Source organism: Trachurus trachurus (genome assembly GCF_905171665.1).
Source record: "Trachurus trachurus genome assembly, chromosome: 6".
NCBI lineage: Eukaryota > Metazoa > Chordata > Actinopteri > Carangiformes > Carangidae > Trachurus > Trachurus trachurus.
In genome coordinates, this window is record NC_139897.1 from 23,748,797 (window position 1) to 23,867,839 (window position 119,043).

Sequence of the window (119,043 nt, forward strand, 5' to 3'; positions counted from 1 at the left end):
GGTGTGTGTGTGTGATTTTGGGTACTTTCCCATCCCATGACCTTATCTTCTGCTAAATCCGTGATTTTAGCTAACATCCAAATGAAGCAATTCTGCCAATGTATTCGAAGAGGCTGCCCATAGACTTACATGGGATTCTGTGATCCCGTTTTCAGCCCTAGCATGTTAGCATTTTCACAGATTTGTACTAGCATAACAACTTTCAGCAAAACACCAGGTGTTACAAGGGTCATACATAGTTCACTCTTGTCTCATGACTTTGCACTTTTGCCTTGTACTCCAAACCCTGTTGAAATGTACACTTTTATCCATTAAAGGTGTACAGAAATGGCCGTTTGTCCTGTTTGTCGCGCCGAGTTGTCACGAGCTGCAACACGAGTTTACCCGAGTAAGGAAAACGAATTTGATTGGTCGTTATCGAGCGGGCGGGATATTCAAAGTTTGGGGCGAGACCGAGCTCCGTGTGTGTGTGTGTAGCCGATGTCGATCTGGCCCTCTGCGTTGTGTTTCTCACGGCCTGCCCTAGGTGGGGTTCGATCCTACGACCTCCCGCACCGGAGGCGACGATGCTAACCTCTTCGCCAAGAGGTTGACAACCGCTTGGCAGGTTGGTTAGCACGTCTTTTATGGGTGGAGTGAGTGCACATCCGTTACACTCACCCCCGCTGAACTCACTCCACCCAGGGCATCCGGGTCACGGCACCACTGTAGCCGATGTCATATCTGGCCCTATGCGTTGTGTTTCTCACGGCCTGCCCTAGGTGGGGTTCGATCCCACTACCTCCCGCACCGGAGGCGACAATGCTAACCTCTTCGCCAAGAGGTTGACAACCACTTGGCGGGTTGGTTAGCACGTCTTTTATGGGTGGAGTGAGTGCACATCCACTACATGTGCGTGTCTCAGACGTTTGAATGACGGATGACGGATCCAATATCAGTGGCTGGTGAATCGTGTACAGGCTGACGTATAATCCGTGCGCCTGCATTATCCAATGCAAAAAAAAAATACACACTTTCATCCCAGATTTACTCAAAAATACAATTTTGCACAAAGTTTGGCCTACATCGTCTGAAAGATGAGTTATCACATTAATTTTATGATCCAGAGTGGGCTCAAATTCAGTTTTCATTTCTGTACACCTTTAAGTGGTGTTAAAGGGCATGTTGTGATGTTTGTAGGCAGATAAGTGATCAGTGATGATAAAAAACACGCACTATTACATACTGCAAACCGGTTTCGACAACGTCTTCTTTTGTTTCTTTCAGTTATGATAAAGCCACAGTGGAGTGAAACAACATAAAACTCAAGAAATAAGTATATTCTAACTATTTAAATCAACACATAATAACATAAATGGTGATTATTAATTACATAATAACACAGTTCACACTCTGCCCTTTTAAGGTGGCATAACTTTCTTTTCATTGGTCTTGTTGTTTTCAGGCTTAGCTATATGTCATTTCTCATAAAAAATGCCACCACAATTGCCGTCGGAAGCTGCGTAGCCCTTTTTGAAGCAATGGTACAAAGACGCACTTTACATCAGTACATAAAACAGAAGCAACAGCATTGTATCAGTAACTGTCATTAAAAGATAATATGTATTAATGGGTAATTAATGTGCAGTATTTATTACCTCCACACAATTTACAAAGAGCAGAAGTTGTAAACGCAAGACAAAGAGATAGTTAAGGCAACTGTGAAATGACAGACTCCACATGAAACAGTCCTCTAAGCTGCATGTGGTGGGAAAGGTTATCTGTAAGATAACACGTGATTTATAGAACAGATTGGGCTGTGAGGTCCGTGGAGAGAAAAATTACTGACATGGCGCAGAGAGTCGAATGACATCGAGCTTCATGAGATATCACAATGAGGACTTATATGAGAAGAGTTGGGTTTCTTGGAGTTTGTACACTTTTACTTTGCATGGTCGCCTACTTGAATGGGAGATTGGGACGGGGCCAACTTGGAGACACACATGAAGAGGTTGTGTGGAAGAAACTGGACCGGATTGAACACAGTCTGGACAGGCTGGGTGAGTCCACTTTACTCTGAATCAGCGGTTAGAACTTCACACCAGGCCTCCAAATGTTTTTGAAGTTGTTTCTGAAATTCATGTTCATAGGTCTGAGTAGCTCCAGCAGTCTTTTTTATTTTCCTTTTATGATCCAATTTTACGCATTTCACCAACATTGTTTCAGACTTAACACACAAATGGACAAGCTTTCAAACAATACACCTTAAATTAAAAATAACCCCAAACATGTAGGCTACTGTATCTTTTGGTAAAAATATCAACAGTACCATATCACTAATCTCAGTGGCAAGTCTGGCATAAACAACTGCTGCACTGTTCATTCAAGATTTACTCTAAAATCTACTCTACCAAACTGATTTCAAATTTTAAAAGGCACAAATGTGAGCAGACAGTTATATAAGTAAGTAATATTAGTAATATATCACATCATCAATGGAACAAGTGAGGCATTGTCTCAAAGTGAAAGATGTTGCACCTATTTTGGAGACATGTTTCATTTTCATTTTCATTTATTAGTTTATTTCATAGGGACAGTGCACCACTAATCAACAGAGTTAAAAGAAAACTGTAAGTGGGCCAGAGTTAGCCAACAAGGCTAGTTTTCGTCCGTTGTCCCTGGCCAGATGTTAAAGGCAACCTAAAAGCCAAAAAAAGGGCAACAATTAAGTACTTTCAAGACACAACTTACATAACAATCTAGTAATCTATCTAGTACCTCAGATACATTTCCAGTTGTCAGGGTCCACATTCACGTTGCTAGTTGTACTGATTCAGCCAGCCGTTCTTTTTTTTTCGTTACTGATAAACATCACAGTCACTTCTTTCAGAAGGCAGCAGGAGCGCTGATACTGTGGATCTGTCTCAGCCACTTTAAAAACATGCCATAAAAGCTGGTATCATTAGTAGTAGTCTATGTGTGAATTAGAATAAAGTGGGAAGCAATGAGGGAGACTGAAGTGTCAAACAAATGCACTCTACATGTAGGCTACAATACAAATCTAAATCGTTATTGATACAGCAGCCAAATGCTCAAACGCCCTTGAGAATGTAGACCTGTAATGGACAAAAGAGGAAACAAGGCACAAAATGGCAGAATGGGGCTGAGAGAACACGCAGCACCGATGAGCCTTCCAATCCTTTTTTACTCCTCTGCTGAGATTTGTCAGTGACATCGAACAACACTGATTATTATTTCAATTGCCACCCTTCTCTGTCTTTTTATGAACGCAATCAACCAAAGCAAAGCTAATAGAAGGATCCGGTCAAAAGAGCTCCGTCAATGAACGTTCTCCAAAGGAGGGGCAAGAGAAAAAGAAGATTGCCGCGCCCAAGTTATTTCCAAAGTCCTATCTGTTTGCCAAGTGGGGTGATGATCTGTCAGAGGAGGAACAGAAAGAGGCAGAAAACCTGTTTAAGATTTATGGGTACAACGTCTTCCTGAGCAACCAGTTACCACTCGACAGGGAGCTTCCGGATACAAGAGATAAGAAGTAAGCATTGCTCATGTGAACTTTCAGGAAATAACAAACGCGCATTAGGGTTGACTGAATGAGTATGAACCAGATTTTTTTTTTTCACATTTCACCATTTAGATGTCTGACAAAGACGTATCCCAAAGACCTGCCAACCATCAGTGTGGTTCTCATCTACATCAATGAAGCTCTGTCTATCATTAAGAGGGCAATACGAAGTATTATCACTCACACTCCTAAGCACCTGCTCAAGGAAATCATCTTGGTGGATGACTGTAGCACTTACAGTAAGTTTGTCTCACAGTACGATACTCATCACATGTTGTTTCATCACATCACCCAGATGTCTCATTGTATGTTACCAAATCATTTAAGTCTGACTGTAGGCCATCTTTTACAGATGACCTGGGGAAACCTCTACAGGATTACATAGATGAGATTCACAAAGAGAGGCCTGGACTCATAATAAAAGTGCGACATGAGCAACAAATGGGCCTGTCCCAGTCACGAAACTCAGGTTGGGAGCGTGCCACAGCTGATGTTGTGGCCATTTTAGATGCACATATCGAAGCCAAAGAGGGATGGTAAGAACATAATTGCAATGTAGCCTTGGTAAAATCTTTAATTTCCTTGCTCCTGTTACTTATAACCCTAAACAAATACTGTCGTGAGATGACCAATTTGACATCCTCCTCCTCTTGTGTAGTAATGTATCTTGGTGTCCTTTACAGGGCAGAGCCTATGCTGGCCAGGATCAAAGCTGACAGGACAGTAGTCGTGTCCCCTGTGTTAGATAGGGTCCAGTATGATGACCTGCAGGCGCAAAAGTACTCAGCATACGCTCATGGCTTTGACTGGGCTTTGTGGTGCACGTATGAGTTCTTCACCCCAGAGTGGATGAAGCTGCAGGATGCATCACAGCCTGGGAAGTATGTGAAACACGTAACACTTTTTTACAATGAGCAGGGTTATAATGATGGACCCTGAGCCAGAACATATTGTTGCCTGTTTAAAATGTTATCTTAAACGTAATAACTTGATCATAAAATGCATACAGAGAGTGTCCTTGATTTATTAGGGCATTGTTTTCATGTGTAGTCACAAGAGACATGAAGAATAGCACCAAAAATTAACATCTAACATATAGCAACTACTGCAATACTTTAGCACAAACGTTAATGTGTGATAAATAATGTGGTCAATGAGACATGTATAATAATAATAATAATAATAATAATAATAATAATAATAATAATAATAATAATAATAATAATAATACATTTTATTTGTAAAGCACTTTTCATAAAGTAATCTCAAAGTGCTACAGAAACCAGAAACAAAATAAACAAAAGACTAAGTATGTTTTTCTTGAGGCCATTAAGTTTGCTGTTTGGTGTATTATGTTTTATGGTTACTATCTTGGCCAGGACTCTTTTGTAAAGGATTCTCTCAATGGTAGACTAATTGCACAGTTTTGGTTGGTTTTGACACAGGAGCCCATCTGTTATGGGAATCCTTGTAGCAGACAGACGTTTCCTTCGAGAAATTGGCGGGCTGGACGGCGGAATGACAGTTTACGGTGGAGAAAATGTGGAGCTTGGGATTCGTGTGAGTAGCCGCAACTGTTAAGTCGCACACTGCATGTCTCCCACAGTTTTTTTAAGTCATTTATGGCTGAGGCTTTGCACCAGTATTGATCTCCGTCTTGGCTGCTCAGGTTTGGCTGTGTGGAGGGAGCGTCGAGGTCGTGACATGCTCAAGGATAGCTCACATTGAGAGAGCCCATAAACCGTACGCACCTGATCTCAGAATCACCATGAGGAGAAACGCCTTGAGGGTTGCTGAGATCTGGTTGGACGATTACAAGAAGAATGTCATGATTGCCTGGAACATTCCTTTTAAGGTCCCCACACTTATTTATATTCCTGGATGTGTATATATATATATCATACACACACACTACTCACAAAAAGTTGGGGATATTTGACTTTCGGGTGAAATTTATGGAAAATGTAAAGTTCATGCTACAGTTATGTTATAGGTATGGAATGGTAATTTCTTCATTTCAAACAATATATTGAAACAAAAGCTAACAACAGTGGTGGATATAGGCTACCACAACAAAAAAATATCAATGTGTCAATAAGTTGTCATGTGGCCAAAGGATAACTGTGGCTCTGTTCAACCTGCTAATGATGCTCTGTGACACTTTAAGCTCAGTGGACACTACCCTCTGACAACATCCCATCGTTTCAAGCCTCAACATGGCCAAGTCCTGTTGATGGATTGTTAGGTGTCAGAACAGAAAGATGAAGAGGACTGTTTAAATACAGTCATTGAAGCAGAATATTTACTCATGGATCAGACACTCAGACACTATCACCTAGATAACAAAAGGTTATGTTATAAGTACTGAAACATTGAACAGTTTAGACTAGGTCAAATTAATTTCACCTGTGAAAGTTATAGTGCATTTTAGGTGTGTTCTGAAATTTCATCTGGAAGCCGAATATCCCTAACTTTTTGTGAGTAGGTAACACTTTATAAAAAGTACACACTATTAAGCATTAATAAATACAGAATTCTTCATTTATAACACATTAATACTGATTAGTGTGTAGTTTATAATACAGTTAGTGCTTATCAATGATGAGTAAAACATTTTTTTACTGTGTTTATAAACTACATATGAGTATGCATGTGTTATAAATGATGAATTCAGTATTTAAAGATTAACTAATGCTTAATAGTATTACAAAGTGTTACTGAGTAGTGTATATATATTAAGATTAAAACCTTTGACATTGTTCATGCACCTTTCTGACATGACATATGACACACAGGATCATGGAATCGATATTGGCGATGTGTCCGAGAGGAAGAAACTGAGGGACAAGCTCCAGTGTAAACCTTTCAAGTGGTACAAGGACAACGTTTATCCAAATCTGGAAACATGGGATAATCTGTTGGGTTATGGTGTGGTAAGGACCAGTTTCAGTCACTAATTAACAAATGTAACAATTAATCTTACATGTGAGCGTTTTAACAGCAAATTAATTCAAGATCAGCACTAAAATGTAGCCATGCTAAAGCTGTGATTGACAATTGCATTTTGAAATACATAAAACACATTTAAATTAGTGAGGTAAACGCAAAAGACATAGCAACTTGAGATTCTTTACTACTGTAAGTAAAATCAACAGTATGGCATCTCTACAGCTCAATTGAGAACTTCTTGTTACATTGTCCAATGTCCATTACAGACTTTAATGGACATCACTAATCAGAATCAAGAGTTTAGCCTACTATGAATCATATAAACCCCAGTAATGTGCTTAAACTAAATACAAATTTTAAAAGGCATGAATATATGAGAGTGAACAGTTGTATAAGTAATTTCAAACTGACCTGTGCAGCTGAGGAACAGCCTTCTTGAAAAGTTCTGTGTGGACCAGGGAGCCGTCCCAGGAAACATCCCCATCTTGTACGCGTGCCACGCCATGCAGCCTCAGGTAATATAAGTAAGACAGATTTCAGAAAAAGGATACAGGAGTCATAATAAACCATTAAATTAAGTCCAGTCTTAACTTTCTCACCAGCGTTGCTACTACAACACAGAAGGTGAAATCATCATCGGCGGGCTTAAAGCTCACAAATATAACCATAACCGTTGCCTGACGGATCCCGGTTCTGGTAGCACCCCCACCCTGCATGACTGCCATGTGGCGAGGGAGAGTAAACTACACATGTACTGGGACTTCAAACAAGTAAGACCTAAGCTGGCACTGTCCGTTATACTGTATGTCATTCAGACACAGAGCAGTCAAAGGCATTGGGAATTGTAGCTACACACAGGCATTTTGAAATATTGTTTCTTATTTTTTTGTACTAATTATTGTTCTATTTTGATCACACGTTTGCAGGGCCAAGCAATCAGAAACAAAGGAACAAACAGATGTTTCGAGATCGCCCAGGGAAAAAACTCATACTATGAGCTCATCATTCAGAAGTGCAGTGGACAGAGCTGGACCATTGAGCATGTCACCGGAAGTTTTTAGTTCAGTGCTTGATCAAAATGTACAATGTGTTAAGATATCAAACTGTTTTTTTTGTTTTTTTCCTGTTTGTGTTCTTGTTCAGTATAAAATTGAAATCTAATGACCGTGCTTTGAGTGTGCATTTGTGTTTGTCCTTGCAGGTAATCCTTTTAACTAATCTTAAATATTTCCAATGTTCAAAATTTTCCTACCACATTTTTAGGAGAAAGGTTCGAATAATTTTTTATAACTCCGGTCAGATGGCAGGCTGAATAGTATATCACCAGAGAATGTGTAAAACAGAAACCCTGTGCAGGATAAACAGACAGGGGCATAGCCATTAAGCTCCACTGAGGCACAACTCAGTCTGAAGTGACTTTAGTGTATTTTTGCCAGGGGGGCTTTGTGACACCTGTAATGGAAATTTCAATTTTTCTGTATTTCAACCACTTAAGATGTCTCTACACCCTATTTTTCCACCAAGATATCAGGTGTCCTTTTGTCTTTTAACCATTTGTGAATTGTAATGTCTAGCACTAACTTTCCACCTAGATACAAAACCGCAGCAGGAAAAGGGATATGAAACTACCCTAAGAGCATTCCTCAGGTATAAATGTTTAGGTCTCCCCACGCCCAGGGTCTTTCCTTTAATATCACTGCACTGTAAAAAAAAAAGAGCTGCTCCAATGTAAAATCTTTCAGTAACTAATTCCCTAGCTATTGTTAATTTACTCAATTTCTCTGTTCAAGTAATTCTCTCAATTAAAAAATCTTAGTTGGCTCAATTTGATTTGTTTGCTTGCCCAACCATCAGAAGAATTCACTCAATTAAAGTTTATTCATTATCCCAACCATTAAAGAATTCACTCAATTAAAGTTTATCCATTATCTTATCATGCTTTCAATTAGAAATTATTCATTGGACATCCCAATGAAAAATAGCTAGGGAATTAGTTTCTATACAATTGTTCATTAAAGCAATCAACATAAAATTCTTAACTGGATGTAAAACTAGAAATACTGAATCAACAGAATGAAAGCAGCAATGTTTTTTTTAACACAACTTTATTAAAAATGCAAATAGTGCAACTTTGCAGGAACTGGCACCAACTCCAGGATGTCGACCTTAACTCCGTCAGTCGCAGTCTCCACATCAGCTGTCTAAATTGAAGTACATACAAGACTTGTTAAAATCTTTCAAGATATTTATAGCAGAAGTGTTTCCCCCTGATGCCTGAAATGTTGATTTACCTGACATGTCTTCATGATAGTGTAGGTTCTTTGAGAAAGTACTGCAGGCCTTGGATTGCAACCGATCTTCGATGCATGGTAATGTTGTGTTCTGTATAGAAAGAACAATTAGGAAATTACATCACACAATGTTCAACACTGCATTATTACTTGCACCAATAGGCCACACGTGGGAGATAATATTTACTAACATTAAAATTGTTTCACATTAATAAATCATAAAACAATATACAGTGGGTCCTGCATATATCATATGAAAAAAAATATTGCTTAAGTTACAGCAGGCGAAAACAGTGAAAACACAAGCGCGTCACAAAGAATTTCCCTCTGTTGTATGTTGATTAGATTAAATTTAATGTAGACCAATCAGTTAGGCTAATTGTGAAACATGAATTTATTGATATGAATGTGGGCGCGGGCAGCGCAGCTCTTCTGACCTGGAGCCTCACTTTTCATTTAACAAACCATTCAATGAGATCTCTTCTTTCTTCTTTCTCGCATGAAAAAATATTAAAACTAAGCGTTAGTTTAGCTGATCTATAAGCAGAATGGCCGGGGCTATCCTCCAGCCAACATTAACATTAGCTAGTCAGTCTGTCAGCTAGCTAATGTTAGCTAACTAGCTAGAATATCAAAGCCAAAGAAATATTAAGACGGTTATTTAACTTGTTCGCTAGGAACATGTCGACCATGATGAGTTAAGATACAACTACCAACAAAGTAGAGTTTATTTAGCAACTTGATGTGAATCAACTCACCGTGTCTGGTCTCTGAAGATGCTGCTCCTCGAATGGCACATTTGCACTGGCCTTGTGGACAAGTTTCGACTTCATTCACTTAATGAATCATTTGTCATTGATTGAACGAGTCACTCATATGAAATGTCACATGACAGCCACCATCTCTTTGACTGGATTTATGTCTTTTAATTGAGCCAATAGCTAACTGTGGGTGTTCACTGTATTTGAATATGTTAGTTCTTTCAACAATTTCCAAAGAATGATCGTTCCAACATAGATTAACAGGTTCAGTCAATTGATACCACACCAAGAAATTGATTCAGCAATATATTTTTGGTTAGCCCAAAATGTCATTCATTGGGTTTTTTACAGTGTGCTCGGGTGAGGACTGACCTTTCCTTGCAAGAAAATAAAAACTTGTCGGACGGCATAAGTCTCTTTTTAATTATTTATCAAGATGGCTCCGCAAAGAATTTTCACAACACACCACACCCAAGCGATGCCACAGTTATTCACAGGAAAAATAGTTTTGGATTGTTCGCTTTTAAATAGGCCTACTGTAGGCTACACATCAGACAATAACAGCACTAAGGAGGAACTTGATAAGTTATTTTCGAAAATCCAATTGTTGGCGTATCCCTTTAACAAAGCTCATCATTCTCCCGAAACTATGTCATTAGTCAGTATTTGTCTAATCTTGAAAAAAGATAAAGATCCTGAAGATCCGGCGTCATATACGTAGGCCTATATGAGTTAGTAGAATAGAAGTCAAAATGCTCACACACATGCTGTATTTTCTTTCTTTTTTTTTTTTTTTTTTACTTTTTATTTATATTGTGCATTTAATTAATAAATAAAAGAGAGGAAAAAATTGCAATGACTACACAAGTTTAAATAATAAAACTACACATTTCACAGAAAAGACAAGCGGTAAGCATACAAATCATGGGGACCTACTAAGAATCCGAAGTTTGTGTTACTTATTCCTAGTATAAAACAGCACAAATTCACTTTATAGTCTCCACTTTACCTCACCTCTCCACACCCAGGATGTTTTCAACTGATAGATTATCATCCCAGCTGACTATTTAAACCTATCTTTGTCTGAGGGATCTTTATTTAGCCGACTTCCTTTCAAAGAGGTAAGGTCTGTTGGTAAACCCACAGTTGGCAGAAGGTCTTTTGATAGCATCCCAGAGGATAAATCTTCTCCAATGAATCCAGTTTTTTTTATTTTCATGACAATTGGTTCATAATTATCCATACAAAAGACATAGCCTACTACTGTAATCTAATTGTTAATTGTCAAATAATGGCATATAATTACTGTCAATTTCAAATACCTTAAATAAGCCCACATGTTTCTTTTCTAGAATCTGTCATATTCATGATGTTCATAACCATCACATGAGACAGGTTGCAAAGGGCTTATTTGTTGTGCCTCCTGCAAAATCGTGCTCAATGCAAAAAAAAAAAACAAAAAACAACAGTCTTATATAGAGCCATATCTTCATGGAGCAAGTTGGCCTATAATGTTAGAAACATAGATTCTGTAACTGTTTTAGGGTTAGACGGCATGGATGATTTTAAGTCTGCTTTGATTTCCGGATTGTCCAGGGTTAATAACTTTAAAGTTCAACATAATAATAATAATAAACTTTATTTCTATAGCACCTTTCAAAACCAAGGTTACAAGGTGCTTCACAAAATACAAATACAATATCATTGAAACAATAAAGCAATAGGAAGTAAGAAAACATCATACAGAAAAACAGTAAACAGGCATAAGATAAAATAGTGGAAATGGATAAGACAATAGAGAGAAAAAACGAAAAAAAAAACATTAAGATTATTGCACAAATGCCAGTCGGTAGCCTACATGTGGGTTTTTAAAAACATATTTTGTTATAACTGATTTTGTCATTGTTTTTATTTTATTGTTATATTGATTTTGTTTTTGTTGTTATGATTTTTGTTATTATTATAATTATTGTTGTTATGGGTACCATGCAGCACTTTTTTTTTTATTACCTGTTCTGCAAAAGGTGTGTTTTCTTTTTAGAAAGGTGAAGAAGTCCAACGTGGATAAGTTTCACTATCAGTCAACATGCAGCCAGCCGTTGGTTTAGGTATAGCCTACAGGTGACGAAATCCTGACGTAGGCGTTCATCAGAGGCACCTGTGCCCGACGCGAATAGGAAGCGCAGATTTCCTCTGATACCCTCAACTCACACCCAAAACACACACACAAACGCACCGCTACCTGTCTAGCTGAACCAGTTTGCCAGGGAACCTGTGGCATCGCTGCGGGGGCTCAGTTGGCGACTCGCTGTCAGCATGAGGGCGGTGTGGCTGAAGCGGCCGGTGGTCGTGTTGATGGGCATAGGGCTCATGTTCGTGGTGAGCACGTTTGTAAAGAGCGGATATGAATACACCGACAAGACGGCCGCCGGCTCGTCGCAGATGATCAGGACTTTTTCCGACCTGGAGGCGAGCATCAGCAATCTCCGTGAGTTGAGAGACAATGATTAACCTCATGCAGACAGACGCGTTATCTCGATTTATTATAGGGTCCAATTGGCAAAGTAGTGAGTCTTTTGTATTTATTTATTTATTTATTTATAAGGAGGAAAATCTAAGACTTTAACATCAATTCACAAAGTACAAAAAAAAAGTTTCTCATTTGTATGCATGTGCCAGGACAGATTAAAAGAAAGAAAGAAAGAAAGAAAGAAAGAAAGAAAGAAAGAAAGAAAATAATATCAACAACAAACCACAATTTATTCTTTTGGAAAAAGTCAAAGACTTGGTGATATGGTCTGTTGCCTACAGCTTGTGTGTGTTTCTGTGTGTGTAAATATACCCACCCTCATAAAAAAAAAAAAAAAACACAGCTTGACTTTATAGGCTACACACTTGTAATGGTTGCACACTTGTTTTGTACATGGCATGTCCATGCACACTGCGTCTTTACTGTGGTAGCACCAAATGATCTTGTGGAAACCAACAAAATGACTGTATGATAAACAAACCACAGCCTTGAAAACAAATGGATTCATGAGGTGTTTTTTCTTATTCAGATTTAACATTTTAAGGTCTAGTCTGGCCAACAGTGATTGTGACTCATTTTCCTTCCGTCTGTCTCCTTGATCCCAGACAATGTAATCCTGGCTTTTGAGAAAAAGCAGGATATCATGCAGAAAATCCTTGAGGAGGACCGAGACAGACGGAGACAAGCTGCAGAGGTCCAACAGCCGGCCCCGGTCCAAAAAGAGCCAGAGCAGAAAGAGCAACCTGCAGCGGAGGTCAAGGAACAGAAGGAGGAGGCACCGAAAGAAAAAAAGACCTCTAAACTGTACCCCAACTCCGCACTGTTCAAGGAGTGGGGTCAGAATCTGTCTGAAGATGACCAAAAAGAAGCACAGGGTCTGTTTGAGAAGTACGGATACAACGTCTTCCTCAGCGATCGCCTCCCATTAGATCGAGTTCTTCCAGATACCAGAGACCAAAGGTACAGACTCTCAGTCATTTTTTCATCATACTGTGATTTGTGGTTAACCATTACACAACCATCTAATGAATCATTTCTTTCGATAGGTGTCTAAATAAGACTTATCAAAAAGATCTGCCGACTGTTGGGGTGATACTGATTTACCTGAATGAAGCCTTGTCTATTATAAAAAGAGCCACACGCAGCATCATCGATCGCACCCCGAAACACCTATTGGCCGAGATAATACTGGTGGATGACAACAGCTCCAATGGTTAGTTGGCTATACAAACACATTTGTGTGATAAAGCATGCCAGGCTGAAAAAAAAGCATTGTGCAGATGTCCACACTCACTCATGTTTCCATCTCCATCTGTTTTTTTTTTTTTTTTCAAATGTCAAAATGTGAACAAACTGCAGTCACGTGAAATCTCAAATATCTGTTGTGTCAACATAAAGCTACGGGTTAATGATACCTTACCTTACTTTTGGACAGTCAGGCTGGCTATTTCCTTGTGTTACCAGTCTGAGTGCTAGTGCCGGTTACTTTGAGATGTGAGAAACAGCTTTGTTATGCAGGAGTCAGACAGAGATGTTTGATCTAATCTCTGATGTTGTGCAACCGAGTATTGCAAAAAATCATCTCCAGACCATTTTTTACCTGGTGTTTCCTGTTTATTTGAGCCAACTAAATGTCAGAGTTGATCAGCAGGCTCCTTCACGGAGCAACTAGCTTTCCATCTGCTTTGCATGCTGGCCAGTTATCAGGTGATGCTATATATGGGTTTGTCTTAATTTGCATCAGCGATGACTACTACCTTTTCTCAAAATATAAGCCCTAATTGTTCTTTTAATTTTAGAAAACCTGAAGGGGGAACTTGACGCCTATGTGAAGTCACTGGAGGAAGAGAACCCAACCCTTCGTATTACTCGAGTGAGGCACACCGAACAGCGAGGGCTTGCTCACGCGAGGGCCTCTGGGTGGAGAGCTGCTACCGCTGACGTGGTGGCCATCCTGGACGCTCACATAGAGGTCCATGAGATGTGGTAAGAATGTGTTAAAATCTTGAAGCTTTTATCACCAATGACATGTAGTGTTTCTACCGTTACATTTTACACTGGGAATCTCCACTGTAAATAAAGCAACTCCAGTAAGTTGTTGCTATAGGCCTGTCACTATTGATCGAAATTATTTTAGCGGACCACAAATATTTTACATAATCGTTAAAAACGTTTCCATTTGTCTTTATAAAAACAGCTGGATGAAACTAACAGAAATGTAAATTTTCCATCACTATTTCCTTGTTGTTTTCCACTGGTCCTCTTTTAATGACATCATCATGTTGCACCCAGTTGTTCTTCTATGGTTTGATGACACATGAGTGGAGCGGCACAAACTGTTGTCTCTAGAGGAACTGAATTGCTAATATTTGAGGACCGCATTTTGATGACAATCGACTTAAGCATCATTTAGTTGTAAAGCCAAGGCAAACAGCATTTAAAAAAAAAAAAAAGTTTCAGTGTTTAACGCTAATGGCTCTTCTTCTTCATTAGGTGTATGTGTAATATTAAATTATGTTTTATTATTATTATTATTATTGGAGAAAAGCATTTCACAAGCATCAATACAAGATATAGTTATTCCACAGCTGTTTCCCACTTTTTTCTTTCTTTTTTTAATGGTACATTAGAAAAAAGAACCAGAAAAAGAACATCCCCCAAGAAGAGGGAAAGAAAAATAGAAAAAAAAATACAAATAAGTAAAAATAAATGCAAAAATAATTAATTGGGAGGTGAAAATAAATAGGTACATAAGGGAGGCAAAAGAGATAATAATAATAGTAATAACAACAATAGATAATATTAAACTATGTTTAGGCTTATACGATAATAGTGGCATAAAATGATCAGGAAAAGACAATTAAACTGTTCATTGCAATTATTTGTATGGCAATTAATCGTCAACTAAAATTTCATGATTGCAACAGCCCTATGTCACCAAAGATGGCCTCACATTTTAGCTCATAATCCAAAACAGTAACTAGATGAAATTTAAACAAGTGAATACAGTTGTCATTAAGGAGGAAACCAATGCTACGTTCACATGGACCCAGAGTCCGGCAAACGTCAAATGGTAAACGGCAAATGCCACGTCACATTTGGTTGAGGATACCGTCGCGCCAGACGGCAAAAGTTAAAAATGTTTGAAATATTTCCCCCAAGTCTTACCGTCGTTCTCTCGTCCACTAATATGGAGTCCGGCATGCCGTCTGCCAGACTCCATGTGAACGTAGCATAAATCTGCCTACTGTACATGTTATACTGACAGTAAGGTTGGTCTTTATTTTGACCTGTCTCCAGCATTCAATGCTGCTTCCAAAGAATTGGGTTTGTTACGCTCTGGCTCTATTTATAAAAACATACCAATCATATCACCAACTGCTGAGGTGATGCTGGGCCTGTGAAATTGAAAGATAACTTAACTGAGTGGAGCTGTAAAATGAAAGATAAGTGTCATATTGTCTTTCTTTACCTCCCCCCACATGTAGGGCTGAACCCATGCTGACACAGATCAAAGGAGACCGGACAGTGGTCGTGTCCCCCGTGTTTGACAGAGTTAACTTCGACGATCTCAAGGTTATTCAGTACCTTCCAGCAGCACACGCCTTCGACTGGGCTCTGTGGTGCATGTATGAGAGCTTCACACCTGAGTATTATGAACTGAAAGACGGCTCGCTGCCTGGGAAGTAAGTTGAAGTGGAATTTATTGATCTCACTCTGATTAAGCATCTAACAAATATATGTTCTTATCAGCTACAACTTGGATCATTTGACATTCTTTCAGATGCAACGGTTTCAGTTTATAGCGGTACATTGCATCAAAAGATGTTTTTGAAAGGGGCAGTGGTAACGGCTTTCATCTTTCACTTCAGGAGTCCATCAGTCATGGGAATCCTCGTTGCTGAAAGAAAGTTCCTTGGGGAAATTGGACTCCTTGATGAAGGAATGAAAGTGTATGGAGGAGAAAATGTGGAGCTGGGAATTCGTGTGAGTACACCACACCTGTCTAACATCAGCTACCACATCTGGTGACACAATCCTAGTTGCAGCAAGAAAGAGTATACAATTGTTGAGACAGAGGATTAAATGATTGCTGCTGTAATTGCCCTCTGTAAAACCCTGTCTCGTGGTGTTGCTAAAGAGTGTGTGAAGTGCTTACCATCTGCTAAGTCATACATTTCCATTTTCCATTCCTGGATCCTGTTGTATCTCGTCTCGAGTGCCTGACTCAAATGATGCCGAATGCATACAAAGAACAAGCAAAGCAATACATCTTCTAACATCATGATGATAGAGTAGTACCACAACAGTGAGTTACCATATTGATTAGTCTCACAAGCATTTCATAATTATGTTTTATCTTCTGTCGCTATCTCTCTCTCACTATGCTTAATGATCCAATGATAATGCTAATTCACTGCAAAGTGCCACTTGGGTTATTCATACTGTAAGACTGAGAAGGAGAGGCTTACCCTCTGATGTTTGATATAGGCGTAACTGTTGTGTAAAAGGTAAACTACTGTCTGGCAGCTGAGTCAGCCCGGTAGCCCTAATCCATTTTTAAGCCATGTTTGCAGCTGGAGATCAAAACCTTAGCTTTCTATGACAAACCTTAGTGGGGACCAGAGGGAGGGATTGTTTTCCTTGAGAAGAAGGCTTTACATTTTGGGAAGAGTTAGGTAATACAACAGCATTGATCCATCTCTTAATGTGTGTATGGTAATTATAAAGCTTTGTCCGGTCTGCTTGTGTGACTCGGAAAGAGGTTTCTGTCTTAAAGTCACCAATAAATGATTTGACCATTTATTATTGTCTCCACAACGACTTCAAGATAATGATATGTTGCAGTTTCTTGACACACATGATACATGGTCATCATTTGTGACCTCTTTGTTTTCTCCAGGTGTGGACATGTGGTGGCAGTGTTGAAGTAGTTCCTTGCTCCAAGATTGCCCACATCGAGAGATACCACAAGCCCTACCTGCCAGATCTGGCCCCAGCCATGAAGAGAAACGCCCTGAGGGTAGCGGAAGTCTGGATGGACGAATACAAACACAACATCAACTTGGCTTGGAACTTGCCATTTGAGGTGCTTCAGAATTAAAATAGTCCATAATTAAAGGGGAACTATGCAAGTCGGTCGCTTTTTCGCTGTTTTGGTCGGGGTGCATATTTTCACTGTTGTAAAAACTCACCGCTAACCCTCCTCCCTCCCTCCGGTCATGTGCATTTGTTTTCAACAAAGCTGGCTAAATCATGGAGCGATGTCTACCAAGATGGGTAACGTTAGCAAGAGATTATGGATTGCCGGGCGTGTTTGTGTCGTAGTGCTATAAAGCAGTCCATTCTGATCTTGCCAGGTTGGTTTTCGGTCAAGAGACCCCAGGAAGAAGGCAAAGAGACTCCATTCTCCCTGTAACAAGTAATTTAACCATCACAGTTACTCCGAAGATGTTTAATTAAGGTGCAAATCTTGCATAGTTTCCCTTTAAAGTCAATTCTCATAAGGTTGCTGTGCAGTTAGGAGATGCACCGGATGGCTTTTAGCACAAGAAAGTAATTTAAAGGTAAAATACCGCAAACAAATCTTGCCTAATTCTTTGCTTTTGCAGAATCATGGAATTGACATTGGGGATGTGTCTGAGAGGAAAAAGCTCAGGGAGAGATTGAACTGTAAACCTTTCAAATGGTACCTGGATAATGTGTATCCCAAGTTGGATCCCTGGGAGAACCTAGTCGCCTATGGAGGGGTACGTTTCGTTCCGTTTTGTTTTGTTTTGTCTTGACTAACCACCACCTGTTTGTTATGTTTGATCATGTTGCACTGACAAAATGATGCATTCCTCCTTTGTTAGATGAAGAATCTTGATGCTAATATGTGTTTAGACCAAGGCCCAGTGCCAGGTCACACACCCATTTCCTTCACCTGCTTCTACTATGGGCCTCAAGTAAGTGATGCTACCACGAGGAGACTCTGATCTGTCATCTACTGTCTGTAGTCTCTCTGTTGCTGCTGGATTAGCCTCTGATTTCTGAACATTGTTTCTTTTCTCTAGTTCACATATTACCGCACAAGTGGTGAGCTCTACATCGGCGGCATCAAATCGCACAAGTACAACGACAACCGGTGTTTGACAGATGTTGGCCAAAAGGAAACCGTTCCGGGCCTTTACAACTGCAAAGAAGCTATGCAAAAAGGAATGGGGATATACTGGGACTTCACTCAGGTATTGCAAAATGAGATTATTATCCTGACAGGCACGTGAATGGTGCACAATGAAAATCTTTGTCAGTTAAAACAGTGGGCGAGGGTGAGATACGATATGAATAAATACTGTACATCCGTGTTCTTCTTGACACATTATTCTCTTTTACAGGGCAAAGAACTCAAAAACAGACAAACAAATAGATGCCTGGAGATTAAGGATGCCAAACTTCTTATACAGGAATGCACTGGCCAGAGATGGGAAATCCAGCACATAATCAAGTCCTTTTGAAAGTGTCTGTGTGACCAACAACAAGTGCACTTCTCTTCTCATAGGTCAGTGGATAGTAACATCTATCTAACAGAATGTCAATTAAATGAAGCTACTGTTATGAATTATAATTATTTAATTTTTTTCTTATTTGGGATTGAAAAAGTAATTGATTTTGTAAAGAAATGTATTGACTCTCCCTAAAATACAATTTTGTAAGTTTGTTTATCGTCATGTCTTAACAGAGCCTATAAAGGATTCTTTTTTCTATTCATCAATATGAGCATTTTTTTTTATAATGATTATTTTAATGAGTAATAATAATAATCATGAACTACTGAGGTCCAAGGTTATGTTATAATGATGATAAATGAGAGTTACAATAGGAAAACAAGATAAGTGAGAAAAACCAATATTGTTTGGGCCTCATGTTTTTGTATCCAAAATTATGGCGATTAATTAAATGTGTTTTTTCCCGGCTCTAACTGATCAGATTAATTGTGACATTCGATGTTATGTGATTGTCTACTGACATGGGAGTACCTAAATCCAGGGGCCTATCACTAAAATAATCCAGGGCTGAAACCTTGGTTGCACCGACTTTTTTGTTAAGAGTTGGATACAAACTCGCCTATGTTTTTTGAAGTAGCTAAAGCTGTGAGAAATTGTTATACACAACTCCTGATGTAGCTGCACAGTTTGGACCCAGCATCACCTCATCCTCTTTGTAAAAGGGAACCATTGTTATGCAGGTTAGTAATGTCTTCACATCAAACGTTGGTTTTTTATCTTTGCCTAGTTTTGATGTCGGCACAAAATTTAGGCAACAGTTATCATTGCTATTAGTTAACCGTCAAAGTTCAGTTTTTAGTGTAAATTTAATTTACACATTTCACTTCTGTAACCACAGATAATGAATGCAACACATAACCACATGTACAAGCATTTTAATTACTTTGGGTGCTATTGAGTTTCAGATTTGAAAACATAAATGTAATTTTTAGTTAGGCTATCTTTTTCTACATTGACGATTAATTTTTAGTTAGGCTATCTTTTTCTACATTACCGATTGTTTTAAAATCACAGCAAGAGAACAACTAATTAATTATCTAGTACAAAGGACCACCATGTTACAAAATGTGCTGCGGTGTCTTAAAAAGATAATGTATTGGGTTTTTTTTTTTGTTTCTGTTGTCTGTCTTTCTTTTGCAAATATCCCAAAATTGTGGTGTGTGGGGTCCAGTCTTAATGGAAAATGCAGGTCCCATTTGTGTAAAATTGATAACTCACATAGCCTACGTTTGAATATACTGTCTATTATTTAATTGTACTGTCTATTATTTAATTAATTGTACTGTCTATTATTTAATTTTGGATTGTTATAGGTTCTCTGTGTTTCATCAGAGTTTGTTGTAGTAAATTAACCTTCAGCCTTAATCTCCTGAAGTTATTTGGCACATCCAGTGTCAAGTAAAGGTCTTATTTGGGTCTGGCCACAAGTTGTCATGTTATGACAAAGGCCTTTATACTGTGTGTATATACATATTTATTTAATTTTTTTCCAATATCTTATTTTTCTCATGGATTATGAAAATAAAATTGATTTGTATAATAGTAAGTGTTTGATATTTCTTGATTTATTAACTTGAACGATGATTAATCCTAATTTACAACTGGCTGCATATAGGCTATTTGAATCCATTTTAAAAACCATGTGAATGTGCCTCACCAGTTCCAGTTGTACCTGCTGAGCTCTAACGGCTAACCTCACTGGTGGCATCTCTCTCTCACGCTTAGGTGAACAAATGCAAAAGTACTGAGAGAAGTGTGTGTATAAAGGTAGGGCCATAGCACACCAATGCATACGTGTAATTTGTCAGTGTGCATTGTATAAAGTCATTCTTTCAGAACATGGTTGCGCAAATTTTTGTTTTTGAATCAACTGCCTCACATTTCCCACCCATCAGTGTCGCTTGGTTAAAACTGAACTGAAAAGTCTTGTGTGATCAGTTTAGTCAGGGGAATGTTGAGCAACCAGGAGGTTAATCAAATAGAGTGTGATTCATGGTAATTTATCAAAATTAATCACGTAGAGGCTACCGGTAGGCCTAGCCTAGCTACTGTAGTACATCATGGGCAACTGACCTTTTTCACCATACGCTCAAAAATAGAAATTTGGCCTCATATGTTTAAAAAAAAAAAAGGGGTCCAAAAGTGTGTTGTTGTTGTTGTTGTTGAAACTAGAAATTGGCATCAAGGGTTTACCAAACTCGTAATGATACACCTCCACCATCAGTCTTGAGCCTTTCCAATACCATATGACTTAGGTTCATCTTGGGAAGGAGTGGAAAAATAAACATAAACATTTTATTTTAATTTATTTTATTTTTTTCAGGAACATCTAGCTCCACCATCATTAGCCTACATAATTGACAGTCAACCATGTGTTGGAGTTGTGACTGAAGAGCCATGATATAAAAGGTTGTTTTGTTCTTGTAGGGCATTGGATTGTGTTTGTTTACATGTAAAACATGCACAAAGCGTCAGATTTATTTCTCACCTTTCAAACGCGGTCCACACACAACAGGTTTACTCTTTCCAACTTCCATATCAGGTGCGTTTTCTTTTTTTTTTCACACGGCGTTATCTCGATCTGAGACGTGACGTCGAAGGCCACGGAAAAAGCCGACATGTTACGAGGATTCACGACGACGCCCCGGTTTCTTAGCAACCAGTGTGTTTGAAATTTAAGTCCGTAGCCTACTGCAGCGTTTCTCAGGTGAAAACTGCGGCTCGTTGAAACGCAAAAGTTTCACATATAGCCTACTAATTTGTCAAAAATGCTGAACAGTGAACTACTCTGTGACCGCATGGCGAGGGCGAGTCTGCAGAGGCGTCGTGACCGAGAGACTGACCGACAGGAGCGGATTTTTAACGACAAAGTGAGAACCATCGGTGTAAGTGGCTTTTTTTTTTTTTAATCAATAAACTTTATTCAGATACTTGTAAATAACATTAACCAGTAGCTAGATTCAGGGAACAATGAAAAACTTCATAATAAAATAAGAACAGTATAGGCTATAATCAATAAAATAAAATACATCAGGATTAAGAAACAAAACATAAAACAAAACAGAGTATAGGCTACATCTGATCAACTAAACACTAAAACCAAAATGTTCAAATAATCTAAGTGGTTTTGCCAATTTATTGTTTATGCTAAAGTGAGACACTACAGGTGAATAGGGTAAACTAACAGATACCACCATGAAACTTCCCAAGTATCACTTACATTAATTAAGACAATTATTTTTTGTATTACAAGTTTTGTAAAATTGTATGTTTGAATATGTAAATGAGGCTTTATCTAATTAAATATGCGCACATTTGCATACATTTCCAGAACAGAAATCTGAACATTGGATAAAGCCACTTTCAAAATTCTTGTTTTATTTAGTAAGTTTTTATAGAGAGGATTTTGGATATCTGTCTTTATCACTGTGTAAATGAGAAAATACTGTCACCAGCCCTAAAAAATCTAATTTTGTCATGTTTTTAGGATAAAATGTTGTATAAATCAGGCTGTAAATGATAGCCTATATCTATAAAACCCCTCTGTAAAAACCTTCAGAATGTAGAAAGGAATAAAACTAGAGGGTTTGGTGTCTATAAGTGTTGCTGAAGTGGATGTCTAGCTCAGGGTACGAGGAAAAACGAATTTTGAGAAAAATGCTGGCATGTAGAGTATAGCTCTAATGTCAACATGTGTGCAGAAAACAAACAAACAAACAAAATAAACATTGTTGACGGATACTTCTGCTGTTGTTGTTGTTGTTGTACAGGTTGACAAAGATGCCCTGGACATGCAGATGGAAGAAAAGAAGAAACTAGAAGACACAGAAAAAGAGAAACAAAATGCACGCGGTGAGTTACAAATCACGTGCTGGTGTTAAATATGACCCAGGGATTGCCACTTATTCTGTACATCCATAATTTCCCATGCTTTGTGATGTGTTTGTGTGTGCTATTTTATCTTTATACAGATGCTGAAATGCAGCATAATAGCAGAGTAGCCTCCATTCTTCATAATAGAGAAGTGAAACAGAAGAGGGCCATGGAGAAGGCCATTGTAAACTACCGCCAGCAGTTCCAGCAGCCTTGGAGCCAGAGGGAGTATGACCTGAACAGCCCAAAAACAAACAGTGATGCCGCACAGATGACGGTCACGGGCCTGGCGGGCGAGGACCCGGAAAGTAAGACCAGACTGCAGAGGCAGAGGGAGCAGCTCAGAGAGTGGCTCATCCAGCAGCAGAGCGAACAGGAGGCAGAGAGGCATCAACAAAAGTTGGAAGGTAGGTTTTTCTCACCTCCTCCCCTCAGTTCACACACACACACATGAAACATATCCTCACTTTCTCTACTGGCTTTCAGAGCAGCACTATGACCAAAGCAGAGTAGAAGTGGACAACAAAGCTCTGCAGCTTCAGAGCCTCGAGGTGGAGAGGAGAAAAGCAGAAGCCATTGCTACTAAAGAGTTTAACCGAGCCAAGGTAAGTCATAATATTAGCTGCTCAGACTGTTGAAAAAAGGTCAGAAAACTAGCTTTGAAAGCTTGGAAACACAGGCTGAGATGCATTCATTCCAATTTATTTTGTCTTTTTTTACTTATGTCATGGTGTTAAACTGTACCAAGTTTTTTTCAGCTCATATTTTCTGTCTGTTTGTTTGGGCAAAAGGCTGAAGAGAGGCGTCGCCAGGAGCAGGAGCGGAAAAGAGCGGACAAGTCGAACCAACTGCAGGGACAGCTGAACGGTGTAGATGTCAATGCCACATTGGACATGGTGGGACCGGTGCCCGGTCTTTTTCCCAGCAGTGAGAGGAAAGCCCCCCAGGAGAGCCCACAGGAGGTCGTCCAGGCCCATAAATATCAAATAGAAGACAGAAAGGTAAAACAGGAAACAAATGACACATGCTCTTTTGGATCATTTTTTAAAAATCAGTCTGTAGGAACTTTTTGTTGACTTGCCGTCATCTGTTTATGCAACTGTAGAGGACAGAATTAGAGAAGAAGCAAGAGGAGGAATTGCTTGATCACGTTCGCTTGGCTTCTGCTCATACGGCTCTGCTACTAGAGAGGAAGCAGGAAAAACTGAAGAAGCAGCTGAGACGACACCTGGACAGCATCAACGTCAAACTGGCCGAAACACACAAACAACAGTCAGTTACATTTCTAAAACTACTTCATGAAATTTGACACAGAGCGCATTCAATTCACCTTGTATCTAAATGTGTTTTTATTTTACAGGAGACCAGACATTGAAAGAGGATGCATCGATGAGAGCTTCTTCTCCAAGTTCAACACCTGCAGCAGATGATGGATGACACCATCGACTGATCACTCACTCAGTTCAATGTCTTTGTGCTGACATTAGAGCTATATAACAGAATAAACTCAACCACAAAGTCAATCAGCTGGTGTTTTTAATTATGTCAAATGTATTCTGGACACATTACAACATTCAAATATGTCTGGATGATTTTGACAAATTGATCATGCGGCTCTTTGGTGTTCCTTCAAAAACAACAGGCAGATGTTACAAAGTTTCTTTGTCCTTAAGCAGTTTTTTGAAAAAATCCATTCACGTACTGTAAAAACTCTTAATACGCTTCCTGAGAATAGTATTTCAAGGCCCACATCATTTAACAACCATTACCCTGTTCAACAAACACAAACAACCCATTACACACTCTTCAAACCACAAAACATACAGCATTTATCACCTAACTAGTTAACAACGCTGTCTGGAACTGTAGTCGCCCAAAAGCCGAGACAACCCCGAATCTTAAAGTGCAAATACAGTGAAAAATCTTAATAAATCTAGACATAACAAGAGGCTTGTGAAGTTATTTTATATAAGGAGTTCAAGTAATGAGCCTAAATCTTATGGGACAGAGCCGGGCCTGTTTCACACTGTATATTTACCTCTGTGCTTTTTCTGTGTTTTTTGTTGTCACATTTGTATTCCTACTGTACCACAAACCTGCTCACCTGTGCACTGCTGTATTCATTTTCCATTTCCATCGATAATGCACCAAGGTCAAAAAGGCATCAGTTTTTCAAAGGAAGCATGAAGTCATGCACGGTGATGATTACCCTGCAGACAGTCTTTAAAAAAAAAAAAAAAACTGCTACAGATTTCTTTCTAAAAGGCGTTTTCAGAGACAAACTTATCCCATCTTCTCAGCCACAGGACCAAGGCTTCCTCCTGTTGCTTTGGAGTCAAAGAACTGTGCCTGAAAACCAAGGTAAAAACAATATCAGAGAGCAGTTTTGATCACACTCAATTCAATTTGTAAATTACATCTCCGTTAAACCTCACCTAATAGAGTTCATGGCCAACTCTTTGAGGGAGCCTACATTGGATCTGAGTCCACCAAAGCCCACAAAGGCTTCATAGAAGTCATAAGAAAGGCCGGAAGCACCAAACATGGCCGGGTCGTCTGAACTGATGACCATAGGGTGGTCCTCTGACATCAGAGCAGCTCCTGGATGGTTTCGCAAATCTTTTACCAGCATCATCACCTGGATTATATATGAGATCCAATATCAATTTAATTTAATTTAGTAACAGTTGAAAGGGTTTAACAAAGTCTTACAAAACTATTAAGAAGACAGTGTACCTGGTTGGAGATGGGGCAGACTTCCACAGCCACCCCTCTCTTCCTGTACAGCTCTTTGGCCACCGGGTGGCGAAGCAGAGCAAATCCATGACCAATGCGTGATGTGTTAAACAGAAGAGCATCCAACAAGTTCTGGTCCACTTCTGTGCCCTGGAGATCTGGAATGAATGAATGAATGAATGAATTTAAATTTATTAACGTGTCATGCACCAATTAAGGCGCCCAGCCTATAAGGGCTTACAAGACACATCATCATCACATCCAGACACCAAACAAAATAATCAGAGCACAGATGTAGGATGTAGTAGAAAAACAATATAAAACTATATTATGTGATCAAAATAAATCTTTGTGGTTCTCAAATGTCTTTTGCTGCAATCTGGGCTGCAGGACAAAAGGACACTGTGGCTTCTCTAATTGGTTGGTTGACCTGATGCTTTACTTTTTTTTCATTTAGGGCTAAAACACAATGTAAAAAACAAAACAAAAAACATACACTGCTCTGTAACTGTATACATTTTCTTTAACTCTAACACTGATCACTTAAATGTATCTCCTGTTAATGAATGGAGCTTGTCCTAAATCTAAATCTAATCTGTCCTAAATCTATTATGCTGTATGAATTTACTGCACTCAGGAGCTCACTTGTTTCTCCAGCATGGAAGAAGAAAGGAAGTGTGACCCCTCTCTCTGTGGGCATTGACAGGGCGTCTCTGAAGTGCCACAGGGGTTTGCCTGCGTCCTCGCGGCCCACCTGCACACGCACGGACAAAATGAGCATAAATTCAAATCGGCCATGTTTAAATACTGCTGCAGCTGGTTGTTGTCGCATCAGGACCACAGCTTCTTCACACTTCCATAAATAACTTTTGTTTGCCTCTCACCAGGTCAAAACCTGCCATGATGTCCGGGAAGTCTTTCTGTAGCTTCATTGCCTCCTCCACAACTTCAGTCATCGTGGATGTATTAACCCCCCTGAAGCATACAGTGCAGTAGTGTGATCAGTGATCATATCGACATCCTCTGATGTTTGCTAGTGAGCCAATAAGCCATATGCATGCAGGTCAGGATAATGGGTGAAATCCTGAGCCTGAGCAGTCACCTGTGGACCGTGAAGATGATCCGTGCACCATAGAAATCTGGGTGGTCTGCGGTGAACTGCCTAGTGACCTCCTGGTAGGTCTTCAGAGTCCAGGCTGTGTCATGAATACTGCCGTCCAATTCATAGGTCTGAGTAGCAAAAGAAAAAAACTTCAAAACAATGATACGTTTTATCTGCAAGCTGTCTGTTTGTATTCTTTTTTTGGTTTTTTAATTAATTAATTAATTCATCTGCAAGCAGTTTGTGGCCCCCGTAGCGCCATATTATGTAATAACACCACATTGTGTAACGCCACATTATGTAATAACACCACATTGTGTGACGCCGCAATATGTAAGATAATTTGCCGCATTTGTAATAAGTTGTTACATAATGCACCCAATTATTAAATTTTCTGTGTAAAAAACAAAAAAGTGCAACAACCACATTTTCTAACAACGGATGCAATATGTAACAACAAAATGTGGTGTTATTATTACATAATGAGGTGAAAATGTATTACATTATTACTTAATGTGGTGTTATTATATAATGTGGCGCTACAGCCCCTAACCCTTTTTTACACTTACTTAAACATTTACAATTACCAGAATAGCAATGGCATTGGTTTACCTCTGGGAGTAAAGCTCGTAGTTCCATATACATGACGTTGTCCACGTAGAACTCGTTGAGGCCTTGGTAGTAGTACTCTCTGAAGACGGGAGCATACGTGACCAGACCCCACATGGCACGGAAGGCCTGTTCAAACCTGTCCCACACCACGTCCTGACTGGGGTACACTGTTTCTGGATCCTGATCCGTGAAAATCGTCAGGTTTCCCATGATGCTGAATGTGTAAATACGAAGACATAGAGGTTGAAATCAGATAACCAGTGTCATTTTGGATCCAATAAGCACAGCTGACAATATGACTTATCATTTCTGTAAATACCTTTCTAAAAAACACATTTTTTACTAGTTTGTTTCTTAGTCTGTGGTGGTTTAATAAAATGTTTGGACACTGCATCAAAGAGTAAGTCACCTGTTGTCTAGATCTGTGGTGTTTACCATCTTGGACCTGAGGTTTTCCAGCAGGGACCAGGGCGAGCAGTGCGCCAGAGGTTTGGGCCATTGAGACGAGAAGATGAACCTGATGGAGCGGTTGTCAGTGCAGCACATGTAGCAGTGGGGGCGATAGGTCACATTCTTCACCAGCCACTGTACATCCACCATGGATAAGTCATGGACATGGAGCGCTCCCCCTGAATCAGTGAAGTATTGAACACAATATATATAGATATATGAAGTACATATGTGACTCCATATCAACAGGCTGTTGTAAGTCTAAACTTTGTGATTTTCCAGCATCTTCTTAGAGCACAATGAAAGTACATCTGACACATCTGACACTGATAGTTATTATATGTATTGCACATTATTATCATTACTATTATTCCTTTGTTGTCAGCATATATATTAGCACATTTATGCTGCTAATAATACACTAGTACTACTATATCATGAGTATCACTGCTGTGAGTACTATTTATTGCAATTGCTATTATTAGCCTACTATTATATACAGTTGAGTTAACTTTATTAGAACGTAGACACAAACATGAATCTCCTATGTTGTATAATGATCATTGTACAATCAATGTTTCTTTCTGGGGGTTTTTTCTTTCACCATAAAACAAGATTTCTTCCTGGAAAAAAACAAAACAAGTTATAACTTGACATTTAACTAGGAATTAATTGATTATCAGAATAACTGTCATTTTACTGTAGATCAACTAAATAATTATTTGATTAATTGTTTCAGCCTATAAATACACATTTGTTTCATAAAAGGAAAGGGAGGTTAAGTGATACACACACATCGGTTGCTAGCTGTTAGTCAGACCAGATAATAAAAATTTTTGTAGATAAGGCCCAGTGTTCTCAAAAATTACGATTAGGGTCAGATCATTATATTAAAAATCCCTGACGTAAAGGCCAAACTTCTTCACCAGTGTTCAGGGAGGTCTTCATTGTAACTTATAGTTCACAACCAACACTAGTGAAACATGCATTTTACAAACTTGTTAAAAGCACACATGTGGGAGTTGTGGGACTGAACTGAACACACCTTTAGGCATCTTCTGCAGCAGGCTGAAGATGGGACTGGACTTGATGAGGTCTCTGGCCTTGAAGAAGTGCATGGCCGGAGGGAAGTCCGGCTGCATCATCTCCTGCTGTTTCATCTTCAGCAGCAGAGAGTCCAGCCGCTGCTCAGCATCAGTCAGCACCATCTGCCCACCTGTCTGCATGGAGGTCTCCAGCTTTATCAGGGCCGCTCTTTGTCTCGGGTCTGGTATGGACAGGCCACCGGTCAAGCACTGCAGGAGGAGCAGGCAGGCCACAGCCGCCAGGGGGCGCTGCAGCTCGACTGCCGCCATGGTCCTCTGGATCTGGAGAGAAGAGAAGAGCTGAATGTAAAAGAGAGAAAACATTACAGAGGCTTTGCTTTGTATGAAAACCCTGGCAGAAAAAAAAACAGGAAGGAGAAGTGAAAGCAGCTGGCGTAAAAATAATCATTCAACATTAACTGGAAGAAAGGTGAAAAGCTGCCAGGTGTTTCAATTTATTTTATTTTTTGTAGAGGGACCATGTTGTTGTTGCCCTTTAATGCATTGTATCAGAGTTAGCTCTGAGCTCATTTGCATCTGCAGTCCCTTGGCCATTGTTCTAACGTTATATACAATGTTTACGTACACCTGCATATAGATATATTGATATAAAATAAAGAGACACACGGCCTATAGATGTTAAAAGTAAACCAAAACGTGAACAATTAGAGGCAAATGAAAACACCAACCCGACTTGAAACGACAACAAAAAGAAAGAAATGTTACCTCTTATCTTGTCTTGGCGTCTGGTGAATGTGAAACACTGTATTTTAACAATATCAGCACCAAGTGTAGCATCGACAGCTGCTGGCGACGGCGATTTTGTAAACAGTCCGGACTGTCTAACAAAAAAAGATAAAGAAAATACTGACCGCTGTCAGCTGTAAATACGGTGTATGTTTAAAAACAAATAGCTTTCTCTGCTACTACGGTGTTGGGGGAGAAATTAGCAAGCTAACAAGTGAACAGAGCTAAATGTGTTTACAGTCAGTGTGGTGGTCCGTTTTTTTCCCCCCAGCAGTGTTTACATCCCTGTTCAAAGCCTCGAAGGGGCCGAAGCCCCGCCCCCCTTCGCTCCTATTGGCTGAGAGCGAACCCTAGCGACCAGCTGATTGGTAGATCATTGACATAAAAACAATGGGCCTGCAAGACAGAGATTAGGGAAAAAGTTACCACATCTCAGTGAAGGGCTTTATCCTAGAAAGCCTCTGGTTTGGTTACCTGTATTTGGAAGAGACTTACTCTTACGCATTTATCAATCAATACAACTAAGATTAATAAATAAATACCGAGTTAGAGGAGTAATAAAAGAAAGAAAAAAAAGACAGTTATAACCAGCTAGTTAAGTGTGTTTCTATTAATGTTTGAGATGTGCACAAATATTAGTCCAACAGGGTAAGATCCCATGAGAATCAGACACTACCTGCTGTCACAAAATTGAGTGACCCATTTAAAAAAATTTATGTTAACGAATAAAAATAATTCGTATGAAGAGACATAGGTGTAACAATAAACACAAAGGCGAAAAGAAAACTGATTTTCAACATTTTAATGTGAAAGCTGCATTAAAAAATTGTGGGTTTTTTTCACTGAAGCTGTTTGTGTACTGTTTTATTTTGTCCTATTTTCCCCACATTCACAATTTAGTTCTACAACTTGCTTAATTAGGCTCAATTAAAGTGCCTTAATTACATGCCTAATTTGCATTTTCAACTGCCAATTGTGTCCTCATTAGGCCTGAACAAAAGAATATATTACTTGTTAGCTTAGGAGGAGCCCCAGTGAAGGAAGACTTGGGGAGCTGTGGTGCTTCCTCCTCCACTGACGTCACATCACATCACTGACTCCTGCAGACACGAGAAGGCTCAGAGGAAGCAGCACAAGATTTGTGGAGGGACTTCGTCAAGGGGATAGGCACTAATTGAAAGCGATGGTGTGAGCTGCTCCAATAGATTAATGTATTGTCTTGCCTTGGCCCTCTGGTTTAGCTGTTTGCATTTCATTATTATGGCCTTTCAGCTCCTTTAACGGATTATAGATACGTGCCACATTACTGTGGAGTTGCACAGGCTCGGCCTAGTCATTCACAGTAGTGGTATTTTAAAAAGGACTGTAAGTCTCAGGTTAAATAAAGGGGGGGAAAATACTTCTAAAGCTTTTTTTAGCTACATGACTGAAAATGGAAAAGGTGCAGATTTTCCATAAACATAAGATTTCTTTATTGACAACGGTAAAGCAAAGTCCTGTTCAGGAAAAGTTATTTATTTCTAAGAAATGTACAGTATAGAAAATATTCCGTTCCATTTCCAAAATAATCTATGTCAGTCAGATAAGAACTTGTAAACGTCACTTAAAAATGAAACGTACAGGTCTTTTTTTTTCCAATACCACCATGCTACTGAGGTAAAAGACATCTGCTTAAAAATAACATCAAGAAAAAGAGAAACAGACACCACATTTATATTAAAACAAGTCCAAAAATGTACAAAAATTCTTAAAAGAGCAAATAAATATGATTCACATTTAAATCACGTCTAAATGGTTTTCACTAGTGCAGGGGGATGACAGCAGAATAAATGAAGAGTTGAATGCACACTTCCAAATCGTCTGGTGCCTATTCTACACACCAGAAACGCACGTGCACACACACACACACAAACACACACTCATACATACATACACACACGCACACATCTGTACACCATAAGACATCACAACCTCACAGATCTTTAAAAACAACACTGCCCTTCATACATTAGACAGAAGGAGTGAACACACTACCTCCAAAGTGGCCCTATTAGGCTCACTAAATATCGAGACGATTCCCTATGTCAACAAAAAGTCTTGTCTGACACATTTATAAAATAGTCTCACAGCTTCTAGCATGTTTCCTCAAATATATTTCCTTACAGTGCCTTATGTACCTATCACTAAGGCCATCACAACGCTGCCAAACTCTATGAAGTCTATTAAAGACCCTAGACTCGAACACGGCCTAAGCTGTCTAGTTACAACAACCTGTAGGCAGGAAGGCATGCAATCTGTACAACTAAGTCCCACACTTCAGACATGTGATGTAATATCATCCAGCATACTCCAAGGATGACATAAAAACAAAATAAAACTGGGAAAAAGTGTACACTTTCCAGGATTGCTTCTTTTACAGAGCACCTGCAATCAGTGACAAAGTGACAGCTGAATAATCACAACAGCATCTTGTTGACAGTCAGTCAGCACCACATTTGAGTCAAGTTGCACAGCAACCTGATATTAGATTCACTCCGCAGGTGGAAAGATATTGTAAGGCCATTTAATTATCAGTTCTGGGAGCCTAAAAACTACAAAAAGGGTGGTGCCAAATTCAGAAGTAGGTTACATAAAATGTCGACACTCGGGAGTCTGGCGGAGTAAGAGAGGAAGTGGAGGGGGCTCTGTAGATGCCACTGTCTGGCTAGATGAGGTAGATTCATTTGCTGCCATCACTTAACTGCCCCAGTGAGGTCTCACAGGTGCAACATCAATATGACAGAAGAGTGAAGGATGCAGGGGGGAAAAAAAAAAACTCCAACATGGACAAGAATTACGAGAAACTATGTTGGTCGCTGAAGGCCAAAATTAATTGTGATGACAATAAGTACGACATCAAATCAACAGGAATGCTGAACGACTCAGATTAGATCCATTTCACTTGCAATCAACTTTGAAGAAGACGAAAAAAAGAAAAAGAAAAACAAGGGTTTAACCGGCTGGCGGTGTGCTACGATGAATGCAGACCCTTAGAGGCCAGGTTCTTCACATGAGGCAGACTGATTTGCCACAGCTGCAGTCCCGTTTTCCTTTTGCTGCTCCTCTTCCAAATAATAATTAAGAAAAATACCCGTATATAGAAACTGTACACCCTGAGGATATGTTTAGTAATGACATGGGAACAAGGAAACAAGGAAACACTCGAGAGAAGCACCCACGCAAAGGGAAGGGTTGTGAATAAACAAAGAGCTAAAGCTACACACGTGTATGTGGAATGTGAAATTGAAATGTGAAATTGAAACAATTAGAAAAGAAAAGCAGGATTTGATGTGTTTGTTTTGTGTATGTACATAAACCAGCTATTAGGTTGTGTCACTGTGTGAGCATTTTAGATTCGCCTCACCTGGGACGAGAGGTACATCTCTACAGTGAAGGGTATATATATTTTTTCGTACATATATATGTGTGTTATCAGGCATTGACTAAAAATAAGACTATCCAAGGCCTCTCGATTTCAGAATGTCTCGACTAACAAAAGCCATATAGTGCATAACAGAGTCAGGTATAGTCGGAAACAAAACAGCGCCATCCTTGTCGGTCCCTCTCTGCTAGTCAAAGACATTCTTACCAATAAAGGCAGCTCTGAAAGATGCATATACTATGGGTTTCCTCCGTAGGTGGAGAAACACCGTTAAAGTTGGGGGTGGAGATGGACAATAACTGGGCCTCGTCGGGACGGTTTATGCCACAGACATATTATCAGTGTGATCACGTGCAGCATCTACGGTGCTGCACTTTTCTACACATTCACTCATACATTCACAAAAAGGGCCTGTGAGTTGACTGGGTCAGGGTGACAGTCTCATAGTACCTCCTTTTTCTACACCTGAGTTTTAAGATATGGTTGGAACAGAAAAATAGTAGTAAGTAGTAAAAACAACAATCCCTTTTCTCTTCATCACAGTTGTCCTCAGTTCTGTCAGTGGATTTTTACAGGTCTGCCGAGCACTACAGTCAGTGAGCAGGCTGCGTTAATCCATCTATGTTTAGACTCCTCAAAAAGGCGAGGGCTGTCCAGTGTTGTTGAAGGCAGCATGCCCTCGACTTGGCAGGTCGGCCTAGTGGTTAAAAAAGGCTGCCCTTCTGCTGCGGGGAGCCGAGTTCAAATGCTTGTGATGGGAAGGAACTGTTCACGTGAGGTGTCCTTGAGCAAGTCAGTGAATCCCTATCAGCTACCAGCTGTTCTGCTGCTGACCGCCGTGGAGACGAACAGGGGAATTGTTCTCCTAGGCTCAAAAACATTTCACATTATCATCATCATTCCTGTAATACCAGCTGCCTGGTCAGATCCTCATGTCCAATGGTGGGGGGAAAAAGGAGCCAAATGTTTTTGTCCAGTGTAAGAATATCACTTAAAGATGTATGTGAAGCAAAGCGTCCTTTCTGTTGTCTCAGTCTTCCCAGTCTGCATGCAGGTATCTTCTTCCTTTCAGCACTGAAAGAAGGAGAACAATTAAATTTAACACATATAGGGTTAATATACAAATATATATGTTTTCCCTTCAGAGATCTATTAAAAATGTTCTTAGAAATACAGACCAACGCTGTAGAAAAAATTAAATGAAGGATGATGAAATGGGAAATATCTAAGTGCTACTGAACAAAGTAAAATGCATAATGTATTGTATAAGAAAATAGTTTCACTTACTCTGATCACAAGGTGAATGTCACACTCCTTGTTTATTGCTAGGGCCGCCTGGGCCAGCCATCATTTGTTGCCTGTGAACACACACAGTTAGATTTATTAGACAAATAAGGTCAGTTTAATTATTTTACCTGCAAAAAAAACATATCATTGTCCTTTCATCTGTCCTTTTTAAAACACACAAAGAAATTGGACTCTTCCATAAAGATTATATATAAATTATACAAGACAATACAAACTTCAGTACATAAAAGTAGGTAAATGTATTTTCTGCTGCTGTAATGTTTGTGTGTATGTGTGGGACAGTATTGTATTATGCACTAAATGCACTTTTTCCCCCCTGCTGGGCTCCTCTGGCCATTAATGTAATGTAATATGCACTTTTTGCACTAGTTCTGCGTCAGTTTTAAGCTGCTCTAAACAATATCTCTGTGTTATTATGACAATGACAATAAAGTATCTAAGTCTAAATAAAATATCTTACCCTGGGTGTAAGAAGTGTTCTGGTGCCAGGCCTCTCTGCTGCAGCATCATCCCCTGAAAGTGTCCTGCGGGCCGAGGATGTCGGTACATGGCCATGCGCGTCTGACCCGGCGAGTACGGCAGCTGCTGCGGCCGCTGCAGAGCCTCCATCAGGTGCGGGTGAGGCCTCTGGGCAGCAAAGCGTCCTGGATCCGGGTACGGCTGGCCGGGGTAGGGGCTTCCGTTCCCGATGCCCCGATGCCCCTGAGACATCATGTGTGGCGGAGGGACGCCGCCTTGCTGCATCCCGGGGTGCATGGCGCGAGGGTCGTACATGAAGCCGGACGCCGCCATGTGTGCAGCGGAGGGATGTGGGTGTTGCTGCTGAGGCGGCTGGGCGCTCCGCCGACGTGCAGCGGCGTTATGGCTGTCGAGGTCTAGGATTTCTTTCGGGCTTTCCGGCCGCTCAGTGTGCGCCTGCTTTGCTGGACTGCCACCGCCGCCGCCGCCGCCGCCACTGGGCTGCGCTCTGCTTTCACGCTTCCCGTCCTCTGCCTCCGACACAGGGCCGGGGGAAACCAAACTAGCCCCGCCCTCAGAGCCCAGCGGTGACACACTGCTCTCCTTCGACTGGCTGTTGCCCCTGGCGCTGGCTACAGGGAGGTAGGCGTTGGGCGGCATGGGGGGCCGAGGCTGATACCGAGACCGATGCCACTCCTCTGGAGGGAAACCCCCCCTGCTGTTGGCTTGGTTGTTATGGGGCTGGGCTTGTTGCTGATGATGAGGCTGGGGGTAGTAGTGTTGCTGCTGGTACTGGTACATGTTGGGGTGGGGGGCCTGAGGGTGCTGTTGCCCCGGCATGTGGTAGGAGTAGGCGGCGCCTCCCTGCTGATGGTAGCCGGGGTGGTTATTAACGGGATTGTGGAGGGGGTTCATGGCCTGGTTGTGGTACGGGTGGTGGGCAGACGGAGGCATGGACCTGGTCATGTTGGTCTGGCTGTAGAGCGGATGTTGTGGGTTCGCCGCCATGCCGTACGGGCCCATGGCGCCGTTTCCTTGGCTTTGGGCGTGAGGGGGCATGCCGGGGTTGTAATGCGGCGAGGGTCCTCTCTGTGGCTGCTGCAAACCCGCCGTGTTGCTGCTACCCACCATCTGGGTTTGATGGTGATTTGGCGATTGGTGAAAATCCTGGTGTTTATAAATCCCGTTCGGAGGCCCTGGTTTCACCGTGGTGTGCTGCTGCGGAGGAACGGCGGGAACCTCCGTGTCCGTCCTGCTCGTGGGCTCGCTGGGTCTTTGATTCCCGTGGTCGGCTGGGCTCGGCTGGGAGGGCAACAGCGGTGCGGGGTGACTGGGCGGCAGAGATGTGAGGGGAGCCGGCTGCTGAGGCGCAGGCTGGTGGGCTGCTCCCTGTGTGGCACTCTGTGGCATCCCCTGCATGGGGCTGTTCTGTGCGGGACGTTGTGGCGAGATGCTCGGCGGGGCAGCATGAGGAGGTAGCAGGGAGCTGTGTTGCTTTGCATTCTGGGGCATCAGCTGAGGAGGACTAGGAGAGTGGCTTTGAGGAGGGGTATTCTGGGTCGCCTGAGGTTGCAGCTGCGGCTGCTGCTGCTGCTGCTGCTGCTGCTGCTGCTGCTGCTGCTGCTGCTGCTGCTGCTGCTGCTTTTGGTCACTGTTGTCCTCTGACATCTGTTCAGTGGGATTGTGAGATGCAGAAACCGGCAGCGGCAGGACGTGATGAGGAGGAAGTGCAGGGCTCGGAGCGTGTTGCTGTGGACTGGTGTGTGCGTGCTGCGAGGGGTTGGTTGGTGGGGTGCTGGGGTCAGTGGAGCCGCTGTTACTTTTTGTGTTGACATGGGCTGAAACAGTAGAGGCACTATTGTGTTGAGGGGGACAGTGGCTGGCAGATTGTCTCTGGTCGTCGACCTCCTGCTTGTGGCTCTGTGTGGAAGTCTGTGGGAGCTGCGGCCCAGACGGATCCTCCTGCGATCTGCCTAGGTTTGGGGCTGCGGGGCTTTGCCTCGCCTCTGCTGCCCCACTGTGGTGTCCTGTGGGACTGGGGTTGGACGGGTGCTCTTGATTAATTGAAACAGTGTTTTTGTGTGATGAAGCCTCATCTGAAATGTTGTTGGCAGCCACTTTGTTCTCTGATGTCGTGCCTGTTAACATACAGAACAATGAAAGACGAGTTAGCTGGGGAGGTTAGCGTTGGATTAATTGAAGAACAAGGTTTTGTGTCAAAGAATATGAACTGATTAAAATGACAAGGAAAAAAGTGAGGTCTGCGATTTTGTGCTACATATTCATGTTTAAAATCAACAATACAACACAGGCAAATTCAAAAGTAACCCATCTCTCCCTTCTCGTCCATGAAGATGCAAACATATTTGTAGGACTGCTAGTGAAGTTTAACTGATGACATGTCATCTCTCTTGTAGCCTCACAGCAACCAGCAAAAAAATTCCCACTAAACTAATGAATATTCAATTAGCCTCTTACTGTGAAAAATCATCTAAATCAAATTACAAAAAGCACATGACAGGGAGGAAGGGAACGGATGTTTTCTGTGCTAATTAACAAACAGAGACGCTTCAGTCTAAGGAAGAAACGTTTCTGTGGAAAATGGACTGTGCTTTGGGTTCCTTCATGCAGAACATATAATAAGGCTGGTGAAACACTATGAGAGAAGGTCAGGTCTACCTTTGGGCTGCGTGTCTGTCTGCTGGGAGGGCTGGCTGTCTGGTCCATTGTCTCTAGCAGGACGCAGCAGCTGAACCTCAGGGGCAGGGGGAGGCTGCTGAGAGGGGTGAGCTGGGATGCTGCCAATTCCTGATGGGGGCCCAGGCTGCTGAAAGTTGCCCATGTGCTGATGAGGGGCACCAGCAGGGGGTCCAGAAGAGGCTGACAGCTGCTGCAGGGCCAGCATCTCTGGGCTTTCCAGCATGGAAGCCAAGCGTGTCCTGCCAGAGGAGTCTGGGTGGTGGGGAACTGGGGGACGTGCGGACATGGGCCCCTGGGAGCTGACTCCTGCAGACATTTGATACTGGGCATTTGGGGAAGGGTGGGGATATCCGGCGGCTTCTGGCCACGGTTTATGCCCCACAGGAGGCGGGACTCCACCGTAACCGTAGCTGCGCTGGTTCACCATGTTGGGGTCCTGCATGCCCATCCCGTTCCCAGGTCTCTCCTGGTGACTCATACCGGTCCACATGTTGGAGATGCCCATACCAGGAGGCCTCAAGCCGGGGTAGTTGTGCTGCGGTGGTCCATCTGGTCCTGGGAATCTGTTGCCCATGTGGTGCATGGTGTGGCCCTCCGGGTGGTGGTGGTGGGACGGGTACATGCTGGCTTCAGGAGGGGGTCCAGGCTGTAGCGCCACGGGACGAGGGCCCAGAGACGGGCCGTGGGTTGGACCCATGTAGGGGTGCTGCTGCTGCTGGTGGGGAGGGGGCTGCTGGTTAGGATCTGGACCCATGGGATACCGGGGACCCATGTGATGTCCTTCAACCATGCGATGCTGAGGAAAAAAAAACAGAAAAACTATAAGATCCTTCTGTATGTGATCACAAGTCAATACTTTGTTGATACTGAAGACAATTAAAGATCAACATTAAAGAACAGTTGATTGATAACAATGAGAAGAAGACTGCTAATCTAATTAAATTATTTTCAATGTAATCAGTTAAGATACAGGAAATTGAAGTATTTACATACCTGCATGTTAAAGTTGCGGGGCAAGCGGTTCAAGTTGGGGTCTCCATGTCTTGGAATGTGGGCAGAGTAAGCGAAGCGTGGATCCATTGCCATTCTTTGAGCATACATATGTGGACCGTGAGGACCAGGGGGACCAGGTGGATGTCGGAGCTGGTAAAGTAACAGAATTCATCACTGAAAATTTGCTAATGAAAAGAAATGTAGGTGTTCATTTTACTTACATTTTTAGAAATGCAGAGGAACTTCGAAAAACAAGCCAAGTAATCCTAATCATACCTGTTGCCCTGGGTGGTACATGCCTTCGTGCATGCGTTGATGGCTTGGAGGCAGGCCATGGGGGTGAGGGGGGCCGTTGCCCCAGTGAGGGGGAGGAAGCGGCCGTGTCAGCCTGTTGTCATCTTCATCTGAGGGCGCGCTGCCCTTGCCCCCCTGGGAGCTCCGCTTGCGCTGGACTTGCTCTGTGGCCTTGATCAGACTCTCAGGGCCCAGTTGTCTACTGCCGCGGTTGCGCTTCTTGTCCTTGCGCTCCTTGTCTTCTCGGCTGACGTGGAACTCCTCGTCTGTGTCGCCATCCTCTGACGGGAAGTGTTTCAACAGGGCCCGACTGAAACACCGCTCTAGTGACTCAGCCATGATAGTGTACTCTGGAGACAGATTGAAATCTCAATCAGTTGTGCTCATATGATAACCACCACATGACAACATCTTCCAGACCCCTATAAACAGCCACAAAGTACATAGCTGTAACACAATCAATGATGTAGAATCTTTCATTCACACAAAAACACACACATAACGTCACTCATCTCCCAGCCACTCCCTACCACTCCAGTCCTCATGGCATGTACCCACAGACACACACTTGCTCCTCTGTTCTCAGCTCACACTGACCGACTGACCAGGTCAGAGGGCTTAGGTCGACCCCTTCCTCCGCCTCCTCCTCCTCCTCCTCCTCCTCCTGCTCCTGCTCCACCCGGGCCCCCCTGACCACTCACCTCCCCCCTTGTCCCTGGGGAGGGTATTCAGTTGGATGGATGACTCCAGACAGGGGGCTTAGGGGCAGGAATGTTTCTCTGGCACTGCAAGGCTCAGATCCCCCTGAGCACTGGAGCACAGCTCAATCACTCCCCATTAATCACTGTCAAAGCTGCCCTGGCCCCGGCCCCAACACACCACTAAGTCCGGCCCCCTTTCTTTTGGCTCTTTCTCCCACTCTCACCCCCTGCCTCTCACCCCCAAAAATGCATATATACACTCCTTTCTTTTCTCACAGCACACACCTACTGATATTTGATTTTGATGCATTACACCTAAACTGAAAGCCGACTGTTAATGGAAGGATGGGGAGTGTTTTTTTGGGGGGGTGCAGCTGGTTTGTGTTCATTTACCACTGTCTTCTCCATTGTACTCCGTGCAGTTTTCAAACATGAGCTTCACATCTGCAACAAACTCCTCCTTCGCAATGTACTCCCCGTCATTGAGCTTCTTCTCAATGGTGGACAGGTCCATGGGTGTCTGAGGGGATTGGAAGAATACAATTACAAACCATTAAAAGCTTTTGCAGTGTACATACGTGCAGCTGGCGACATTCAGTAGGATGTGAACCGAAGACATATGAAAACTAAACTTCAAAAATTACTCTTTTTGTAAAAAACAATGACAGTAATTAGTACCTGGATGAGCTCATGGTAATTAGGGGCATAGGAGTCATCGACAGGCTCCAAGAAGGGCCAAGCATCTTTATGGGCTTTCAGGGCCTCAAGCACTGAAAAGGATAGATTAGATCGGATCAGATCAGGCATTAGGAAAGTTATTATTGTGTTTGGAGATAAAGAAACAGCAATCAGCAGCAATTCAGTGAACATACCTTTGTATAAAGCCGTGTAGTCGTCGTCAATTTCATAGCTGTCGTGTCAGACATAGGACATGTTAATACACAACATTAAGTCATCAAGTGAGTAGAAAAAGCAAAATCTGATGTCCAACGCACAAAGCCACTCACAACTCTTTATTCCTGCGTGTTCTATGGACAGGAGAAGACGGCTCCAGGTTCATGAGTTCAGGTGGTAGGTCCTTTCCTTGAGACAGCAACCAGGCTTTTTCCTCGCGCATCTTCCGCCTCTTCGCTCGTTCTAGGAGGAGAAGAAGGATGAGCACAGGGAGAAAAAGATGAGCACGGGGAGAAATTAGAGCGACAAATAATAAAACACAACCAGTCCTGGGAGGCTTTGGGCAAACAATGTTTTTAATTGCTTTTTTTCAGGCTCTTGAGTTACATTTTAATTTAAATTGCACTTTCGGCCCGTTGAGGCTGTCGGGGCAGTCAATGAAAACCAGGCCCTAGCCTTCAAAGACAGCAGTAGCTTAGATAAGTAGAACGAGAGATTCATCAGCCATCTTTTTTCTTAGGCCCATCCGATCAAAAGAGCAGAGCAGAGAAAGTGCATATGTATCACTGCTTTATCTTTTAACATGAAAGCCGGAGAGGCCTGCGCGCTCTCCCCCCCCCTGCCGTGTGGATTAAAGATGTTTGAGGGAGGATTCCACATATGCAATCCACACAGAGAGCAGACCAGGTCCTGCTGTTCATCTATAATACATTAATGAGGCTCCTCCACTGAAGCACAATCAGCAGTTCATTAACCCCTGACAGATGACATCAGAGGGAGGGAGAAGAAGAGGAGTGATCCTGTGATTAAAGGCCCTGAACATTCCCTCTCACAGTCTCTGTGTACTATACATAAATCACAAGGCTTCACAAGTGCTGCTATGCTACTGCAGATTTTTTCAGCCGTTAAGAGCCAAACTACAGCAATGGAAATGTGAAAGCCAGCGCATGGGGTGCCCTTCACAGCCCATTCTGCCCTTGATCCCCGAGTTGGAAGAAGAGCATGAAAGCACCCTACCTGCTGCCGACAGGCTTCTGATGAAAGAATATGAAATTATTGCAGCTCCTTTATATTTGACTTTGTGCACTTAGCTTCATTTTTGTTTTGTTACTTCCTTCATACGATACCATGTATGTTTTTTTTGTACGTATATTAGATTGCTACAGTGTTGACCTCGAAAGTATTTTTTTAGAAACTGAAAATGTGCTCCGCTGCACAAACAGATGTTGTGCAGCTTTCCATTTGTGTTCCATCTGCATCGATCCATCCTACCCTCCACAGCTTTGATCTTCTCCATCTTCTCCCTCTGTCGTTCCTCCTGCTGAAGCCTCTCCTCTTCTCGTCGCTGCTCGGCCAGCAGAACCTGCCTGTCCAGCTCTTCGTCTTTCCTCTTCTCCTCTGCATCGGCCTTCTGATTGTCCTAAACACACACACACACACCTGTTAATCCACTCCGAGCTCATGGTAGGACAGCTTGTGATGAATACGTGGGAGCTGAAAGTTGGATCTCTCCATCACTCTTGTGCATACAACATAGAGCATGATGTACATGCAAGTGAGGCTCCAGGAGCACCAACTAGAAAAAACTGCAGGGGGATGGACTGCACAATAAAACCCAACTAATTAAATCAATCAATAAATCAATCAGTCACCTAATTACAGAAAAAAAGTCGATACAAAGTGAGTCTTGGATAATTTACTATGCTACTGCAGTGGTGCACCTACAGTTTTAAAAACTAAAACAATATGTACAGACAAACACACACACACACCTCATCCTCTTGCTGAATGTGTTCTCCAGAGAAGCGTTGTGATATGCGAACTGGGGTTGGGTCCAGTAGTTTCTGTTTCTGCTCCCGCACCTTAAGAAACAATAAAGAGGAAAAGAAGAGATGAAGTCCACCTCTGATACTTCTAGCTGGTCAATGATATCCTGTCCAGACCAGGTATTAATGCTGCGTTCAAGTCAACTCGGAAAAAATCGGAAAAAACAAGCTCCGAGTAGCGAAAATTTAATTGAACAGCGAACTCGAACTTATTTTTTGTGTTCAGCTCAGATGTCGAAAGTTGGACTTGCGACTTCTTTTGAATGCAGCATAACATCCCACTCAGGTGATACACAGCTCTAAGTACAGGTGTAGATGCATCCCAAATCACTTACACTACACATTCAGAGGTGGTCTGAGTCACACGTGGCCACATCGTTTCAGCAATATGAATACATTTGTCTTGGCCCCACTAAAGGCTAATTAGTCTATCTACGGTCTCATAATGAACCCAGTATGTTTTAAAATCTCAAATGGGTAAAATGTAAATTCACTGTAGAGCTGAACTGTGCAAAGCTCAGCTGCTCCTTGCCTCTCTCTTTCTCTCTCAAGCACGCTGACAACGTCTGTCAGAGTCGGACTGCCTAAAAACAACAGCAGCACATATGGTTTATTTGCATACAGAACAAGGAACTGGTCCCTGGATGAAGGCAGGGATGTATTCTAACACCAGGTGTGAACTGATGTGCATAGAGCTGTCCATGTCCATTTGTGTTCAGATCACCTAAGACACAGGTGACTGCCAGATCTGAACTGAGCCTAGAACATCCTGCTTCGTATATCTACGATCCAAATGTAGACAAAAGGACAAGGCCAGGTAGGAACCTCGCTCCTGCAATGACTGAATTGTGAATCATACAGACTGCATGTGAAAATGCCTGCAATTTATATAGTGGACAAATAACCGATTGAGTCTTCAAGATGGATTGACGGACCACCACCACACACAAGCCAACACACTGACAGGCCCTGGGGAGTTGTGAAGAAGCACTGAGCATTGAGAGGTCACCGGCTCTGCTCGCCCCTCCCCCGCCCCCTGGTCACCCTCTTTACCCCGCTGCTTACATTCCCCCACCTTTCCCCGGGGTGACAGGCAGCCAAGCTTAGGGAAAAGAAAGAAATCAAACCACATGTGGCCCCTGGAATTCAGCTAATCATATGTAATGATTAGAGGGGGCGGTGCATGTAAATGCAAGCTGTCAAGTTGGACAAAAGGCACCACGACAGTCACACCACCCATTGGCAAATCAGGGAACTTTTGACGATATTATTCTTCTTTCGTCATTTGGAGTCAAAACCTATAAGTATGAGTGATCCACATAGAGGACAGAGTGAGACACCAGTCCACAGAGAGCACCTAGTGGATCCCTGGAAAGCCTGTTTACATCAGGGGTTGACCTCTGCAGCTCATGTCAGAGTTCATCAGCAAAGCACTATTGTGAATAACCATCAGCTCAGCGCAGCCAACAACACTGAGGTGTTACACTCGGGCTTCTGATCATCCATAGAATAACTATTGGAGGTCTGAAGAAATGCATTAGTTGCATGAAGCTTGCATATGTGTGCAGAGAGAAGGCAAATGAGGAAGGGTGTGGGCGGGGAATGAAAGGCCAGAGAAACCAAATTGAGAAAGAGAGAGCAAAAAAAAAAAAGACAGATGTTCACAATCTGATCTATTCTGCCCTACACAACTCCTCTGTTCCCTTTCCATTTCTGCCTCGCCTTAGTGTGAAGCACTGCCGTATCCTGGGGTTACACAATTCCTCTGGTGTCACCGCTATAGAGGGGTCTGGAGAATCCTGCACCGCAGCAGAGCTGTCATTCAAGAGGCTCCACTCTGCCTCAAGGTGAGCTCCAGCCCGCTGTCAGTGCCCCGTGAAATGGTTGGTGACAGCAGCAGGAGACATGACGAGGAGAGATTCAAAAAGACGATACGCATTGTGTGCTGGACACGCCTGTACGCACAACACAGCCACATAAAGACAGATATATTTATGTGTATTTTCGACACATAAATATTATCTGTGTGTCTGCAGCTGCTCGGTTTGCAGGGGCTTTTCTCTCTTAAACTGGACTATACTTCGAAGACATTACTAAAGGCTTGATCACTTGCAGAAGGGGATTATGGGAAGTTTTTTTAACATTACAATATCTGTAGTCTTTAATTAGACACCATTCAGTACCAAAGATAAAAAAGATGACAGCTAGATCTCACTTTGTTGCCTATGATCTCTAATCAAGGAAGAAAATTGTGTACAGTACAATGAAATGTGTTGATGTAATGAAGATAATTAATACAATTAGTATTTGAGCGTGGGTTCTGACATCAATGCATGTACAAACATCAGAAGAGTGTACTTTCCTTTAATTCCGTCTTTTGCTTGAGTAAAGTCCAATTAAGCAGAGATTTCTCTTTTATTGTACTGTAATAATAGTGAAGTCAGTTTTTTCTTAACGTCTTATCTGCTGTAGTGAGACAAAGGTCAACCAGCCTGCTGCGTTAAATAATATTCTGAACAGAGAAAAGCGATAGACAGAGGGTCTTTCTGAACGCCATATATAATGTGACTTGAGATGTACAGCTGAGTGTACAGTTAATGAAGGACAAGACCACATTCAGCCACTGACCGCTTGTGATAAGTGAGTGACCCCTCTGTCACTATCAAACCGCCAGCAGGATTCCTCCTTACCTCACTGCTGATGATGGATAAAGGCTGAGAGGGTTTCTATAGCAACAGTCAGTGCTGGTTATATATCACAAGGGTGGAAAGAGCCCACCCACCACTATACAGAAGGTAGGATAGAAAGCAAAAGGACCTACTCAAGCTCTGAATAACTGTAGCACCCAATCAAATAAATTACCTCCGTTACAAGACATAAGTTGGAAGGCAAACTGAAAGAAAGACTGGTGTTGGCTCTAACTCATGTGCTGTGGACAAAGCAAAAAGAGTACCATACGTCTATAATTTGCTATAAGCACTGAGCAGATTCCAAGGGAGATAACGACAGACAGATGAGCCGAGCATAACCTGACATATGGACAAGTGCAGAAAAGACAAGACTACAGAACTTGTGCCCTCATTCTGCCAAAGTGGCTCGATAGCGCAGTTCTCCACAGCCAGGCTTAAGTTAAAGGCCCGAGGCCAACCTCATCACCAAGCAGGTGCGCAGAATTAAGAGCAAGCACAGACCAGCTTTCCTTCACACCACCTGTCCTGCAGCCATCTCACCATGCAAAACGGTAGGCTACTAAAAACAACTAAAAGGAGTTAAGAACATGAAAGCAGCAAAGTGGTGATTGTGATGCATGTTTCCAGCTCGATAACGGAATAACCACCTATTTGAACAGTGAAAAATAGGGGGCTGCTTGAAGTGAGAAACCTTTTCTTTTGTTCTTCCAACTCAACAAAAAGGTTAAAACCAAGTAACAACTGGAACTAGTTATGATTTGTGGAAAACAGTGCTGATATTATATTTTAATTATCATACGAATGTAAGTGGAACAAGACTGTAAATGTAGATTCAAGAGGAAAGTTTGAGTTGCTGTAATGGAGGCTTATTGTGATGTCTCTCTTGTGTCTGACCTTGTGCTCAATCATGCTGCTGATCTCAGGCAGGAAGTTCTGGCTGATGACACGGTAGAGGTGGCGGTCCTGTGGGGAGGGTTTGTCCTTGATGCTGTCGGCCAGTCTGACCCACTGTTCCTCTGTATCACAAACAAGGGACCAAGCGCCTCGCTTATGGGCTGAGGGAAGCACAGAAGAGAAACGTTATTGATCCAAAAAGGGAAATGTGCAGAGATCATTAAGTCAGTGAACCTACTGGTCAAAATGTAAATAAAGTACAAACAAACAGATTTCCTCAACAAGGTTAAACCAAATAGATTATAATGCTGAGATCCTGTCACCTTTGCGAGGGGGGGAGTCCTCCACTCCATTTTCTGTCTTGACTTCTGACACATCTCTTTCAGTCTCACTGAAAAAAAGAGAAAAAAGTAAGACTTTTTAAGATAAAGCCAGAACTACTACAAATAGATTAAAAATGTGATATTTCTAATGTAAACAGTTACAGTTCTTCCACCACTTTTAGGCTTAATAGATTTTAAATTCTAAGAAACACCTGTAATCAACATAGGATTAAAAACTTTATGACCAAGGAACAATTGATATTTATTTTACCTCAGATCAAGCAATAGGCCACAGGTCAGACAGACTTGACCAAACATAAAGCCAATAACAACAGAATAATTTCATATTGTAAAATGTTTTAGGTTCTCCAAGTCATGTGTTTGAAATTATTAATGTATCACTGCAAAAAAAAAAAAATCACCAATATGTGATATGATATTGGCCACATGGGAAAACAAAGAGCCGTGGCATCTGCTATACCAGTTAAATACATGTATTCTCTTGATGTAACAAGTACATCTGTGCAACACATGCACATCTACACAGGAATTCTCCGCAATATGCGGTTGGCAATAACAACAAGCAAAATCGGTTTTCACCTCAACAGAGGGTCGTCCAACTTTCTCTTCTTTGGTGGTCTTCCCCTTTTCTTCTTCTCTGGTAATGTTAGTTCAGAGGGTTCGCTGTTGAAAAAACAACACAAAGTAGTAATAACTTTTTAGAATGACAGCCTTTTAACGAGGGTAATTTGCAAAATGCTGTAATTAACCCCTAACAGCACAGCACAAATGTCAAACTGCAATTACACACTTAGCGCATGCACTAGTTAAACCACAGAAAACACGTCTAGTGGCATATCATTCATTCTTGATGTACTGGACAGATAAAGGAGACGCACACACACACACACACACACACTGTGCAGTGGTATTTACCTGATCCTATCTGCCTTCCTCTTGACTGGCTCCTCTTTGTACATACGAGTGCCGTAGAAATACCAGTAGAGGGCTCCATCTCCATCTTGCCCCAACGGTTCCACCCTCAGGCTATCTGCATCCAGTCCCTGAGGGGCGGGTGGGGGTGGGGACGTTACATTTCTTAAATCATGTGTAGGACTGTGTTTCTAAATGTTCAGTCATTAGTGGGTGATGTCATTCAGCCCTTTCTGCCTACACAGCTGTGAATCTTTCAGAGGTGAGCTGCTTTCAGTATCTCACTGAGTGCATTCTGGAGCTGAATCTGATACATTATTTAAAAAAATACTCTTATCTGATGAAAAAAAGAGGAAAATATATGAGAGGAAAACTCTGCTCCGACAGACAACATGAGGATAAAACTGTCAGGTTATTATTAATCACTTCTGTGTTTATAACAGCACATACATCAGCCGATATTGAGCTATGCTAAGTTTAAATGTACATAAAATTGACACCATCTTCTCATCCCACAATAAAACACTCCAGCAGTTATTAATGATTAGAAAAAAAAAATCTTATACTGCTTTAAAGTGATTTACTACCTCCATAAAAAGGTGGAAACAAATCAAGGACTTGACCCTTAGTACCACTGTCCTCGACAACATACTTTAAAATAGTATAATAGAAAAAAAGGGAAATTAAATTAAAGGGATAGTTCACCCAAAATTCAAATTTCACTCATAATCTACTCACCCTCATGTCGACTAAGGGCTGGGAGAAGTTTCAGAGTCCTCCGTGCCTTCTCTGAGTTACAGCGGGGCTCCGTGCAGCACTGCATGTCCATATGACGGTTGCAAACGGAGCTCACTTTTCTTCGTCCAAAAAGACACACCAAAAAAAATCCAAATACCTCCATACTGCTCGTCTGTAATGTCCCTCTTGTATTGAAGCCCCAACATGAGAAATTGTTCCGAAAAAAATTAAATAAGTCTATATTTTAAGCTTGTTTGTAGCGGAAGCTCCCAGTGTCTCAGTTCACTGCTCTTCCTGTGACCGGCGGAACAATTTCTCATGTCGGGGCTTCAATACAAGAGGGACATTACAGACGAGCTATGTGGAGGTATTTGGATGGTTTTTGGTGTGTCTTTTTGGACGAAGAAAAGTGGTGTCCGTTCGCAACCGTCATATGGACATGCAGTGCTGCACGGAGCCCCGCTGTAACTCAGAGAAGGCACGGAGGACTCTGAAACTTCTCCCAACCCTTAGTCCACATGAGGGTGAGTAGATAATGAGTGAAATTTGAATTTTGGGTGAACTATCCCTTTAACTGCATGCATGAGAATGAATGTCCGACTTGTTTTAGCAGATCATCATGAGTGATGTACCTTAAGCAGGTCAAAGACGTCAGCAGCATCCAGGCGGTAGTCGCAGAGCCGGTGCAGCAGCTCCACCTGAGTGCGAGGTTGCAGGTTCTCGAAGGGCCCCTCTCTGAGTGGGTTGGGTTTCCCCTCTTCCAGTTCCCACCTGTAGCTGATGATGTCGTCCAGGTAACTGCTAAATGCTCGGGGGCTAAAGAGCAGAGCAGAGCACAACAACAGGAGAGATTGACAGGAAGTGAGAATGGCAGGTGCTGTGCCTCTCAAGACCGCAAAAAAAAAAATTGCCTAACTTTCAACAACAGGAACACATTTCCAAAAGCAGATGGGAGATCTTAAAATAAACTTTCTGACCAGTTATTTAGCCCAAGTTTGTAGCATGGCAGTTTCACACAAAAAAAAACGCTGTATATTCTTTGTGCTATGACTAATACGATACTAATAGAGGAAGCAGCATGTACGTCCTTGTGGTTGATGTACCTTTTGTATGATCACAATCGTTTGTTGTTGTTTTTGAGGTAGTCTCACTTTGTGTGTCAGTGTCTATTCTTCTGTTTGTTTTTGCATCTGCACAGTTCTTTTTACCCATGAGATCCTTCATTTGTTTCTAGTATGACAAGTTAGGATTAACATGTGTCTTTCTTTCTGTGAGTTTCTGTGGTTTTGTGGTGCTGAACAGCCGAGGCAAGACTGTGTCTGTGTAACTTCTTTTATGATTTGACGCTACACAAAAATGACTTGACTCAAATATCTGACTATTTAATGATTGTTACAAGTAACTACAAGATCATGATGTCATAAGGAATGTAATAAAGTACTATTTAAGATCTTGTGTGATGTTTATTTGAACATACAATATAACAGAATACAGACAGAAGGTTTTTTTTTGGTCCATTGAATTCTGTCAGTGTGGATAAATGCAACCAATTCAATTGCAAATGCTGTGTGCACATTGCAAAGCCAACACGGCAGGTTTCAATATCAGCTAGTGCCATTGTAACATATAGCTTAAGAAACAAAGTTCAAACTGCCATGGTGGCTGTATAGACGGGGGAGGTGGAGCTGACGGGAGGAAAAAAGGGACTAGTTTCTTTGAATGAGAGTTGGTTTGTTGGTTTCTTTGCTAAGAGCAGGAGATGGTGAATAAATGCAGGTTCCTGTTCGGGTCTGGCCGGTTCATTTGAAACCATTATTCCCCCAACTCAGATTAACGGAACAAGAGCACGGGGCAGGGGTGAGCATCTATGCAAACGGCAAAGAGAGAGAGAGAGAGAGAGAAAATATGGCTTATCTTGAAAGAGCAGTGTGCACTTTCTACACAGCTGCAATCTCCACCTCCCACTACCCCATCCCTCTATCCTCCTTTCTATCCCTCCGTTCTCTCCCGACATCCTCCCTCCCTCCTTTCCCCCGCTCCGGCAGAGCGTTTAACACGTGCGGATGAAAAGGGCAGCTCTGTGAAAGGCCAGTGCTGAGCAGCCACCCCCAGGATGCCAGCGCCTGTCCAGTCCAATAAAGCAGGTTGTCCTCCTGTTACCGACTGCCTGGATGGAAAAAACTGGATCACTCCTGCCTCCTTGCTTATCAGTTCACTGGTACCAGTATGCTACTTTCTAATGATGTGCTAGAGCGGGAGATGTACAGCACACACACACACTCAGGGGAAAGCCCTGCGAGAGATAAAGCATGTCTGTGGATTTGAATAACAACCTCTGCTACATGCTCACTTTCTCCCACACCTTGATCACAGGGAAGATAAAAGTTTCGGTGGCTGAAGTGTTCTCACTCATCACAGCAATAGTAGGGCACGATTTCACCACAGCCTCTAAGTCATCACATGTTGAGTAAACTCTGACGGCTCAGCGAGTCATAGTGCCGGTGACACACACTTCCTGTGGCGGTTCCTGCATGCTCTGACTAATTTTGTCAATGGAAATTCTTGTTTTGGCAGCTCCGGATAAAAATTAAAAAAAAAAAACTGTTCCTTAATTCATTTCCACTGTGCCTCCGTTTTACATTAATTTTTTTTTTTTTTTTTTTACAAACAATACTAGTTCTGGCAGGATTATGACCGAGCTCCTGGTCTGTAGTATCCAACTCAACAGTGCAAGTCAGAGCAAGTTTCAGAGCTTCTATAAGGTCATTAAACAGTAAGCTGTGTGTCATCAAAGTTGCTTGTTCTTTCTTAAGTTTTATGGCTTTTTAAGTTGAAACAACATCTAGAGGGGTTCCTTAGTCTTATTAGAAATTATTACTTACTAATTATTACTTATTATGTAGGAAAACACGTTATGCAAAGGTTCCTCGCCATGATGGAGCAAACACAAAATAATTGACCCGACTGTATGCGATTCAAGGATGCCGAGACATCCTTCAACTGCAGTGAATGTAGTGACAAAAAAATACAACAGACTTTGACAATATACGGATACTTACGTGATGTCGGTGCGCTGGTAGCATCCCTGCAACAGACAGGCAATGAGGTCCCCAAGGAAGTCCAAGTCCTGCTCTGACAGGGCTTTCTCCAACTCCTGGACACAACGAAAGGAGAAACTAGGGTCACTGCACCTACAAATATCTCTGTAAGTTCTTCTATTTGAACAGACCAGGCACAAAAGGCCTCAAGTTACTACATGTTGCCCTCACTTCACTGGACAATAGTGGAAACTAAAAAATAAACTCTTAGGCAAAAGTATAATTATGACCACAAGTGATATTTGCCATGTCAAGTAAAATGTTAGTGATTATATAATAAAAGAAAAGCCAATATATCAGTCAACGTTATATTAGTGGGGCCTCGGCCTATGTGTGTAAGAGTGCTGGTATCGGTGTGAGGTAATCTGGCAGAGGCAGGCAGCAGGAGGGATGGTTGGAATTTGCAACTTGTCTGATTAGGGCTTCTTGGTTTGCCAGTGGTTGTTTGGCTGTAGCTGAGGTTCAAGTTCAGCCATGACCCCTCTCCTGCCTGGCATTGTGTTTCAGCCATTCAGGTTTTATGAAGCGGCAGTAACCAGCCGAGCAAACTCTAAAAGACCTGAAAGCAACCAAGGAGAGATGGCAGGCAGCAGGGGCCTAGAGCTACAACACAGCCGTGCCCCCTCCTCTCCTCCGCTGACCAACCCCGTGCAGCTTTCCCAGCATGCACTGCTCTCTCCAATGATACCCACCCAAAGGGGAACAGAACGAGGGGGGGAGAGAGGGAACAGGAGGCTGAGAGGGCAGAAATGCTAATGCAAAGTGCTCCATCAGCCAAGTGTCCATTTCACTTAAAGCCCCCTTTTGCAGGATGCAAAGTAGCCCCTTCAGGCTCGAGCCCGACCAGTCACTCTTGAGAAAAAGAACATGGCTGCCTGCAGCTGACCACTCCTCAACCCACTTGATGACTGCTCCCTAACAACAACAACAACAACAACAACAACAGAAGAACACACACAAAAAAAAGAAGTGGTCAAAAATGAGGACGCAGAGGCACGTTTAATTATCGTGCATTCACTCGTCTCTTCTCGGTCTGCCTCTCTAGAGGAACCTTGGTGAGCTCAGAGGTCACCAAAGGTCAGCGTACACACCTCCTGGCCGCGGAGGACGACGGAAGCCAGGAGCCGACAAGTCAGCGCGATGAAAAACAGAAGGGAAGGAGGGGAGGGAGGGACAGACAGATAGAGAGGAGGTTGGGAGAGAAGTTGAAAAACAGGATAAGATTAACGTTTCTGCTTGAGATTAGAAAAGAAAAAAGCACGAGGGAAGAGAGACGCACAGGGACGGCGGCGCGCGCCAGCCTGCTCCTGACTCAGACTACTTTAGAAACATACCAGGAAAACGAGTTTGATGAGAAAAGATAAAAATCAGCTCAAGTCTCATGACTCAAAGGAAGAACAGTTCATTAAGTTTTATGAGCACATTCTAATGACCAATTTAAAAGCCTACAGATCAACGTGCCGACAATGGCAAACAAGACAGACAGTAATGGGTTTGAGAATAATTCGACGACAACAACACAGGAGGTTCTGTGGTTCTGGGTTTGTTGTGTGAACACGAGACTAAGGCCAAGAGCACAGAACAGAGCAAATAGTATTTAAGACAGTAAGACATTTCATATTTACTGACCTTACTTCCCACCTTGCCATGGCAACGATGCATGCACATAATGGCAACACAACTCAAGCAACATTACAATTTACGTTTACGATGACAAGGGCTTTGAAGACAGTCAAGGCCTTCTAGGCAGACAATGCGTTATATTGACTGCCAACCTGCATCACAGAAAAACAGAGAAGAAGAAGAATCCATTTCCTGTCATGCCCTGTCAAACACGAGCACCGCAGCACGCAGACAGATTTGTGCAGTCGTACGTCCACAGAAGGAAGGCCAGAAACACAAAGAAACTGATTTTGGACAAGCTGGTGATTCATTGGTCAACAGTGAATTTACATATGATCGAATTAGAATCATACAGTAGTGGTGGCATTGCTTGTGTATACACAATCAAATGTGTAAAAAAAAATCTACATCATAAACACATTTGGGTCTGGACATCCTACAGCGGAGAGAAAGGAGTGATCAGGTTTTATTTGTGCTGCTGCTCTCACATTCAGTACGTTTACATGCAAAGCTTCGATTTTGGCGTCTAATCGGACTTCTGTCCTTGTCCCAGTTTACATGCAACTGAGAAAATCGAATAACTGACAGGAACGCGTCCTCCTCCTCAACACTAGGTGGCGATATGTGTAGTTTCAGTGGGTTAATACAGCCCTCTTTCCGGTTGACCAATTACATCACATAATAAACAACAGGTGTCAGGCGACTGACTGGCTTTTTTTAAACAACATCAAGATGGATAATCATACAGCTTTGTTCATCTCACATGTAATGTACGCGTTACTTATTGTGCAGATAAGGTGAACGCTACCACTCGTGGTCATGGTGATTTCGAGAGGTTCTGGGGTCATGCGCTAACGGGGGGGTGTGGCGCATGCGCACATGCATTGTCCAGTTAAACTCCGATTAAGGTGCATGCCGGAGAAAATCTATTTCTTATCTGGGTGTCTTAATCGGAGTTGGAGAACTCCAATATTAGTCGGACTAACACGTTTACATGCACTTCAGTTGTCCAGTTATATTTGGATTAAGCCAAGTGTCATATAAATGTACTGATAGATGTATGCAACAATGCTCTCAGTTCTCAAATCTTGATAATTGGTACAACCAGTTCAAACTGCACAACATGTTTACTGCATGTCCAGTCTAAGACAGCAGGCAGAGCTTTAAGAGTCACAGGCTTGAGGGTTTAACAGTTGCTTAAGCTCGCAGCACATGTGTCATGACTTGTTCACATGTACATATGCAATCCAGCTGCAGTGCTCTGTCATAATCATGGGCTCTGATCATTAATAAGATAAAAAAAGAAGGTATGTCTATCTCTGTGTGTACAGGATGGTGGGAGATCTCATATCACGCTCCCTTCCACTTCCCCGTCCCCCTGTCAGGCAGCCTCTGGGCCAGAGTGAGCCCATCCATCAGACACAAACTGCACTTTGATCACACTTCGAAGAAAAAAAAAAAAAAAAGCTGGGGGCCACAGCCGGGGGAAGAGTGGAGAGTTGAGTACAGCACAGCAGCAGAGTGGAGCGCTTGTTACAGCCCCTGGATTAACACCACCCTGCTCCACCTTTGAAGTGCCACACAGCATCTCAGATGGCAAAAGGAAAAAGGGGGAATTAATGTGGTGTCCGTGCCCTTTCTTCAGCCATCCATCCAGCTGGCCAATCTCACTGCTGCTAACAAACACTCAGCTTGATGAAGGGGCTGCAAGGGACACGCCGGTGCAGCTGGATACGTCCTGTGTGGCAGCCTTTCCCCCCGGCTATAACCTCATACAAACAAACTAACTCACTCACTACACGGACGTGATCTGTAACAAACATGGTCAACAACAACAACAACAGAGGAAAAAGCACACTTTTCCCCCACGTTCATTCATACACGTGTCAACAGAACGAGCACAGTGCACTGCCCCGGCCCCTTGGACATTAATGATCAATGGACCTCGGAGATAAGAGGGCTGGATAAGCGATAAGCTACAAAGAGGAGAGATCGTGGAGCCAAACTGTCAGATTTATCACTGAGCTACTGCTGCGAACAAAACAGGCCATTCACATTCACACTCCCCGAGACAAAGATTGGGAGGGCGAGTCAAGGCTTAGTCAAAAAGGTGTGTCATCACCACGGCCCCTCTCTGCAAGGCCTGACTGGAGATCAGCAGTTCAGCCCGGAGCTATTTGCCACTTCTCTCACCCGACTCCCCTGCTGTTTCTCTCTCTTTGCCTCTCTCACTGGCTTAACCTCTTATTCCTCTCCTCTTCCACACCATTTTACTCCCCCTGTCCTGCTGCCCAGTGTCTGCGAGGGCCTCTGAGGCATGCTATTATTCCCCTGACAACACCCTCTCTCCACCCCATTCTTTTCCTCTCCTTCCTTATCTCTCCTCTCCCCACACACATTGTCCCTACTTTACTCAGGCCAGTTGTTGGCCTCACTGTAGCTGAGGAGTGAGGACGCTGCTGCCGACTCTTCATAGTCTAAAGGAGAATGTCCAATGGCACCGATTCTTCTAAAATTATTCATTGGCAAGGTGTAGGAAAATAAATGAATAAATAAAGCTGGATCTAGGTTTGTCATATTTGAAAACAGTTATTAAGTGACACCTGTGGAGTCAAAACAACATACCAAGCTGACTTTTTGTCTTTGTCTCAGAAGGCATTGTTACATGATATACCTTCACTAATCGTAACAGAACAAAATACAAGGTAATTTCACCAGATAAGGTACAGCAGCTGAGCTTTATCAAGTGTGTGGAGACACACAAACCATTAAGGTAACACTTACTTACCATAATAAGTACACACTACTAAGCATTAGTTAAGCATTAATACATACTGAATTCTTCATTTATAACGCATGAATACTCATTAGTATGTAGTTTATAAATACACTTAGTGCTTATCAATGAGTAAAACATTTTTAACTGTGTTTATAAACTACATACTACTGAGTATTCATGTGTTATAAATGATGAATTCAGTATTTAATGCTTAACTAATGCTTGCTTAATAGTGTGTACTTATCATAAAGTGTTACCACAATTACTGCTCAAGTCCTGGTGTTGCTCATGTCCATTAATGTCTGTAATACTCAAAAAAAAAAAACCATCATGCCATCCAAGTAGTCATTTTATCTGATGGACAGTCATACTGCACCAACTACACCTGCCATCATTCTTTGTGTCTCTATTTACACATGAACGCCTACAAGCTGCTTGTTTTCTCTTACCGGACATGCATCACGTAACATGCAAAAGGGCAAGTTCTGTTATTGGTGTTAAAAAAAAAAAAGAGAAAGAAATTTTAAGATCCACCAGATGAAGATAGTGACACTCCATCTACATCAATGTCAAGCAACATGACAGCTTAAAATGTATCTCCTTAGAGCCAATCTAGTGGTGTACTATGGATAAAGAAAACAACAGAAAGCATGACAGCTAAGAGCATTACAGTCATGTGACTTCAGGTGCCTCAAGGTCGAGTGGAAGCTCTCTTTTTGTTCCACAGAAGACAAATGAAAGCCACTCCTGTTTAGCTATGCTTAGTCTAAACTCATGGTAAATGTTACAGAACCAAAGCACACACGTGTAGTTTGTCAAAGTCAAGTAGGCTGGAAGCTGTCAAAAAGAAATTGATAATGTAACGCAGTCTGTTTCTAATATTCTACAACTGAAATCTCACAATTTAGAGGTGAGGGTGCATTGGAGGATATCAGAAACATCGTATGAAATCAACAATCAATGAGCAAACAGTGTAAACTAGAGTCTCATCTACCAAAGCTAGAAGGCTTTGCATAACCTCTGTCTTTGGTGCAATCTGTTTGAAACATCAAAAGGACGTCTTCACCCCCTCAGGAGTCCAGCTCTCATAAAACCACCAAAAAAAAAAAAATCATATAAAAATGTTCAATCTCAGCCAGACGGTCTGGTCTCCGTGCAGGTAACTCCTCACTCAGGTCAACAGCGTGTTGTGTAAAATGCACTGTATGTGAATGAGTCAACCCTAAACTGAAACCCTCTCCCCAGCTTTGGTTAAACATAGGTGGGATGCTATTAGGTCTGGAAATTATTCAATGGCACTGACATCTAAACCTCATTTAACTGACTCCTCTAAAAGAAACGAAAGGAAAAGACAAAAAGAAGAAGAAGAAGAAGAAGAAAGGAAAAGATAAAGACATACAAAAGAGGTTAAGAATATGAAAAAGCAAGGGAGATAGAAAACATGCACAGCAAGCAGGAGAATTGAGACATGAAACAGTCATGGAGACGTAACTTTTATTACATACTAATATGATTCTGGGGGTCAGATGTGTGAATCTGTGGTATTCACACATCTGGTTTTGATGTGACAGCCATTTAATAAGAAGGACTCAGTGTGACATGAACATGCATTCACAAAGGCTTTTATATACCAAGCTCAAGATGAGGATCATATGGACGGACTGAACACCAGGAATGATAAACGTTAATGGGATATGAGACATGAATCAACTGAGAGGGGGAGAGGGCCTGACTTTTTGAAAGAAATGAAAAAGAAATCATGGCTTAACTGATATTAAAAAAAAAAAAGACTTAGACAGCCAGCAGGGCTTGAAGGCAGAGTGGACCATCTGCATTTGCAGATAAAAGTGAAATGTGCTTTTCTCAGTGGACAATAAGGCCCCATCATGTGTCACAAACCATATTTGCAGAGGGAGACAGAGTAAAAGCAGAAATAAAACATGCGTATTTGTGCCTGGCTCATGCAAACTGCAACAGAGAGAGAGAAAGAGACAGAGAGGGAGAGAGAGAAGGGGTTGTGATAAGCAGTGCAGCAGCTCCAAGGCTGTGGCAGATCCACAGAGCCTCTAGTATCAGGGGGCTGGCCTCTGGCTACCCTCACAGCAAACACTTTCCATGCCACTGCTGTTAACAGCTCCTCCGGGGTCTATATCACCAACAGTTGGAGGACGTATGCACGGATAGCTGGAGGGGGAAGGGAGGCCTGTTTGTTGTGTAAAGGCTCCTCTCTTCCTCTCCTTTGCTTCTTTCTTTATTTCTTCCTCCCCCACTCCCCTCCCACTTTCAGCTCACACATGGTTCCTTCAGGAGCCATCATCTGACAACACCCTCCACCCCCACACGTAACCACCTCCTGCCATATGACAAACACGCACACACAGCCATAACACCACAGGAAAACGCCCTCGCATCCTCAGGATGTACTGTTCATCTGATCATCAGAGGAAAGCATCAGCATCTTTGAGTTACTGCCAGATATATCTGACTGACTGCATCAAAACAAGAACCTGTTGTTGGCTGATCTGTCTGCATAGTCATTCCTGATTTACAACATGTCTGTTCGAGCCACACTGAGGAGTTGCGTCCTCCACATCTGCCACAATCGGCCCTTTGACGCATTCTCACAATTAGAGCCTCCAGGCGAAGGACACCATTTGTTCACAAAGACATGTGAGGAGGAAGAATAGCTACAGGTTGGACCAAAGCAGCCACAACAGCGTGTAGGAGCGCCTACAAACACTAAATATAGCTCAAAGACCACACAGCTGTAAGGTCAGATTCAACTTTGAGTCGAGGTTTTGTTACAGTGTCATGGTCATGGCCAGGTGGGACAGGTGGCTGGGGCTGTAAAGAGATGGGACAGTGGACAGATCCTTCTGGACCCGGGGTCGCTCCAAACAGACGGAGACCCTTTGCCTTGGCCTGGCTCTCTGGCTATTTGGGTGAGGAGGATCATTAAACACAGGAGATGGGAGGCCACCCACTGCAGCAGCAGCACATCTCATGCCTCAACTGCAAGCTCTGAGGAAGCCACATCATCAACTTCCTCATAGAAAATGGGAGCTTCCTGCTTCAGCTGACATCCCAGTGGTCCTATTGTCTGACTACATAAACAGGCACCAGTATATATGTGTACATACACATACAAACAGATAGTTAAAATTCAGCCAGCTGGCCCTGGGGAGAAAAAATAAAAAGGTTCCCGACCAGTGTGGTTGTAGAGACTTAAAAAGAAAAAAAGGAGAAACATGATGTGTAGATGACTTGCAGGCAGCCTTAGGAGATACAAACAAAGATACGTGTGGAGGAAATGCAACTACACAGGGGCAGAACTGAAAGTGGCATAGTAGAAATACGTAATGTATTGCTTGCTACATTACTTAGATGATGGTTGAGTTCACAAGTAGGAAAGCAGCACTCAAGACTTATTTTTACCCCCAGAATACTCAACTGTCATCATAGGAGTCTGAAGAGAGTGACGTGTGTGACTGGCTGCTTCGCCTACTCAACCAGTGACATGAAGCTCAACTTTCTAGCGCATTTATTCGAGCAGGCGAATTTTCAAATTGTATTCTGCTCATGTCTGCAGGCAGCTGAGCTGGCCATTGGCTAATAGTATCTGCGCTGTGTTTAAATGCAACATTTAACAGAAGACGTGTGGTGACACAGCAGCATTGAGTCTCGTTGGCTCTATTTCTTTGAAGTCAGCCTAGCGTGTCAAGGTCCTGACATTCCCAAACAACGGCGCAAAGCTCCCAAGGCGCTCTGGACACATTCAGATTGACCTCTGCAAGAAAACAAAACAAAACAAAAAAACAGCCTCCTAATTCATCTGAATGAGGCCACTCCATGATGTAACAAGGGTGCCAATACAGACGACCTCAGTCCAGCCAAAAATAAAAACACAACAGCACAAAAAAAAAACAGGTCGTCTAACAAGCTTCTGCTGGAGTGCAGCCTTTACTGACAAGTTACTATGTCAGCTAATCAAATACATAGCAGTTATGCTACATTTCAACTATTCACCTGGGAATCATGAGAATCACAGATAAACTGACTGTCAGCTCGATAACTTGTGGTTGGAAAAATGATAAGCTCTCAAACCATCAGAGCAATTACAAAAACAGGATTTCCTGCATTGTATTTCATTGAAGTGTAACAACGGCCCTACACGTTGCTTTATTTCGGCCTGATATTTCCAAACTACTGTGTCATAAGTCTGCCAGTAACAAAAGCTGAGGAACAGCCTACATTTTTTTTTTTACTTCTAGTTAATATTACTTTGCTTACTCTGCTGCTGCTGCTGCTGCTGCTGGTATCCGACACCTGCTGCTGCGCGTCAGAAAATGAATGGATGGACAGTTAATATTTTGAAAACAAACAGTGTAAAGATATGTGCTGGGTTTGAGAGTTCAGTGCCAAGCACCGTGTTTTCTCTTCATTTAAGCCCCTTCTAATGAAATCTATGCATTCAGCAAACCTCATATATCCAGACCCCCCCCCTCTCGATTCTGCTTGCTGCATCTCTCAAACCAATCTGTAGACAACGTTGCGACACCTCAGTTCTCCCGCTTTCCTTGCATGGTAGGAGTTTCTGTGCCTACTCACTGTTTTCTATAGGAGCAAATGACAACATGTTCCAGAATAGACCTTTCTCTTTATTACCTCCTCTTACTGTAATGTTGAGTCATAAAGACACGCACCAACACAGCAGAAAGCGATGCTTCTTGGCAGGCTGCACAGTGCACACACACTGACATTAAACCAGTGAGCTTCCCAGAGCTCCCAGTGGATGAGACCTGGTTTGGTGAAGTTGTCATCTCACTCTCCTCATCTCTGCCTCATAATAACAAGCTGCAGATACACACAGAGGGAGAGAGCAACAGTGGAGGGATGGGATGCCGCCCCAGACTGGAGACAGAGAGAGGGAACCATGGGGAGCTGCAACAATGGAGCTGGCTGAAACAAACCCCAGTGTATGTGCCCCCTCCACCTCCCCCTCTGTGCACACACTCCCCATGTGAAACCATCTGATGCATGTACTTCTGCTCTCACTTGTCAATCACAATTGGGGGGAGGGGCAGCAGCCTCTTAGAAAGCTTCCCTCGCAGCGAGTGCTAGTAAGGGAGGGCATTAAAAAAAAGAGACATATGCAAAAATGGTTCTTGGTCTTGGAGGGGGTATTCATTCACAGAGTGTGAAAAAGTTTAGGAGGCTTTATGTTGTAGTCTGATCTGGGAAGGACAAGTGTCAGAGGTTGGTGTGTGTGAAGCTGTAAGAAGGGCTGAGCTGGGGATGTGTCAGTGGGTGGGACAAGAAGGGAAGAAAGGGAAAAGGATGCAAGGGATGAGTGAGCAGTGTAGATGGTATGAGAATAGATCATTGTTGATGTTGAGGGTTGAGGGGGGGAGCCGCTATCTTCTCTCTGGAATTGACAATAAAAGGAAGAAAGCAGACCAAGGTCCAAGGTAAATGTGTTGTTTTCTGTCATTTCAGCCACAAATGACTGATTCCTGGTGAGGAATGACAAGATATCACACACAAAAAGAACTAATTTAAACCTCCTTTTGATGATATGCTGCCACACATCTTCACCACAAGCAACCTTGGCCCTCGCATCAAAGCCCCCTAATTGAGGCCAGACAGGCAACACACATTAAGTGACTGCTATCTTTCGGTTATAATCCACAAAAACTGGGGGGATCGGCAAAGAGTGTTTGGCTGTCTGAAGTTGGGCCATGATGGAGCAACACTTAAGCCTTGATCCTATTCCCCTTGTTAATCCATTTGCTTTGTAGACAACAGAAACAAGGACGTGCTCACAGGCCGCCTGCTCTCGCTTATTTACCAGATCTAATAGGACTAAATCTTCTTTTACAATCGCACTGGGGGCTTTACAGAAGAAAAAAAAAAGAAAAACACAGCAGCCCCCTCCCCAGCAGGGCTGCAGGAGCAGCAGCAGCCGCAGCAGCAGTAGCTAGCACCCAGTCAGAGCGAAGAGCCTCCAGCCTCCAGGGGGAAGGGAAAGAAAGAACCACCATCTGGGGTTTAGTCATGGTGATGCCAGGGGCTGAGGCTCAGGGACAGGGAGGCTGCTGGGGCTGGGGCTGGGGATGGGGTACAGGGACTGCTAATGGTTATGGGGTACTGGAACAAGTGAGGAAGGGGCCGGTGGGGGAGGTAGACAGGGAGGATCGTCCTTGGACAGATGACAATGAGTGAGAGGATACACAATCACTCAACAGGAGCAGGAAAAAAAAAGAATAAATGTTTACCGACATCCTGAAGGCTCTACACACCCATACAGGTGTTTTCAGTTACTCTGACTCAACACACAGTGAGTCAGGTTGATGATGAAACAACGACAATGCACCAACACACAAAATTATGGTATAAACTGTCCAACCCTGGCAGGTGTAAAGAAAAAAAAACACACAGTAGAGTGAGGGAGCTGCCTGTCAAGTTAAGTCTGTACACGCCCACAAAGTCCTGACAAGAGGTCTAATCAGGCAACATAGGTGAAAATACCTGTGTGGGTGTGTGAGGACTTTAAAGGTTCAGACTAGGCTAGGTAGAAGAGTTTAACAACAACTTTTAGGGATTAGGAAAAGGCTGGCTTTGTGGAAGGGTGCTAAAGAAGAACGACAAACAATGGAGACCAAAAAACAACTTAAATGACTGAGTTCTTTGCCTGAAGCCACCATAAGCAAATCAACACACACAAAATTAAGTCTTACTGATGTCGACGTGGAACAACAAGTTCCAGTCTTCGTCAGCTCTGGTTAACATTTCCATGTTTTGCATGTGCTATACACTGTTTTCTTGTCTGTATACAACATCTATTGCAAGTCTGCGGGCTGGGTGAGGGATCCCTCCTCTGTTGCTCACACTGCGGTTTTCCCTGTTAAAAGGGTTTTCCTGGGAGTTTTAACTCAGTCGATGTGGGGGTCTAAGGGCAGAGGATGTTGTTATGATGTCTAAAGCCCTTTGAGACAAACTGTTTGAAAAAATGGGCTATAAAAAATAAAATGTACTTGCTTTGCCATCAAACAGTGCAAGAAACAAATGTGGTTCCTTTCTTTTCTTCCATGGCAGCATATAAAATTGCAGATGACAATTCCTGATGAGACGTCATTGAGCCGAATGACACAATCGGCGAGATTCCTTTTGAATATCAAATATATTTGACACATGTGGAATTTGCTCAGTCACAGCATGTGGGAGCAGCAGGTGCCATCCTTCTCACACCGGGGTGGCAATGACCCCCCGCGTCGTGTGAGCCTGCAGGTCTTCTGGGGTGTGACCAGACCTGATGTAAAACAACAGCTGTTCTTACACAAGCAACAAACTTTTAAATCTAAGGTCAGACCGACACCCAATAGTATATTTTTTAGATTCGAAACTGTTGAATATATACACTCCATCACTATGACAAATGCAAAGGGTTATGTTTGTAAATTGTATTGGGTAAAAAAAAATATACAAGCCACAGGTCTGACATGAGGGTCTATAAAGTCTCAAGTGTCTTAGCTCCTCGCCACTTCACAAACAATGACCATCTCCAGGGAGAAGCACACACACGCACAACATAGATAGATGACAAGCAGATGATGAAGATACATGGAATATATGCATGACGATGTGCCAAACAGGCTGCCAGCAGAGCATGGAGTGGGAAGATGACAGGGGACAAAGGTCCCTGGCATGAGGGGCCATGTCTGGCAATAAACGGCACATCGTTGAGGATCCAGCAACAGGGGCCTGTAGCGTCTGTTGGCTGAGGGATTTCAGGCATCATTTCACAGATACATAGCCAAGAAATCAAGCATACGCCGCAGAGACAAAAAGCCAGGCCTGCGAGCGGGGACAGCCAGCCATGTTGACCCTGAGCCGTCTTCCTGGAGATCACCCTCTTGTGCTTTTCATGCTCATGTCCTTTCACTTCCTCACTTTCCATCTTAGGATGCTTTTCTTGACTTCCCCTCCTTTCCCTTTGCTTCCCTCCCACTTGTTCTTTCTTCCCTCTCCATCTCATCCACTCAACTTTCTCAAACACACACACGCACACATGCTGTATATACACACACACACACACACACAACCTTCCCAGCTTCCTGCCTCGTACAGGCCGAGGAAAGTGGAAACCAGTGACAGTGAAGTGTATCAGCCTAGGAACAATGTGCAGGGGGCTGTTTTGTAAGGCTAGCCAAGGAGATTGGAGGTTGGAGGGGGGGGCTTCATTATCACTGACCAGCAGCGCAGAATGAAAAGAGCCGGCCCAACCGTACCGCAGCAGCACTGATGGACTGGATCACTGAGTTTGTCAATATCCATCCTGGTAGCAGTTTCACAGGATACAGAAACAGTGTAGTGTAAAATGTGGCATTCACTACAGGAGTGTCCATTATCAGAGAAAAGCAGGTGTTCCTGTGACACAGTATAGTCTCTGGCACCCTGACCTCTCTCCATATGCGTTTATGCTTTCCCTGAATCTCAAAAACACTACATTGTAATGTCAGCATTGTGATGAAATAGGAAAACAGACCTGAATCTGATTACAGTTGAGCTCCTAAAAACAAAACAAAACAAAAAAAACAATGATGTGGTGGTACGCGCATGGCCCACACTGCCTCTTATAGCTGACATCTGAAATGAAAAAAAAACCAGAAGAGGCCCACTGACAGTGGACACATTAACCTCTACTGTGTAATATAGAGGCCTGGTGGCAAAGCCTGACACGGGTCGACAGCAGCCAATTTAAGACACTGTGTCCACAAAGAAGGACTGATGGTATGTAAGACAATGTTGACACTGAAGCCCAGACCAGAGTGGAATCACTCGACGCCCCCCACTCCGTCATGACCAATGACAGCCACTTCCTGCCCCCGATCCCAACCCCTGATTCTTGGGTAATTTAACCTGCACATCCAGAGAAGGGAACTGGAACTGACTGACATCACCCAACAACCGGCACAGCGAGAAGCCTCTCAAAGAGCGGAAGACAAAAGATAATTAACTTCAAGCCGTTTTCAAAATCACACTGACTGACAATTTCCATTAACCTTGACTATACAAATCAAAGCGGAAGAAAGAAAAAAAAAACAGAACTGGCCACGGTGTCTGACTCGTGACAGTGCCCGGGCCAGCTTTACTTGCTGCTGGTATGTGGCATTAAGCAAAACAAACATGTCTGCTGCGCTGCGTGACAGTTTCCTCCTATTTCTAAAACACCAAGTCCTCAGAAAGTAAGCATGTTGGATCCAAATGCCCAGTTTCCCATTCTACGTCACTGGAGCACCACAAGTCAAACTGGTCAGTTCATCGCAGAGATCAAAGCAACAGACAGGACAACAACAAAACTGACAAATCAGACAGTTTATTCCTTTGATGTTATTATTATGCAAACGGTAGTGTTGTGTGTGGAATCTCTTCCTGTTGGTATATGCGGTACAAAAGAGAGAAGGTCTGATTAAGGTTGTCTGCCACCTAATTTTATAACACCCTAAAGCTGGCATTTGTCCAAAAGCCTGCTTTACGCAACAAATGGAAAAGTGCACACAGGTGTAATTAGAGCTCTAAGCACTCTGCACACTTGTTGCCACAATGAGAAGTGGTGTGCTTTTCATGAGAGGATGGATGAAATGTGTCCAATATCAGGACCCAGTTCTCAACAACATGGGGTGATGGATGAGAGCTGAACGGCCAGACTCACTGTTTAGTTTAGATGCATTTTGTGCTTTTGAATTATAAAACAGCCCGGTGCCAGACGGTACACACAAGTGACAGGATTGGACGTACTGTATGAGCTCAATTCTGACTGAGCGCGCTTATCTTTATTATTAGTGGAACAAAAGTCTCTATATAAACACAGCCACTGAAGATTAAGTCCGATTTAAACTTACTAGTATAAAAAGGGACTGGATTAGTACACCACAAGCTAAGAAAGAAGCCTGCTACATTCATCACACTATTGTTGAATCGTCACCTTTAAAAACACTCTAAACATAAAGTTTTAGGCTTTAGGCTTGAATGTGAGATGCAGCTATTTGTGATGGATCCTAAAGCTGTTTTCATTGTTATGTGTTTAATCCAAATGCTCATAACATCAGTGCAAATCTGACACTCAAAGAAACATTTTGCATATGATTCACAAATGCCATGAAGCTGAATCGATACAGTTCACAACCATCCCATGTCCCAGTGAACGGCAGGGTTTTCCAATATTTTTGCAGTGTTGTGATAAGTGCTGATATCACAAGTGTCAAATAAGATCAGATAGGCTTCCTTCCATGTGCTCTGCTTGTAGTTTCTACCACCCAACACAATTTATGTGAGGCGGAGGTTTCAGCATTGACACTTTTTGTTCCATTGACACAATTGCCAATTTTTCCTTGAACACACCATCTACTTTCCACCAGCTTTCAATCAAAGACTTAACAGCTTCTACTATTACCACCTACTATCCAACACTTGTGACAACTGCAGCTGCAGATGATTTTTATAGATGATCAAAAGGAGCGATAACCTTCAACACTTGTGCATTTGATTAAGATGTCAAAGTAAAGGATTACAACATCAATCTCAATATTTCCTGAAGTCCAGCTGAAGGGGTGTATCCGCACATGTGATCTGCTCAGTGATGTGGTTGAAGACAAATACATCATTTATGCTGAGGAGCAGCAGAACGACCCTTGTTAAAGACAAACGGCTGACCTACAAATACGTTTGTAATGTAAACACCCGGCAGCTGGATAGACTCAATATTGGCGTCGATATGCATTATGTGATTTGCGTGAAATCCAAATCCATCCAAATGAGTGAAAACAACAGTACAACACCCTCAACTTTCATGTAAACTAAGCGTAGTGCGATCCCCCCCTCCCCTCCCATCTGGCTTGCACCTCGTCTAATAACAAAGCGATGCCTGCGCGTGTTTCTCTCTCGAAGGGGGTGGGGATGGATGAATGAATGATGGAGGCTGTTGATGCGTGATGTTGACCTTACCAATTTCTTTAAAGTGCAATCATTCTTCGAAGGACGGAACAATCTCCATTAACTCAAGATGTAACACTTTGAATAGATGTATGTTGAAATGAGCTCCTCTGAAAAACTCAGAATACATTTCAAAGAGCAAAAAAAAAAAAGGAGGTGGGCTGGGGAGGCGGAGGGGGGTGTCGAGTGATAAAGTTGATTTATGAGATCGCGATGTAATAAACTCCGTTTATTCGGGGATTGAATAAAGCGCTGGTGGATGGTTTCAGATCTCTGACTTCTTTTAGCCGAGTGAAATCGGGAAACAAACGTTTGCACCACCGCTTCTTCTTGCAACAAAAAACGGGACTTGGGGGCGAGCAAGCAAACAATGCGTGAGCAGCATCTGCGTCCCTATGGCTACTCAAGCCAGATGGCTTGCAACTCCAAGACAATAAACTCGAACCTCACGCCATGAACTTAACTTTATCTGACATAAAAAATAAAACACAAATGCAAAAACAGAACAAAAATACTGATCACAGCAAGTCCACTTTGTGGCACGGCTTTCCACTCAATACACAAATTTATTAATATGACCTAAATCAGATTACCCCCCACCCCCCTCCCCCTACACACACAGCCTACACACATTATCCACAAGTTTCACATCTTTTTTTGTAACTTTCCCTCTCATGCATATCGTTGTCGTTTCACCCACGTACTTTTTGTGTGTGTCTAAGCGGTCACAACTATAGGGTGGCTCTTCAACACAAACATGAGGCTCTGTCTAAATGAAAACAAACGAGTGGCACATGGTTCTGCTCCTCTTAAGTTACTCAGCATCCTTTAGCCAATGAAAAACCCGTAACGTTAAACACTGGACCATAAAAGTATATTATCGGTGCTCTATTTAGCTGACGCTTCTTTTTTTCTCTCTCTTCTCAACTTGAGAGACCAAAAGGTTAGTTATTACATCTAGCTTTTAGCTGTGTGTGCTAACGAGTTGGGCTAGCTCGTTACCTAACAGGATTGCCTTAGTAACGTTAACGTATGAAAAGTTCAGAGAGCACTGCTAAGCTGGTTACAGAAACACACACAACATACTCACACACACCACGCAGACAAAAAAGCTGACACAAACAACTTTTCATTTCCGCAATGAAACACGTTCATGTGACTGAAAGCCACCATAATTTTTAAATTACCTCTATTTCAAAGTCTGGCAGGTTGAACGCCGTCCTGAACAGCGAGCAGAAGTGGGCTATGGCGGGGACTTCCCACCAAGACTGGATCTCTTCCACAGAAACTGTACATCCCTGGGACATTTTCGCACTGGAGAAATTGTGTGACCTGTGTGTCTCACATTAGAAAGTAGTTTCCTCAGCGACTTATACTTTCTCCTTGGCATTACAAACACGACGAAACTTGATGGTGCCGTCCTGTCCGGACAGTTGCCATTGCGACCCGCGGAGCGCTACAATCTGTTTCAATCAGTCTCACCGGAGCTGAACAGATGGGGAGGGCGATACCACTCCGCGACAGAGAGAGGGGAGTTAACTGCTTAGCTGTTATATTTTAATACTATGTGTGAGCACAAGATGCCTTTCTACTGACGAGTCTGTTAATCTATAGGGACAATAAACGACAATTGGCGAACATGTGTGCAATCGGATTGGTCTGTTCGTCATAAGTAACAAAAGTCCGTAGCCAGCAACACCCCGCCGGGTTGATAGTGCGGCGGCCGTTTAAAGGGAATTCTCGTGAATGGTGAATGAATAAACAACTAAAAAGGCTAATACAGGTGTGGGCCAGGTAACTTCTTTAAATTTAAGCCTGAGTGATTTTCCTGTTTGATTCATTTCAAGTTTTTCCACTTGGCACATTTTACTATGTTTTTTTTCCATCAATTTCCCATGATTAATGTTTTTCGAGCTGCCCATCTGATTTAATTACAATTGCAGCTTTCAATCACCCCCTATATTCTAAAAGTTCGTTAGTCTGATCATTTCAGGGCACAGCAATTTGTCATGTGCTTTTTTGATTTTGTAAACAACACTGTGAAAGTTGTGTGTAATATCCTACACAGGGGCTCCCCCCATCGTAATGTGTGAAAAGTGCAGTCTGTTAAATAGTGGTGGCGCCCAGTGGCAGAGTTACACACTCATGCTGCACATTACTCCACTTACAGCCTATCCCATTTCAAGACCATAAACTATCAGACCTATGTTTCTAATACTATTTTTGATGTTTGGCATGGGGATAAAAAGCACACATTAACACACATTACCATAGTGTGACAGTCAGTCAAAATCTGATGCCATATAAACGAAAAAAGTAATCAAATTAGCTGTTAATGATCCATGGGCCACTGGGCCAGTGCACATCCCTTGCACCAAGTTCGGTGCATACTGGTTTGGTACATTTTGCACAATCCTGTAGACATTTCCGTAAACAGACAGGAGTGAAAACCTTATCAGTGGCAATAAGGAAATCAACCACCAGTAAATAAAGCTCTTGCTCATATATGCCTAGTAATATAATTATTAAAATCCAAAAGGTAAAGCCCATTCAACAAATAGAGGTTGCAGATTTATTACATTACATATTTGCACAAAAAAAATTAGTGTTTGCCCTGAGGGTGGCACTAGAGACAAGGCAATGGTCTCCCTATGATCAAAAGCTTCAATGGCATGAAACAAGAGTATTAGAAAGAATTAGTAAATGTGCAAGTTGACATTTTGGCGTAAAGGTGGTGCAAGGGGGAAGCTAATGAGTTGTATCGATTCTCAGTTAGGAGCAACATACAGTACATACTGTTGTACTCTTTCAGTTGTATTGTGTCCAAGGTAACTTTAATGACAGGCATGTAACTGGCAAAATTTAACTTGACCAAAATTTGCTATGATACATTTCCTTCTGAGTAAAGGTAGATTTTACATCTTAGAGATTATACAGTAAAATGAATACATGTGTAAAATTCCCCTTCAAAATCAAGATCACATTTAGGCCTCTGCTGTACAGATGAATGAAAAAAAGGCCTAAGTTGACCTAATACGCCACTCCTCCAACGATATTCCCTCATATAGTGTTTTGATGACAGTGTTGGAGAGTGCTGTCTAACAGGTTGGTAAAATGTCCTCTTCCGGTGTAATGATGGCATAATAGCACTGCTAGAGGAGGGGTCATGGGGTCAACAAATATGACATTCCTGAGATCTTGGAAAGACTTAACTGACCATCTCACATCACCAACCTCAGGCACTAAAAGCCCTAAATAATGTGTAATCAGTCCCAAGTTAGTGATGCTGCTACACTCCATAGCAATCAGGTATCTCCTTGCGATGCCCTTATTAAAACTAAAGCATGTCAAATCATAAACAATGAGCTGGGAGGGAATTATGGGATGTTAAGTGTGAACTGCATCTTTAAACACAAGCTTGTCTTAACCCTGCTCTGCATGCATTAGATCCCCATTAACTTTACAGAGAATGCTCCCCATTGTATGTAATTATTAATGAATCAATTTGGGTACTTTGGTTTATTCTGATTTAGGATCACAGAGTTGATCTTACTATTAGTCACTGTAACCCTGGCAATGTTGGTGGCATGTCCTGGCCAGTGAACTACAAAACCCCAAAGTGGAGCTGCCCAGTTGGATCAGTACAACAAACTGAAGTGGCAAAAAGAGCTGTGGTTCAGCCTTTCTTTGAATGTAATTAACTGTCTATTATATCTTTATTGAGGGTGGTCTGATTGGCCACTCACTTCAACTGATAATGACTTGACTTTGGAGTTTGGGAGAAATCTAGACACAACATTTATTCAAATGCTGGTTATATCAGTACAAGTATTCCTATGATATGCTAATTGAACTACTTTCTTCTGATTATACTTACTGTGTGTAATATTTTATCTCCCTGCTATGTTTTTTATATATATATACATATATATATATATATATATATATATATATATATATATATATATACATATATATATATATATATATATATATACATATATATATATATATATATATATATATATATATATACATATATATATATATATATATATATATATATATATATATATATATATATATATATATATATATATATATATATATATATCAGAATGAAGCCACATTGTACTTGCCACAATAAAACTGACAACTTTTTTAAATGTCTGAAATATTAGTTATATAAATAGTATATTGAAAGAATATAACATATATAGCTATCTGAGCCCTATATTTACTGTCTAATTTAGATTACCTTTTGTCTTTCATGCATTTATACTTTTTTATAGAGTCAAAGTTTGTTCATATATGTTTGATGTACAGTTGTACATTCAAGAACATAAAGTAAAGTACATTAATAAAGTGCAAATTCTATGTTTGGTCATCTAAGTATACATTATTATTTTTTTTACAGTGTATGGCATAACCACATTTTTAAAATGCTATTAGAAAAATATCTTTAATGAAAGATTTTTACTACCAATGATTGAAACAGTTTTTCCATTAACAGGAATCAATACATCAATCAATGCTCATTAAAAAAGATAGATTAGGGACAACTAGCAATTGCAGTGGTGGTCACATGCTCTCATTGTTGAAGGTCCTTACATAACTTTTTTTTTTTTTTTTTTTTTAATGTAGCCTACTTTAAGAATTGTCTTTCACATACTTTGACATAGTAAAGAAAAATTCCAAACAGTGATAATCACAATGGTTTAGTTCTGTTACCCCGTAGTAATTGTAAACCTGAGAAAATCTGAGGTATTCAGAGTGCTGAGGTATTATGTAATGCCAGGGCTGTTGAATAGAGAGCTCATTAGGGGTGTGCAGCTTTTTTCTTCTTTTTTGGTTTTGTTTTGTTTTGTTTTCTCTACATATTCTTAAAACAATACACACTAAGTTACAATTGTGGGCATTTGTTTCTGCTGCCTCTGTTGTGAGTGTTGTGGCAGCAGCTCCACAGGCATGAGTTTATGTCGGGTTGTGTTAGTGCAGAGCAGTGTTGCTGTGGCTGTGTCACACAGGGAGTCACCACGAGAGGGAGGGACCACGAGAGGCAGGAGGACAATGCTGGTGTTTGTGCAACGGCCCCTGAGTGGCGGCTGGCTCTCTCATATCGCTCTCGCTTGACTACCATTGCTGCACGCATTGTTGAAGTGAAAGGAAAGTGGACAGCTTGATCCTGTCTGTGGGATGCACCGACAGAGGTAAGACCCCTGTTCCCTACTGCTATGTCTGTGTGATGGAGGAAAATTAAGTTTTTTTTTTTTTAAAGCTGTCTCGTGGGGCTATGCTGTGTGAACTGTGTGAGCGGGGTGTTCTAGTGCAATTTGGGGTTGGCTTGGGGTGAGGCACCCTTGTCAGTGTTTTTGGCAGGGTCACTAGTGTGTGTGAATGGAGCTGAGCTGAAAGAAAGTTTCACAGAAAGAGGCTCAGTGAAAGGCATGTGTAGAATATGTGACTAGGATCGAGCATCGGAAAAGACAGGGCTTGAAGTGGAATAGACGAAATATTTGGAGATGAAAAAGTTGAAATGATGATGGAGAAGAGGCATTGCATGATAGAAATCGAGAAGATAAGGCAAACAAAGTAAAAAAGTGATTGTTTCCGCTACTATCAGAGAAGACAGGCGAGGATAGAGGGAAGGTTTACAGTGGTAAAAATAGAGACAGAATGGAGGTGGAGAGATTAAGAGAGAGATTAATTAGGGAGCTGAGGGAAGGGGGAAGTCAGGAAGGGAAAAGGCAGAAAAACAATGGAAGAAAGTGAGACCCTGGTAAAAGAAGTAAAGATCTGTAAACCCTAGATAAGGTTTCAACATCATTTGTATTATCTATAATGTGTGATTCTTAGACTAGACCACCACTTATTGTACTTGCACAATGAAAAAGAAAGAAAAAAAACTTGTCAAACAAATTCACCAACCTCCATTCAAATCTTCTTTTCAGTCCTTTGTGAAAGCTGGATTCCACATGCAGTAAAAAGAATATCGGTAAGCCACTCATTTTCAGTTCTGCCCTCCTTCCTAGATCAAATACTCTTATCCCTTTTAGCTGGCAGATTAGAGAGACTCAAGATGTTCTGTCTCTGTGTGGTAGTCCAGGGATATGCCTCTATTCACATTTATGAATGGCAAAGTCTGGTGTTTATAGACCCTTATAGTCAATGTGAAATGTGTCATTCTTCCATCAGAACCACTACCTTATAAAGCCATTATAAATCTCTATTCAGCAAGGCTTTGAGAGAAAATAAAAACCCTATTGTCATATAGGATAAAGACACATTGGTGTCACTTGCACTCTACTTTGGAGGTATTCAATGCACATTAACTGCATGTGTTCTGTTGTTTCAGGCAGTGGGAGTGGGCTGGTTTTTTGGTTTGAGGTACAACAAAGCAGAAAGGCTGGCCAGAGGACACATATCCCAACAGCGGTGGGTTTTGGCCACAACAGAGAAAAAGGGCGTCCACCCCTGCCATAACGGGGAGGAGAGGAAGGCATTTCACTACTAGCTTGCCGTGTTAACGAGGACCGGTGAGCTCCATTCGTGGCGTGGGTGGGCAGGCAGGCGGGGGTTAAGCTGTGGTGACAACGTTGGGCTGCGTGCCGAAGTGTGGTGGGGAAGAGGAAGAGGAAGAGGAAGGAGAAGAGGAGAGGTAGGCAAGGAAGGAGGAGGAAGAGGAGAGAAGTAGTGGACCTGGGCCTGGAGCCCCAACACGAGCAGGATGGCGGAGAAGAAAGTTAGGTATGTATGTTCATCTTGTTTGCTTTGGTCAGTGAGGATGTATTCACCAAGTTGAAGCAGCAGCTGGCTTAACGTTAATGTTAATTCTTTAATGTTTAATGTTGGAAATTCTTTGTGTGTGTTTGTATTTGTGGGCTTTTTTTTGACAATGAATGGATGTGTCACTTGCATGCCTTGTGCTGGTGACTATGTGTAAATGGGACTGTGCATGCGTGTGTCTATGTTGATCCCTTCGCAGCCTCCCTGCTAAGCTGATTAATGGGGGCGTGGCAGGCCTGGTTGGTGTGACATGTGTATTTCCTATTGACCTGGCCAAGACCCGCCTACAGAACCAGCAGGGCGTCCAAGTCTACAAAGGAATGTGAGTAGGGCTCCCCCTCGCCCACTGTTATTGATCTGTTACATCCGAAGACAGGACTTTCTCATTACTGCAACCTTTATGCCATGGCATCACACTGAATGATGCTTTTTTTAATTGCTGCTTCTATAGGGGGAGAACTGCTGATAAATATATTCTCTGTAAGCAAATATATGCAAAAGCTTTTGTCAAAGTCTAAAACTGTTACATCTCAAAATACCTGTTTCTCATGCGCTCTCGATTTTCAGCAACACAAAAGATAACATCGTTCAACTTCAGATGACCACATGTTGCATACTTTTCTGCTGAATATCAGAGGGTGAAGCTGTGCAGCCAAACACTCTCTTCCCATATTTGGTGCAGAGGTTTGGTGAGACTGTGCAAAACTCACTCATGGGGTCATGTCAGGGGAACGGCTGTTTACAGCGTGTGCTTTGATGGAGTAACAGTTCAGTTAGTCTGTTGGAAACAAAATCAAGACATGCGGGGGGAAAAAAACAACAATTTTGTGTCCTTAAAAGACACGCTCACCCTGAATTTTTGACCCCAAACATCTGATGGGCATCAATACTAGTAGCTGACTGGGTGTGGCCATCCTGTGTTTAGCAGACTGCGGTTTTCCACTATGAGTCAGAGATGGAAAGCTGGAAAGATGGGTGGTTTGGATAATTCATTCTCCCCACAGCCCAACTTTGGAGTTGGATGTTTGTTATGTCCCTCAAAGAACATGTGTTTTAAACACCAGTGATCAGGTTTGTCTAGTTTGTTTTGGGGAGAAGATAGAGGTTCATGGTGTATTTCAGTGAGGGCTAGGCCAGTGATGATGGTGCCATGGCATAATATTTCTGATCTGATTCATAGATAGCATCGAGTTAATGGTGTGACTGTTATTAGGCTGTTTTCTAAGACTCACAGAAACAGACAAAGTATTTGTTGTTTTGTTTTTTGTCTTTGAAGGCTGGACTGCCTGGCGAAGACGGTACGCTCGGAGGGCTATTTTGGATGTTACAGAGGTATTCTTTGCATTTCTAATCCCTGTGACAAGCGATGCTACAACTGCGCTTTACTATAAGCTTAATCTGCCCACCTACGCTGTTGTTTCCCCCGTCAGCCCTCAATCTTTTCATTACAATAACCGGTGCTTGTTAGCCCTATGTTGGTTGGTGAGCCATAAGCTCCCGCGTGGGTCGGCTCTATTTGTGTACCTCAGTGGAGTCTGTTGTCGTCAGGCCTGTTTGTCTTCCACAGGTGCAGCAGTGAACCTCACACTTGTTACACCAGAAAAAGCCATCAAGCTGGCGGCCAACGATGTCTTCAGACAGAAGCTCTCTAAGGACGGGTAACTTACACCTTACTGATCCATCACACGACAAATCTCCATCAAAATAACCCCCCCACTACAGAATAATAGGCTAAATTGAAACATAGAGAATAGACCATCAGAATAGACATATCACTGTGTTTCCAGACATTTGCCCCTATGGGGGGAGGTACTGGCAGGGTGTGGGGCTGGGACCTGTCAGGTGGTCGTCACCACTCCTATGGAGATGCTTAAGATCCAGCTGCAGGATGCAGGAAGGCTCGGTGAGTTGGTGACTAGATTGTGGAGCACTTTTTTTTCCTATTTGATATAAGTTTAGAGGCATTTTGTCTTCCAACAGACATCTCCTATTGACTTTGATGTACTATGTCTTTGCAAATGTTTTGTAATAAATTAGAAAACCAAATGGATGATAACCCCCGCTTTGTTCAGTAACGTCCGGCACATGCAGTGAAGGCTGCAGGGTTACATCAGTCTGTATGTGTTTTCTAACCTGGGACCGTCTGTGTTTATCCATTAGCTGCACAAAGGCCTGTGCCAACTGCAGCTCAGGCTGCTGCTCCTGGTCCAGCTCCGTCGTTGGTGGCCCAACCGGCTCAACCCCGGCCGACCCCTCCACAACGGCCCTCGGCTACCAGCATCACCGTGGAGCTGCTGAGGACCCGTGGCCTGGCCGGCCTCTACAGGGGGGCAGGGGCCACGTTAATGAGGTCATACACATGACAAGACATTGTCACACATTCCCTCCCAACTTACACACATTACATGTAAATTGTTTTTTTTTTCCTTTTTAATGTTATGGTACATATCTGGTGACTGTTTTAAAGCTGAAGTAAAAAAGAAAAAAGAAAAGAAAAAAAAACAGACTGAGACTCATCAGAGTGATTTACTATTGTTTTAAAGTGTTTTGAACCACTCCAACCAAATGTCTGCCAGAGTTTGTTACCATGGGGTTTCACTTTCACTAGTTGTCACTGGCATCCCCCAGTCTGCCCTAATGTTATATAAAGCATAAACTATATGGCCTTGACCACTGGCTTTTCATTTGCAGCTCTATCTATTCATTTAACTCTATCGTCACTGCTTGTATAAGTTGATTTTAGATTGCATAATCCATGTTGCAACTGCTGTGTTTCCTGACACCTCTTCCAGTGAACACTGGTCAATAAATACCCGCAGCTATGTCTGGCTGCCATACTGTATGTAGTTGACTGAGGCCGTGTCTCTCAGTTTAACCTTCCCGTGACCCCAAAACTTGTCAAGACTAGCCTTTCTCCCAGGTTCCCTCCATCTTGTTTAATCAAACGTTCTTTGTTTTTTGTTTAAATCAGGGATGTCCCCTTTTCAATGATCTACTTCCCGCTGTTTGCCAACCTGAACGCGCTGGGCCTGGAAAAAGCAGGTGATGTGCAGGCGCGGGCACCGTTCTGGCAGTCCTTTCTGTCGGGCTGCGGCGCCGGCTCAGTGGCCGCTGTGGCTGTAACTCCACTGGATGGTGAGTTGGAGAAAGAAATGAATGAGAAAAAGGGAGGGATGTGCATGGGGGCGTAGCCTTTGCTTCTCACAAAGACAGCATGTTTGTGCACCTGGACACTCCGTTCTGACTAAATAAAGTGAATAGTGCGTGGCCATTGGGTTTTTGACTTTTATCCAGATAATCTATCTATCTATCTATCTATCTATCTATCTATCTATCTATCTATCTATCTATCTATCTATCTATCTATCTATCTATCTATCTATCTATGTTTTACAACCATCCAGTGGTTTTTTGTTTGCTCTAACACTCAAGTTATCTTTCAGTTTATGTAATGACGGTGCATCCTTCTTTTAAATACCCATACAGTAATAAAGACTCGTCTGCAGACCTTGCAAAAAGGAGAGGGGGAGGACACATATAGAGGAATTATTGACTGCACAAGGTACGACCATAAAAGCTATTACAAACTAAAAAAAAGAGGCTGTTATAATATTTGCCTTTGTGAGGGGCTACGTAACCAATGCTTGTCTCAACGTTTTTCTCCCCCATTGTCCTCTCTGTATACTTTTGCAGGCGCATCATGAGGCGAGAGGGCCCATCAGCATTCCTAAAGGGTGCGACGTGTCGTGCTTTAGTCATCGCTCCTCTCTTTGGCATTGCGCAGGGTGTCTACTTTCTAGGGGTAGGGGAGATGGCGTTGGGTTTATTGGAGTAGCGGTGCTTGGCGATGCTGGCGGCAGTTTGTGTTATCTCTGTACACATAACCTGCTGCTTTAATCTGCATCGAATGCATGGCACCGCTGAGCAAACACTGAATACAGAGAGAGAGAGAGAGGGGGAGAAGGCAGCCACGAACGAACGGCTAACCAAAGGAAGAGGTCCAAGATATGAAGAGAAGAGGCTCTATTCGTTAACATGTGGACCGAACGGTTCACACTAATCAACTTTCTCTAGGTTTCTACATGCTGTCAAGCAGGGTTCAGTAGGTTAAACAGGGTCCTGTGTTTGTCTGTGTGTGTGTGACTAATCTGAGGGTATGTGTCCAAAGTTGTCTGGTTTATCCCTGCGCGCTTGCTGCAATATGTCTGGGGCTCTTCCTTTCCGTCTGGATGTTGATTGAGAAAGAGCTGGCGCATGTTGTTTGAGGCTGCTAACTAAATTGCCTACCAATCTGACCATTGAACATGGTCGCGATGAAGAACTGTGCATCATTTCAACGTTAGTGACAAATTCCCCCGTCAGTACTATTGTCTAATATCTGACCTCAGAGTCTGAACTGGGTATTTGGCTTGACCATCAGATGCCAGTCATTTAGACTTCACTGTTTGATGCGTTTCTCTGGAGGAGGAGCTCAATCTCCTTTGGCCAACCCTGTTACGCATTCCTCCCACTCCATCCGTGAGGTCTGAGTTGTAATCTTGGATTCGCTCACTGGACTGGGAGGTGCTGCCTGTTAGTGTCTCTAAGGTCATTTGTTAATCTGATGGTAATGCTTTAATCCCTATTTAGCGTACAATATACCCTAACATACAGCTCACTTCCTGCCTAAAGGCCACAGGTTAGACTGCTGGGCCACTGTCTCGTAGCCTTGACTTCCTCTTCTTCACAGCTTGGAAGGGTTTAAATAAGACCTGTGAGAAGCCTAGGGCTGTTTATACTGCTTAGTTATACTGTACATGAAAAAAAAAAAAAAAGTTGCTTCAAACAATGTGCGCACAATAACTTAAAAAAAAAATGCAATTAAAGCCTTATCATTGCTGATAGTTTCTAAAGCATCAAAACTGTAAGTCTTAAATGAATTCAGCGGAATTGGTGGTGTCGAACATTGTTTTGGTACTTGAGTCCAATTTAGCGAGGACAATTGTATTTGTTAGACCCATGGAGGGAGTATGGCACCTTGTCTTGCCAACTGTTTGCCATTACTTAAGTCCACTGGGTGGCACTAAAAGCATTTTTTTTTTGTTTTTTACATTTTTAATGAAAGATACATTTTGATGTGACTAGTGTACCTAGGCTACTACATTTTCCTCATTGTAGAGTGAACATAGCCTGAGTAAACTGTTTGTTTACAAGCTGTAAATAAAGATATCTTAAACATGCTGATTTTATCCCGTGTCACACATTTATTTCTTTGGTGTTTGTCTTTTAAGTGCTTCAGAACAATGGTTAACATCCTATCTCTGTCCACACATGCTCACGCAGTCAAACTACCGGTAAAATTATCTTTGGCAAACATACCAGACGATCAGCCTCATTAAGACTGTAGTCTGCATTAAAACATGTAAACAAATTATGTGCAGGAAAAGTGTGTCTTACTGTAACATGTAGCTTTGATTATTTCGATCAGTTAGTAAAGCGTAACAGTTGACCCAAAACAACTCGGGCAATGCATAGTTGCAACACCATTGCAATTTGCAGCAGTCCATTAGACAATCCATAGAGAGGTAAAATAGTGCTCTTGAAACGCAAGTAAAAGTGCACATTTGAATTATTGTTCAGTAAAAAAAAGGAAGACATATAAACACATTCATAGCACCCCATTAAGGTAAATCAGGCTTTTCCTTGACCCTTTCGCCTGGCAGGTGATTGTGCAGACTCTTGTACACTGTGATGATAGTCTGTGGTCACCTTAAATATCCCATCTGCTGCTGCACCGCTCCCTTCAAATCCACTGTTAATCCATGAACTTGCGGTTGGGGTTGGCACCGAACAAGCTCACTCTGATTTCAGGCATCATCTGTCACAGGTAGGAAGTCAGGATTGAAATGAGGGAGAAGAAAAAAAGGAAAAACCTGCAGAAATTATTGGAGTAACATAGCAAAGCAACATTACAAATGCAAATTCCTCAATATTCCTTTTTTGTTTCTTCTATGGACCTATCAATAAAGCTCAAGACAAAGTCCTCTGACCACTCAGAGTTGTGGAGAGAGCAGGTGCTCCACACACAAAGCATGGATTACAGTGAAACATTTTAATTACCTTACAAAAGCAAAGCAGAGATGTTTCTAATTAGAGCAAAATTAATTTTACATCTTTATCTGACCCCAACTCAATGAAGAGACAGTCAATTAACATTGTTAAATTAGTGTTTGGCATGACTAACCACTGTTTCAACCCTCCAAACTTTAGATAATTAAGTTCACTTGGAAACCCAGTGGTGTCTGCTGCCCTCCGCAGGGCAACAGCAGGAAGTGTGTGTGTAGTGTGTAGAGCAGAAATGATGATTTGAATGTTAGATGTACAGTCAGAGTTACACTACCTGATGTGCCATAAGTTCTAGCCGGCTCTCCAAAGTGTTGGACACCTTGATCTTCCCATTATCATTATACATTTCTATTCCTCCGCAGCTGTTGAAACAAAGGGTGGGGCATTAGTGCAAATATTAAGGAACCATAGTAGTCTTTATCTTCTGAATCACAGAATCATTATAGAAAATAAGAAATCTCACATTTTCTACAGATAAATCAAGGAGTATTAATTCATGTTGATGTAAGTTAAATGTGTCTTACATTTCTGATGGTAGAAAACGTTCCTGGTCAATTCTGACCTCTATGTTGCTCTTCACTGCCTCTTTGTATATTGGGACGTTCTTAATAACTGCAGCCTGCCAGGTTACAAAACAGGAAAAGTAGGCAAAGCAATATCAACAGTCATGAATGCTGTAAAAAGACGCAAACACTCCTGACCCCCGTGTGTTCTCCTAAATAACCTGTTAAAGTAATCACAACATAAAACATGCAGTTGGCTGAACCTCACCAGAACCATATCTGCATCCTGCTGTCGGCACCGAATGGTAACTTTGGGTTCAAGCAGTTGAAAGAATCCCTGAAAAAGTAGAAAAAGCAACGTGGAACTTGGAGAACCAACAACTCAGTCACTCATCAGGATGCAAGTTGGGAGCAACTGGATCATTTACCTGAAGAATCAGGCCCTCCAGTAGGGAGGAATACCTGGCAGGGTCCTTTGCAATCTCTCCAAGTCTTTGACGGGCCTCACTCAACAAGTCCTGAGAAGAGAACACAGGTAGAAAAAGAGAGTGAATTTAGATCCTTAAACAGAAACATGCTGCTCATAAATACACCACATGTCTTACATAAGATAGACAAGTATTTAAGTACGGTAAGTAAAGCTTGTATAAAAGGGTTAGTAATAGTAGTTATCTGTGATCAAATGCTGGTCGGTGGTGACATGTAAATGTTATTTTCCTATGATCTGAGAACCAAACCTAAGCACACTGATGAAAACTGATGAAATGCATAACCATATCAATCATAAAACCTTTAAAATGAGCTCTAACCGTGATCATGTCGTCACGGGCCTTCAGCACCTTCAGCCTTGCTTGGTTCATCAAGTTGGACATCTGGCTGTGACAGTGTGAGAAAAAGTTGTTGAGTTAAAATGTCTACATTAACATGTGATGCAGCACCACTGTAACACCGCTGTTATGTGAGTGACACCAGTTTCCTACAACACGCTGATTTCAAGCCAACTGTGCCACCACAACTGTATTTTAAAGAAACAGTTATATAGTTATGAAGAGGTCAGGAGCACTGGAGTTTACAGATGTCTACTTATGATTATCGTGATGTTACAACGTCAAAAGGCAGCACACTGACATAAGAAAACCAAGACAGTGGAAGGGGGGGAGGGATGGGGCCAGGGCATAATCAACAATGTCTGACAGAGATGGGCAAACTGAGACAAAGAGGCATTAAACTATGTTTCATAGAGATTCCAACATCACATGATCCTCTGTCTCTCACTTCAACTCAATGTGCCTGGAAGTAGGATGTGGGAGGGCTCATTATATAAACCAAAGATTTCAAAATATACTGATAGCACCTCTGTTAAATAATGAATAATGAGAGGGTGTAAAACAACGGTGTCATTACTATTTCACCATTATCCAAATGCCAATAACAAACAACTCACATTTTCTTATGTTGTTCAATCTGCTTTTCCTTCTTTTCATAGTACTCCATTATTTTCACCCTCTGCGTCTGCACCAGACGCCCTTTTTCGATGTTGAACTCCTCCTCTGCCTGTAAACAGCTGGGTGTGAGTAAGATGCATCACCAATCATTAAGTATGCTTACATGCATGATAATATCCTGGTTATGATCGTGTTTCTGGAGTTCACCGGTTATATTTTTGTATCCATACACTGTATTGCAATCGTAGGAACCTTACCCCCGCCCCCTCTAGCTATAGGATACTGTAGTTTATACAACAGTTAGTTCCGACCGGTCCCAACCGAGCAATTTGATTGGACAAGGAGACATTCCATAGTGCTGATATACAGTATAACAGCACTGGGACTTTTCACAGACATAATCACTCCGCTGTTCAGCTGGACAGGAGCTAAGTCAGAGCCACGCTCCCCATACAGGAGCTGCCCCATCTCTCTGCTGCTGCTGCTGCTGCTGCTACAGTTATAAACGGACCTGAACATTAAAACCTGGACCTGACCTGGTCCGTCTAATTGGCGATAAATCTCTACTAAACCCGACTGAAAAAAAAAAAATCGCCGCGGGGGCAACTACGTTTTGACGGTGATGTGTTTTGATATTAGCATTAGCTGTTGTTAGCCACGTAGCTCAGCTACTTAGCTTCAGCTGTGTTTATATTGATTACATAGCAGATAAACAAATGTAATACGGTATCGATAACGTCTCTGTATGTCTTCATGCTGGTCCTGTTGCTGCGGTGCTAATCAGACACGGGCTCAGAACCAGAACCAGCACTGGAAGCAGCTCGGTGGAGAAGCTTGTAGCTAGTAGCAAGCTAGTTAAATGTTTATGTGTTGCCTGGCAACAGCCTTGTCTCCCTTCCAGTTGCTGAACTATTTCTGTTGGCGGAGCCAAATAAATGATTAAATAAACAAACAAATCATAATCTCTTGTAGTTTATTACTGTTCTAAAATGCGCTCGTAGCACTGTTGTATAAAAGCAATATCACACTTGAGGTCGTGCTGTTGTACTGTATATCAGCACGGTGTGATTATCTGCGGCACTGCCTACGACCGAATCACAGCCGTGCTGATATAGTACAACAGCACTCCCTCTCATGTGATATTGCTTAAATAAAACACCTTATATGTATTTTTGTAACATCTCCAAGTGGTAATTAGATGGTGGGACATCAAGACACATCTACATGTACAGTAGATGACCAGAAACCTGGATACTGTCATTTCCATGTATACAGGGGTATGAATAGACAGGTTTTTCATCCTCCATGTAGGCAACATATGTTGAATTTGAACAAAAACAGGATAGGGGTCAACCAGGATGCTAATACACTTGAAAACACACTAAATTCAGCAAAAATCACAAGACTGACACACTGACGTGACGAACTTCATTACCTTCGCATCTATCTCTTCGACTTTTTCACTGGCCTCTTGTTCTATGAAGGCCATCATGTGCTTGATCTGACACGAGACAAACAAGACATGTTACATAAAGTTCAACCTTAACAGATCATCCCGTCATGTCATTTTACTAAATACAGGTACAAGCCAATTCACAAAGCATGTTAAACATATCACAGCAAACATATGTCATATAATTTACCCCCTAAAATACTCAGGTGACTTTTATTATTGCTCAACATCAGGGAAGCGTTAACATGTTCCCACGATAGCTTGATCCAACTTTTTACACGTGTAACATAACATAACAATTCTCTGTCATGTGACTGAAATCCGTTAAAAAATGAGCTGTAATGTTGGGATAGTACAGTTAGAGAAGATCATTAGATTAGATAGATGTAAGCAGTTGTAACTGTATAGTTCAGAGTTGAGCCCTTTTGCCTTGGCTAACGTTTGACATGTTTACTTCAATGTATAACCCAAGACACTGGGGCAAAGTTGGTCAAGTTTAAGCGAAAATTCACGAGCGAAACAGTGTCTACTTTACCTGTTTCTGTACATCTGCGTCGGTGAGCGCCATGTTGTCCGATATTAAAAACGTGTTACTAATGCAAAGTCTGTAAAAAAGAAAAAAGAAAATAGCAAGTCTTCCCGGACGAGTAACACAGAAACAGTTAGAAACACACTTCTTCTCCTCTGGGTTGTTTTCAGACGAAGATAAAACACGACTTCCGGCTACAACTTTCAAAATAAAACACATATTCAACAGATCCAGTCCTTTTCAGGATAAGGGAACAGATTAGCGCCCCTCCCCTCTCATTTTTTTTAATGTCATGTGGACACCTGGTGGACACACACTATGGTGACAATTTCAGATTAATAAAATTATTTCATAATATGGTTAGAGAGTTGAATAACTGTAATTGTTATTTAGGGTTATCAATGTACTATTTTCCACACGTTTAATTTCTTTTTGCCATTATAATATGGCACTTTATGGTGAATTGAGCACTTTGAGCTGGAGAATTGAGTCACTTTTTATGATATATTTATAGTTTATCTTTTATCAAACCTATTATTTCATGTTGATTTCTATTAATTGATTGTGCGTGAGAGCAGCAGACCATTATTTTTTAATATCTGTAAATTGTATTGAAGGTTATCAACTATTTTCAGTTAGGAGAGGTCACACGTAACATTTCGTCTTGTCAGACATAATTAACCTACGTCACACACTTGCGGTTGCTGGGATACGCTTCCGCTGGCAAATTTAATTAACGTTTGCTCATTACGTCGCGCACTCTCACTGTAAGTTTATTATCGCTTCAAAATGGTCGAACAAAAACAAACAAACATACAAAACAAACAAAAAAACAACCGTGACCGTTAATTAATTAGGACTGAGAGTGTTATTTTGAAGGTTTTGGCAGGAAGGTTTGTGTTATATTCGTCTGACTAGCTTGTGTTAGTAGTTTCCAAAGCACACCGTGTACTAGTGCTAGTGCTGCTCCCTGCCTGCCAGTGGTGGTCTGCCCTCTACAGCTACTACTACTGCTGCTGCTGCTGCTGCTGCTGCAGGGGACTGTCGCATTGTTCTCCCCTCAACCTGTCGTCTGTCAGCACCTGGTTGCCTTTGGACAAGGACGGTAAGAAAACTCGACCTAAACTGGACTTAAAACTCAAATTAAGTTTTGCGTCTTCGAAAATAGCCACTAAAAAACGTGTACCGATAAAGCTAGCTATATAGCTTGCATGTGTGTGCTGAGGTGCTTCAGCAGCAACCACTCGTTTTTACCTAACACGGACTTCTCAAGAGTAGCAAACCATTTTCTAATTTCACAATTTCAATTAGCTAATGAGCTATGTGTACTGTATTGAATTAATATGATTGTATGACGGTAGCTAGCTAGAGCCATTCTGTCATGCTCAGAAAATTGAATGATATTTATATTTAGATACGTTCTTTATAATAATCTCGTTGTCGTATTTTTTATTTGAACATTGTAACTTGGGTATTTAAACAGTTCTGACGCTGCGTCGGTTTAGCAAGTTAGTTTTATTTTGGTAGTGCAAAACGGAAGTTTCTCTTAAATATGGCAAACTTGTCTCTAATCGAAACTTTTGGTCCACATGGTGGCACATCACCTCTGGAGGACGGTGTGAGGCAAAAGCTTGGTTTTTATTTCACATTGGACCGAGTCACTAGTGCACGTAAACAAGATTTAAGTAGTGTAGTAGAGGGATATCTAAATTTTTACTAAACACTTGTTGTCACTGTCATTGAAGGATTTATTCACGCCTCTCTGCCCGCCACGTGTGTCATGTAAGTTGTAATTTGTTTGATGATGTGGTTATAAAAAGTACCAACTATAGTACTATCGATGTGTGCCTTTCTCCCTCTGTCCCAAAGGCACCAGAAAATACAATTAAGGACCATGTGTCAGACAGGGGAGCATGTCTACCTTACATAATGAGCACAGGGCATTGTGACACTTGAGTATATGTCATACATGCAACAGCTGTTTTTACAGTTAAACAACACATGTCATTGTGATTTATAGTGGAAGTCTGACATGGATTTCCTCGTTTCTTTGTTAATGAGTGTCTTTGCCAGGATTGGCTGCTGCAGTCTGCATTGATTGTCACAGTAGGAACTCATTATTCTTCCTCTCACTGTCATTTTCCTCAGGTGAGACGTCCAGCTTTGACTGTAAGAATTAATGTGCCTGAGGGTCTGACATAAGTCCGTTCAATGGCTACCTCGGGCTCCACCACCTCTGCCTCCACCACCGCCGTTGTGCCTGAGGGTTTTCATTATGAAACTAAGTACATTGTCCTCAACTACCTGAGAATGCCTCCTGTTAGATCACACACACTAACCACAGCTGAAGGTAAGAAGAAAAACTTTCCACTTGTGGTTGTCATTTGTTCTGACGCATATAGGGCGACCCTTACACTTTTGGATTTACATGGTACACAAATAGAGTTGTGTGTGCAGATGCACACATGGTAGTAACGGACAAAATATTCTGGGTGTGTTGGCAGGTTGGCACCTGTTTACCAGCTTAATTTAGCCTTCTCTAACATTGGCTTAAAAACACATTTAGAGACTATGCCCATCTAAACATGACATTAATGAAGTAGCCAGTGCTTGTAAACCAACGCACCTAAGCTTAGTTACAATCATTCCAATATGTTGTTGCTCAGAGTAGCTGAGGACTGGCCGGGCTTTACAGAGGGTTTTATAGCAACCTTGTGCCATGGCCTGAGGGTTTGCAGCATTCCTGTTTTCCATCTTGTTCCTTGTGTGCCGAGCATTCAAAAGGAAAAGTAGTTTAAAAAACATTTTTTACATTTATTTGTTATAGTTGTGCATAAGAGACAATTGTAATACTGTAATTGTAACTCTTTGTGGGGTGCTGTTAGAGCAACGATGTATGAAACAAAATCCCATACTTGCCATTGGCATGTTATAAGTCTTCATTTCTGCCATAAAGCTATGGCCACAGCATGTTAGTGGCAAAATAAATCTCACTGAAGACATGAAGAGACATGACAGTTGGACTGTATGACAGCCCTGCTGGATTTTAGGCCAGGCTTGTCACTCCCTCTTTCTCAGGATGAAGAGCAGAGCAAGCTGAGGGGGGAAAAAGCAACAGCATTATAAGCAAACAAAAAAACAGAAAGACAGAGGGGAAGTTCTCTATATTTCCTGTCTGTCTTTATTGTTGTGTGCATGCTTAGAATGGGTGGAGAAGGGCAGATGAGTGGCTGATCCCTGCTTTCCGCTTGACCCGGTCCAATTTCTGACAGCCTGTCATGTGTAATCACCGTAGGATTACTCACACGCCAATGGACCAAAGCGAAATAGTTGGCCGGCTAGCTGTCTGGCTGAATGCTGAAACAGCACCGAGCCCAGGAAAAACCAACACTGGTCCTAAGGGTGTTCATGTATGAGCTGCAGCAAAGAGACCCCGAGCGAGCGAGAGAAAGAGAGAGGGAGAGAGAGTGGGAAAGGGGTTAACTCTCCTCTTGTTGGCAAACATTTGTATTTAATTTCCCATTTGTTGAATCAGTGTGGAGAGAGATATTTCAATTGCAATTGTCTTTCGTCACTGTTGGCTGCTTGTCACCAGTTTAGCTGAGATCTCAAACCAATAGAACTAATAGAGTCCACATTCCACCACAGTTGGAAACAATCAATGTCCTTGGTTTGAGCATGTAAAAAGGCAGTGTGATCCCCATCCTTATCAAATGACTGGAGGATTTTATTTTTCTGTCTTAATGGCTGCATTCATGTTAGGTTTTATGTGAATATGAAAGCTCAGCCTTCAGCATAAGGTCTGCACTGGTGGCTTGAAGGCACTCGATGACAGAGCTCAACTTTTTCTTTGGAGTTGAACGACTTCATGCTGAGGAGGAAGAGAAGAGGAATGACTTGTAAAGAGTATTACTATTAACCTGCAGACTACGGAGTAAAGTGATGTCGCACACTTGTAGCCTTTGATGTTGTAGAAAATCTTAATTTAATAAATTTAAACAAGCACGACCAACGTTTCAACAATAAGTCTTCATCAGGGTACAAATGTTGTACATGTTTGTACACTGATGAAGACTATTGTTGAATCGTTGGTCATGCTTGTTTAAATGTATTTAACTAAGATTTTCTATGGGTGTGCAACATGACTTTACTCCGTCAGTCTGCCGTCCCTGTTGTCAGTACCTCATCAACGCTGGTGAGCGCTCTCCCCCAGGACTCTCATTATTAACCTGCAAACATTTTCTCCCCCTCCAGGGAAGACTGCGTTTGTATATGCACAACTGCTTCGTTTGCCAAACTCAACTTATTTAGTCAGGTTAAGTGTGCAGGCGTCACTGTCTGGCTCATCATTATGCTGAAGTCAAGGAATAGGAAAATATTGGATGCCTGCCGATATCAAGTCAGGGCCCATATTTCTTCTTACTTGATGTATTTTAGACCTAAACGGCACAGCTGTACAATGCACACTTAAAGTCTCTGCAACTTTTAATTTTCAAGTTTGCCTTTCAATAGAGACTTGCGTGCGTTTGCAGTTTTGCATAATATTTTGTGTTTGGCATTTGTGAAGAGTCAGCTTGTGTGCTTCTGCATGTGTGGGTGAAAGATAAAAGGGAGTTAGACAGAGGGAGAAAATTGGATCATGTGTTATGTATCTGTCTTTCAGGGGATGGCCAGTTTGACAGGGAGAGGACTGTAACGATAAAAAGGCAGATAGATGAAGAACTGAGGCATCTGGAAGATGAAGTCGCTGGTTGTAAGTTCACACACACACACACAAAACACGAGTATCGGTACTATTAATTATCTTTATGCAGTCCATAAAAGGTTTAGTAATAACAACAATATTACTTTGTCTAGCCTTTTAAGTACATATGCAGATATACACAAACCACAGCTGTATTAGTTTTAAGCACAGTAATAAAAATGAATTAAAGGAACCACAAACTCAAAAACCTCAATGTTTTAAAACTGTTATTTTCAGTCTATGCAAAAGAATCTAAATGTTAGTCACTGTGAAACAAGACATGTATGGTGTGGAGAGCTTCTCTGAGTAGCATGAGTGGACGTCACTTCACTTCACCCTCTTCGCTCATGTGCAACGGGGAAGAGCTGAGCTTTCTTAATGACTTATTGGTTGCTGTGAGACCGCTTTTTATAAGTAGAGGATTCCTCAACTTCCTGACAGCTGGTATCCTTTAATTTGTCACAAGCTTTGAGACACTCATTCATGCCGCCCACTGAACCATAGTTAGTTAAATAACCCAAACTTTCAGAATACCCTCATAGAGTCTTTTGAAGTGAGGCTGAAAAATATCTTTGCATGAATAAATGTGATGTTATCACTCATCCTTCTGTCCTGTGGTCTGTGCGCTTGCAGCTTTTTCAACGACAGGCTTCGACCGCCACTCATCACTGGTGTTCAATCCGGCCAACCCAGAGACCTCCATTGAGGACTGCCTTGCTGCGATGGGTGACCAGGTGGCCAGAGAGCTTGACACATCCCTGGCAGAAGCTGTACACACACTACTCACAGGGTTAGTTCTGCAAAGCAGTGACCATATTTGAGAAAAGAAAATCGGAATTGGTCTTAGTTCACAGAGACATGCTGGTGAAGATGAACAGATAATGAATTGTCAGCATCAGTTGTCTCTGATTTGAGATCATTACTCCTATTAATCCTACTACTTACAAATGGGCAATGTATAATATACTGTATATCGCAGTTGATGTTAACATCCAATGGTTGTAGCTAGAGTACCTTTCCCTCATCAACACGATTTCATGTGCAAACGGTTTTCTCCTGAATTTCTTAAGTCAGTATACACACATGCTTCCGCTTTGCAAAACCAGACACATTTGGAAATACAGGACTCACTGGGGAAGGAATAGTCACACACTGCTCAGTTATAATCTTAATCCAAACATGTTGGATATTTGCTCTGTATTGAAATATGTACAAGTATTTGCTTTTGGTTGAGATTCTTTAGCAGAGCAGCTTTGTGGCCACAAGGCAACTTCCAAATGTGAGTGAGTGGAGCTTAAACAGCATTCATAGTTGAGAGAAAATTCCCCCAAAGGACCACAGCTACACATTTTATATCCAACCACATTTATGAGTGAAACCTCTGTGTTTTCTGACAGATCGGTATGAACACCAATGTCTTTGCATCCAAATATGTCTTATTTAATCAGGTTTTGTGCAGTGATTAAAGATGTTAATCTGAGTTGCTGGGTATGGTGTCTGTCATTTTAGGGCTAAGAAATTACCTACAGCACAAAAACAAAATTATGTGTGACATCTCTGTGTTTCAGGCCTTTGGACTATCAGAGATTCAGAGAGACAACAGAGACTCTCTCCAGACAGACACAGGGAGGCTGGAGCAAGGTGAGCCAGTCTATTGGCTTTTTATAAAGTTGGTACCTAATGTATCATAGCTGCAACACTGACTCAACTGCTTTATGTTGTCCCTTTTGCCTCCACTCTTCTTAACCACAACCTCTACTCCTCTTTCCTTCCCTCTTTTCAAGGTGGTCGTGCCTTTGGTGCTGCTCCAGGCTTTACAAAGCGAGGGCCAGTCCGTGACAACTCTGTTGCATCTGGGGGTGCGCTTGCTAGAGGAAGATGAAACTGACTACATTATTCAGCAAGGGGGATGGGTGAGTTTTGAGCACGCGATGGAGGAAACCGTAAAGGCATACCAGTACATTTTGTTCTTGGTTTACCCATAAATCAGAAATCACTTCCTGTTTTTGTGTTAGGCATATTGAGGGGAGCTACTATTTAGTATAACTTTTAGAGAAAAGAAATCACAAAACATACTCACTGACACTAACATAGCAATAGACTCCAGAGTAGAAATATACTTGAAACTATGCACATTGTGAGTGATACACTCTAAAGCAGGGGTCGGCAACAGGCGGCCCGCGGGCCGAATGTGGCCCGCCGGACCTTCCAATGTGGCCCGCGACTGAGTTCTAATAGTTTAAGTACTGTATTTCTCGGTCTCTGTGCCTACGGCGCCTGTAAGTCAATGCGCTGGGAAACGGAAACACGTGCTCCAGCCTGTGAGCCCCAGCACTGGGCTAAGGAAACGCCTTGCAGCCGGCCGCAGCCGTTGGGGAGCCGGATGGACTGCAGGGTTTTCCCTGCCTGTTGCAGACACGAAGGTGTGTGCTTCGTGTGTGCATCATGCATGGGGGGCCGTTCAGATGGAGACGCGCGTCATGTGCGCTCCCAACTCAAAAGCTGTAGCGGCGCGCATTTGATGCAACGCAGTTGTTTTTCCGTGCACGTCCGCGGCGCACAGCTGCACGCGGTTGCACGGACCTGCTTCTCCCCCGGTGTTGTGTCCCGGTGCCTTCGGCCTGTGTCTCTCCTAAAGTTTCCCACTGAGCTCTGCCTCGTTTGAAAGGCGAAGGAAGCCCGTGAAAGACGTCGCCTCTGAGATGTAGAATGTGTGTAGAAGAGAAACACACGTGTCTGGACCAATGACTTGTGTCATGAGAACAGACCTGATGGTCAGCCTCCTTTCATATTTAAACTGAAAATCACAGGGCATGTCTCAGGATACAAGCCAGCAGTGTAAAGTTCCAGCAGCATGATATGTAAATTATGATATGATGGGCTATGTCAAGATTTTAAATTTTATATCATACAAAACAAAACACCAAAGATGTGTATAAATAAAAAATGATGTGCACAAGAGAAATAAAAATATAAAATATAAACAACCAAATTATTAAGCAAAAAGGTGAATTTAATTTCAATCTAGGCCTATTTGAATGTCCGGCCCTCGGGGTGTCTGTTGAGAAAAATTCTGGCCCTTCGACAAATATAGTTGCCTACCCCTGCTCTAAAGGGTGATAGAAGTTCAGTGTAATCTAGAGCAGCAACTAGTTGGTGCTTCTTAGCTGCATTGATGACAATTATTTGCACTTTGCAGTGGTAGTGAATCAGGAAGTTGGGATGTAGAGCAAACCAAGCAGACAAATGCTTAAAATAGTAATATCAGTTTCTAAATGACCAGTTGGGGGCATCAGTGAGCTGATTGTCTGGTTTATTTCATAGGCCAGAGTCCATGTCCCTTTTCTAATCTACAACAACCTCATAACTGAATACATGAGATTAAACAGTACGTCATAGTGGAATAAGTATCTGTGATTATGATTAATCCTCAACCGATAATGCACATAAATAACCCGACAATATTCAGTTTAGTCAACCTTGTGATTATTTTATTGAGCTTATTTTAATTCACTGGTTGTTACAGTGACAAATATCAGTTAGGAGTCTCATGGTGTAATATTGTTGTAGTGTCCCTGGTGGTTTTTTTCTGTGGCTGTTTTTTTGCAATAATGAAAAACCAGCATATTAAATCAAGATAAAAAAAAAAAAAAAACTTGTTCAAACATTAAGTTGGCGCTGAACAGTCATCTTGGCACTTGCAGTGCAGCTGTGCATGTTGAGACTGATGCAGAACACTCTGATATAAAGTAACTCCAGGGTGCAGTCACACCTACTGTGTTTTCATATTCTTCTTGTGCTACTTTTGCTGCAACTTTTTAATGTTGTTTGGCCTAGCATTATGTTTTTTTTAGCGATGATACTGATGCGGCTTCAGATCTCCTGCACTGTAATAAGTGGAACACTGCGTCACAGATGGCTCCCTATGAACCGGGTCATACTGACGGAGCGGTCACGTGACCCAACACGTTAACGGCTGCCCCGGTCGTCGCCATTACCTCATTGTCATGATGTTCAGCCTGGTTTTCAGGCAATGTAACGTGTACACTGGCTCCAAACAAAGCCACATTCTTGTTTTCAGTTATGTCACAGGGGATGAACGGATGAGGGACAGGATCAGCAATGGAGGCATGAAGAGAGAGGAGGAGGGAGGGAGAGAGAGAGAGAGAGTGCATGAAGAGACTGGAGATAGGGAGGGAGGGAATACGAGGGAGGGGAGGGGTGAGAGATGAGCAAGAAACGGGGTGGGCACTGGGCACGGTGAGAGAGCATAGTGAAATCTCCATTAGTTTGACAGCTGCCTCTGTGCACACTTGTCTCCAACTCGCTGTCCACCTCCACTCCATCTTCTGGACTGTCTGGTTGCCTTGACTCACTTGCGCTTTGTCCATTCAAGTGTGAACCGAGTGGTTTGAAGACTTCGCACTGAGGTAGGATGTTTTATTTGGGGTGTCGTAGGAACAGATTGAGCTCATTGATCTTCATGTGCATGTGCAAGTGTAAGAAAGAGTGACTGTGCAGCGGGAACTATCTCTCCGCAGATGCTAATCGCTAGTAAATAAGAAGTGTCAGAAAGAGACGACAGAGGTTGGAGACATTTTTCTTTGATTTATTTATTCGCCCTTCACCAGGTTTTGTTCTGCAACGGTGGAGGAAAGATCTCCCCAGATTAATACGGGTCACTTTTTTGTGTTGAATCGTTAAAAATGACGATATTACATTCGTCTTGTCCCCTTCCAGGACGTGGTTGTAACGGAACAGCGCAAGTGACGCACCTTTGCGAGATTTGGGTGGCTCTCGTCATTGCCTTTTGTGTAGTTACACCAGACTACAATAAGGATTGTCATGACCCTAATGTGGTGTACACTTCATTTGGCACGAACAAAACCAACAGCCGTCAGACAGTGCACAGCCGGGGGGGTAGATAGGAGAAGGGCTCGACCGGGGAGGGACAAGGGGGGAGATGGTGCAAAAAAAAAACCTTCATGGTGAAAGACATTGTAGCTTCTGTCTGTCCACTGGCCGTCACCGCTGTCCGCCTGTCCCCTTCAGGAGTCAGACAGCTGTCCTTCTGATAGCACGAGGTGCTGCGTGAGGCCTGAGTGCGCACATCAGCCATTTCGTATTACAGTCCCTGTGAGTGTGATATTAAATGACGCCAGAGGTTTGCTTGTGGCACACTGCACACGACTGCACCTGACCTCCGGGCGAAGAGAAAAGGCATAATGAAGGCGTGCTTTATTTGACTATCAAATTATTATCAAATATGCTGCAGTAAAAGCAGAAGATCTCACAAGGGCAATAAAGTAATCTCAAGAGGCCTTTAGTTTTCTGTCGGCAATTGCTGCTGCTGCTGCTGCTGCTGCTGCTGCTGCTGCTGCTGCTGCTGGGTAGAAACAGTGAAGTTGCGGTGATGATATTTTAAGGACAAGGTGCTGTAAGGGTTCCAGCCTGGGCTGCGTCAGGGCACATCATGCTGTACAGTGTAACAGTGCTGCCCCCCGTGTTACGTAAGCACGCTCTCAGCTGCTCCAGGGTGAAATAATGTGCATCACTGTGCCACTGCACAGACATGAGACCAGACTAGAGCAGAGTGCCTGAGCAGGCTGAGGAAGCCCCAAAAATAACTCTTATAATCCTCTAAAAACACCATCACCAGGGGCTGGACTGGCCCACTTGTAGCTTGTTGAATAAAAAACTTGCTACAGCATCAACATGCTGGCTGACTGCCAGGGTTTAAACAGGGCAGTCGTCCATTTCTCTCCATCCCTCCTGTCTGTCCGTGAGTCTCACTGCTGCCACAACATTGTTAATGATGACGGGCCAAAAACCAATATTTACTGATGCAGGTTTTGTAGTTCCACACAGCACGGGGCTATGGCATCTGTATGAAAGGGAATTAGCCCAAGGCTCTCCCAGAGTTGTCAGGCTGCATCAACACAAACTCAAGTTGTCAAAATAGTCATCCTTCATGTTGCACTGTTTTATACTACAGGCAACATCTAACAAGTAAGAAACAAATGTGATATATTTTGCCTAAACACAATGATAAAACAGAAATAAGTGCAGAGGAATATTTGTTTTTCCGTCATTAACTACAAACATACTCTTGGAGAAACAGATTTTTTTAATGTGTTTTTTAAAATAGATTTTATTTGTGGGTTTGATAGTGATGGTGTTTGTTCGCCCATAAAGTTTTACTGTTCTGGGTTGCTGGAGATGTGAGCACTATTTAACTATGAAGATGATTTTCCACTGAAATATGTAAAACCTCTTTGTTTGGTTGTGGTGGAATTTCTTAAATTTCAGTTTGCATAGCCGGCGCCGCTGCATAATATCAACAAGTTGGTTCAGTAACCCGCAGCCAGCTGAGATCTTTTTCATGAAATTAGATTCACAGTACCAGTGGATGCTGATGAGCAGTCCAGCAGTCCCTCTCAGTCCTGGGTGGCAGTCCACTGCTGTGTGACCTCTTGCAGTGTTTGTCCATTAGGAGCAGTGATGATGTAATCCTCCTCATAAATGTCGAGCGCACACAAACAGGCCTGTGAACATTACACTGATCTGAATAATCACAGAATTAAAAAAATGTCACCAGTTCCCACAGGTTTGAGATACTAAAGAGGATAGTTTGAAACCGTGACGATGTGGAAACTGTGGTTTAGGTAACAAACCACATCTGACGGTTGGATTTGCAAGTGGATGCAGCATGTTGACCGTAAGTGGGAGTCATGTGTCAATATAACAAGGACTTGTAACAAGTCTCAAAAATGCTGCGACTCTTTTCAGTTTTTGTAGTTTCTTTGGGGCAGCGACTGTGTCGCCTCGCTACCACCAGGGGCAGTTTGAGATCAGCACAGTGAAACGTTGGTACAACTGTACACCTTGCCTCTACCGCAGGAATGCAGGCTTGTCTTATAGAGTCCGTGTTTTCCTCGGGGCGAGGGTGGAGATCGGTGAAACACGCCTGACAACACTTCTCAAAAACCTAGTGTGTTTCATAACAACATGGAACACTCAAGCAGGAACAAACACAGAGCAAATTCAGAGTGGAAGGACGTCTCAGGTGTGTTTTTCTTTTATAGTTTGTTCTCTGTGTTCAGTTTTTGCTGCTGTTGTGGCAGAAAGAGGTGGATCAAAAGAGGAATCAGTTGGTCGAGGCACAGGTCCAGATCCACCTCTTTCTGCCACAACACTGCAGAAAGAGAATGCGAGTTTGCAGGAATCGCTGTTTATCATAAATTATTTTGTTATTTTGCTTAATACATTTGACTGCATCTGCTTAGATTCTCCTGTTTACCTTAATCGTCATGCTTCAAGCTGTGTATGACAAGCCAGCACTAAACTCCCTAAAGTTATGGAATAAATCATTTTCAGCTTGAGCCTGTGCTGACACACCCAGTTAGTGTTATTCATGAATGGCATTTAGATCTCTACTGTGGCACCAGCTACCCTCTGAGGTTTACATGTCAATTCAGATTTTATACAAGTGACAATTCTGTAGCATTAGGGCCTTAAATGCAGAGGGATTGATCTTCAGTGGTCTGTGCCATTAGCAACCTTTGCATGTGGATTTTCTACCACGTGGCAACCCCGTTCTGTCCGGTTGTGTCCCGCTGTGTCCTGCTGATGGGGAAGCTGTTTCCTGAGGGTTTTGTGAAACACTCTTGCTCTCCCACATGCAAATCAGCTTATGGAGAAAGCGAATGTTGGATAACGATGGAGCGCTGTTAGATTTAATCTCTCTCCTGCATCCCAGGATGCAGCTGCTTTGCGCCACACCGAGTGTCCTTGTAAGGAAAATAACCTTCACTGTTCATAGCTGCGTTCACTTTAGCTGCGTCATGAAAAGAAATATCATCTTTAGGTCATTACTAGTTTACATATGCTTCCTCAGAAGTTGCCTCTGGTGTTGATCACATGCAAATTGGCAGCTGTAAAGGACATTATGTCCTATTCATGCCGAATGAGAGTGTTGTCTTTGGAGCCGGCCTCTGCTGTCAGGACCTTTCCGTCTGCTGCTCTCACACAAACTCTCACCCTCCCTGTTAGACAAACACGTCTGTTGCCACTGTCTCTTTGAATCTCATCTGTTTGTGTCACACCTACCCGACATGCACGGCAGTACAGCAGGGAAGCTGCTTGTGACATATCCAAATTTAACTTGAGCCTAGTCGAGCCCAGTTCATTATCTGTAAATGCCTCTGCTAGATGCACCTGCTCGGACAGATGTTAATATTCTGGTTCTGGTACGGCAGCTGCTCTCGGCCCATGACCGTTAGCACGGACACCCGTGGTCTCCAGATGATGAATTGACTTGTGCGATAAGTCAGTAATGAAGAATGTGCTGTTTACTAGATGTAGACATGCTAGCACAGAATATGAACACCTAGAGAAAAGGGTGACACATGGGGAAGTCGAAGGATCTGTTACTGCATTGGATCCTACTCTTGGACAGGATAAAAGTGAACTAACAACATCATATTAACCTCTTTATTCATCCAGCTGTGTGCCCTGGAGATATTGATGCCATTATGCACCTTGCTCTTTAGCGCTCATTGTGCAGAGTCATTGGCCTATATTAAAGCCACATACTGTAGATCCTGCAGCACATCCCTGCACGCTGAGCAAAACAGAAAGACCTGGCAGTTATGTGAGGGCGATGCAGCTTTGGAAATGAGTTTGACCTTTTTAATATTATGAGGTCAAATGTGAACTCAGCTCAGCAGACCTTTGTGTTTGATTGGGTTAACTTGCATGTGTTTTGCATGAGCAGGCTGACCTCTGTGTCAGTTACTCATACCCACATGATCATAATATACCCGTTACATAATGGGAAAGTATTAGAGGTACTTGATCCACTGTGGAGTTGCAGCTGCTTACCACTAGGTGGCACAAAAGGCCAACATAAGGACTGAAGCAATGCAATGAATGCAAACATTTTACACAGTCAACCCATAAGTGTTCATTTGATTATTGTCAGTTGATGAATATAAATATAATGGCACTTACGTGAGTGATTGCATCTGTTTTCTGTTTCTATGCCAGTGTTTTTCAACCTTGGGGTCGGGACCCCATCTGGAGTCACCTGGAATTCAAATCGGGTCACCTGAAATGTCTGATTAAAAAAATTACTGATACATTTTTTTTTTTAACCAATTATTATTCTTTTTAAAATTAAAAACACCACACACAATCTCAAACAACTGTATTCTATACTTTCACTTTCTCAAATATAAATCGAGTTCAAATAAAATGCTGCATATAAAAATATCTGAGTTGGCGCATCTTGATTGACGGCATGATTTGACATCCCAAATTACTGATGAGCCCGCAATCATGTGACTGCACGTGATCACGGGGTCACCAGGAATTTGTGATGTCAAAATGGGATCACGAGCCAAAAAAGGTTGGGAACCACTGTTTTATGCTCTATATGTTATGTTAACACTGCACCAGAATAGCCAGCTCACAAGACGTCATCTCTGCTCCTGTCTGTCCCCAGGGTGAAATATTCAGGCTTCAGTCAGAGGAGGACCGAGGTGTGACCATCGCCGAAGACAGCAACGACATTTACATCCTCTCAGGGGATCAGCATCTTGACCAGCTCAGCCCTCCTTCATCGCTCCTCTGCACTGGAGACAACAGCAGCGAGCAGAGCTCCTGGCAGACAGAAAGTTTACCTGTGTCTCTGGCCGGCCACGAGTCTTGGGCACAGGTTGGTGTGATGGATCCCGAAGACGTCAAGAGCCTGGACAGCAACGAGGGCGTAGCTCTGGCCGAGGAGCGCAGCGAAAACAACTCGTCAAACTCGGACATTGTCCACGTGGAGCGCGAGGAGGCCGAGCTGCTGGAGGAAGGTGGCGAAGGCGGAGCGATAGAGGAGAGCATGATGAGCGTTTTAGGCACAGAGAGCGAACTGGCCGAGCTCAGGGAGGAATTCAGGGACCAGACTCCTCCGCCTGTCCCAGCGTCGGCCGAGGCGGACTCCACGGCCCCGGCCTCCCTGATCTCGCTAGAGGAGCCGGTTGTTATAGAGACGCCTTCGAGCTTGTCAGCAGAACCATCCCTCATCTCCTCGGAGCCAGAGCTGCTTCCCCCGGCCCCCGAAGACGCCGAACCGCCTCCAGCTGAGCCAGAACCCGTAGCAGCATTAGCACCTTTACCTGTTCCTGTCGCGCAACCAGAGCCTGAGCCAGAACCAGCTGCTGCCACCCCACCAGTGCCTACCGAGGCGGCGGCGCCCCCGTCTCTAGACAAGGAACTCCCCTCGGCGCCAGCAGGGCCTGAAGCCACCACACCCGAACCAGCACCAGAACCGGAACAGGAGCCGGAGCCCGTCGCAGTGCCTCATCAGCCGGAGGATCCGCAGGTAGAGGCCAAGACTGTGGCAGAGCCGGTGGAAGCCCAGCCGGCCGCTGACGCCGACGCCGACGCCCCCGCTGTAGAGGCTCCGGCCGAGGAGCCGCCAGCGCAGCCGCAGCCGGAGAAAAAGCCAGAGTCAAAGTCAGAGTTCCCAGCGCTGCTTTACGGAGGCGCTGCCGTGGCGATCTTTGCCGTTGCAGTAGCATGTGGCGTGCTAACCTGCAGGAGAAAGTGAAGTGAAGGCGTCTTTCTCAGGGGCAGGGGGATGCAAGTTACAAGATATTATGGTAGAAATAAATTGTAATAGTAAGCACATGGTGGGACTCTCCTTCCAAATTGTGTTGGCTTTATGAAAAGAGGCTGATCATTTTTTTTTTTTTTTTTACCTGCCCTGCTTTCACCTCATACTCATCTGCAACCATACTGTTAGGAGTCCTCACTGCTTCACTCCACCAAGTACAGACATGGAAAGGTGGGGGAAATCAATGCACTCCACCCTCTTCCTTATTTTCTTTGTTACTTGGAACTTTATGTTTAAATTCTTCAAACTCCAGAGTCCAGTCCTTCATCTCCTTGATTGGAAAGTGTGAATGTGTGTGTGTGTGTGTGTGTGTGTGTCATCCCTGTCCTAGCCTCTGTTGTGTCGTGGCTTTTACTGTTGGGGTTGTTGTGCGCCATTTGAGTCAGTGTTAGCTACATGGAAAAATCCAGTGACGACACTTGTTAGCTGGAGAAAACCTCTACATTTACTCTCGCTGTGTGAATTCAGGTTTTCTTGCTCCCCCTCGCTTTCTATGCAACAAAGCAGCATCTCTTCACATTTTCCGCCCCCTGTAACTGTGATGAGTTGTTCTGATACATCCTCTGATAAACAAACCAAATGTACAATGTGGTGCAAATATGGAAATGAAACCAGTGATCAGATTTTTTTTTTTTCTTTTATCAGTGTCGAAACACTTATTGTAGCAAAAACAAAACGGACATACACGATTTGATTTAAGTTCCTTATTTTCATGTCGCAAACAGGATTTGAAGAGATTTGAGAGATGAAAAATGTTGTCAAAGGATGGATTGAAGTATTTGAATGTTTCCCAAAGGACAGTACTGCTGCTGCACGGCACATCAGGGTCCAGAGTTATTCTTTTACCACAACCACTGTGTCAATCTGACAATATTGTGAAGTTTTTTTGTTTTAACGATATCTTCAGTTTTTTGGAGGGAAGGGAGGGGGGCAGCTTGGCTATATTGAAGTCCTTGTGTGAACTGCACTACAACTTGTTTGCATTGAAGAGGAACGTGTCGGCCACTGCTTATACTTAACCATGCCAAAGTGAGCAGTATTACTCCAGATGAGGAGTGAAGGAGGAATGTAACTGCAGCGTGTGAATTCAGTCTTCCCTTTAATGAAAATGTATGGTTGAGTTTGCTAGATGGGGAAACTTCAGAAGGCTTGTGTGAACCTGTCACTGTTTGTCTCGTTAGGATATGATCTCTACTACGCTCTCCTTGCTAGGGTAGAGGTCGTATTTCACTGTGAAGTGTTAAAAGCAACAATCAGCTCTTCAACAATCAAAACGTCATCCTTTCGCATAAAGATTTGAAGTACCGAAAACAAAAAGGTTTAAATACACACTCGACTAATTGTATGAGGTGACGTTTTTGCAGGAATATATCACCATGTCGTCTGTCACCTATAAATGGTAAGGAGGAAGTTGTGGGTAAACTGGTGTGGTGGGATATCCCCTTGGCTGGATTAAAATAGAAAGCTAACAAAAAGCACACAATCCAAATATTCTTAAACATTGAGGAATTGGGGTTTCATCATCATAAGAATTCATGAATGGCTCTTAGAATATGGCACTGGACAGACACCATCTTCTTTGATGCAGAAGGGATGTTTCCATGTATGTGTCGGTATTACACATTGTAATACCCACAGACTCAAAGTGTGCCTGCTTTCAAAGGGAAACCGTTAAAAGTACAGAGCAGGATGGATGTCATAAGGTCCCAACCACGACACTTTGTACCTTGACTTTCCTACAATACACTGTTTGAAACGAGAATAATAAAAAGATTCAACTGTTTGAGCAGCTTTCTGTGGTGGTTCGTGAAGATGCGCAAGAGTGTCAGTTTCAACTTTTACAAACTTGAAGTTATGGGATAAAGTATTTATTTCAAAGTTGAAAGTAAACTTAACCCCAGAAACAACACTGTTTATTCATTTGCTCAAGTTACACAGTGTACTTGCTACATTCATTACCAAATGAAAAACAACAATTGTAAAAAAGAAAGAAAATTCATGTATTTCAAGTATGGAATGAATAGACACATTTAAGCAAACGGAAACATGAACATTAAGTAATTAATACATTTTGAGTGTCAATAATGCATATCTTAAAAAAAAGAAAGAAAATTAATAAATCATTCCCTTCTTAAGTTTGCAAAGTGTTTCGTAAACACAACTCCTCTGTGTTCTGTGCTCATCTGCCACCACACATCTCTCAGCCATTTCCTCTCAGCTTGCAGCTCAAAAGTCAGTTGGTACGTCCAAGGATGCTAATGTACTGCAGTGTGGCATTGAAGAGGTTTTTCAGAAACCGCGGGCTCTGCTGACACACTCCCTTCACCAGAGTGAGAGTGAGGGCAATCATGACTTGCTCGTGGTGTAGATGCTGCGGAAGTCCTATGTTCCTCATAACCCCCTGCACCTCCCGCGAAAGGTGCACATGCCACTGCTGAGATACAAAGAGAAACAAGGCAGAGATTAAAATACATCATTCAGGATTTCTGGTGGTTACTGTGCCTCAGACAAAAACAGTTATTTAATCAAATTACCTAAAAAGATCACCGGCATCTTATATATGCAAGTGCATCTCAATAAATTAGAATATCATGGAAATGGCCCCAACCAAGAAGGAAGAAGGCCAACATTTCCATATTTTAAATTGGTCTTTTGTAATATATATTTTTTTGAGATACTTAATTTTAGGTCTTCATTAAATGTACGCCATATTCATTATACGGTAATTAAAATAAATAGAAAAATAAAGAAGGAAGAAAAATAAAGATCACATCACACATCATTCTGTGTGTAATGGCTCTATATAATATGTTAGTTTCACTTTTTGAATTGAATTACTGACAAACCTTTCCATGATATTATAATTTATTGAGATGCACGTATGTATATTATATATTAGTTGTTGTTTAGACCAAATCACAAACTGAACTGGTCACAGGACAAGTTGTGTCAATACTCCATTACCTCAAACAAATACTAACAGATAAGTTAAATAGTTTTCTCGAGACAAAGAGCAAAACACACTGTGGACTTTCACTTAAGTGATCAGTTTAATTATTGTCATATGTTTCTTGTGCCAGAATGTCCCAAAAGTCCCCATGTCAGAAAAATTGGGTCATGAAAAAGCAAACCTTTGCTAGGACGACTGCTGATAAGAGAAGTCTGTCGTAGTCGCTATAGATAATGACCAACATACAATATCACATTCCTATACTCAGAGGAGCAGACTCACATCACTGTTGGAGGCTGATAAATTTGCGCTCAGGTTCCTGGTAGCCCGAGCCACAGCACCACGTTCAAGCTGATCTCCGATGGCCCTCAGCTCCTCTGCAACCTGCTGAGGGGCTGCTGCAGCTTCTTCGTGGTTTCCAACTACAAAAACAAGAGTGTCCAAAACAATGGAATAAAGTTAGGTTTCCATTAGTAAACATACAGCAACAGCAGCACAATAACATAATTTGCCTCTTCCTGCTTTCACTTTGAGTCACAGGTTGTTTTGTTACTGAGAAAGACAATAGAGTGGTGGTTCCTCAGTAATATGTAAATAAACAGGTGTCTTGAAATACAGATATGACACAAACTGAAAGAGACAGAGTAACTTGACAGGTGTGGATCCATTTTTAAAACATCCAGACAAAAGACTTTCATTTTGAAACCAGCTGATCTGAGGCCTGTACTGCGAAGCCAGTTTAGTGGGTTAGCGAGGTATGTTGAGTGTAAAGCCAGCCTCTCCTGTACTGCGACGGTGGCTGTCTTTTAACGAGGCTAGATCACCATGGTAACTTATGCTTAGCTCATAACCTGGTCCCGACCAGGTTATGTTCCGAGTTTAATCATAAAACCGGCTATAAAAGCGCCGCTGTTTCACTATTTTAACTCATTTACAGCTGGCGGCACCTTTACTTTGAAAGTCCAGTGGAGCTGGATCAGAACGGAGCGTTTGTACGGAGGGAGAGATCAGCTGATCGCTGCTGTTTACTTTCTCTGAGCGTCTCCGCTGAGAGCTGTCTCCGCCTCCTCACCCGTTGAGCTGAGCGTCAGGAGCTCATTATATATTAGACTATAGCCTATATTTTACTTTTATATACAGTCAGTCACCACTGATAGAAGTTGTTCGCTCGCAGCAGGACAGATAATCAGATGGATAATCGGTAAAGTTAATAATTTCACTTAATGTGGCCGTGAATAAATTAATTCCGATGTGTCGCCTGTTATATTTCAGTGTTGCCCAAACGCAAATCTTGAATAAGTCTCCGCTGTTTTCACATTTAAAAAGGTCTTTGTTTATGAGATTTGCTTGTAGCTACAGCACCTAAAAAAAACCTCACTGTAACCTATCCAGCCTCGCTTCCAATAAAACACACACTCGCGTTATAATTGCGATCAGTGAATATAACAATATAAAACACAATTTAAAATGACAGTTGATGTTGCTCTAGTTTATATGGATAAAGCTTCATATTTAAAAGTAGCGCAAGAGCTGTCAGAAAAATTAAAAGCAGCCTCCTCTCTTGTCATATTTGCAGCAACACTGTTGCTTCAGGCTGTGATCGTGCTTTTTTTTAATATCGCTCATACTCTCTCCATTAAAACAATTGCACTCGTCTTGGCTGAAATCAGCCCGTTGTGGATCAATTTCGTGCGGAAGTAGAATAATATGACGTCAAACGCCCCCTTTTATGTGAACGCGCGCAGAGCACAAAGCTGAGAACCGGACTTGACTAATTAAGTTGATAACCACCGTCACAGTACCGTTTAGCTCTGATTGCGGACTTGAGGGTTTGTTGAGCTGCATCTTGAGCACAAAGCCTAGGTATGTTGAGCCTCCTTCGCAGTACAGGCCTCTGGTGTCAAGAGTTTGATGTGGTGCTACATGAAACCAGTTTTGAAGTTTTAAGTTTACTTTCATTTTACTCACTCGGCCAATGCACGTCCGCTGAAGGCCGAATATCATGGAAAAGGCGTAAGGGAGAGCTCATCGGGTGACCATCAGTCTCAAGGTCACCATCGTCGGTGCTGTCGATCCTGGACCCATTGCAGTTGATGTCCCGAGTGAGATTTAATCCCGAGCTCAGGGAGTGAAGCTCCTTGTTGTAGTCTGCGCTGCTGCTGTCCGCTTGAAGGAAAGCGACAATGACCAGCGCAGTGTTTTGGCCACCGCTCATATTCAACAGGTCCTCCATCCTTGAACACGCTCGGCCTTTGCAAAAAAGAAAAGACAACAATAATGAGAAGATGCAACGACTTTTGTTTACTTCATATATAGGGAGAGTAGCTCAACTGGTTTGGATGCTTGATGAGATAATAAACATCGCCGGGTCAGTCAAAAAGTCCCTAAAAGTGGCGTAAGTAGAGGAAACTGAATGGCATTTAAAACGCTGTCATTTAAAACGAACAACCACGAACCATGTAAACAGAATAAACAGACTCATCACCATGATAACACAGTTAGCGGTTTAGTTAGCTGGAGAGCTAAGCTAACGTTAGCTTTCGGGGGGAGAAAACGTATCGTTAACGAAATACAGCAGGAAAATAACTTTTTTATTTTTACTTACATTCGTTACTTATGCCGGATTCACCCGTTCTTCACTTCATTCAAACGACTGAGGTCGATCAATAACGACAATGCGCCATGAATCACTGCCCACCACGGGGCAAACAAGTGGCGGAAATAAACAACAACGACGTCCAGTAACACCACTAAAAACTTCTGTGTGTGTTTGCTGCTCTGCTCTATCTCCGCCAGGCTTTAAGGTCCTGGGGGTTGGACCTTAACGCATCACGGTGCATTCAAAGAACCCCGGATATACCAGTTTAAAACACCTTCGTTACATTTCAGTGAATCTTCTTCGCTGTAGTGAGCCCACACTTTTCACCAAATATAAACCTAAAGGTGTTAGACACATCACACCGGAAGCTGAAAAAAGTTGCTTTTCGGAAGAAACGTACAGTTAAGAATAATTTTCATGTAGTTACCCAAGCATACAGAGCTGTCAGTCCAAACCATAGACTGTAGGAGTTATGGCTTCAATATGTTCTTAAAACTTTAATTATCAACTTCATAGTAACCGAGGCGATTGGTTGCCATGCGATTTTGAATCATAGACTGTAAAAAAAAGAGTTTTGAATAAGTTCAGATACCCTTTTTTTTTTTTTTTTTTTTAAATGCCAAAATTACCAACACAGCCAAAAAGACTGTAAACGCAGCAGTACCATATAAATGATTAACCGTGATAAACACAAATCACATGACCTGTATTTAAAAAAAACCCAAATAAATAGATGGGTCTTTCCTCCTCTCAGGCCACATTCTTACTGACACAGTCAGTTTACTGTGGGTACAGATAACACACAGCTGGGAAGTTGCTGGAAAGTCCCTGCATGGCTTGTCCAACAACACGTAGGCCTATAGTTTTACTGAGAAAAGACAACAATAAAGACAGTAGGGAAGAAAAACATCTGAACATGCTTAAAAACGTTTATTTACAAATAAAAAAACATGGTATAAAACAAGTCAAATACATTGGTTTGATGCAGTTACAAGATGTTGATCTTTGCGTAGATTTGTGCTTTCAAACCACAGTCTTGAGGCTCCAACAGCCTTTCAGTAACATCAGTCGTCCTCTTAGACGTCTTGTCCATCAAGTTGTCTCTCCACTACTAGTCCTGCACAGGGATGCTTGTCATGGGATCATGTTGCATTTATACAACCGTCATCTTGTTTCAGGAGTTACATTATGCAGTGTCAAGGACGGCACTTGACCCATCAAACTGCATATCCAGGACAACCAAAGCTCATGGATCGTGCCGTCTTCCTACCCACCAGCCTCCTCCCTGCTCTGGGGAGGGACCCCATCTTGGCAGGAGGTTTCAGCCCAGGAGAGAGCTTCTGTTTCGGTGACAACGCTGCCTTGCGAGCCTCCTGCAGCTCTCTGTGGAAAACACAACACCAACAAGTTGCTTCAATGGGTCAAGTTTGTAATCAAAACAGTTCAGTTTTTTTCTTCAAATAAATATGAAATTGCACCACCTGGTGGCCATATTCATGTAGTTCATGATCTTAACAGAGCACCAGGATGAGGCAGATGTTCCCATACATTTCACTAAACATTAGATTTTCATATTTTTCCAGTACAATAAAAGGTATTGAATCATTTCTCCAACACTGTATGTATAGGTAAAGTCTGACACAAAATGTTTCTTATAAAATAAAAAAACAGTATTTTACACGTTACATTTTGTGGTATAAGACTATATACCTTTAGAAAACAAATCCAAGAGAATGACTACTACACCTCTGATGAGCAAACTCTGCCAAGTTTATACAGCATGGAATTAATGATGATTGTTGAATTAATTAACCCTTACTTTTCAAGCATGGCTGTCCTGAACTTCTCTACATTGAGCTCTCTACGTAGCTGAGCAGCCAGCCTCCCGGTCCTCTCCTCCCGTAGGACTGTGTGCTTGCAAAGCTCCTTGGCAGATGGTCGTTTTGTCGGGTCTGGATCCAGCAACAACTGACAAAGAACAAAAATTTCAACAAGCTACTGTATATGACAGCAAGGTCTGAATTTACTTTTTTCCTCTTACTACATGGAAACTGACAGCTCAAATCTCTAATTAAAACAAGAGTAGGCCTACCTGAAGTAAGCTTTTGAAGGGAGGTGACAGCTCCTGTGGCAGCCTGGGGAGCGTCCCCTCTCTGAGGCTGTGCCACTCATCTCCATTTTGAGGCAGAGGAGGAGCCCCAGCTGCCAGCAGCACAGTGAGACCCAGAGCAAAGATGTCTGCTTTGGGGAGGTGGCTGTAATCCTGGGGAGCAGAGAGAGACTGCTTACATAGATGCTAGGGGGAAAAAATGTAAATAAAGACTTGATCTATTAATTTTGTATACACATGTAACACATAACACATTTTTACCTCATGCAAAACCTCAATAGCCAGAAAGCGGCTATCCCCCTCCTCAACCTGAGGACTGTTGGCTGAGGTCACGTGACCCAGATCCCCTGTAGAAAATGACAGGAATCGGAACTAACAAAACAAACGAACATGTAAGGTATTGATTTATTTAAAGGGATAGCTCACCCAAAATTCAAATTTCACTCATTATCTACTCACCCTCATGTCGACTAAGGGCTGGGAAAAGTTTCAGAGTCCTCCGTGCCTTCTCTGAGTTACAGCGGGGCTCCGTGCAGCACTGCATGTCCATATGACAGTTGCGAATGGGCCTTACTTTTCATCCTCCAAAAAGACACACCAAAAACCATCCAAATACCTCCACATAGCTTGTCTGTAATGTCCGCCTTTTTATTTATTTATTTTTATATATATTGAAGTTGCGCCGGCGTCAGTAATCACACCGATGCCGGCGCAAATCGCGCGAGATTTGGACGGACCAGGAAGAGGAGCTTCCGCTACAAACAAGCTTGAAATATAGACGTATTTAATTTTTTTCGGAATAATTTATCTTCATTTTGGATGGTTTTTGGTGTGTCTTTTTGGACGAAGAAAAGTAAGGCCCATTCGCAACTGTCATATGGACATGCAGTGCTGCACGGAGCCCCGCTGTAACTCAGAGAAGGCACGGAGGACTCTGAAACTTCTCCCAGCCCTTAGTCGACATGAGGGTGAGTAGATAATGAGTGAAATTTGAATTTTGGGTGAACTATCCCTTTAAACATCAGATGTAATACCAATTTTATAAATGACTCCTGCTGGTGTGCTTCCTTCATCCTCCTCCTCACTCTCCCCCTCAACTGCTGCAGTCGTGCTGGGACGCTGGCAAATAAATATATTACCTACAGAGAGAGAGAGATGAATTTAAGCACCAAGTTCAGATGGAACAGATATCAGGACATGCAAAGTGAAAACGGCAACATGAGACATACTTGGTTTGATGTCCAGGTGGACCAGGCCTGAGCTGTGGATGTATTTGAGGCCCATTGACACTTGTAGGAGCAGGTCTTTCAATTCTGCCACTGAAAACAGCTCACACTGCAGCCGCTTCTTCACAATGGCATCACTTAGGCTTCCACCTGGTTCACAAACACACATGAACATGTTGACTAAGCCAAATTACAAATCAATGCCCTAGAATTAATCATCAAGTCTTTAAAAAAAAAAAAAAAGGTGACACGTACCATCACAGTATTCATTCTGAATAATCATGTGATCGTCCTCTGCCCAGGCTGAATAATAGCGAACAACATGTGGGTGATGCCCAAGAACAGCATGTGCATACACCTCCTTTAGTGCCAGCTGCCTGAAATGATATATAAATGGACATGGATAAAGTCAGGAACCAAATAAAAAAAAAAAAAAAAAAGAAACAGGTGATCCATCATGCCTGGTAGAGAATGATATGATTTGCTGCTGACTCACTCGTTGGCAGAGCCTGCGAGGGGCCGTCGAGAGCGTTTTATGGCGTACAAACAACCATCCAGCCTCTTCACGCACTTATAAACTGCCCCAAACTCGCCCACGCCAATGCACTCCAGCTCCAGGAACTCGCTCTCATAACGTGACAGCATGAAAGCTTGGACAGCTCGCCTCTGCCAAATAAACAGACGGAGGGCCTTGTGGTAAAACCAAAAAGACATTTCTAAAGAAAGAACACGCGTCACAGCTCGCAGTCTCGAGTTTTACAGCCAGTAGGATCAGGGTGGTTCTTTTGATGCGTCACCAAATATGGCAGCACTTCCACAATGGACGTGTTTTGTCGAGATTCTGACAGGTTTTTTTTTTTTTTTTTCCCTTCTTTGGTGGAGATTCCTTAGAGAAATCCCGGAAGTAGAGCTGGCAGCATGTCATTATTGGACAAAAATGAGAAGTGAGGAGGCAGCAATAAGAGATGACAAAGCCTGGTGATGAAATCATATCACAAAGTATCTGAGAGGGAGGGTTACATTCACCAGAAAGCACAGACAAAAATAGTCATACCTTTGGTGGGAGAAAGGCTTCGTCATCCTCCTCTGATGACGTTAGGCTGTGTTTCAACCTGAGGGATGAAAGGGAGCCTTCAGACGTTCATATACTTTGAAGTAAAATGCATTAATGAGGCTTTTAAAAGTCGGGTCCATGTGTCAGTGCACTATATCAGAAAGGAACCATTTCAAATGTCATAAAATAAATTTCACCCTTAGTGGATTGTACTGGAAATCTACCTTCCAGAAAAGGAAAAAAATGCTCTTACATACATTAACTGACTAACTTCCCCATGATGTGAGATTGTTCGAAAACATCAGAAATACTCATTTGTGATTGCAAAGACAAGTGCTCGCTTGTAGAGGCCAACAATAATACAGGAAGTGGTGGTGGTTACCTGCGTCCGTAGTCGTCGTCCTCATCGCTCCGGCAGCTGCTCCTCCACTGCTGCTCACTATTCCTCCGCACCGTCTCAGGAGTGAAAGGATTCACGTTGACAGACGGCACCTGAATGAGGTTTGTAGCAGATGCGGTGAGACGCAAGGTCCTCCGACTGTAATTTATCTTAGAGGTGGAACAAGGGTGGGATGATTTGGAGAGCAGACTCTGCAGGGAGAATAAGGAGTAATGCAATTTAGCTCAGTGGATTTAAAACTGGTTTGACACTTAGATAAATCATTCCAGATCACAGGGGCGCACTCTGGATAATCAGATATTGTTATTGTTATTATTCCCATTCCCCACCTTGGGTGTGCTGGGAGAGTCACAGAGCCTCAATTTGCTCAAGCAGGCATAAGGTATAGGGCTGGTGCACTGCACAGGGGAAGATAAGGTGTTGCTTCTGCTGCGGTGCCGTTGGACCTTGGGGGTCCTGCACGCAGAGCTGGGACTTTGGATTCTGGGACTTTGGATCCTGGGAATTTGGATCCTGGGACTCCGGATCCTGGGACTTTGGATCCTGGGACTTTGGATCCTGGGACTCCGGATTCTGAGGGTGCAGTCGTCAGAGCTGTTTTCACTGCTGCTCCCCTCCTCTCCACAGCTAGAGAAGTCCAGCTGCTGGCTGATCTCATCAAACAGTGTCGCCATGCTTGGAAGATTGGCAAAAAGTTCACATTAAACGTGTTGACTCAGTCAGTAGGCCTGCATTGAGCAGCAGTGTCTAAACCAGCAGGCCTACATACACCAACCAAATAGGTAATTACCACCTTGGTCACATCCACTGCCACAAGACAACATCCACAATTTAAACAAACAACAAATCAGTCGTAGGCTGCTCACTGATTTACCTCTTAGGCCATTCTGTCACCAAACCAAGCAGGACAACTGAAAAGCAACACCAGTCATATCAGGCGGTGGTGTTATTGTCAGACTTATCTTAAACTTGTAGAGGTGCTTCACACAATGGTCAATGATACATGTTTATCATGTTTATACTCACGAGCAAGTGGCTTCTTGCACCACCATCACCACCACGCTTGAAATTCGCGCCTTGTATGTAAATTACTTCCTGTTTAAATTAACTACGCCGCCAGTTTAACACATCGAGCTCTGTGATTGGCTGAGGTCACCCTGAACTGCACACCTGACTGAGGTGACTGTCAATTGCATAAACAGTTTTAGGCAAAGTTACAATTACAGCGTTGTAATGTGTGTGTTTTAATATGGGAAATTCATATTGTGGGATTTTATGTGAAACTAAACAAGTTTCATATAAAGGTAAAACAAAATATAATGAAAATATAACTTGATATAGAGTTTACACTGATTATTTGGTAAAAACATGCTATATAAATGTGGTAATAATAATAATATGTATGGATTAGATAAACAGCCCCCAACCAAAATTAGGTCACTGTATGAAATAGTAATATAGACACGTGGGCGGAAGTTAGCGACGTCATCAAAACAGTGAGACAGGAGGAGGAAAAGCAGCCCGTCAGTGGATGTGACACGCTTACAGATCCACAGAAAACAACCCAGCGAGCAGCAGGAAACCATGCTCCAGCTCCAGCTCCAGCTCCAGCTCCAGCGTGTTTAACCTGCTCGATTCAACCGGACTTCGGACTTTTTTTCCTGTCTCTTTTTTAAAATTTTATTTCTCGTCCTCCTAATCGTTTATTTTCTTCAGAGGCAGCAGGCAGCCAGCCAGGCAGCGCCATGGTGGAGCAATCGGACCGAGCCCCGCTGCTGGACTGGGAGGAGATCCCACCACCGCCCGATCCCAACCAGGCTGCTGGCCCGCCAATAACGCCGAAGGAGGAAGCTCCGGCGGCGGCGGGGAAAAGTTCCCAGGCAGCCGGGCGGCGCACACAGGCACAGGGCGGCACTGCGGCTGGTACTGGGTGGAGCAGCAGCAGCAGCAGCAGCAACAGCAGCAACAGCAACAGCACCGCCACCAACACCACCAACACCGCCGCCACCAACACCATCACCTGCAGCCCGACCAACAAGAGTGTAACAGCTGTTGTCGCCAGCAGCAAGGACGGAAGTCGGACAGATCATCCTCCCCGTGGTGGTGGTGGTGGTGGTGGTGGTGGCCGTGGTGGTGGTGGGTACGGGGGGTGGAAGAAGCGCCCTGAGCCGCTCGGATCGGAGCGCAATGTCCCCTTCCCCGCCGCCGGCCTCTCGGTGAGGGATCAGTGGGAGGAAAAGGACCAGATCGTGGCTGTGTTTGTTGTTACCTTTGATACAAGATCAGGTAAGAAAGAGCAGGATCTTTAATCTTTAAAATCATACATAGTGGACGAAATAGTGATTATATTATTACCCATATACTGTAAGCCTGTGAATATTCTCATTTGTCCAGGTCATAGTTGTCTCTCAAGGAAATTTAAATTGAATGCAACTGGACTTGGTTAATTGTCTAGGAAGACGTTTCACCTCTCATCCAAGAGGCTTTATATCAGTTCATGTTCGCATCTGACCAAGTCCAGTTGCATTCGATTTAAATTTCCTTGAGAGGCCATTATATATTACCTATCATTTTGTAAAGTCATTCCCTCCTTAGAGATGTGTTGAAGTGCGTTATGTTAAGTCATGAGGGGGGGCTGAAGGGCGTACAGTTATAGGGTTGTCAAAAGAAAAATGTCTAATCTCAAGATCCACCTTAACTCTGCAGATTCACATTCACAATCCACTGTGGTGAAATACTAGCTGTAATTGTGAAGGGGAAACTCTTACAAAAAAAGAAGTGAACTTCCTTTGTTTTCTTGCTTTATCTGCTAAACACACTGAAAAGGTCATTTGAACAGTAGGTACAAGAGTTGATAAAATAGAGCTGAAATAAAATCAATAGTCAGTCAAGTTCAGTCACATCTGGAAGAGAGGTCAGTGAGAGAGGTACAGTACAGTTGCTGAGTCAGGGCTTTCTTACTGTCCCGTGGTCTCTTTCTCTGCACTGTCAGACTCAGAGGAATTTGAGGAAGTGGTCAGTCAGTGAAAGTCAAGGAAAGAATGGGAAGTAATCTCATGATTTATTGTGTGTACGTCTGTGTATTTCTGTATGTATGTGTGTGTGTGTGTGTGTGTGTGAATGACAGGGAACATGGTAGAGTGGTGCTTGCCTCACGACATGAACCTCGATGGAGTTGAGTTCAAGTCGATGGCCAGTGGTTCCCACCGGATCACCAGTGACTTTATGTACGTACTTCCCTTCTTTCTTTCTAAAGTAAAACACCATGAAATCCAGTTTATTTTGCTGTTGCTGTTGTTGCTAAATCCCTGTCAGAAATCAGTCCCTCTGTGTGTTTACTCCTGTGTGTTGCTCCTCTTTGTGTTGCCTCTGGCTAGATATTTCCGTAAAGGCTGTTACTTCGGGCTGGCCTGTTTTGCTAACATGCCTGTGGAGAGTGAGCTGGAGCGTGGAGCCCGGATGAAGTCTGTGGGAATCCTGTCCCCCTCCTACACGCTGCTCTACCGCTACATGCACTTCCTGGAGAACCAAGTCAGGTGAGGTCGCTGAGTTATACCTTTCCTACAGTACCTTCCGCCTTTTCTGTCTCTTTTTTTTTCCTGATCTGTTTATCTTATTTAATCTCCCTCCCAGCTGTGTTTACAAGTTCCTCTTTATGCGCCCACGTCCTTGTCCTTGCCTCTTTTGTTTAAAATGTTCTCATCTATTAAACATGAGCCCAGAAGAGTCCTAGTTACAGCTATCGTCACAGGAGCCCATTTACACACAGTTTTTGTGTGACGTCTTCAAGCACGGAAGTGGAAGAAACCTTGACAGCGTCTTTTCTCCTCAGTAACTCAGCCCCTTCTGCTTCAGTCCCCTCACGAAATCGAATCCCCCTCATTGACTATGTATAAATATATAGCCTATCAGACATCACTTCAACTTACAGACACAGAAGGGATGATGAGGATACCACTTAATGCAAGTCCATCTGAATTCATCCAAGTGGAGTGTGACTTGACTACCCAGCTTTCTGTTTATGTGAGGTTTCTGTGGCTTTCCACTCACTTTGCTGCGGCGGCGGCGGTGGTGGCACAGGATGTGTTAAGCATGAATGGCTGGAGTGGGAAAACCAAATTAAAAGAGACGTATTTATGTAGTGCAAGTGGCCTCCGATGATCCCACAGCACAGTGCGATGTGAGAGAGAGCAAGTAACGGAGCGCAGTCTGTAACCTTGCATTATGGATGACCTAAATAGCTTCTTGTGCCGAACGCACGACTCTCCTACATTTACAGTGTGTCGCACATAGTGAAGGAGTTGAACATGTGAGACTCTAGTCTGCATGAGCCAGGAGCATGATGGGAAAACACTGACAGACGATGAATACACAGAAAGCTCCAAATCAAACAAGAAACAACGGCATGAATTCATTAAATACACTTTTGCAAGCTTAGTGAGATGACTCATGATAAATTCTTCTTCTTTTTCTTCTTCTTCCTCCTCCTTCCTTCCTATTATTCTTGTCTTGCAGACACCAGTTGCAGTGTCCAGGCCAGTATTCGCCACTGGAGGCCTTCTATGAGGATAAGAAGGCTGTTCTTCCACCTATAGGAAACGGCTTAGTCACTGCCTGTCCGACCTGGAGTGTTACCACCATCAACCGCTGCATGCACCCAGAAATGAAGGTCAGAGGACATTTAGCCTATATTATTGCATGCTTTCTCAGTTTTGGTGCAAGGAAATAACAAAAAATAAAAAATAAAATAACACTGTTACTGTCACTGTTTGCAGATCACCCACCCAGCCGGCTGCATGTCCCAGTTCATCCAGTTTTTCGGGGAGCAGATAATGGTGCTGTGGAAGTTTGCACTGCTTAGGAAACGACTCCTCATCTTCTCCCCTCCACCTGTGGGTGTGGTCTGCTACAGGGGTGAGCAGCTTAAACACACACACTAACACATACACACACAGCCTGTCATGTGATCTGGTTGTAACAAACATCCTTTCCTTGTTACTTTTTTAACACAAATGGCCCAGTGTGTAATAAATATGATAATGCCGTGACTTAAGTGTGGCTTTGTGTTTTGTTTTGTTTTTATGGAGATGTTTCATTCAACATGCTTCTTGTGCTCCTTTAGTATATTGCTGTTGCTCCCTGGCCAATGTGTCTCTGCCTGGAATCGGTGTCTCTGTGCCTGAATTACGGCCTTTCTTCTACATCAACATAGCCGACATCACTACTCTGGAAACGGAGATGTCATATGTGGCCTGTGAGTGAGGCTTTACGGCTGATACTGTAGTTAAACTTCCACTATTATTCATATTGTGTAATGATGATTATATCGAATTATCTTGAATTTCTAATGTCTGGAAATGATTCATGATATATGATAATATGTTTGTATATTTTAAGGTACCACAGAGAAGATTTTCGAGGAGAAGAAGGACCTGTACGACGTCTATGTCGATAATCAGAATGTGAAAACGCACAGAAGCCATTTGCAGCCGCTGCTCAGACTGAATGCGGCAGATAAGGAGAAGTACAGGAAACTGAGTGAACAGAGGTACAATAAGAGCTGTAAAGTACTGCTGAAATTAACTGTACTAGACTTTAAACGGATAGTTCAACATTTTGGCAAATTGGCCCATTGTCATAATCCCTAGTCATAGCAGTAGGTTCGTTACCTTAAGCTATTTTTAGAACGGCAGAGCAGAATAACGCTATAGAGATAATAACGGCTTGCTGAACAACTGCCCCCGACGGGAATGCACATCAGCGGTTTTACATGAATTTACCTCTAAAACAACTCTGTCTCGTGACGTTCTGTTATTATCTCATAGCGTGGTGAATGTGCAGGTCACAACTTGTCCACCAGAGCGTTTTGGAGTTGTTGGATTGTGTATTTGATGAGTTTGATGAGGGAAACCAAGAAATCCCATTAGCCTCCGTAGCGTAGCTCTGAGCAGCTCACTGCTCTGCTCTGCTGTTCTAAAAATATCTTGCACCGACAATTAAAGGTAACGAACCTACTGCTAAAACTATAGGGATTATGGCAATGGGCCAATTTGCAAAATGTTGAGCTATCCCTTTAAATCAATTACTGTTCGAAAAGACTTTCTTGCATTCAAATTATCAAAATAATTGGTTTCAGGGTTCAGTTTGTTAGATTTCATAACATCTCATGATGACTGTTTTTGTCCCCAGACAAATGTTGCTGTACACACAGGAGGTGGATGGAGACTGCACGTCAAACGAAGAGGATCTTTTCATTCTGTGAGTCCTTGATTTGTGTATTCATACCCATCGGTGCGCTTGAGTCATAACCAAGGACAGTTATGATTTTTTTTTATTATTTGAATGTGACGCAAAAGGAGCACACACACAGCGTGATGATGGCAGCTGTCTTTAATCCTCCCGTCCCAGGTTCTTCATGGAGCTGAACAACCGCATCTTCCAGACGCTGTCCGAAGTAGCAGCGAGCACCGATCCCACCCTGACCTCGGAGCACGTGAGAGCCATGGGGCTGGATCCCCAGGGCGACCGCTCCTTCCTGGTCGACCTGCTGGAGGTGTACGGCATCGACGTCACCCTGGTCATAGACAACCTCTGTTGCCCTTGAGTTCCCCCCTGCCTCGCCCCACCCTCCCCCTCCCTAAGCCCATCCACCCACCACCACCACCACCACCAACACCACTCAGCCTGGGAAACTCTGGAAGTCACTGGATTATTTGTGCCTTCAATCAAGGCCCACACACACACACACACACACACACACACACACACACATATACACAAACAAACACACACACACCAAAACACTGAAGACACTGCCACCACCCTGGGGCTTCATCTCTTCCCTGCTGTCCCCTCCTGGGTGCCTGTTTCCGCTCCGTGTGTGTGTGTGTGTCTCATCCGACCTGTGGAGACTGTTTTCCAACCAGTGATATGGACACTTGACGTTGTCGGTGCACTGGTTTCACAGTGGCTGACTGGCTGGCTGGCTGGCGAACCCCCCCCTGCCGAGCAGACTGTGCCGCTTGGCAGCCTTGCGCTTGTGTAGCCGTTCACATCTCATGTCACACTGTGTACTGTGTGTACTTTTTTTTTTTTTTTTTTTTTGTCAGAAATCACAGTTTTCTTGTGCGGGACTTTGGATTTAAGCACTGGAGGAAAGCGTTAAAAAGCAGGTGTGGACTCATCTCAATGAAGAAGGTTAGTGAAACATTCACAACCCTGTAGCTTTGGTAATAATTACGCACTTTTCTTTTTTTTTGAGAGAAACATTTGTATGATTTGCAAAAGTCTCTTGTGTCTTTTTCCGTGCTTCAAATTCCATTCATTAGACATTCAAGCCTCCGTGATATGTGACAACGTCACTGCTGTAACACCACACACTGAGGTGTACAAATTATGTGTCTTGCTCTTGTGAAGCTACTTCTAAAAATGTAAAGCTTTATGATCATTTTATTTGCCTTTTCTGAAAAAAAAGAAAGCAATATGAGTCTGTGTTTGGTTGAAAGTATCTGCCTTTTTAATGTATATTCAACCTCACAGTCATATGCTTAGTGTTAACTTTCACAGCTGAAAGTGAGAAGTGAGTTAAAAGTGAAATACATTGGGTTGGATAGCCTCTTTTTTATAATGGGTAGGGTTAATTATTCTGATGGGAAAAGCTGTTATAAATACTTTGTTCACATTTATGCACCTTCAGCACGAGGTAGGTCTGATAATGTGTCTGTTTGATCACAGTTTAAGTGCAAGTGATGTAAGGGAAGTTCTTTTTGGTCATGTCATCATGTGTCTAATTTGTTGTTTTTGGCAAGGGATTTATTAATGAATGTGACTCTACTGTATAAACACTAACTTATCATGAATGCTGCACCACGTCCAACCACTGGACTGTTTCCTGATGCACACAGTGCTCATGCTCAACTATGATGTTTTCTTTTCAGTGCTATATGTTTATGACTGATAGTCTGAGCCAGCAAGGGGGTTGTTGATTGGAAGGGGGGGTTTGTGTATGTGTGTGTCTAAGTATGTGTGTGTGTATTGTTTGCAATACTGTATACAGGCTTTCATTGATATTTTTTTATTCTTTTTGTAACTCAACACACCAGCAGCTGGTGCATCATCAAGGAAGCTAATAATATATCTGTTGTGATCCTGTTGAATGAAGAGTCTGTGATGGAGCCGTTTGTAGTTTACTTGTTGATCAGCTCCAAAGAGGACGCTCTCTCCAGTTATCTGCGTCTGTGACAAAGATCTCTTTGTGTTATTTTGAGGAGATGTGCTAATGTCACGGTTAGTGGGGGCTGGAGCTGGAGCTGGAGCTGGAGCTGGAGCTTTAAAACTCCTCCTCTGCGAGCAGATCCACAGAAGGGCCCCCCGTCTGTTCCGGCTGAGGGTTTTTCTCTCGGTCTTTTCATAACGGTCCCATTCAGTGAATCCAGCTCCGCCAGGGATGGGGCCAACTGTGTCTATTGAATAGCGCTGCTGGCAGACCGGTTCGGTTCATCCATCACATTGCCAATCAGAGTGATAATTTGTTCCATGTTGGAACACATGAGGCTGACGTTTGCCTTGTATAAACTTGTAGTGGTTCTCAGCCTCGTCGTGGGCCCCCTGATGCAAGCTATAAAACGCAAGTCATTTTCTTGAAACATCTTTATCGCCCTCTTCCCTGCACATTGTTATTATTGGTGCTGTGTACTGTGTGTAAATACACCGAGAGACGCTGGAAACTGGAGTTAAATTCCTCGTATGCACAAACCATACTTGGTCGATGAAGCAGATTCTGATGATGATGATTTACTGGTACTTACTGGTGAAAAGTATTCAGTTTTGTTTTTCATTGTCATTTTCCAAACATGCTTTTTCAGGGGCCTGATCCCCAGGTTGAGAACTGTTAGTTTTATAAGCCTGTATCTTATCTTGACTTGAGTAAGTCAGGATGTTTTTCTAGGTTGGTTTAAAAAAAAAGAAGAAGACTGTATTAAGTGTTGTATATGAAAGAAAAAGGGCACTTAAGCTTTGTTGTTAAAATGAGGCCTTAAGGAAATGTGACTTTCTCAAACTTACTTCAGCAAAGTGACCGACTCATAACTGTATGTGCGTCAATATTATTTGCTAAAAAGATTAAGTCAATTGTCCTTAGCAATTCTGAATGACCTTACTGTCTCCAGTGAAGCCTGTTGACTCTATTTGCTTTTCAGCAGATGTGTTTTCTTGCCTTTGACGGTGTTTGCTTTACAGCTGTATGTTAAACGTTAAAAAAAAGAAAAAGAAAAGGGAATGTACACAACACACACCACTGCATTAAATGCCTTCTTTGTGGGGTTTGTTCACTGATGTGTACCAGCATTAGCTCAACGAAAAATCTGTTTGTACAGCGTTTGTCACTCAACTGAATGTCAAAGACAGCAAAACTATTGCACACATGCAGCAGCACATCCAAATAGTGTAACCCTTTTTTTTTTTTCCTTCTCGATTGTAATGTAGTTCAAGATAATTCACACAGTAACAGTTAAGTCTTCACCTTTTACTAATGTGAAACACTGTACGAGATGTCAGTAATGTACACATGAACTCAATAGCATGAGCAACTGTTAATTTCACTGTACTGCCATTGTAAAACAATAAAACATTGATACTGGTTAAATGCTATCTGATCCTCTGCCTCTAACCAGGCATAACTGTTTTCTACCTACACCCTGCTCTCCTCTCTCTCTGCTCTCCAGAGACACATTCATAGCACAAAACAGCTGACAGGATGGTCTGGACAAGAAAGACCATCCTGTCTTACTCATCTTCCCTTGTTTTTCCCCAGCAGTACTTAAAAAAAAGTATAATTAGCACAACACAACATAAAAACACAGAATTGTACTCATCAGCAGGTAAATGTTCTCACTAGCAGAGGTCTGGCCCCTGTGAGTGTTATTCTACACAGGCTTCGCATGTAGTTTGTTAAGGGTGGAGCTGGTTTTTACACATTAATTTCGGTTGATTTGTCAGAAGGACCTTGTTAAAAGAGTTGTATCACAGCTTGTGTGGCTCTGGAAACAGCTTGTGTCACTAACTGGTAATGTGAGCTTTAGAAGAGGACACTATTTAGGTCTGATTAAGGATGTTATCCTGTATCCAGCATTATGGGAAATGTAGGATTAAGCATTTTGGTGCTTGACCTATATATTATATACACAAATTGTGTTATCTTTTTCTTTAAAAAGCTGTGCATCAATGCATCATATTTACTGTTCGATCTGATATTAAATGCATCTTCTGTATAGTGTCAGTGTTCAGTAAAAACTACATTTCTCCTCAGCATCTGAAAAATGTAAACAAGTAAATGCACATTCACTTCTCTAATCCTCCACTTATTAATGCAGCCACAATAAAAGTGGCGGCATTTACTGTCCTAGACGAACCAAATATGATAAGAGTGTCTGCAATGCAGCCACCAGCCTAATCCTGCAGATTTGCTTTCCACACCATCTGTCAGATCAGATGCAGACTCGCACAGCGGGGTGCCAAACTCCTGCTCTGAGCTCCTGCAACACACTTTAGAGTGCTGCTGTAT

General features: G+C 42.6%; 11 protein-coding genes across 14 annotated transcripts; 6 read left to right on the forward strand and 5 right to left on the reverse strand.

The window, feature by feature from the left end:
• Nucleotides 1-1,930: 1,930 nt before the first annotated feature.
• LOC310987885 (putative polypeptide N-acetylgalactosaminyltransferase 8) lies at nucleotides 1,931-7,572 on the forward strand (the record flags this gene model as incomplete). The annotated part of the gene is made up of 11 exons (XM_083974354.1): nucleotides 1,931-2,039; nucleotides 3,283-3,532; nucleotides 3,635-3,801; nucleotides 3,915-4,098; nucleotides 4,246-4,443; nucleotides 5,008-5,122; nucleotides 5,232-5,417; nucleotides 6,358-6,495; nucleotides 6,931-7,026; nucleotides 7,114-7,281; nucleotides 7,438-7,572. The coding sequence occupies 11 exons, from the start codon at nucleotides 1,931-1,933 to the stop codon at nucleotides 7,570-7,572; spliced, it is 1,746 nt and encodes a 581-aa protein (XP_083830480.1).
• Nucleotides 7,573-11,821: 4,249 nt separating this feature from the next.
• On the forward strand, nucleotides 11,822-18,750 carry LOC310986963 (putative polypeptide N-acetylgalactosaminyltransferase 8). The gene is made up of 11 exons (XM_083973094.1): nucleotides 11,822-12,051; nucleotides 12,699-13,053; nucleotides 13,140-13,306; nucleotides 13,893-14,079; nucleotides 15,582-15,779; nucleotides 15,966-16,080; nucleotides 16,997-17,182; nucleotides 17,706-17,843; nucleotides 17,949-18,041; nucleotides 18,150-18,320; nucleotides 18,471-18,750. Exons 1-11 carry the CDS (start codon nucleotides 11,880-11,882, stop codon nucleotides 18,588-18,590), a joined length of 1,902 nt encoding a protein of 633 aa, XP_083829220.1. The 5' UTR covers nucleotides 11,822-11,879; the 3' UTR covers nucleotides 18,591-18,750.
• Nucleotides 18,751-21,409: 2,659 nt separating this feature from the next.
• Nucleotides 21,410-23,944, forward strand: ribc2 (RIB43A domain with coiled-coils 2; the record flags this gene model as incomplete). The annotated part of the gene is made up of 7 exons (XM_083974355.1): nucleotides 21,410-21,526; nucleotides 22,412-22,457; nucleotides 22,613-22,921; nucleotides 23,001-23,119; nucleotides 23,306-23,515; nucleotides 23,620-23,786; nucleotides 23,875-23,944. The coding sequence occupies 7 exons, from the start codon at nucleotides 21,410-21,412 to the stop codon at nucleotides 23,942-23,944; spliced, it is 1,038 nt and encodes a 345-aa protein (XP_083830481.1).
• A 95-nt stretch (nucleotides 23,945-24,039) lies between these two features.
• On the reverse strand, nucleotides 24,040-29,504 carry ada2a (adenosine deaminase 2a). 3 transcript variants are annotated; one of them, XM_083973031.1, is made up of 10 exons: nucleotides 29,226-29,504; nucleotides 28,460-28,799; nucleotides 27,374-27,593; nucleotides 26,965-27,178; nucleotides 26,353-26,480; nucleotides 26,135-26,225; nucleotides 25,896-26,004; nucleotides 25,251-25,408; nucleotides 24,950-25,152; nucleotides 24,040-24,863 (listed from the first exon to the last, which is right to left on the reverse strand). In XM_083973031.1, exons 2-10 carry the CDS (start codon nucleotides 28,767-28,769, stop codon nucleotides 24,773-24,775), a joined length of 1,524 nt encoding a protein of 507 aa, XP_083829157.1. In that variant the 5' UTR covers nucleotides 28,770-28,799; nucleotides 29,226-29,504; the 3' UTR covers nucleotides 24,040-24,772. The 3 variants fall into 3 exon arrangements, with proteins under 3 accessions (XP_083829157.1, XP_083829159.1, XP_083829158.1); XM_083973033.1 differs by having other exon boundaries at nucleotides 28,460-28,781; nucleotides 29,372-29,486; XM_083973032.1 differs by having other exon boundaries at nucleotides 29,372-29,486.
• A 1,453-nt stretch (nucleotides 29,505-30,957) lies between these two features.
• Nucleotides 30,958-67,344, reverse strand: cecr2 (CECR2 histone acetyl-lysine reader). Its single transcript, XM_083973603.1, has 19 exons — nucleotides 67,100-67,344; nucleotides 50,480-50,574; nucleotides 48,053-48,236; nucleotides 46,686-46,813; nucleotides 46,350-46,433; nucleotides 45,750-45,817; nucleotides 45,427-45,587; nucleotides 41,789-41,878; nucleotides 41,289-41,436; nucleotides 40,130-40,259; nucleotides 39,995-40,032; nucleotides 39,801-39,892; nucleotides 39,516-39,642; nucleotides 38,404-38,771; nucleotides 38,128-38,277; nucleotides 37,114-37,930; nucleotides 34,436-36,572; nucleotides 33,955-34,025; nucleotides 30,958-33,741 (listed from the first exon to the last, which is right to left on the reverse strand). Exons 1-18 carry the CDS (start codon nucleotides 67,217-67,219, stop codon nucleotides 33,974-33,976), a joined length of 4,989 nt encoding a protein of 1,662 aa, XP_083829729.1. The 5' UTR covers nucleotides 67,220-67,344; the 3' UTR covers nucleotides 30,958-33,741; nucleotides 33,955-33,973.
• Nucleotides 67,345-71,053: 3,709 nt separating this feature from the next.
• On the forward strand, nucleotides 71,054-76,533 carry slc25a18 (solute carrier family 25 member 18; the record flags this gene model as incomplete). Its single annotated transcript, XM_083973613.1, has 11 exons — nucleotides 71,054-71,122; nucleotides 71,864-71,907; nucleotides 72,268-72,659; nucleotides 72,898-73,020; nucleotides 73,975-74,030; nucleotides 74,266-74,356; nucleotides 74,486-74,601; nucleotides 74,859-75,048; nucleotides 75,670-75,833; nucleotides 76,185-76,260; nucleotides 76,392-76,533. The coding sequence occupies exons 3-11, from the start codon at nucleotides 72,640-72,642 to the stop codon at nucleotides 76,531-76,533; spliced, it is 978 nt and encodes a 325-aa protein (XP_083829739.1). The 5' UTR covers nucleotides 71,054-71,122; nucleotides 71,864-71,907; nucleotides 72,268-72,639.
• A 1,324-nt stretch (nucleotides 76,534-77,857) lies between these two features.
• atp6v1e1a (ATPase H+ transporting V1 subunit E1a) lies at nucleotides 77,858-82,898 on the reverse strand. Its single transcript, XM_083973614.1, has 9 exons — nucleotides 82,740-82,898; nucleotides 82,187-82,252; nucleotides 80,751-80,860; nucleotides 80,116-80,182; nucleotides 79,735-79,824; nucleotides 79,575-79,643; nucleotides 79,328-79,422; nucleotides 79,078-79,165; nucleotides 77,858-78,555 (listed from the first exon to the last, which is right to left on the reverse strand). Exons 1-9 carry the CDS (start codon nucleotides 82,770-82,772, stop codon nucleotides 78,493-78,495), a joined length of 681 nt encoding a protein of 226 aa, XP_083829740.1. The 5' UTR covers nucleotides 82,773-82,898; the 3' UTR covers nucleotides 77,858-78,492.
• Nucleotides 82,899-83,685: 787 nt separating this feature from the next.
• On the forward strand, nucleotides 83,686-99,897 carry bcl2l13 (BCL2 like 13). Of its 2 annotated transcripts, XM_083973610.1 has the most exons (8): nucleotides 83,716-83,838; nucleotides 84,479-84,515; nucleotides 84,882-85,083; nucleotides 87,397-87,486; nucleotides 88,111-88,267; nucleotides 89,046-89,118; nucleotides 89,262-89,390; nucleotides 96,983-99,897. In XM_083973610.1, exons 3-8 carry the CDS (start codon nucleotides 84,945-84,947, stop codon nucleotides 98,075-98,077), a joined length of 1,683 nt encoding a protein of 560 aa, XP_083829736.1. In that variant the 5' UTR covers nucleotides 83,716-83,838; nucleotides 84,479-84,515; nucleotides 84,882-84,944; the 3' UTR covers nucleotides 98,078-99,897. The 2 variants fall into 2 exon arrangements, with proteins under 2 accessions (XP_083829735.1, XP_083829736.1); XM_083973609.1 differs by lacking the exon at nucleotides 84,479-84,515 and having other exon boundaries at nucleotides 83,686-83,838.
• Nucleotides 99,898-100,016: 119 nt separating this feature from the next.
• Nucleotides 100,017-103,861, reverse strand: bida (BH3 interacting domain death agonist). The gene is made up of 4 exons (XM_083973615.1): nucleotides 103,699-103,861; nucleotides 103,062-103,343; nucleotides 101,376-101,515; nucleotides 100,017-100,577 (listed from the first exon to the last, which is right to left on the reverse strand). Exons 2-4 carry the CDS (start codon nucleotides 103,324-103,326, stop codon nucleotides 100,377-100,379), a joined length of 606 nt encoding a protein of 201 aa, XP_083829741.1. The 5' UTR covers nucleotides 103,327-103,343; nucleotides 103,699-103,861; the 3' UTR covers nucleotides 100,017-100,376.
• Nucleotides 103,862-104,762: 901 nt separating this feature from the next.
• wee2 (WEE2 oocyte meiosis inhibiting kinase) lies at nucleotides 104,763-109,156 on the reverse strand (the record flags this gene model as incomplete). Its single annotated transcript, XM_083973608.1, has 11 exons — nucleotides 104,763-105,075; nucleotides 105,512-105,660; nucleotides 105,785-105,955; nucleotides 106,064-106,149; nucleotides 106,837-106,941; nucleotides 107,032-107,178; nucleotides 107,284-107,405; nucleotides 107,525-107,694; nucleotides 108,083-108,140; nucleotides 108,465-108,673; nucleotides 108,812-109,156. The coding sequence occupies 11 exons, from the start codon at nucleotides 109,154-109,156 to the stop codon at nucleotides 104,910-104,912; spliced, it is 1,728 nt and encodes a 575-aa protein (XP_083829734.1). The 3' UTR covers nucleotides 104,763-104,909.
• A 924-nt stretch (nucleotides 109,157-110,080) lies between these two features.
• dennd11 (DENN domain containing 11) lies at nucleotides 110,081-115,262 on the forward strand. The gene is made up of 9 exons (XM_083973611.1): nucleotides 110,081-110,768; nucleotides 111,610-111,709; nucleotides 111,860-112,018; nucleotides 112,998-113,151; nucleotides 113,258-113,396; nucleotides 113,605-113,736; nucleotides 113,880-114,030; nucleotides 114,672-114,740; nucleotides 114,891-115,262. The coding sequence occupies exons 1-9, from the start codon at nucleotides 110,228-110,230 to the stop codon at nucleotides 115,084-115,086; spliced, it is 1,641 nt and encodes a 546-aa protein (XP_083829737.1). The 5' UTR covers nucleotides 110,081-110,227; the 3' UTR covers nucleotides 115,087-115,262.
• The last annotated feature ends 3,781 nt before the right edge of the window (nucleotides 115,263-119,043 follow it).

Bases quoted from the DNA above. Each gene is read 5' to 3' on its own strand.
- LOC310986963 (XM_083973094.1), top strand. From the start codon at position 11,880: ATGAGGGCGGTGTGGCTGAAGCGGCCGGTGGTCGTGTTGATGGGCATA. The intron at 13,054-13,139 runs GTACAGACTCTC...TTCTTTCGATAG, and splicing joins CCAGATACCAGAGACCAAAG to GTGTCTAAATAAGACTTATC. The intron at 14,080-15,581 runs GTAAGAATGTGT...CCCCACATGTAG, and splicing joins ATAGAGGTCCATGAGATGTG to GGCTGAACCCATGCTGACAC.
- ada2a (XM_083973031.1), bottom strand. From the start codon at position 28,769: ATGGCGGCAGTCGAGCTGCAGCGCCCCCTGGCGGCTGTGGCCTGCCTG. The intron at 27,594-28,459 runs GTGTGTTCAGTT...TCACTGATTCAG, and splicing joins GCTGCAGAAGATGCCTAAAG to GGGGAGCGCTCCATGTCCAT. The intron at 26,481-26,964 runs GTAAACCAATGC...TTTGCTACTCAG, and splicing joins TACGAGCTTTACTCCCAGAG to ACCTATGAATTGGACGGCAG.
- cecr2 (XM_083973603.1), bottom strand. From the start codon at position 67,219: ATGTCCCAGGGATGTACAGTTTCTGTGGAAGAGATCCAGTCTTGGTGG. The intron at 46,814-48,052 runs GTACATCACTCA...CCCGCCCCTCAG, and splicing joins ACGTCTTTGACCTGCTTAAG to GGACTGGATGCAGATAGCCT. The intron at 45,818-46,349 runs GTGAAAACCGAT...TCTTTTTTTCAG, and splicing joins TTGGACGACCCTCTGTTGAG to TGAGACTGAAAGAGATGTGT.
- atp6v1e1a (XM_083973614.1), bottom strand. From the start codon at position 82,772: ATGGCGCTCACCGACGCAGATGTACAGAAACAG. The intron at 79,825-80,115 runs GTTAGAGCTCAT...TTCTCTTCTCAG, and splicing joins CCCGTGACGACATGATCACG to GACTTGTTGAGTGAGGCCCG. The intron at 78,556-79,077 runs GTAGTGTAACTC...TACCTGTGACAG, and splicing joins TAGAACTTATGGCACATCAG to ATGATGCCTGAAATCAGAGT.
- bcl2l13 (XM_083973609.1), top strand. From the start codon at position 84,945: ATGGCTACCTCGGGCTCCACCACCTCTGCCTCCACCACCGCCGTTGTG. The intron at 88,268-89,045 runs GTTAGTTCTGCA...TCTGTGTTTCAG, and splicing joins GTACACACACTACTCACAGG to GCCTTTGGACTATCAGAGAT. The intron at 89,119-89,261 runs GTGAGCCAGTCT...CCTCTTTTCAAG, and splicing joins CACAGGGAGGCTGGAGCAAG to GTGGTCGTGCCTTTGGTGCT.
- bida (XM_083973615.1), bottom strand. From the start codon at position 103,326: ATGGAGGACCTGTTGAATATGAGCGGTGGCCAAAACACTGCGCTGGTC. The intron at 101,516-103,061 runs GTGAGTAAAATG...TTGTTTTTGTAG, and splicing joins AGCGGACGTGCATTGGCCGA to TTGGAAACCACGAAGAAGCT. The intron at 100,578-101,375 runs GTGAGTCTGCTC...TTTGTATCTCAG, and splicing joins TATCAGCCTCCAACAGTGAT to CAGTGGCATGTGCACCTTTC.
- dennd11 (XM_083973611.1), top strand. From the start codon at position 110,228: ATGGTGGAGCAATCGGACCGAGCCCCGCTGCTGGACTGGGAGGAGATC. The intron at 113,737-113,879 runs GTGAGTGAGGCT...GTATATTTTAAG, and splicing joins GGAGATGTCATATGTGGCCT to GTACCACAGAGAAGATTTTC. The intron at 114,031-114,671 runs GTACAATAAGAG...TTTTGTCCCCAG, and splicing joins AGGAAACTGAGTGAACAGAG to ACAAATGTTGCTGTACACAC.